At 40.0% G+C, this 101,719-nt stretch overlaps 4 protein-coding genes and 1 long non-coding RNA gene across 5 annotated transcripts; 3 read left to right on the plus strand and 2 right to left on the minus strand.

Annotated features, from left to right (window-relative positions):
- Positions 1-9,430: 9,430 nt before the first annotated feature.
- Positions 9,431-33,085, plus strand: LOC138105062 (desmoglein-2-like). The gene is made up of 15 exons (XM_069004660.1): positions 9,431-9,599; positions 15,531-15,566; positions 16,440-16,574; positions 17,390-17,548; positions 17,829-17,973; positions 19,067-19,227; positions 20,071-20,205; positions 20,353-20,538; positions 21,490-21,749; positions 22,578-22,720; positions 23,344-23,571; positions 25,003-25,233; positions 26,256-26,398; positions 27,516-27,869; positions 29,903-33,085. The coding sequence occupies exons 1-15, from the start codon at positions 9,555-9,557 to the stop codon at positions 30,926-30,928; spliced, it is 3,387 nt and encodes a 1,128-aa protein (XP_068860761.1). The 5' UTR covers positions 9,431-9,554; the 3' UTR covers positions 30,929-33,085.
- A 4,818-nt stretch (positions 33,086-37,903) lies between these two features.
- LOC138105902 (uncharacterized) lies at positions 37,904-43,655 on the minus strand. The gene is made up of 3 exons (XR_011148779.1): positions 43,292-43,655; positions 42,146-42,221; positions 37,904-39,535 (listed from the first exon to the last, which is right to left on the minus strand). It is a non-coding gene; the product is annotated as an uncharacterized lncRNA (long non-coding RNA).
- Positions 43,656-52,625: 8,970 nt separating this feature from the next.
- LOC138105063 (transthyretin) lies at positions 52,626-60,489 on the plus strand. Its single transcript, XM_069004661.1, has 4 exons — positions 52,626-52,743; positions 53,519-53,658; positions 58,226-58,361; positions 60,197-60,489. Exons 1-4 carry the CDS (start codon positions 52,675-52,677, stop codon positions 60,302-60,304), a joined length of 453 nt encoding a protein of 150 aa, XP_068860762.1. The 5' UTR covers positions 52,626-52,674; the 3' UTR covers positions 60,305-60,489.
- Positions 60,490-62,505: 2,016 nt separating this feature from the next.
- On the plus strand, positions 62,506-69,517 carry LOC138105065 (transthyretin-like). The gene is made up of 4 exons (XM_069004663.1): positions 62,506-62,644; positions 64,331-64,461; positions 67,024-67,159; positions 68,869-69,517. Exons 1-4 carry the CDS (start codon positions 62,576-62,578, stop codon positions 68,974-68,976), a joined length of 444 nt encoding a protein of 147 aa, XP_068860764.1. The 5' UTR covers positions 62,506-62,575; the 3' UTR covers positions 68,977-69,517.
- On the minus strand, positions 69,255-100,993 carry B4GALT6 (beta-1,4-galactosyltransferase 6). Its single transcript, XM_069004662.1, has 9 exons — positions 100,418-100,993; positions 84,962-85,078; positions 84,493-84,606; positions 80,251-80,375; positions 79,640-79,756; positions 78,628-78,815; positions 76,300-76,422; positions 75,418-75,519; positions 69,255-74,164 (listed from the first exon to the last, which is right to left on the minus strand). Exons 1-9 carry the CDS (start codon positions 100,530-100,532, stop codon positions 74,017-74,019), a joined length of 1,149 nt encoding a protein of 382 aa, XP_068860763.1. The 5' UTR covers positions 100,533-100,993; the 3' UTR covers positions 69,255-74,016.
- Between the last annotated feature and the right edge of the window lie 726 nt (positions 100,994-101,719).

Consider the following 101,719-nt stretch of genomic DNA (forward strand, 5'->3'; position numbering starts at 1 on the left):
GAACTCAGTAAATGGCTGCTTTTAAAAATAGTATCATGTATTAAGCAAATGTCATCTAATCTATCATTTTATTTTGCCTTAACATTTTGACATCTTTTTCCTTCAGTGTTTCATACAGAATGATTATTGGCATTCACATATATTTCAGATAATGATTTAAGTATCTTTTCAGGAAGTTAGAAGAAAAAATTGTCCATCTTCAAATTTAAAGCAGCTTTGCTATCAGTCTGATGATAGTGCCAATTCCAGTGCAACAAAGATAATCTATCATTTATCTTTTGTGCATTTAGAACCTGCCTAAATGGAAATGAACCAAAATTATGTTACACAACATTAGTTTTTATGCTCAATCAACTTTAGTTGAAATCTATGGAAGCACAGGTACAAGTCAAAAACGGGTCAGTAGACAAAGTTATTTCATATTCCAAGTGCACTTAAATTTTGCAAAAAGAAGAAAAATGACAAAATTACAATTGGTGACAGTTTTGGATGCACACTTATATAATGATGAATCTGTTATATTTTCTTATTGTGACAAGTTGTTAAACAGCATCTTGTAATTCAGGATACAGTGCAAAAAGTTATGAAATGGAACAGTCACAAAATGACAATTTAGGAAGCAAAAGCTGCTTAGTTGACATCCATCAAGTACCCTGACTTCTGACGTTCATCATGCACTGTTGGGTCTACATGCAAATTTAGATAGTTACCTCTTTAACTCTTTTATTTTTCCTACTTTTTGGGAAAGCTCTAAAAAATGAAAAAAAAAACCAAAACCATATATTATTTCCAGGCTTTCTTCCAGCTCCTTCATTAAAGATTTGTTTCAAGCCAGTCAAAATCTAGGTAAAATAAATAGTAATTTTTCACCTGCAGGCTTTGATTTTACAGTGATCCAGTACCAAAGATCTAGATGAGGGTCTGTTTCTATGCCAGTCACTGCAGGCTCAGGTTGTCAGGGAGGTGAATTGTGACACCAGAAAAGGACTCAAGAGACAAAGGCTCCCCAGGACTCCTTATAGGATCTCGGTAAGTTGTTTACTTTTTCTGAATTTTCAATAAATTGTCTTTGAAAGGGGGAATTGCAACTTAATCTCTTCCCCTTAGGAATATGAGTACAAATTCATCAATGACTGCAAGAGGCTCAGGTGTTAAAGTGTTTTGGTAATCCCCATAAACAGACTGTCAGCAATGCACCTGTAGCACACATGCAGAGGACACTTCTCACGTCTTTGATGCTAAATGTCTACTGTAATGAATGTTATTTGACTGTAAAATCCACTCTAGATCAAATGTTTGAATATAAATAGTGAAATAACAGCTATTGGACATGCAAAATTTATAAATACTAGTAGGAAGGTAATGCCTTTCTTGTGAAGTTTCTGGGTATGTACATCTGACTTTTATCTTCTTGATCTTCTCAGTTAATATATTACCTTATAAAAGTGACCATGGTAAGCTGTAGGTGCACCAAGAGCCTTAGAAAGGGACTGGAGAAATTCATGTGTAACAGGTCAACAAATACAAACTAAATAGACCCATCTGGGTGAGTACCAAGGGATGGACTGCAAATAGTGTCCAGGCTTGTACCAACTTCCTAAATGGCATCTTCCATTGCCATTCTCAAAGAAAATGAAAAGAAACACACCCATTTTTATTCTAAGTCTTATCAGTTCTGCTCCACTGTCATGTGGGGGTTGCTTTAAATTTTATTACACCTAGGTTCAGAATTTAAACTAAAAGTACAGCAGTATTGCCAGTGATTGCAAATAGCTTTCTTTATCACATTTGAAAAGCTGTCTAGTCTCAGTTCTAGGAGATTTCACTTTTTAAAGAGGAATCATCTGAAAGCATCTGAAACAGGCAGATCTTAATGGAAAGTTGTCAGTCAACACTGATGTTAACCAATATGGTTTGCACATTCAGAACTGTGTAACTGTTGGGGGAAAAAAATAGAATGCAGCCCTTGGGTTATTTTTTCTTTTTGCCATTTAAATCAGAACATATTTTGATTCAACAGAATATCAATGGTCTTGAAGTGGTGGGATACACATCCTGTAACCATCCCACACAGAAGTCCATGGCTCTCCCTGACAGAATTCCTAGCAGAGCCAGCTCTTACTTTGTTCTGTCACCATTCATGATTCACAGAGTAACTCTGTAGTTGTTTTTTATCAACATAATTTTATATTTCAAAAAGAAAATATTATTAAGGCAAGTGTGTGAAAACTACTTTGGCATCATCTTTAATATTTCATTTCTCTAAGAAAAACCTATGCAGAAAGATTACAATTTTAGTAGTTGCATAACCCACTGGAGAATAAAAATGACAAGGCTAGCATGACAGACTTGCAGCTCTTTACAGTACTTCAGATATGTGCCCTTCAGTGTAATATATCACAAACTGTGCCCTACCACGCACCACAAATGTCACAGAGCAAATCATCAGCAAAGGTTTCATCTCAAAAGTTTCAATGGCTTTATTATACACATCATAAATTAAGAGCTTGCAAGAGGAAGTTGGCATACACAATGAAATATCTGAATACAGTACACCCTGATTTCCCTCAGACTGAGGTACCAAAAATGTCAAAAATGTTGAGAGCAATTTTTCTCCCCACTAACCAAACTGTTGCTGATTTTCTAATTTTACATTCAGTTGAGCTCTCTGTTGAAATCAGCTGTGTCCAGACTGACTCTCTTGACATTTTAAGATCCTGAAACTAATTCTTATTACTTCCTCACTTATCCTGAAAATCTTTTGTTATTTAGTTTAGCTAAGATTCACTTGTGATAGGCCTTTGACACTAATAGTTGGTGACAAGCATGAGTCTTCTTCACAGCATTGCTTCTTTCCACTTTTGTCATCAGTGAGTACTTTTAAGCACTTCTAATTGGTCACGGGAAACCCCTACAGCAAGAACATAAACAAGTGAAGAGCGAATCTAGGATTCACTGTAAAGCCCACAAGCAATATTCAAGAGAACAAGGGCTGAGGTGCAAAGTTCATGTAAAACTAGGCAACACAGCCAAGTCTTAGCAATATATATTCTTGTTCTGATTTGTAGGTGAAAAGAGAAAGAGAAGGTGAAAGAGCATCTAGACCTTTTCCTTGGGTGTGATGGGACAAAAGGGGAAAAGAGAGGGGGGAAAAAAGTGTAATTCTGGGAAGTGCTTTAGACCACAGCACCATCCAGTCAGGTCATTACAAGAAAAATCAAGTGCATGCAAAGTTATAAGAACAGAGTTTACAGCAGCCTTCCAGTACATGAAAAGGGCCTAGAAGAGAGATGGAGAGGGACTTTTTACAAGTCATGTAGTAATAGACAATAGAAAATGGCTTTAAACTGAAAGAGGGCAGGATTAGATTTGATATTAGATTGGATATTAGGAAGAAAATCTTTACTGTGAGAGTGCTGAGACACTATGCCCCATCCCTGGAAGTGTTCAAGGCCACGTTGGATGGGGCTTTGAGTAACCTGATCTAGTGGAAGGTGTCCCTGCCCCTTTTTGCAGGACTGCTCTCTGGTCACTCCTCTCCCGATTTATACTTGTGCCCAGTTTTACTCTGTCCTAGATGGAGAATCCAGCACTTTGACTTGTTAAATTTTATCCCATTAATCACTGTCCAATGCTCCAATCTATCTAGATCTCTTTGCAAGTCATCCCATCCAAGGAGGTTGAAACTAGATCTTTAAGCTCAAAAGATTCTGTGATTCGACATCCCCAATCACTAATAAACAGCACCTGACTACATCAGCAGCCCCTCTCATATCACCAGGAGATGCTTTAAAGGCCAGTGCTTCAAAGGACTGGAGTTCACTGTCCCATCTAACTTGATGGTATTTTATTCAGTCAAACTTGCCTAATGCAAATGGGAACAGAAGGGACTCAACAGAAGATCAGTTCTGCCACTATCTTTCCTGACAAATGGCCATCCTAACCCTAAGAATTTCTAGTTATGAGGATTCAACAGGCTCCCAGTTGTCCTTTAATTCCTACTGGAAAGCTCAACTGGTAGCTTACTTAAATCTTCCTTTTTTGCAATTTGTCATCCTCTGCAAATGCAGAGAGCACATAAGTCCTTTCTAATGCACCTTTTAAAAATCATGGAATCATAGAATGGATTGTTTTGGAAGGCCTCTTAAAAGATTAGCTAGTCCAATCTCCTGGGCTTGTGATTACTGAAGTTTCTTGGACTCTGAAAGGACATAGGAACCAAGATTGCCTTTTATCTTCAGATTGACCACTTTATTAGCTTGAATCATGTGACTCCTCCTGAGCGCACTTCTCACTTTATATATCAAAGACTTAGAAAATCTGAGAATACGTATATATATTGCATCTTGAGGGTCTTTTTATTTTGTTAATTTGGAATTATCTTATTAATATATTATATTATTATAACCCAATCTAGTTGAAGATGTTCCTGTTCATTGCATTGGGCTAAATGACCTTTAAATGTCCCTTTCAATCCAAACTATTCTATGACTCTATGAAAATGTGAAGTGACTTTCTGTTATCACCACCAGTCCATTGATAACTGGCAAACACATTATAGAATTTCTTTTATGAGTTGACCGAAATCTGCCCCAAAACCCCACTGAGTTCTCATCCCTGAATTTCCAACCAAGACACTCCAAACTCCACCAATCAGAGTTCAACATTCCTCCAATTTCCAGCCTAAACTTCAGGTCAGTTGATATCTGGTTTTGTGCCTGCATCGTTCTTCAGTTTTAAATGGAGCCCTCTTTTTTTTTCTAAGCCAACCCCTTCTAAGGTTACCTACTGACACAGTGCAGAGGCACACACAATAACTTTATGTTTATTAGCTCATCTACCTCAGTTGTGACAGAAAAAAATGCCAGAATAATCCTCTTTTTCTTCTGAGACTGGGAATGCCACATTCCTGTATCTACAGTCCCTGAAAATTTACCATTGCAGCAGATACTGGACGTGACAGATTAGAGTAAGTTCAGCAGAGATTGTTTCTAAGGTGCAACTTTTCAAATTATCTTTCTGTTGAATACAGTTCAGTGGTTCAGCATTGATGAAAATTCACGGACGAAAAAGAGACTACTATTTCCACTTACGCCAAACACAAGCATAAAATGGGAAAGGAGCGGTTGCAGAGCAGCCCTGCAGAGAAGGATTTGGGGGTGTTGGCCAGCAGGAGGCTCAGTGGGAGTCAGCATTGCCCTGACAGCCCAGAGGGCAAACCCCAGCCTGGGGTACATCAAAGCACATCCAGTCAGTCTTAAAAGGGAATTATCCCATTGTGTTCAGTGTTGGTGTGGCCTCACTTGGAGCACTGTGTGCAGTTCTGGGCCCCACATAAATCAAGAAGGATGTGAACATCCTTTAATGTGTCCAGAGAAGAGCAACAAAGCTGGTGAAAGGTCTGGAAGGAATGTTCTATGAGAAGTGTCTGAGGATTTTGGGTTTGTCTAGTTTGGAGAGAAGGAGGCTGAGGGGTGACCTCGTAGCTCCCTACAACCTCCTGAAGAGAAGTAGAGAGGGAGGTGTTGATCTATTCTCCCTGGTATCCAGTGACAGTTCATGTGGGAATGGCTCAAAGCTCCACCAGGGGAGTTTCAAACTGGTATCAGAAACATTTCTTTAATGAGAGGCTGTTCAAACACTGGAACAGGCTTCCTAGAGAGATGGTTGACACCCCAAGCTATCAACGGTTAAGAGGCTTTTCAGCTGTGCCCTTAATGACATGCTGTAGCTTTTGGTCAGCCCTGAAGTGGTCAGGCAGTTGGACTTACTGATTGTTGTAGGTCTCTTCCAGCTCTTTTATTCTATTCTACTAGCTGCACAGCAGAGCAAGTGTTTGTATCTACCTAAGTGCTGTCTGTCATGTGAGTTTTCCCAGAAAAGAGCTAGACCACCTTGAAAAAAGTCTACAGGCAATTTCACAGCAGTGCCAGTTGCTATGCAGAGGAAAGCAACAACAGGGTTTCTCTGCCACGCCTTGTTTCACACACACATAAAAGACGGTATATCACACCGTCAGTAACAAAACGCCTGTGTTCAGGGCAAGGATCTGGCCCGGCTATTTTACAGCTCTGCCAATCCCACAGCTCGTCAGGCTTACTCATTTCCACGGCTGCACCTGGCACCCGAAAAGTTAAACAACCTGGCCACACCAGAAAAGGAAAAAAAAGCCAACAAAAAAACAGGCAAGTAGCAAACAGGAGAATGCATATAAGGGAAAGAGCTGAACAGAGAAACATAAGGAGAAAACAACTGAGTGTGAGAGAGGAGATAAAGCTAAAAAGAAAGGGGTGGATTATTCCTGCTTGAATTTGTTTAAGGAGCATGACAGGAGGCATGAAGAATCAAAAACATAGTTAATGCACACAGGAACAACAATGACTCCATTTTTAGAATGCCAAGTGTTTGCTTAAAGTATCAAATTCTGGTGCTAATCTACTTCTCAGTTAGAGCATTTTTGCCCACAAAAAAATGCAGGTGCTTGCATGACCAGTCTCAAGAGCTGTCTGGGGGTTGGAAACCATCTGTGATGTGTATAATTTTTTACAGAATATGCATTATCCATTGCCTATTTTGAATAACTATATGTTCTTTTGATATATTTCTGCAATGCCCTGATGCACTGCTTTCTACTGGGATCCTTTCCCAAAACATGAGTGCCATCTGCAACCACAGTGCAGTAAAGAATCTTTAAACAATGCAGAAAAGATTAATGACATAATCTCAAACAATGCAAAATATTTGTATAATAGCTTCATGTGAATATGAATTAATTTCAACATTTCATTACTAAGAATATACACTGGGTTTTCCAGCTTAACACCATTCACTAGGTACTGCAGTTGTCTCATTTGGTTGAATCAATTTTCTAAAAGAAGAAACTGTATTGTTCTAGAAAAAAACAACAACAGAAACCCAAGAAATACAATTGTTGTAAAGTTAACCTTGCTTTTGTAAGAAGCAGAGATGGACTCTGCTGGTCTGATCAAGCATGTCCTTGTCCTCCACCCCAGGGAAGCCAGAAGTTTCCTAGCACTGCTGTAAGGAAGATTAGTCAGCATGAATAGGGAGTGGCAGGCAGAGGTGGGGGCAAGGCAAGGTTTTGGGGGAGTCACCAAGATCCAGTCACTACAGCAAGGGTGCGATAGTAACTCGCTAGAACCCTTGTGCTGACCACTATTATTCCTGAAAGCAAACACTCCTGACAAAAGTTAGGTTGTTTCAGATGATAACTAATTTGCTGTTAAAAGTTTATCAAGAGACTTTAGACAGATGTTTGTACTTTGAGACAACAGCAACCTGGCACATGCCTCACACCTTGAAACACACTCCCCTCACCAGGCATCAAGAAGGGCTCAGCGGCTTGTACGGTTTGAAAAGCAAAGATTAACTTTCTCTTTGTTCTGCAGTGTCGGTGAACTCTGAATTGCTGCTGTCCCCAGCAGGATCATGCTCAATGGATCCTCCAGTGCAAACTGATTGTAGGGACAGAACTGCGGTCTGGTTGTGGGAGGAGGAGTGTTTAGCTGCTCCCAGGTTAAAGTGAAGGAAAGGCAGAAAGAAATTAGGCTTCAGTGGTTGTTGACACGCTTACTAGATGTTTTAAAACAAAATTGATACTGTTTGACATTCTTTTTGTAACAGCAGGCAAACTGTTTTTGTAAAATATGGATAACAGAAGTTTTTCATACAACGGAGCCAAGTCAAAGAAACTAAAAAACAACAAACAACTTTTTTATGATAGCTGAGGTTCTTGTAGGATGTCCAAGACATGTAGCTGGCCCACACTTAAGCTATAAGCAACTTAAGAACAGACATCTAAGCTCTGGCAAGATAATTTGCAGAAGAGATTCTATATCCTGTGCTACTGAGCACAGGGAAAAGATTATTCTATGAGCTCTGGGAAAAGATTATTCTATTCATTTCTCCTGTAAGCACATGCGACTTCAAAGGGAAATCAATGCTAAGGATTTTTCAGAAGAAATTAATTTAGCCTTTTACTCCATTGTATTGGCATTTAAAGTTGGCAAATAGTTGTAAATATATATATATACTATAACCTCATTAACAGTACACTGGATTGGCAACCAAAAACTGTTTCAGAATTCTACAAAGCAGCCTGCAGATTAAGAAGAAAGTTCTAAATCAAGGTTCTTCTCTTTCAGCCTTTTGATGTAAAGAAATACTTAACCATCTAGGAAACGTAACAGAAAGCAGAATCTACGTCTAAATCACCAAATTAAAAGGGTTGTAATATGAATGCTCTCCTCATTTATCTCAAACAAGAACAACTAAAAGAAAACTCCACAGTACCTCTACTACCATTAGCTGCAGTAGCTACAATGGCTGTCAAACCTGGGCCAAAATACACCCCTGTCCTCCAGACCCCGAAGAAGATCCTCACAGGATCTCAGCGTGTACTGCTGTGTGAACGTGCAAAGTTCTGTTTGGTTACAAACTGATAGGTCCAGAGCAGTGACTCAGTGACAGAACAAGGAAAGAATACAAAACCCCTTAATACTGTGTATTTCACATATATTAGCTTGTTTATGCCTTTTGTTTTCTTTAAATTAAGACAACTGTTTTTATGCAAGGGGTATCAGCAAACTCTGTAAATTGGGATAGTCTAACTAAATAACACAAAGATATATGTGACTTCAGAAAAACTTGTGAGGTAAATCTCTTCCCCTCATGATGGCCATGGAAATTATAATTGTTGCAACTGACATTGAATTATTTATCGTGCATTGTTGCAACATGCAATGAAGGTACATAATGTGATTGGAAAGACTCCCATGAGGCTGGTTCTCCTCTCTGAGCCCTAAAAGTATCACAAACGGTATCATAACCAGCGAGTTCGGAAGTTACTTACCCCAACTGAGTGTGATCCTGGAAAGATTTAACTAGGTGACTGCCTCAAAGAAGAGAGGACGTACAGAAAGCATATTTAATTGTTTCGCCATCACGAAGAATCAGTTATGCCTTCGTAAGCACCAATTAATCAGTTGTATCAAGGAAAGATCTCTGCCAGATAGGAGTAGGAAGGATATGGCCCGGAGCGTATAAAAATGAGGATTACAGGGAAGGGTGTCCTTAAAAACGCCCACAATTTTATTTTCCCCTGAGACTGCGCTCCCCCCATCAATTACTCGTTAATGTATCCGTTTGTTGTCGCAGCTGCCCTGCGCGTCTCCTGCGCGCTCCGGCTCGCCTTCCTCGGCGGAAGCGGGGAAAACAGCCCGCAAACTTTGGGAGCCCTGGGGAAGCTGAGGCCTGGCACTCCGAGGGCTGCCCTGTGCAGCCTCCGCGGGCGGAGCTCGGCGGGCGCGGACGGGACTCGCCGCCGCGGGCCGGGCCGGGCCGGGCCGGGCGGGGCGGGGCGGGGCGGGGCGGGGCTCGGGGTCGGGCACCCCTTGTCCCGTCCCATCCCTTCCCGTCCCGGCGCGGGTTCCGCCCGGCACACTCCACCCACCCGCGGCTACTTGTGCCCCCTCCACGAGCGGCCGGCATTCCCGTGGCGGGCGGCCGGAGGAGCTGAGCCCGTGCTGGCGGTCATGGCGCGGGGCCCCGCGGCGGCGGTGCGGCTGCTGGCGCTGCTGGTGAGTGCGGGGGCACCGCCGCTGCGGTCCCGAGTGCGGCCGCCGGGGAGGGCTGCTCCCGTCGGGGCTTGGCGGCCCTCCCAACGCCGGCTGCGTGTGGCTGGGAACGGGTTTTCTCTCTTTCTTTGGGAATTGCATAAAAGCCATCGCCGTTCGCTGCCTGAAAGCAGGTGGAGGTAGAAAATCCCAACAGGAACGGTGTCCGGGATGGGTGGGGTTGCTGCGGCGGCGGGAGGAACAGGAACGCAGTGAGAAGTTCACGTTTTTGCTGTTTTCATGTTCAGTATAGTATGTGTACTAGTAAACTGCGTTTCCCTTTCGAGGGAACAGTGCCAGGAGGGAAGATGAATCAAAAAGTTTGGAAGTCTTTATAGCCTTAGAAAAATTACACAAAATTCGTAACAATCCAGGACACTTTAGGCTTTCTCCTGCCCTGCCCTCACTATTTTTCAGCCATCAGCCTTAGACCTCCTATCCTATAAAATACTTTCTCAGGCCAAACGCAATGACTGTGTCTTAACAAACTGACGCCAAAATGCTTGGTTTGTTGGATTTGGACGGATGCTTTCTAGTTCTTTCTAGCTGGTTTACGGCAAACTCTTTGTCGTATCTGCGGCATTTTCTTTTGCTTTTCACCTTTCCAGGCTGGCAGAATGCCTGCGGAAGTCGGGCTGCCGCCACTCAGACAAAGGTGAGGCTGGAGGCCAGGCCCTGGGCTGTGCCGGGAGCTGCGGAGCAGCTGGGCAGGAATTAGTAATGGCTTGTTGCTTAGACAGACTAGAAGGTGCTGGGGGTCGGGACCTTGTTCCCTGAGCTCGGTATCCTGCAAGATCAGATTTGTTATCTGGAGACCTGTTGCCTGATAACTTTGATACAGACATACAGTTGTGCACAAGTTGGCCAGCAGCAATTAAACCTGTTTTTCACAGCAAGCTAGTAGTTGGGGTTTGGTTGGAAAATGTTTTTATCCTTGTTTTGTCCAAAAGAATGATGGAAAACATGGAGTGCCACTTGTACAAAAGTTTTTATGTATTCTCTCTTCAATACCTGAAGCCACACCATTGTCTGTTTTGGTGGGCTTGCACTGGTTCAGGATGCTGTTAGTTTTGACTGAAGAACATTATTTTTCTCAATCCTCATCATCCTCAGTTCTGGGTAAGGCTGGGGCAGTATATGATGTACTGAGAGTCAACTCAGTTTGGTGCCCAAAAGCCTCATTGTCGGATAGAATATTAGAGTGAATAAAGCTGCGTTAGTTGGCTGATGTCAGAATAGAAAGAGAGGCACTGCTGGGTTTTGAAATTTTGGGGTTTAATCTGGATATTCATGTGGCAAAAAGTCAAGTTTCTTATTTGAGAGTATTAGAATAGGGTCATTTATTTCTTATGAATCTTAAGAAACTACTGAAAAACAAAACTAGTCTAAAAGTAATGTCTTCTCAAAGCATCTTCTACCTTAGAAGCATCAAGAACGGTAGGTTCTTCCTCTCCCAGTTTTTCCTGGAAGTATCTCTCAGTGCTCCCTCCCTGCCTGCAGGTTGCATCCTTGTATCATCATCCCTGGGTACCTCGCCGAGATTATGGCAGATTTCCCCAGGCGCCTGCCTCTGACCCTTTTCCAGAAATGTTCGGCTGTGCTGAATGGTGATGCACCCAAAGGGTTGGGCTTGACTTGGAGCACGTCCAGGTCACACACCCAGAGCCATTGAGGTGCCGGGCGGGCACGGCTGTTGAGGATTATTGGACTGGGAGGTTTCTCAGTCATTTCTAAAGGGGATGGACACCATGTCTTCAACAGAAGAAGTCTTAGAAAGCTTCCTGCATTTGAGTGAAAGAATAGTTGACAGAGATGTATGATTCTTGCTATGGGAGTAGCAAAATACACTTTTTTCTCTGAATGTCTTCCTTAGACTGCACTTCGTTGATGTTTGGGATGTTAGACTTAGGCTGGGTATGATGAAATTCAGGCCTGAATATGTTAGATCGCTACTGTAATGTCAGAGCCAGTAGCAGGTAATTTTCAGAAGTCATAGAAAGAAATTAAATAAAAACCATCACAAAATGATGCAGAGGTGAGCTAATTCAAAGCAACCTAGCTTCTGTTGCCAGCAACACGTTGAAACGTGGTAGAAGTATTTACAAGCATCTGTAGATTGATTCAACATTTTAATATTGTTCCAAAATGGAGGGAAAACCCAGCTGTGGTGAGGTCTGAAAGCAGCTTAGAAATATATAAGGTCTAGTATTTTATCCATCCTATTGAACAGAAGTGGTGTGTTACTTTTGATACCAGACTTCAGAAAAAAGTAATCTGTCCACGAGAGACTACAGAACAGCCAAAACAAAATGCAATCTAAAGTCACGAAATCCTGTTTTACGATTTTTTTTAAGGGAAATTAAAGAACTGGTGTGTGAGAAAAGACAATGAGTAAGATGTTTGATAAGTTTGCAGATACATGAAGGGTAGAAGAAAAGGGAATTGTGAAAAAAAGGGAATTGCACCATACCAATGAGAGCATTGTCAACATGACAAAGAAGGAGATTGGGTTTGAGGCTAAGACAACTCAATATAGGTGTTTAAGTTTCTGTTATGGAAAATGGAGGTGCAGTGGATGCTGAGTGCACCTGTTTGGTTGGATTAAATTGTACTTCTGAAGCAAATCTCAAGAGTATGTGAATCGTATCCCCCCTGGGTGAAACCACATTGGGAGATTCATCCATCTGCGTGTAGATGCGGGGATCTGTGGGACCAAGCTAATTCTGGTCTGAAGGATCCATCAAAACATGGGTTGCATGGTGCTGGGTTCTCTTCATCAAACGCTTTGCTCTACAAATCCTCCTGTGCTGGGTTTTCAAACTGAGCATACTTACAACTAGTAGAGCCCAGAGAGAAATAGATTTGAGCTGGTTTGGGGGCAAGTTGAACAGCACTCTGATCTCTGTTGATATTGGCTGTATTTCGGCTGATCATAATGAAAGTTTAGGCACTTAGCTTTCATTTAGATATGTAAATTCGTGTGCCTTACTCTGAATCTCACGCAAGCAGCAGTATGGTCAACTTGCAAGGAGCTAAAAATTAGGATAACAAAATGAAGATAAAAGTTAACAAAGACTTTTCATCTGTAGGACTATCTAGGCACCCCCTTAGGTTAGTGAGGCTGAGGGATCTCCATCCCTCATTTTTACGAACAGGATAAACAGTTGTCAGGAAGCACTTGAGTGTAGTTTGTCTTTCCCCTGGGCCAGGAGGTGTACTAGTAGATGACCTTGGATGGTCTCCCCTGCTTGCTTCTCTAAAGTCTTCACATGTTGTCTTCAACACCAAACTGACTCACAGGAGGTGCAAGCTCCAAATCTCCTAACACACAGCACATGGAAAGGACCACATTTCTAGGCATTACTGTTTCATGGTGTAGCAAATACAGACACGTACCTTCTTGGTTTCTCAGTCTTTATAGCTTTACAGCTTAAATCTGAGCTTTGTGTTGGAAATCTGTCTTTTAGTCACTTCCTGACTATAGATGAGCAGGGATTTGGGCAAGAGCAGCCTTGTACTCCCTATACATGGCAGTCACTCCCTTCTTTCCCATGGCCACTTGCCTATTCCTGTTGCTTTCCTGTAGTATTTCATTCCAATTTCATTACTTCAGGCCTCAGACCTTTTTTTTGTAACCACCCAGTTTTCTTCTGACAATGTGTTCCCAGCTCTGTCATCAACAGGTGTCATCAGTAGATGTCTGGTTTTTGAGCCAAGGCTATGTCCCACAGCAAATAGCAGAGGTTTCCTACTCTGAGCCATTTAACAGAAGGCAGTTGTAAGATATTAAAAAAAATAAAAGGGGGGGGTGGAATTCACATGTTCAATGGGTGCTAAATTCTGACATTTCATTTGCCCTTGACGAAAATGTCCCTGAAAAGTGCTTTTCCCCCTATTCAAAATTTTTGGAACCTTTGAAAAATTTTGGTAAAAAGGCAGGATCCCTTTATATATTTGTTCCCCTTGTATTTATGCATCTTGTGAATAAAATCGTCATTCTTAAACATTTTTTGTAGATGTCTTCTATGTCCCTTGTGAGGCTACCTGTGGGCTGTGGATTGAGTAATACAAGAGCAAAAGTATTTTTTACTGTCTTAGCATTAATCCAGAATGTTTTGAGGGACATTCGCTACTATGCAAACAAATTGATTTTTACTTATCTTAATGAAAGATTTTCTGTCTATAATGACTAATGGATTTTTTTACACGTTTTTGGTACACACCTCAGTGGAAGATCTGCTTATTCTTGGTCTTCAGACACTTTTGTTTATACTGGGTTCTCAGGTTTCCAATACAAGGAAACTTCTCATCATATGCCTCTTGTCCCCATTCAGTATTGAGGCAGAAGCACTTTTCCCCCCAGTTTACCAGTTAGAGCAACTAAGGATGTTTCTGATGACATCTTGACAGTTATTCACCTTCCAAAAGAGTTGCAGCTTCTGTTGGAAAACCTTGACTATAAAGCAAAATTCTCCTGTCAGTCTTGCTGGTGGAATCTCATTAGTCATGAAAATAAATTTTGAAAATCCATACAATTTATAAAATCAAGTAAGACTAAGAACATACATGAAAACAACTTGGTGTGTGAGATCCTGTACCCTTTACAATGCATATCCATTAGGAAACTAACTGCTTGATCATTTTTGTCTTCAGAATATATACATTGGAAAAATACCATTTGAAAAACAGTTTTGTTGAACAAGTTGAAACAGAAATCTGCTGTATTGCTCAACACAGTCTGCTGGATTGTGTGGGGAAGAGATAAAATCTTTAAAAAAAAAAAAAGCTGTCATCAATCCAGTAATCAAGGCTGAGTCAGAGGGAGGAATAGGGAGAGCCCAGTCAACAGACTAGAAACCAGTCAAAGACTGACTTATTTGAGTAGAAAACCACCTTTTCTGAACCTACTTTGCCTTAGGCAGTAGTATGCCTAAAAAAATCACCTAAGTTGCAAAATATAAGTAGTAATTGTTTTCAGAACGATAACAGTATTTGCTACCTGTGCAAAGCTCAAAAACTTGATTTGTAGGTCTCCCGTGTTGTAAAAGCCTACTTTTTATTGTTGCTGTTTCCCAATACCTACATTTTTTGCAGTTTGAGGGGTGTTGTTACTTGCAGAGTCTTTGGTGCCTGGAGAGTGGACATAAATGTGGGGTCTCTGATAAGTTGGCTTCTTCCAGCCCGGATTTGTCACCTAACTGAGTCATTCAAGGACGTGCATAGCTGTCCTGGTGCGTGAAGGGGTGGGCAGTCCCAATACTGAACATTGGCCTGTAAGGTTTTGTCAGAGCAAGCACTTCTGCCTTGTTTAAATAAGTGGTGCCATTTTTCCTCCCAGCAAGGTGCTGAGTGAGAGCTGCTTCTGTCACGTACACTTCAGCAGATGTTTGGGTTAGTCCTTGCCTTTAAACACTATTTATCCAATTTTTTTCTCTGATGTGATTGGTAACCCGCCACAGCCACAAATCCAAGGTTTGCCCAGAAGAGGGAGCTTCTCCAAAGTGCTGCCGGCAGCCAACGCTTGATTCCATCAATGGCACATCCTCATCGTTTCAGACTAGTGAAGCATTGTGCAGGACTCAAAAAAGAGTTGTTTAAAAATTACTGTGAAGTCTGAATTTATTAGAAAAAAATACTAATTGCTTATAACCTGTTTCCTGCTAGGAAAAAGGTGCCAAAATTAATTATTACATAGAGTGTATGTTTTTAATGTCAATGGTTATGGGTGAATTTTTCAGAAGCTGTTATGGGTAAATAATAAGTACTGATTTATAGAGGTCAGAAGCCTTCTTCCTTATGGCTTTGTTGCTCTTACAAAGGAGGTCACAAAAGTTAAGTTTTAGTACTACTAAAGTGACATAGAATTAATAATGATTATCATAATTTCCATTGCAGATCTGTTTGAATTACGGAGATGGGCTCTACGTGAAGGTAGGATATAATGGCAAACTTTTTCTTTATCGGTGCCTAAAGAGGGGTTCTCTGAGCAGAGTGTCAAAGCCATGCCTTTCTTCAGTTGATAAATGTCTTGAATTCTACCATTTTCTGAAATGTGAAAGCTGCATAGTGAATAAAGAAATGAAAACTGAAAAGTAAGTGAATAGATTCCTACATCCATCACACGGAGTGGCTTCGAGCTTTGAGAAACTTCCCCTAAACCACTGAATTTGTAGATAGCTTTTTTGACCTCAGTAAATGAAAGCAACCACTATTTTATTGACTATGTTAATCTGGGAGTCAACAGAGACAGTAGAGACTAAGGTGGACAAAAGGATGAGGGGTGTCATGCAGAGTGAGAATGAGGGGAGCTTGCACAAGGATAGCAGAGACATTGGGTGGGTTGAGTATACATGGCCTGCTCTTCCATGCATTCTATTTCAGAGAGAAGGTTGAATATGCAAGGCAGTATTGGTGGGAAGATAAACACAGTGGTAAGGCAGAATTGGTGGCTCAAAACAGCCTTAGTTCAAAACTTCTTCCCACATCTGATGACAAGCATTTAAATCTTCCAGAGCAGGTGTATTTTCACCAACCACTGGTCATGGAAACTTGCACATATATTTAAAGCCTGTCTTACCTAATTCTGCATTGATGAAAAGACCAGTGTCGTTTTCCTCTTCAACCAGCTTGAGGACTGTATAGCTCTTAGATTGTGACTCAGGAGGCTGATGCTGCTCCATGATTTTGAAGTTACTAGCTATTGAAAGAGCAAATGTTATTCAGAAGTCTTGGCTACAGCAGCAATAAAGCATTTATCTGAAATGACTAAATGCAATGCTGACATTCCATCTTGTCTTTGCACAGGTTTATAATGGAAATTACAGGAGTGGCGTGTTGTCTCATCCCAACAGCCTAATCAGACAGAAGCGAGAATGGACAGTCCCTCCAGCTTTCATACGGGAGGAGGAGGACAATTCCTATAAGAATCCAATTGCTAGAGTAAGCCCAGAAAAGAGTTAATATGCAATACACATAAAAATAGAGATGGAAATGTAAAATAAGGGTGTGGCTGCCCTAAACACATGCACAACTATTTTTTTAATTTTAAAAGACCCTTGAATGCCAGCTGAACATTGATATATTTCCTTCTGCATCCTTTACTTTTAAAGCCTGATTTGGCTCAGTCTCTCATCTTTTCATAGCCCCATTTTTCATTAAACTTTTGGGAATGCATTATCTTTGAGTTTTTTCACCCCACCTCCCATACTCAGCTGGGGTTTAACTTGTGAAAGAGTGATATTGCACCAGTGTTGAAACCTAAGTTCACCACTCCTGTCCATTTAGCATATAAAGTTACTACAGGTGGTAGCAAGCTGTTACCCTCTGCTTGGGTTGCCCCTTGATGGTGATGCTGGCACAATGCACACTTTTCCAGATGTTTTGTATATCTGCTGACAGCAAAGGGTATAATCTCTAGTCTCTGCAGCCTCTTCTATGTGTTCATCTCCAGATCTGACATTTTTTCCTCTACCCAATCCCTTCTCCAGTCCTGGTCGTATTTTCTACCTTAGGTCTGACATCCCAGGTAAACTCCCTGCTCCAGATGTTCCTCATCTCCCTGCACCAAATTCTCAGACAGAACATGCAGCCCCTCCTGCATTCATCTCAAGATCTCCACAGTCAAAGGACAGCAGTGAAATTTGTTAAATATTTTTTTTTTGTTTGTTCATTACAAGATGGTAAAAATATTTTGTTGCCCTTTTTTATGTGATTTTATTTACTGACTGCTATTTAATTTGTTATATTACTTTTAGATACATTCAGATCTTGAAGATACAGGGATAGTAGTAACTTACACTATATCTGGTCAAGGAGTAACAGAACCCCCTTATGGATTATTTGTTATCAATGGAAAGACTGGTGACCTGAACATAACAGGAAGGGTGGACAGAGAGAAGACTCCAATTCTGCTTGTAAGTTGAAAATTAATTTTTTTCTTTACCGGTCCACCCTCCTGTCCATTTTTTATTTATTTTCTTTAAATGTGTTTGCTTGAAATAATATATAATATGTTTCTGGATATTAGTGTGTGTATACCTGTTTGTATTTATAAGCATATATAATATGCTTTTATAATACTTAGATTACTTAGATTTTGTTTTATGTAATAGATATATTTCTATTTTGCATATGCATTTATATATGTTACAGTCAGTCACTGGATTTGCTTATTGTTTCTGTCTGTATTGTCAGGTCCGAGGCCACGCACTAGATAAGAATGGGGCAAAACTGGAAGAGCCAATAGATCTCCCAATTAAAGTTGTGGACATAAATGATAATTCCCCAGTGTTTTCACATGAAGTTTTTGTTGGTTCAATTGAAGAATTAAGTGAAACAGGTAACTTTAATTTTTTTTTCTTTTAGTTTTTCCCAAGATATGCAAGGGGACATGGGAATATGCACTTTGCAGCAGTATATCTGCAATAACAAGGGCACATTGTCTCGCTGACATAAGCTAGGTTATCCATGTGTGAATGAAAGTTTTTATTAGGCTAGGCTGTGTTGTGTGATTAAGGGAGAGCATCCCCCTAGGGATGAGAGAGAACAGTATTTCCTCTTGTGGCTCCTTTGGTTTGTTGTCAGAGCTACCACAAATCCAGGAACCAGAGTTCTTCAGCAGTAATTACACAGGAAATGCGATCTGTCTTCTGGCCTAGTAGTCACAGCCTATTTAAGAGGGACTTCACTCTGCCATCCTCATCCAAAGCCCTGCTTTGTCTGTGGGCTGGATGAGGTTCTTTGCTGGTAAGCACATAGGGCTCTGCTATAATCATTGAACAACTTAATGGCCAGTTTCTTATTGACGTCAGTAAACATAAGAGCAACAGATTATTTTCAAGATGATAAGAAAAGCTGGAATAAAACAACCTAAAAAATACCTGGCAGTGTGTCCACTTCAATGTCACTGTAATCAGAAGAGACAAATTCTTGCCCATCCACTTGGGTGAGGCATTGAGTAACCTCAGCAATCTTTCAAGTCAATAGCAGCCATATGTATTGACTCTTGGCATGAATTCCAGCTAATGTTAATGTTTAATAATGTTCAAGTAGAGAAATTAACAGTGCTTTCATGAGAATAGTGTGTGAGGGAAATGTAGCTCGTTCAAAAGCTTGTACAACTGCTCTGTGTGGTATTTACATTTTTCTGTCAGAATTATTGAGAGAATTTAACCTGTTGTTTAATTTATGCATTGAATTCTATGAGTTAGAGGTGTGTGGATACAATCTTTTCGTTGGCTAGAACATATACTTTTAATGTTTTGAGTTTAGGAACATTTCTCTAACTTTATGCGTTAAATAAATAAAGTCAAGAGCATCAGAAGATTGTGTGGTGTATCTAAAAAAATGCTCTTATCCTTGACATTGCAATAAAGATATTTGCCAGTGCATGGTGGTGTAAGCAACTGCTGTATTTTGCTTGCATTTTCCAGGTACAATTGTAATGAGGATAAATGCAACAGATGCAGATGAGCCGAATAACCTAAATTCCAAAATTGCTTTCAGGATTGTTTCCCAAAGCCCTAGTGCTGCATTCAGCATGGATAAGAATACTGGCGAGGTTCGAGTAGCAAAAATAAACCTTGACAGAGAGGTAAAAATACCGTTTTGATGTTTGGTTAGTAGTGGTTTTCTGGTGCCCATTGTGTCACCCTCAGCCCTGCCTGCAGGGGGAAGAGCTGGCCCTCTTACCTTTAACTTCTCTTGGGATTAAAGCCTTGTCTGGCTGATGCATGCCGTTCAGGGATTGCAGGAGGAGGTGATGGGATCAAGGCTGTAGTCCCCCCATCACCTCCCTAGCATAGCACCAGCCTGATGGCTGCTGCATTCTGTCCCTCCTGTGCAGCCAGAGCAGCACTTACACAAAACAAGGCATCATTTCTTTCTGCTGGGGGGTGTATGGCAAAGATAACCTAGATCACCACCTGCAAAGCTGCTGATTGCATCTGCATTTTTGTAGCCTGCTGTGCAAATCGCAGTGCAAAGAATTAGGACGGGTGCTACTGTGAAACTGCATTGAAAGCCACATATTACCAAGTGACACGACCTGGGGCTTGCAGAGTTTTCCCTGGCCAGCAGATGGTGATGGGAATGTTAGTTCTGTGGCTGAGGGAAATGTCTCTGCCTCTAGCCATGTCCTAACATGCAGGTGTCACTGGTCGTGTCCCTGTTCATGGCCACTGGAATTTTTTCCTTTGCTGTGTAAGTACAGTCTGACTCTGTGTGGAAGATGGGAAAGTCCCATATCCTTTTCAAAGCCTCAGTTCTACTCCTGCAGAATCTGTCAAGATACTTGTGTGTGAGATTTACTTCTACTGGAGGGGAGTTATAATTGACCATAACAGATATTACCAAAATGTAATAGAGATAATCTAGCAAAGGAAGAATTTCAATCCTTAGCCTGTATTAAACACCTTTTTTTTTTTTACCATGACAGGCACAAAGTAGCTATTCTTTGGTGGTGGAAGCAAAGGACCGTGGTGGTGAAATAGGTGGGAATGCTGCAACGTGTTCTTTAGAAATCAAGATTTTGGATGTCAATGACAATCTGCCTGTTGTTGAAAGTCATACAGTAAGTAAAATTATCACAGGTTTTGGCATGTTCCTATGCCTGCCAGTGTCCCATAGTAAGACAATGTGTAAAATCCATTGCACTGGTGAAATAAGGTAAACCATGATATCTTTTCCAATAGTGGATTTTTTTTCCTTTGGATTACAGTTTGAAGGAAGCATTGAAGAAAACAGAGCAAATGTGGAAATTATGCGAATAAAAGTATTTGACAAAGATGAAGAGTTTTCTGATAACTGGCTGGCAAACTTCACTTTTGTTTCTGGCAATGAAGATGGTTTTTTCCAAATTGTAACAGACACCCAAACAAATGAAGGAATTTTGACTGTTGTGAAAGTAAGTATAGTTTTTAGAGATTCTACTTTAAATAGTGGAATAATTTATCCATCTGCTTTGACAAATTGGGTTTATTCAGTCAATATGTAAAGTTCAGTCAATATGTAAAATACGTGAATACTCCTCCTTTGCCGCATTTTTAATGCATTCAGTAATTCCATGCAAAATAATAATTTTGTCAAGCTTTTCCATTTGCATTCTGTGTGATCTCAAATATATCTAGTAGGGCAGAAGTTCCCTTACCCTTTGGGCAACAGTACTAACATGCTGTAAACTTTCACGTTTCTGCTGTCCTTGATGATCTCAGTATAAATTTATTTCCCCTGGCCACTGATAATGTTGCAGGCAACACCTGTTCCATGAGCCGTGGGCTACAGACTATTTTATGAATTTTCATAAGTTGAAATGATGACAAAATTATTTTCCATTAATGGAAATGTCTATTTCATAATTTTCACTTTTCTTTAGTCCACAAGAACTGAAGATGCATAGTGCACTAAGTAGCTTTCTTTATTTCATACTCAGGTTTCCTTATCTGAAAACTGCTAATTAATTTAAAAAAAAATTGAGCATTATTAAGTGAATGATTTTGTTTTTAAAAAAACAAACAACACATAAATTTGGAAGAGCCAAGTAACTGAACATTGATTCACTGAAAGCACAGGCAGAATATATGGGTAGGACTCCTTTCGCATACCTTAAAGTAATTTAATTCAATAATATAGAGCCATAGCTATGGTGTCATCCATTAAAATTGAGTGACAGTAACAGGTTAACAAACTTCCTCCCACTGTAGCATACTTATTGCTTAAATATTACTTAAATATTTACATCCTTATTGCCTAAAAAAGAATGCTGTAGTATTATTAAATATTAAATGTATGCATGTTGTCTAGATATCAGATTCTGACAAATTCTGGGTGGTTTTTATTATTTTCTTTATTGCTCTAGGAGCTGGATTATGAAAAAATGCAAAGCCTAAACTTGGGTGTTGTTGTTACAAACAAAGCAGAGTTCCACAAGTCGATTAAACCCAGTTACAAAGCAGAAACAATTCCAATCAAAATTAATGTGATCAATGTGCGGGAAGGCCCTGTGTTTCCTGGCGGCACAAAAATTATTGAAGCAAGTGAGAAACTGCAGATAAAACAGGTTATTGGACAGTATCAAGCCTATGATGAAGACACTGGAAAAATAGCAGAACATATTACGTAAGAATTTTTTTATAACCATCATAAATGACTATGTCAGAAGTCATATCTTACTGTAAAAATTTGCATGTTGTACTGAAATATTTTCAAAGGCCATAATTTTCTACTAAGGCTAATTCACACCTTAAACATCCTCATCTTCATTGTTCCATAATGCAGAAAACAGGTGATATGAAAATCTTCCTTCTTTTGTTGTATATGGTGAGACGTGTTTGGGCGGAAGTTGTCTGTGTTTGCATGATGTATTTGTCATACCTGTCTACTTTTGAGAGTAGATTTACCAAACTGATTTCATTGTCTCCAGTAAAATTAGGAAGATATATGCAGAAACATTTATCAGTCAGACAGGGTCTGCATGTCTGTGCTTGGGTTTTGAATCATAGCTTTTCAGATAGAATGCTATTTAACCACCACCACGGCCTTTACAAATGGCACATAACAAAGTTGCACACCCCTTTCCCCATACCTGTAATACAGTTTCTCATGGGTGGTTAAGGCACAGCTTTTGCTCGGAGTATGGATGGAGGAGAAGAGGATGGTGACCCGCAGTGCAGCTCCATCTCCTGTTTGAGTCTCGCTCCCTAATTATATTTTCTGTAATGTATCCATACCTAAATCTTTGATTTAGAGGGAAAAGCAGCTCTCAACATTCAGGGTAGGTTTATAGTTGTAACCAATTACAGTGGCAGGAGCATCAGACCTCAGATTTAGCGATTTGGTCTCTCTTTTAAATGACGAGTAAACGTACTGTGAAGCTGCTTTTTCTACTGAACAAAATGATTGTTTTCCTCGTTATAAATGTGTTCATCTTCATGTGATTTTCATCAGATACATGAAAGGAAAAGATGCAGCAAACTGGATCACTGTAGACTCAGTCACAGGTGAAATCCGACTTGCTAAAAATCTTGATTACGAATCACCTCATGTAGTAAATGGTACCTACACTATCACCATGTTGGGTGTAACTACTGGTAAGTTGAGAGGGTTCTGTTTTCACACAAAATGGTTTGTTTGCCTATCTACGAGGGTAGTTGGTTTAACCTACCTATTTCTAAAGTTAGGCACCAAGTGCAGTCTTGGTGTTCAAAGGAGAAACACGGGCAAGTCATTTTTTGGAATGGGTTCCCACAGTGTCTGTTTCTCCCGTTTGACTAGATGGAGATGAACTTTTATAAAAAAGTTTTCAAAAATAGGTCTGATAGGAAAATCTGTTGTCAAGGTGGGAATTGCCAATATCTCAGTATGCCTATCATCAGACTTCATAGTCCTAAGTTTTCTTGAATGCTAAGCAAGAGAGACTGCCTGAACTTCCTGTGTATCTAAGTAGAATTTTTCATTTATACTCTGCACCTTACTCTGTAACCATATAGGATTTTTTTTTTCAAGTTAAAGTAATAAAACGACTTGCCTTCAGAAGAACTTGGTCAATATATTTATTAACACTGGGGATGAATCACTGCTCTCATAAGCTCCAGGAAGATCTCTTTAAACTTACTTCAGCAACGTTGGTGTTTTGGAAAATACTAAGTTTTTTTATTTTAAGATAAGTTTTTGTGCACAGATCAATTTAATCTTTCATATTTTAAAATCCTAGATTCCCCAAAGAAAACAGTCACTGGCACAGTTGTCATTCAAGTTAAAGATGAAAACGATAACTGCCCAGTTATTGTGAACCCTGTGCAGACAGTGTGTTCAGATACAAAACTAGTTGATGTTACAGCTCGTGATTTGGATGGTTACCCAAACAGTTATCCCTTCAGCTTTACTGTCATTGATGAGCCACAAGGGACAGCAGAAAAATGGATAATTGCATCTGGAAATGGTAAGAAAATGTATTTTTAATTACTTTCAGTTCTTTGAAGTCCTAAGGTTGTAATTTATTAATTCCAGTCAAACTGACAGTTTGGCTGAATCAGACCAAAAAAACAACCCTATATATGGAGTTAGGTGTTAAGAACATCATTTGCATTCTGCTCCCTTCTCTCTAAAGGTTATAAAAGCCCAGTCATGGCCTTAGGGCTCTGTTGCTTCCCTCAGCTGGACTATCTTTGCCTGGCTTGATGCACCATGTGTGGTGACCAGGATTTCATGAATAACGCTGGAATCAAGCTATCCCCATCTTCTCATGAAAAACAGGCAGTGATGCATTATCTGGGCATAGACGACAAGCTGTCCAGGAGCCAGCAGTGTGTCCTTGTGGCCAAAAGGGTCGATGGTGTCCTGGGGTGCATTAGGAACAGCATTGCCAGCAGGTTGAGGGAGGTCATCCTGCCCCTCTACTCAGCCCTTGTGAGGCACGTCTGGAGTGCTGTGTCCGGTTCTGGCTCCTTGATGTAAGAGAGACACAGAGCTCCTGGAGCATCCAGCAGAGGGGAACAAAGATAATTAAGGGGTTGGAGCATCTCTCTTACGAGGCCAGGCTGAGTGGGCTGGGCCTGCTCAGCCTTGAGAAGAGAAAACTGAGAGGAGACCTAATCTATAAGTATCTGATGAAGGGAGGGTGCCGAGAAGATGGAGCCGAGCTCTTCTCGGTGGTGCCAAGCAATAGGACATGAGGCACTGGGCAGAAACTGAGTCACAGGAAGTTCCACCTGAATACAAGGAGGAACTTCTTTACAGTGCAGTTACCGTGCTCTGGAACAGTTTGCCCGGAGAGCTTGTGGAGTCTCCCTCACTGGAGATATTCAAGAACTGTCTGGACGTTATCCTGTGTCATGTGCTGTAGGATGACCCTGCTTGAGCAGGAAGGTTGGACTAGATGCCCCACTGTGGTCCCTCCCAACCTTAATCATTCTGTGATCTTCTGCCTAGTTAGTCCTTGACATGACACAGCTGCAGGAGCAGGTTTTTTGTTGGCTCCTAATCTCTGTCTGTGGCCTACAACACATTAATCTCCTCAAGACTGAAGCTGCTTTTTTGTGAGTTCAGCCTTTATCTATCCAGGTGATGTGGCTGATGCTGTACAGGTGACTGGGCTGTCTTCCATGTGAAGTCTCTGGTCGTGTGAAACGTAACAATTGTCTGAGGCTGTAGGTGAGCATGGCTGCCTGCTTACCAGCATAAATTACTTGATAAAAGCACATATACTGTAGCAGCAGCTAATTAAACTCAATTCCATTGCACTGGCTGGGCTTAACTGGAGGGGGTTGGTTGGAAGACTGTAGCAGCTGTATTTTAGTTAGTTTACAGGAGTCAATTTTCTCTCTGCTCACTTCTTGTCTTTTTTTTTAACCTCTCCCCACTCCTGCCTCAGACACCAGCGTACAGTTGGTACCACAAAACCTGAAGCCAGGCAGAACTGAAGTTCCCATGCTAATAAAAGACTTCCAAGGGGTCAGCTGTGCTGTGCCACAGTCACTGCAGCTGACTGTTTGTGAGTGTGCAGATGATGGAGTATGCCAAGAGAAGTTTATTGGCGCGAAGTCGGTGGGTCTGGGACCAGCAGCGGTTGCACTAATCATCTTGGCATTTTTACTTCTGCTGCGTAAGTAATTCTTTTGTATTATCTCAGAAGCACTGTAAATGTGGTCTGCAAAGCATCAGGAAAGAAACAGTCCAGCTCCCAGGTTTTATCATCTTGATACATTCTGTGTAAATTCCTAGTCTTGTGTGAAGTCATGGCAGATCCCCAAATAATTTTGGTTATATCAGCATTTCACCCTCAAAGGATTTCAAGCTGTGCATTTTAAAATTGATGTGAACAACATTTAATATTTGTTTATGGTGCTGTAAATAACAGGTGGCAAAGCAGTGGGGAATGCTTTTGGTATTCCCACATGTCCCCAGGTGAACCCTAGCTCTTCCTACTCAAACCACAGCACATTCTCCACTCTCTTTTCTGTCACTGCAGGTTCACTGCCTTACTCAGAGCAGCATGTGACATTGTTCTTTGGTGAGATAAAATAGAAGAGAAATAAGAGAAGAATATTTGTAGTTATGGTATGGCCAGGTGTAGCAGTGCTGCATTTAAACTCCCAGTAGTTTATTGCTTGTGCTGGCAGCAATCTAACTGTGATAAAACAAAGTTCATGACACAGGAATAATATTCTCTGTTTCTGAAACTGGATTATTTTGAGTCCCCCAGGCAATGCTCTAGGCATGTCAAGGGAGTGGTGAGGTGGAATTTACATGACACCGTGTTGTTATCTAGTAGTAAAAGAAGAGGAGGAGTTAGAAATGCTGAGGTTGTACAGTGATAGCCAGGGCTTGGATTTGGTATATGAGATCTTTGATAGAAGCATAACTACATACATGTGTGGTCATCTGCAAGATTCAGGCCCTGACGTGTTGTCAGTTTGCTCTCCAGGAAACTGGCCTGGCATATGCTTCTAGGAAATGCCTTGACTATATGGGAACCTGTCTTCAGTCCTTGTCAGCCCTCATGCTGATCACTAGCTCATTGAAAATACATTTGGGTATGGGAGCTGACCAAACTTAACAGTGGCTGTTAGCATTCTTAGGCCCTAATAATCACATAGTTAATGGCTACCTTCTGTTTCCCTGTAGTTGTTCCACTGTTACTGCTGCTGTGTCCTGGTGGCTTGGGAGCAAAGGGATTCAGTGGAGCAAAGACATTTGCTGACATACCAGACCACAGCGAAGCAATGTTGCGTGAGTGGAACAGTGAAGGAGCAGCTCCGGAGGAGAAGGCATGTATCCCTAATAGCCTTTCTCTTTGATTTCTATCCCAGTGCTCAGTTTGGCACTTGAGGCCTTTTCCACACTACAGGTGGATATTTCAAAGCTCTACAACAGATATTAACAACACATGAAAATTAACTAAAATTAACCCTGTGAGGCTCAGTGAAGGATGTGTGGGAGATGTCTTCCACCAGCAGCTGTAGGAAAAAGCAACCATAGCATTTAAATCCCAAAGTATAGGGAAAGCAATCAAGCAAATGTTGATCATATCTGAGCAGAAGACAGGACTGTGGGAAAAGCATTGAACCAATAGAGAGTGAAACATTTGCATTTGCAAGCCTGGAATGCTCTGCACCCCTTTGGGAGCAAGGTAAAGCAGCAAAGTGATGGGTTGTAATGCTGAGTTTCCCTTCATTGGTTTAAAGTTTCGGACTGTTTTAAATTACTTCCCTATTTTAAACAGAGGAAATTCCTTATTAAAAAAGAAAAAGGCAGAAAAAGGTGCAAATCTGCAGAGGGAACAATAAATGCCAAGAGAAGTTTGCCCTTTATTGTTATGCTACAAAACAAGGTTTTCAAAAAAAGGGCATGACACTGACATGCTTTTGCGCAATAACAGAAACAGAAGGTAAAAGACTTTGATTTAGGGCCAATGCTCACTGCTCACACCAAATTCTTGTTAAAAGATAATTAACAGGGAAGCCAAACTGCTAGGAAAAAAGAGAGGGCCAGGCAGTGCATACTTCCGCACTTTGTGTCTGAAGAAAACGGGGCAGAGTTTTTCTTGGAACAGCTGAGCTCCCTAGAGTTTTGCAAGCCTTTTTTTAGTGGGTTTTTTGTTGTTGTTGTTGGGGTTTTTTTTTCATTTTCAATCCTCTGAATTTCAAGTGAACAATGATCTATAGAAACATTTCCATGAACCTTCTTGGCAGTACATTTGTGGAAGCTGCACCTTGTTTTCGGAGGCCTTTTACTCTTTGCAGCAACATGTACAAGTGCAAATTCAAACAAGTTGTAGGACAGCACCCTCCCTGTTCCCACCCAGCCCCACTGCTGGTTTGGTGAGTTCCATGTGCTACACAGCAAAGCTTTCATGTCACATTTTAATTTGTCTTACTTATGTAGCCAGTGCTAAGCTTCATTCCACCCACTGCACTTGGGAACTTGAGAGGAGCAGCAACAGCAGCAGCAGCCGGAGCAGCTGGAGCAGCAGCGGCAGCAGGAATGAGCGGAGAAGAAACTGTAATAGGAGCAGGTAGCTCTGCCTCTCACGTAGGAGAGCATCACAGCACTATTACCAGGGAAAGATGGGAAGAGCAAAGGCGTCTTCTTTCTGGTGCCAACTATGGAGCCATGGCAGCTGGAGCGGCTGAAGGCATGACAGGTACAGACAGCAAGACAGTTGTGTCTGGAGGAGGAGTTGCTGTGGGAGCAGCAGGAGCCATGAATGAAGAATTCTTAAGAGACTACTTCAACGACGTAAGCATATGACCCAAAAATAACAGTATTTTGGTGTTTACACTTAGCGTTGTGAAATATCGTTCATGTTTTGACAAACAGATGAGTAGATAAGTAGATATAAACGGTCCTGGTATTGTGCATGTGCAGTAGGGGGCATTAAGGATTTTTGGGTTAGCCACACATGTGGGACTTGGAGTGTGACAATGCTCAGTCTCGTAGCACTGAGTACTTGCAAGGTGTCACACAAATAGACCTTTCTCTCAAGGAAGGAATTTGGGGTGGGATCCAGAATATTCAGCAATAGCAAAGGAGCGCCTTGCCCAGGAAAAAGCCCTGAGAAAGACTCTGTGATCTAAATCTTCAGGACTTAAGCACACTAAACTGGTCTCTGGGGAGGCACCTGTGACTCATCATGAGTCACAGCTATGGAGCAAAGTAGTCAGCTACAGAGCAAGTTTTACTATGGAGCAAGTTTTTGAAAGATAAGCCGAAGATGTCACACCGGTGGGTGGGGCTGTATTTTCAAAGTAGCTGATGTAGGAAGTGATGCTGACTTGTCTGTTTGCCCAGCAGCCTGGGTAAAGGGCCATTCATCCAAAGTGTATGAGGCACGTGTTGCAATCCCCTTTCTTTTTTTTTACTGACCTAATCATTGGCCAGTAGGTTGTTCCTACTTGTAGCTATTTCTCTTCTCATTATGCACATCATTAGTCCCTTGGCTGGTGAGCTCCTTGTAGTGAAAGTTTGACTTCCATGTGCCATCACCTGTACAAACAAAACATCTTCACACCCTACAACTGGCTGCTGATGCAGTTTTGCAGGGGAGTAGCTGTGCGAATTTGAGTCACCACCTCAGGCCAGGGAAGGATTTGAGCTTTAGGTACTTGTATGTCTCAGAGTGCTCTAGCTACTGGTCTTCTGGGTGAACAGATGCAACAGTAGGAATCTATTTTTCTTCCACTCTGTGACATACTTTAATCATAACTGCCTGATTAAGTCTGAAGGAGGGAAATCATACTCAGAATCCATACAACTTCTGGGAGGCTAAAGTATCTCAGATTATAGGGATGGGGAAACAGATAAGTAACCAAACCAAATAGTTTCATATGCTGATTTTTGTGGCAGAATTTTGGATTATGTGCCTACTTCCAGGATCAAATGCAGTTAAACATGCAGAGTCAATTTGGGTCTGGCTATATACCACATTACACAGATGCCTGAGCTAATTTGCAGTCCAGAACTTCAAATGTGGCAGAAAGGTGGTTCTGAGCAGAAGCCAGAAGCCATATTAGATAAAGCTGGTTCAGCAGGCCCAGAGAATTTGGGTGTCTTCACTTTTGGAGCTGGAGCTGATGCAAGCACATACATAGATATTTGTGCCAGCACTGCAGGAGCTCCATGGCAGATGCTGCTTTCAGATTGAGCTGACCCTGTAGCCAGAACTCGTGAGCCCTCTTTGCCAGATGGCCTGCATAGAGCCTAAGAATTTACATGATGGACTATGCATCCATACTTTACCAATCCATTTAACTTTTTGATTTGTTTCCTGTTGGGCATCTTGGGTGTGATCCTGTAGGCTGCACTAGTGAAAAGGGCCACTGTAGGTGATAACATGTCAGCATGTACTCATTAAATGTTTGTTTAAATGTTAGGACACTCTCAGAAATGGTCTTGGCATTCTCCCACAAAAACCTCCTTAGAGGTGAAGTTCATTCACTGAACTAAAACTAGAGCAATTTCTTTGTGAATATGGAGCAGTATCACAAATGGCACATTTACTGGAAGGAACAGCAGCATGAGGTGATGGTATCCAAGGTTTTAAATTTAATCTCAGATTTTTCTTCTCATCAAGTGTGCTGTCAAGTTCAGACTAATTTTGAAAAAGAAAAAAAACCATGTTAGGTACAACCCTCACTTGGTTGACAGTTTCTGTGGGTTCAGTTAAATTTTTTATTTCAACCTTTTTGACCAAGCATTTCTGCTTTTTCAAAATTACTAAGTCTAGAGCTGGCATTAATGAACTTTTGCTTGCTTTTGTTTTCTGTCTGCAGAAAGCTGTCTCTTTTGCGGATGAAGATGAAGAGCAAGCTGCAAAAGACTGTCTCCTGATTTATTCCCAGGGAGAATCAGGCTCCCCGCACGGCTCCGTCGGCTGCTGCAGCTTTATTGAGGGGGATCTTGATGACCATTTTCTTGATGATTTAGGAGACAAGTTTAAAACTCTAGCAGAAATATGTATAGGCAGACAGATCAACATGAAAGATGGTGGCTCCAAGAATGAATCAGGTTTTGGTCTCAGTGAAGTAAAGTCGCAGTTCTTAGATCAGCAAAATGCTTCCAGCTCTGAACAAGCCTTTGCCTCAGGCAGTCATTTCCAATCCATCCCACCCATGCACACAGGCAGTGGCACGGGAGAAAGCACCCTGTCCAAGGAGGTGGTCACAGAAACAACCTTTTCATCATCCCATTCTGGGCAGCACAATGGCCTGCACCTTCCCACAGGCCATGCAGAGACCAATGTCACCATGACAGAAACATCCTATTCTGGGGGGGCTCCTGCCCACTCGGCCGCTGTGTTTTTAGACCCCCAGCGTAAGGAGAACGTAGTGGTGACAGAGAGAGTGCTGGCACCTGCATCGAGCATTCAGGGAATGGTGAAAATCCCTGATTTGCCCCATGGAAGTAACATGGTGGTTACAGAGAGGATGGTGAAGTCAGCAGGTGTGGGGCCAGGAACCCTGACAGTTCAGGATCTTCCTGACTCCCAGTACGTCGTGGTGAGGGAGCGAGAGAGGGTGCTTGTGCCCGCTGCCGAGCAGGGCTTGCTCAGCTTCCCCGCTTCGGCAGAGGAACGCAGCACGGTGCTGAATGAAAGGCTGGTGACAGCCTCGAGGCTGCAGAGCAGAGCTGAACAGGCAACAGGTGCCAGCTCAGGAAGGCAAGAGCACACGCTGATCACAGACTCCCCGCTTGATCTGATGGGCTCTGACTTACAAGGGCCACCTCCTGCCAGTGCCACACTGAGCAAGTCTTCCAGGGTCACCAAATACAGCACAGTGCAGTACACTCGCTCATAGCCTGGCTCCTTGCAGGGGTGGCAGTGTCCCACACCCTTCTGTCTGCATGCATCCTCAGGCTTTTCCATGAGATCCAAATTTGCTGGAGCTTTCAGAATGACATGTACTCATTTGCACTAGTTTGTATAAATATGGATTATATGACCAGGAAGTAAGTAAGGAAATTTGGTGTTATGTTACATTGGCAGGCATGCTTTTGAAGTGGAAAGATGGGAGAAATACATTTTTTTTTCCTGGTTTGCTATTTTTGTTTTTGCTTTTTATTATACAGATAGTGTAACAATGCCACATAAGCAGAGCTGCATAATTGTGGGAAAACAGGGAAAAAGTCCCAAATCTAGTGATACATGGTAGCCTGCAAAGCACAGGTTAGGTTTTTGAACTGCTACTGAGTGTATCTGAAGTCCTCCTGTAAGGGGAATCAATTTCTCATTGTGTGTTTGCCATTGTGTTGTGGGCATGCTAGCTCCTCCTGAGCCTTGCTAGGAAACCTTCCTGAGAAGCCAAGGCCACCAAAGCTAGTGTGTCTTCAGGGCAGTGGTGTGTTGATCTCCTGAAGGGATGTCACAATTTCAGGTTATGAGAATTTGTAACTTAAGCAATCAATACTTGCATGTTACCACAGCAGTTAAAGAGAGCAAGTAGCAAAAATGCTGAGAACTGCAATTTTTTTGTCACTTCATTGTAAAAATTCCATTATTTGGTGTGGGTCTACACTGACCTGGACAAGTAAGCATTTGCATCATGTACATTTTCCACTTTATTTAACTTATGAGAAACAGCCAAGACTTACCTTAACTTTAGAGCCAGAGATTTAGTCAGTAGCTTTACCAGCAAAGTTTATGGCCCTTAGACATCTGTAGTTTCTGATTTACAGGTGCAGTTAAGTATTTACAATCATGTCTGTGAACTCACAGACAGAGAAATCAGCCTGGTGTGTGTGAGGTTCTACTGGTTTCAGTACCAGAGCTCGAGTGGCGGGTACAGTGCTATGTAATGGCAGCTTTCCTTGGCAGTGACAACTCAAGAGGAAGCTCCCTTTAGCTCTGCAACATTTAAGTTTACTTTGCTTTCCCTGAAGTTTATGTGGTAAAAGCAGGAGACACTGCGCTGTTTGGCAGTATGTATATATGCACATGTAAATATCTGTATGCCATTTGGAACATTCTGAAGTTAATTTTATACAGGAAAAACTGTCATGTGCTCCTTATGTTTTCTCAAAGTAAAAGTATTTTTGATGAGGTATTGGTCCCGTATTTATCTCATGCTTGTGAAATCAGCAAGTTGGTCATAAGCCAATTTGGTTGCAAAGCCTGTGGACCTGCAGAGCTTCCAGGCTGACTCCATCTCCTGGAGTTTTCCTGCAGCTGCAATATTGTGTTTTCCACTGATGTGTTCTGCCTTTGACCGGAAATGCTCTCAGTGTGTTTAGTTTTACTAATAGTAAAAGTTGCTTCAAAAACATAAATATACAAACTAGGAACCATGGCTATGCTCAACCATGACAGATGGGCCATTGCATTAATTACATTTCCAAGGACATCAGACTACCTGCTTGTGTGGACCTATTGGTTGTCTTTTACACTACATTTTAAAATACGTGTATTTACTTCTAAGCAATCCTGCAATTCTAAGTGGTCACCACTTTTATGACTTTCTAATAGAGTATCTTTTTGGGTTTATGCAATCTTAAAATAAAGAACTCTACTGTATTTTTTATTTCTTCATTCAAACAGCTACCCCAGTGAAAACACTGGCTTTCCTACTGCAAATAAAGAGTTTAAAGATAGAATGAGGACTGGGATTTCCCAAACAGCTTCAAGGAATATCTGAAAGGTGCAGATGTAAAAAAAGTTGGTGTACTGCTAACACTTAAAGATTCTGACAAAAATGTGAATTCTGCCTTGCAGTTAAGTGCTCTAAATTCTGTAATAACTTGATGCAGAACAGCATCCCCTCCACAGATTTACTGGGCTTTGAGTCAAACCCTTCTAATCAGTTTTTGCTTCCAGACAACATGGCATAAAATAGCCTCGGTTTTATAACATGTTCAAACATGCAGTTGTTAACATCCAGAAGAAGATGTAAGAGTCAGGATAGTGTCACAGAAGTCCTGACTTCCCTGTGTAATGTTTGTATATAAACTTCTTTCACGGATCTGCTTGTCCTGTAAAGAGTCTATTTGAATAGGTTCATAATGGAGACTCACTCATAATTTGACGTACTCTTGTACCAAGGCTTCAGCTGCTATCAGCATGTGTTAATGCTGGCAGAGCATCCATCAGATTAAGGCAGTCACTTCTAATGGAGCTGTGTTTTGTAAACAATAGTGACTGGTGGGAGGAATGTACACACCCAAATTAATGGAAGGTCCTGGTTAGTATCTGACTACTAGATAACCCTGAGAGGGGAACTATCCCCAGACGCTTATCTGTGTGAGAGATGCCTTGTTGTGACTTCAAAAGGAAAAGCAAAGTCTGTAATTTTCTTATCTAAGACTAATAGAGCACAAGTATGCTGAAATGCCAGCATGACAGGGATTATACTCATGCTGCCCTTCTGTGATTTATGGTATCTGTGAATCCTTGCTGATTATGTTGGACTCCATGAGTATGAACCAGCCTGCCACAACAATGGTGCAGCCTGTGTCCTGCATACCCACAAGGAAGTATTTCTGTGTCATCTCTCAGTGTATACTTAGAGCTAGGTTAGACTTCACAAGACAGTACAATCTTTTCCAGGCTCCCTTCTTTCCTGGGAATTTGACCATAGTCCACCATCAAAGGTTTAAGGCTTGTCAGAGTTAGCAGCAGCAAATCAGTTTTTAAAAAGTTAAGTAAATCAGCTGCTATCCCTAGGAGAGTGATGGTTAGTGTTTATGGCCTTGAGGCATCCCAAAAATGCATCACTCCTTCAGCATGCACTGCAGTAGCAGAGCTAGTGGTGTTGGCTGTCTTCACTGCTGGCCCCTTCTCCTTCCTGGTGGCCTTTGAGTTCCAGTGAGCTCAGAGTGCATTGACAGCCATCTGCACTTCTTACCTTTTGGGCAGGAAGGTTGGCCTCTGCCTGCTGCTAGTGCAGGCTATCAAACATGTAGAGTGTGCACAGTTTCAAGGTAGCTTTTCAAGGCCCAAGCACATGGAAAAACAAGGCACTGGGGTTACTGAACACAGAGAAATGGCTTCCAGACATGGGAAAAGCTGAGAGCCCTGGTATGAAAACCTTCCACAGACATCTTTGTGTGGCTGCTGCAGATGGGATACTGGGTGACAAGGACTTTTGGCATGATCCAGGAGAGGCTTGATGTCAAGTTATGAGGCAAAATGATGGGTTGTGAGCGGATGAGGAGAAACGGTGTTCTGTTTTCCCTGCAGAGAGAGCAATCACTGAATAAAAAACCAATGTGGGGCAGGGCCCTGATTGCCTAATAAGCCATGCCCAGTGCCCCAACCTTCTGCTGTGACTAGTGAGTCACTGCCAGGAAACAACTGCATAAATGTAGCACATTGTGACTCTTGAACCAACAAAGCAGTGGCAGTCACCAGCTCCCAGTTTCTCCTTGTGGCCTCACCCCAGGAGCCAGCCCTGCAGGTGGTCAGGTCTCCCAGGCACATCATATTGCTCAGTACCCTGGCAGCCAAAAAGCAAATGCAGAGCTGGACACCTGTTCCCTGTTGTGTGGGGGTGGTATGTGGGGAAATTATCCTCGTTTTTACAGCTACCCGTTCATGGAGCCACGGAGGCTATAATGAAAGGGGGCATGGCAGCGGGGGCCACAGCTGAAAACGGCATTTTTATGTAATTCTAAGCAAATATTTTTACATGCCAAGTGGTGAGAGAAACTTCCAACATTACCTTGTATTAGGTAGGGAATGCTGGGGCCAGAGGGATTCACACTGTGCAGATGTGCCCTCTATTTACTTATTTTCTGTTAGATACTGACATGTACAGCACTGGTTTTAAAATTGCCCTGAAACTCACTTCTTTGAAATATATAACAGAAAGCACCTTCAGCCATGTGGTAGGAGTGCATCCAGATCCATGTGGATATGCTGGGGGAAAACCACATGGCAAAGTTTGTTCTACTGGGTGCAGGGGAAGCAGGAGGGTTTATGGCCTCCCCGTCTCAGCTCCAAGCCGGTTTCTGACCTACGTTTCAAATGTTTCATCAAACTATTTCTCTTAGATCTGTTATCTGTTACTTGCTAGAACAAATAGAGCTAAGATATCACCTCACAATGATTACGCAACAAACAGCATTGATGCCCTGGCTAATGATTATCCAAGATCTTTGGAGTGTGGCTAAAGTTTAAACCTTGGGGGAGAGCAGGAGTTTGAGCAGACAGTGCTGGTACCAGCTGATGTATCCAGCCTTGTATCCAGCCTCCCAAACAGCTGTGGGACATGGGATGGTGGCAGACACTGGGCTGGGGGGAGTAGCTGAGTGGCAGTGGCATGGCACTGTGCAGCAGGAAGGCACAAACCCTGGGCTGAGTACCAGCAGCAGAGCTGACATAGCCCAGGAACACCTCCATCCCAGCTGGGTGCCTTTGCCACCTTCTCTTGCCACCCACTCTGGTCAAACTGGTGCCTTCCTTGCTTCCCTAGATTTCTTCCCCTCATAAAAAGCTCCCAGCACTGCCTTTCTACATAAGCCAGATTCACTCCTTTAATATTATTATTATTATTATTATTACTATTATCCCCTTCTTTCTTGAAAATAAGACTAAAAGCAAAGCTTCCAAGTAGAAGGAATTATGTACTTACAGCGTCAGCTTTTAGATGGAGCCAAATCACATCTCCCAGGTGATGCCTCTCACCTGATCTATCATACACCTGTCAGTGACACAGCTGTACTGATGGGCAGATTTGCCCTGTGTGCCCTGTTTTGTTATTTATCATCCTGTGTTACACTTCTGTAATCAGCAATCTTGATTTTTGCAACAGCAGAAAAGATAGAAAGCCTCTAACACCCTTCTTGAATCAGAACCCCAGGAGAGGTACTGTCAAAATAATAGATCTGTTAAAGAAAAGTTTCCTTGTTATCCATCCTGCCTTGGTTTTGTGCAGAAGAGGTGGGGGAGATGAAATACAGATCCGTACAAATATTTGATTTTTCATAGTCCTGGTTACTTGAAACTCTCTATACTTTGCCTTACTGGAATAAAATATTTTTCCCTAACACAAACAAACCAAACCGTATCAGTCAGGGTTCTGTTTGGGGTTTTTCAGGCATCTCTTTAAGCAAGCAAGCAAATTACACTTAGTGTCAGATGGGTAAAAAAATGCTTCAAATACCCTTTTCCAAGTGGTGCTAGTAGAATTGGTTAGTAGTTGAGCTTCCTGCATTTTGGATAAATGGCTGTCACCTGGGGCAGATGAATTCCAGACTACAGCAGGTAAACAAACTGGAATTGATCTCAAGGACGTGTCCTGAACAAGGAGCACAGGGTCATTCTCACACCCCTGTTCTTTGCATTAATGAGCATTTAAATATTTGATACCATGTGAAGCAAGTCCAAAGAGAGTGACCTTACAGCACCCTTGATGTTGGGATGCTCTTATCAAAGAAAAGGAAGATAGAATGGAACTGAACAAGGTCTTCTCTCACATGAAATTCCCCTTACAACTTGAACAGAGTCAACTATCATCAACTCTGATAAATTTCATAAATTTCCTGGCTCACTTTGCTTATGTTACTTCAAAAGATTAGTTCAAAATACTTGTGAGATGCACAGGATAATTTTTTTGAAAGATAGGGTTAAAATAAGAAAAAAACTTAGCTGCCTTTAAATGCTCACCCCTTTCCATTGTGTTCTCCTTCCAAATTGAAGAAAATTCCTGCAAGCCAGTGTTAAATTAAAAGAAGATACAAGTGCAGTAACACAGTAACAGGAGCTGGGAAAGCAGCCACAGTAAAAATTGACTTGTAAATGAATCCAGGTCAGTATAGAAGTATAGTTAGCTGTTTAAGGGTTAAGGAAGTCTTTTGAAGGAGGAATTTAAATGAACATTCTGCTAACAAATCATAAACTTTCAAGACACCCACTAACACACAAGATGTATTTCAGTGTATCATTTACCAAAGATCTCACCCCTTTATTGTGATCCCCTTGCTACAAATCACACTGATAACTTGTAGTGCGTCCCACTGACATCCCACTGTATTGGTTTTGGCTGGGATAGAATTAATTTTCTTCATAGACCTCCTGTGGTACTGCTTTTCATTTGTGACCAGAACAGTGTTCCTAACACAGGGTGGTGTTAGTTATTGCTGAACAGCACTTGCAAAGTGTCGAGGCCTTTCTGCTGCTCACATTGTCCTGTCAGAAAGTAGGCTGGGGGTGGGCAAGGAAGGGACTGAGCTGGGACTCTATGTCCACAGTGTAAAATCCAAAGAGAAGGGCAAAACATGATGCTGTCCCAGAGTGTCTTCACTTATTTCTCAGATATTTTATTCAGGTAAATTTTACTAAGAGGGAGTCTTCTGACCTATGACAAAAGAAAAAGAATACTTTCAAAGCACATGAATGGAACAAAAACATTCTTGATGTGATGTGGTTTGAGGAGCAGTAAAATAATTTGAGGTAGAAAGCCTCCAAGCAATGAGGTTCTGCTGTAAACACAATTTTAGGCTCTCTTACTGCATCAGCTGAAGTTTGAGATTAGCAGAAAAGGACAATGTGACACAATATGTGTCAATATATTCATGTGGAAGAAGGAGAGAAGCTGTTATTTTTTAAATTGTTTCTGGAAGAGAATGTGCTGAACATAATGCTCAGTCTGAGTTTACAAAATTATCTACTGTGTGTTAGGGAGAAATACTCTGTGAGGAATGTTTGCTGCACTGGAAGGAATTTGTAGCACAAATAAATCAGCAGTTAGTACCACCAGGGTTCGTTTCAGAGAGAGTCTTCTTTGGAAGGCCCTGCCCCTCAGATAACCCCTCTGTTTCTCTCCCACATCTACCTTTTCCTGCTGTGCTCTACAGCCAGATTAAAGGATCAACAGGAATTGAAATATTCCACAGCTCCGCCCACTCATCCAGCAGACTGCATGTCTTTTTGTTTAGAGGAGTTGGAGTTTGACAAGATCTATCTAAGTGCATTAAGTTTGTCTGCAGAGCATTAGAAAAGAAATACAGGCTTTCAAAGGGAAGGGAAATCTGCCTTCAGCATATATTTTTTTGTTTACTTTGGTAACAGAGTTGTTTCTGTGGGGGGATTTTTTTTTTTTATGTCTGGCTCTGTCTGCCACCACAGATAAGCTTCTGAATCACAGTAACAGAGGAATGGCTGACATTTTTCCTGGTGTCAGTGAAAAGAAAATAAGAGAATTGGTTTGTTATCTTTATTACCAACGGATGACCAGCTGCTTCCCAGGAGGCACCAAAGGTGTAACACATTTCACAAAGCAGAACCATTAAATCTTTCCTTCACATTACAGAATTACAGAATTTTTAGGGTTGTAAAGGATCTCTGGAGATCATCTACTCCAACCCCCTGGCCAAGGCAGAGTCACCTAGAGTAGGTTACACAAGAATGCGTCCAGGTGGGTTTTGAATGTCTCCAGAGAGGGAGACTCCATGACTTCCCTGGATTCTGCCAGTGCTCTGCCACGCTCAATGGAAAGAGGTTCCTCATGCTGAGGTGAAACATCTTGAGTGTTTGTTTATGGCCATTACTCCTTGTCCTGTGCCTGGACACTGAAAAGAGTCTGGCACCATCCCCTTTACAGCTGTCTTTAAGCTATTTATATGCATTACTGAGATTCCCTCTCGGTCTTCTCTAGACTGAACAGACTGCACCTGCAGTCTCTCCTCTTAAGAGAGATGCTCCAGACCCCAAATCATCTTTGTGGCCCTCTCCACTATCTCCTTGTCTGTCTTGTACTGAGGAGCTCAGAGCTGGGCACAGCACTCCAGGTATGGAAGATCACCTACCCCAGCCTGCTCGCTACACTCTTCCCGATGCACCCCAGGATACCATCGGCCCTCCTGTGCAGGAAAGCTCCTGCCCCGCTGCCTGGGAACCAAAACCAAAGCAACAAAAACAACAAGTATTTTTCCTGGGACTGGAGGAAAACGCCCAGGGGTGTGAGGAGGAGGCGAGCGGTGCCTGAGGCCACCAGGTGGCAGCCGGTGCCCGCGCGTCCCCTGCCTGCCGGGGATGCGGGAGGCGCAGCCGGGCCGGGCTGCGGGAGGCTCGCACGGCGCCAGCGGAGCGAGGTGCGCGGACCCCTCTGCAAGGCACGGGCAGCGGAGCGGCTGCGGGACAGCCCTCGCACCACACGCCACTGTCGGCGAGAGCGCTCCAGCCTCGTTGCGTCTGAAAGGTTTTTGGTTCGGTTACAAACACATCGTCAGTGGCATTAAAATGTAACCAGGTGGGCTCAGTAAATCCCATGGGAACAAAGGACAAGGTCCTGGACTGCAATACAGCCTCTTTTTTAGTGCTTCCTTTCCAAATAATAACGACTTTTCCAGCTTGGTCATTGATCTTTTAAAAAAGATGTTCTCTGGCAACGTACCGACATTTTCCTGCTCTCAAAAGATGAATCCCTTAGGACTCTCTTACAGGATTTTTCTTTCAGAAGTTTTGATGCATGCTGTAATGAAAAAGAAACAATGCTCAATCCAATTAGTAGAACCACAGCTAACAGCGCCCTGAGCGATCAGCACTCTAATCACCAAGTATTGCCAGAGCAACGTCTCCATCCCCATTTCCATCACTCTTCTTCTTCTCAGTTTTGCACAGTTTTAACCTGAGATAGCTCTACCCCTGCGCTGGGCTTATACAGGTGATGAGTCAAGCTACAGGAGGAGACAAAAAGGCATCCCAGCATGGCAGTTCACTGTGTGGTGGTTTCTGTATGGCTATCATCCTAAGTCAGAAGGAACAACCTACCAATGACATCTCTAGAAAGGGACCTATTATGGATGTTGATTTTATTTTATCAGCAAAAATTAAGAAGAGATTGAGAAAAAGTATTGCACAACACAGCACAGGATGTCACCCTGGAAAAAGAAAAATCTTGTTATGTGCTTTGCAATATGATATGTTTTCCACCCCTTTTCTCTGTCCATGCTTTATTGGTTTTCCTCAGAAAGTAGTTTTTCTTTCATTGGTGCTTCTTTCTTTTTCCACCTCACTATTCTGGAAGATTTGTAAGAGGAGACTAAACTTGACCTAGGGTCAAGACTAGACCCTTTTTGCCATGAAGGCACTGTTGTGTTTGCTTCATCAGGGTCCTCTTGGTAGTTTCCTCAACATCTTGGCAAGGACACCATGAGAGAGTCCAGAAGTTTTTTCCTTGTGGGCAGAGCTCAGCCTGGGATGAGAGACAAGTGTCGTTCTAAAGGAAGTTTCTGTAAATCACATCAGTCATATAGGGGAACATGTGTCATTACAAGGTGAGGGATAAATTAGTCATCCTGTCATAACTGAATACTCTGGCAAACAGCAAGGCTGCCATTGTCCTAGTAATTTATTTTTCATGGGTACAAGCAACTTAGTTTTTGATAACTCTGGGCAAAGTTGGAGTTTAGACTGCAAATGCCTAACCACAAAAACAGCAGGATGTCTGTAGGAATGAAAAGAGGATGCTCTCTCTTTTTGAAGAGTATTTTTCTTCCTTCCAGAATGACTTCAGAAGAAGGGGCTGCACCTATTATTAGACAAAACTTCCCCCCCCCACCCCCCCAAAAGCAGTCTGCTCATGTGGTGAGCAGTCACAAGCTGGATAACACTGCTCAGAAGTACAAGCTGGTTCATCTGCCTGCTCACTTGTCTGGTTTCCACCATCTCCTCTCCACATGGCAAGCTCTCCCAGGCCCTTACTTCTAGAGTGATCCCTGGGTACTGTCATGATTATGTCAATTCAGCTCTTAGGCTAAAATTTAAAAAAAACCTGTGTCTCAGATCCTGATTGATTTGAATGGTGAGGAAAGAAAGGGAGAAGCATCCTGTCCTCATCCAGGGTGCTGTGCCCAAACCTCACAGGCAGCAAACACCTCCTGCAGTTTGCCAATTCTCTTGTTTGAGTCTGAAGGAGACCCATAATACACATGGGAAAAATCTGTTCTGGTGTAGGAGCCACAAAGTGAATGTTTACCTGGTGTTTAAACAGCTGATTCATCCCAGCAAGGGGAGTTTCATTTGTGGACCCACTACTCTAGGCAGTAGCTACCCTGCTGCAGCCACTGGGCTAAAACTGATCTTAGCGAGCACAGTGTCCTGTTTGGAAACAGCACAGCTACCTCCAAAGAGAAATTACATGCAAAGCTACAGCATAGTGGGTTGACAGGAGAATTACACAAGCTCTTCAGAAATAAAGGACAGTGTGTATTCATTCCTTCTAAAATTTGAAACCAAAAAACCCAGTGTCTCCTTTGCAAAGAGTTCTGTAAAACAGGATGTCCAGCAAACACAGTCTTGAGTAGGCACAGGGGCAGCACATGTTTAATGTCAGCTACAGTTTAAAACACAGAGACTGACTCAGAAAATATTATTTCAGCCTTGTTTGTTCTGAGTCACTGCTTCCCTTAGAGGCTTAATTGTAAGACACTGAAAATACCAGTCCCCTGTAAAGCAGGTATATTGAACTCCCAACAGATTTCCTTTTCTATACATTGCTGCTTTCTGTTTCTGTGTTTTATTTGCATGACAGTCTGTGTCCATGACCTCCTGAAAGTGTATCCTCTCTCCCTGAGCGCAGCCTTCCCTTCTGTTGTTTTTGCAGGTCTTGTTTCTCACCATCCCTCCATGCCATTCCTTCCTTTTAGTTACATTTTTGCCAGGCAATTCCTCCAACCACCCCCTTCCATGCTCCTGTTAAATGCTCAGCTCATGTTCTTTCCTCCCGCTCAGTCACAGAGATGGGTCCCCACACAGTTCTGCCCTTCTTCTGTCTCCTCTTCCTTGCATGGTTCTCCCTGGTGCAGCTTTTCTACTTAAAATAATCAAAATATTTTTCTTGCATAAGGAGGCCTTTGCTCCTCACGCTCCTATGTATGCACGTGCTGTTACTAAAACCTTCTCCTCCCAGCTGACAAACTACATCTCCCTCCCAGACTTCTCCTTCCTTTTCTGTCTGCATTTCCAACACTAGCCAGATATGCTGTTTCCTGATTTTTCTGTGCCCTTTCCACTGTGTTCCACTCAAAGCGCACTCCAAGCAATTTCTGCCAGAGGTTCACCCTTAACATTTAATAATTACCTCAGCCAGTCAGGCTTGTGTCTTCCTCCACTTTCTGATGATGCTTGACCATTTTTGCCTGAGAGAGTGGAACATACTAGCTTGGAAAGAGACAAAGAAATAGGAGATTTATCAGTGGGGGAAGAAAATGGGTGACCTCTCAAGGGTCTGAACTCTTCAAACCATTTTATATACCCTTCTTGCTTTCTCCCAAAATAAATAATTCCAAAAGACTAGGGTAGGACTTCAGTTTCTGAGATCCCCTGAGAGCAGAGACTTTTGGGGTACTCTCATAGGCAGAGCCACTCCAGGGTGCAGAGGCTAACTGTGGAAAGCAAAGGCCAGTTTATCAGGATCCTGATCAGACACTGAGGATAAAAATCTCTGGAGGGGTGAGGCTGAGGTAGGAGCACAGAAGCTAAAGCTCAGTTCTCAAATAAGTAACTGAAATGTATAATTACACAAGAGCACTGAATAGAGGTTTCTGTTAATCTGTGATCCGATAATCTTCTTTCATTGCCACTTAGCAACAGAATTACAAACTGAGGATGGAAAGCCAGGCTGACTTAAAATTCCTCTCTTTGCTGGGCAGAGATGGAAAAAGGTCCCTCTCTGAGCAGGCACAACAGGTTTCCCAGGTACTGGGAATTGTGCCTTTCAGCACAATGTAAGTACAGACACCTGAATTTCAAGTTTCCTGAAGTACAGCTCAACTGGGCAAAAAGCATTGTTTATAAGAATTAGTAAATTTTACTCACAGAAACACAAGATTAATCCAGACACACATGTCCACAAACTCCATTGAAATCATACATCATCAGAAAGGGGAATGTGGAAGTAGGGACCATTGGGCCAAAACTGCTGCACTGGAAATTATTCTTAACTGGTGGGTCAAGCCGCAGTCATCATACTTTAGGGGGATCCACAATGTCACAGAGATGCTCAGGAGAGATGCAGGAGGGTGTTATCATTCAGCAATGATCCCTACCCAGAGCCACTGGCCTTCACTGTCCTATCGTTGGGAGACACTGCACCCAACAGAGTGCCAGTATACCTGAGGCCTCTCTTGGTTTTGACTATTTTCATAAACATCACAAAAGAGGTAGATTTAGGTGCCTGACATCATGCTCTTTATATCTCAGCCTCTTCTTTCCATCTCCTTCTTACCTTTTTTTCCCTTTTTTTCTACATTTTTCCTTTTCCTGTGCTTCTTGTCTACAGAGTTGAGCAGTCAGATAAGGCATCATCTTTCGCAGTGCTGCTGTGAGTCCGAGGCAGAGGCAGCTCAAAGACATGTTAAAAGCTGTTTAACAGCCAGTCTCAGCCACATCTTGGAGTGCCAGGTGAGACTGCATGGTCTGCTTGGCATTCAGCAGATTCTTCTCCATAGTCCAACTTGGATGCCTTTTTCTTTGCACGTGTCATGATCCCCAGAGACAAGACTCCTACGACGACAGCTTCCTCCCACCTTGAGCAATTTGTTCCCCATACTGTGGAAAGGATGGGCTCCCATCCCAGTAGTGGTGCCCAGCAGCAGAAGAGAGAGGGGAGGTATTCCAGCCAAGTGGCAACAGACCCAAGGGTGCTGTTAAAATGAAAGTTTAAATTAATATTTACATTTTGAAAGGATTGAATTTGCTTTGCTGGGTTTATCTTGAGCCAAGGACATGGCTTTTTTTTTGTTTGTTTTGTTTTTACAGTAATGTTTTGCTCTGAAACTGAGCAGGCAAGACCTGCCTATGCAGACCCATGCACCCTGTTTAAGAGAGGCTCTTTGTACCACGACATGGCTCTGCTCCAGATTGCTGGAGTTCTTCATTCCTAGGCCAAGCAAAACACAGTGTCAGAGGTCTGTCCAAGGGGCATGCAGAATTCCATGGCTGCTGGGTGCCCTGCCATGGGACAGTGTCCCTTCAGGAAGGAGTTGATGGGCAGGCACTCTGTTACCTCTTCTCTACTGTTTTGGGCAGCTGTGTGCAAAGAGCAGCCAGAGGAGTTCTGCCTTTCAAAAGCACCCAGGGGGTGGTTTCTCAAAGCAATTACACCTGTGCTGGTAGAAGCTACGAGAGCACTTATGGACTTGTGCAGGAAATAAATCCACCATCCAAAAACCAGCTGGATGTAGGCAGCACACAGATACGCTTGCACTTCAGGCAGAGGGGGTAAAAAGTCTCATAAGCCATGTATAACTCAGTGCTTTCCTGCACCAAGATCTCCCCAACTTCTGCATGGCAACCCTGGGTGTAAAAAAAAAGACAAATTGCTCAACAGAAAGGAGTGTGACTAGCAATTACACACTTGGGCTATTTACAGCCTTCCTCACATAACAGCACAAAGAAAGAGCAAAATTAGTATGTGTTCCCCTTTTCATGTGACTTTTTGTACTTTGTGGAGGAACTTCAATAGACTCATCAAGCTGATACTAATAAAAGATATACAGTTCTGTCTATAGTCAAATATTCCCCAGATAATAGTCGTGGGCTGGAGTTATTTGCTGGTTTTTCCCACCTCAGGCTATGCTTCTTTCACCATTTTTCAAAGACTAAAGCACCTACTTGCTGAGTGTCATCTTTAAAGAAAAAGCTAAAATTTACCTTTTCCTTGCTACCAGGAGCCCAACTAATGATGTCAAGCTCATTGGAAATCATCAGTACAAAGCAGTAGCCAACAGTGTAGTGAAGTCCAATAACGAGGACAGAGGGAATCTTAAATTGCAAGAAGGAGAGCAGAATAAAGAAAGTCATTCAGAGTGCATGAGTCTTTTGCCCTCTCTTGAGGGAGAATGCTAGTTAGCAAGAATGGGTAAGGATTTTGGTCTGACATTTCAAAGCCTTTTGAGGCATCCAGGCAATTCCAAGGACTTGTCTGTTTGGCCATACTTGAGAGTTTGTTAAGGCAGAATGTGAACGTAAAGTGTGGCAACTGTTCTGCTAGGTGTGGACAAGCTGCTGGCCTCGGTGCCTTCTCTGGCCTACATGAGAGGGATTAAAATTCTTTTGAATCATGCTTAGAGGAGAAAATCACAGAGATGAAGGGGATTAAACGAATTTAGTTTACCAGTACATATTTCCCTAAGCTGGTTTCCAGTGGCTCCAGTATTATGGGCTGTGATGGACTTTCAGGAAGACATGGGATGCTGTGCACTGCATTGTGTAGTAAAGGGACCACAGTGCTGCCGTACGAACAGGGAGGGCACTTCCTAGCCTCATTAGGGCAGCAGGCCTCGTGTTCAGTCCAGATCAGCTCTGCATGAAGGCAGGGATGATGAGGAGCAGGAGTGATCTAGTCTGGGAACTGCTGTTAGAAGGGCAGCACAGCAATCTCAGTTCATATTTGACCTCTCCACCTCATGAGAGTAAGCAGTGGGAATAATTCCCCAATAGCTCCGTGCTCATCCAGCACTGTGGATCACTCCACTTGCAGAGTGATTTTTTTATAAAATACTTAAAATCACTCTGTGAATTCTATGTTTGTAAAGCAAGCTCTTGGGAGTCAGGAACTCAAACTTCCTACCTCCTTGACTTGAGTATGGGCAATGACCCTTTTTCTTAACTCTAGCAGAGACCTAACTGGCTGCTGTAAGCCAGCTACTGTTTCACCCCCTGGACACTACACACTGCATGACACATAGAGGGTCTGTTGGATAAGATGGTTGTTGTTCTGCTTGAGTTTGTCCTAAAGACACAACAGCCTCTGCTTTGCTACCAGTATTGATAAAGCATACCTGGATGCAGAAAAAGTCCTGAACAGTCCAGAGACTGAACAGTTTCTCAGCAATGGTGTGTGGAGGCCTATATGCTATGCAGGCCAAGAAAGAGAAGCTAAATGCTCCCCAGAATGAATATACACAGACACAGAGCGGTGATAAAGCGCACCTCAGCTGCAAAAAGCAGATTCTGTAATAGCTGTGATTGTAGATCTAGAACAGTGGCACAACAGCCATAAATACAGCTAAGTTGTAGGCTCAGCTGATATTTATTTTATTTTTGTGGTACAGGAGGTGTTCTGAACCTAGTGCAGAGATAGTGAGAAAAGAAATTGCTATTTTTATCTGCAGCAACTGTTACACTGAACTATTCACAAGCTTGCACTCTATAAACCTGAGCGTGTATCTGCTACGTGATTGGAATTCAGTCTCCCAGCTTGGCTGGCAGGAGGTAAAGGGGGATAAAACCACAGAGGTTTAATCATGGAAAAGTATACATACTGCCTTTGTCCATCCATTTAAAGCTGCAATCTGCATTTGCCGCTATGTAAGGCAGGCAGCAGTTCATGGGGAAAGGGCACCAGAGAGTTTGTGTATTTACATACACAAGCAAGATTTTCCTTTACAATATACCAAGGAATAACAGCCAGTTAATCTCCTGTTGACTCATGTACCCCACTGCATTTCAAAGCATACAATTTATTTTTGTCTGTACAAAACTAGCTCAGCGTAACATGCTGAGAAGCACTACCTCAAAGCTACTCCTATTTTTTTTAGTACACCTTCACCAAGTGTTTCCTGCCTGGATCACAGACCTAGTTTTCGCATCTGCTACAAGCAGAACTAGCAAGAGCTTTTGGATCAGAGAAGCTAAAAAATCTACAACCAGTGGCTTTTCTACAATAGCTATTAACATTTTTCTTCTGCTGGTTCCACATCACAAAAATGTCTAGCCCTTAATTTTTTCTCCCTGAAATGTTGTAGTATACTTTTAGTCTTGTCTTTAAAATTTGAGGAAGAACAAAAATAAAAAAAAAGAAAAAAGGAAATACAGATGTTATTAATGTATTGTACATAGGGTCGTGATCTGTTCTGTCCCTTCCCTTTTGAAATACCTTTTTCTTTTTATCTCTTACAAGATACAATGCTGTTTCCTCTCAAATCTATTTTCATGAGGCATTCATTTGGTTTTGTCAGGCCAGTGACACTGGTAAATCTGTGTGGAAGCTGATGCCAAAGTTCAGTGAAGTCCATGGCGGATACAGGAACTCTGTTTATGAGATAAAATGGTTAGTATAGCACTTCCTCAGAGCTCTTGGCAGGAAGCAGGCACCAGTTCAATTAATAAAAAGAAAGGCATAAATGTGTGACTGTCACAGTCACTTGGTAACTTCCCACTCAACAACATGCCCAGGGGATTTTATTGCAGGCCAGATGGGGATTGTTTTACAAGGTGGGGCAGATGGACAGGAGGGAGATGTGGTCTGGGTGGCCCAGGACACATGACAGAGTGCAAAGGTACTCATGGGCACACCAGCCACAGTTCACATAGAAGCTGCATCCATGTGAGTCCATGTGGTGATCTACCTGTATCTACAATGACCTCCACTAAACAGAGACTTGAGTAATTCAAGTGACGCTATAGGATGATTAGCCATTAACTGAGGCTAATTTGACCCTGTGCATATTTGCAGAAGCTTTTCAAGAGCCTACCCAGGTGGCCCTGCATGGTGGAAAAACAGGCATTTCCTCACACCTATTTGTATTCAGGTACCAGAATGAAGTGCCCTAGACTCAGCATTTTACAATCTTAAACTGCAAGATGATGAACAAAGTACATAGCTGCAATAGCTTAGCAAATATCTATAACCTAAGAAAAGAACATAATTTAACCCTACAGAACCTCTTTTGGTCTTTATAGCTGGAGGAAGATTTTTGTTGTCATGTCTGCTCCTAATTAATCATTTGACATCTGCAGTCCACTGAGAACAAATTGATAATTGATGGAAATTCACTTAAAAATGTCATACACTCCCAGAAGAGCCTAGACAAGACCCTAGGAAAATAGTGACCTCTGTTAAGGTTTTTTTTTGCCATCAGAAACATTTGCTTCATGTTGTAGATTTATTATGGATGTCTTACTGTAAGAATGGCACAAAAAATAAATTTAAAATATAAACCACCTAATCATTTTACTAATAAATAGATTGACCTTTAGAAACATTGATCTCAGACACAGAAAATATTAAGGCTGGCACAAGGATATTCAGTTAGCTTTGAGCATAAACTGAATTAGGGCTGTTTTTTTTTTAAATCACTTGTCTAGACTGATAGATTAGTATGTAGACATGAATACATGTTAAAGTTGAATAACAGAAGTTTGTTTCTGAGCAATCACAAGACCTACAGGGGCAGCTTATGAAGTAGTAATGATCAGTGCCCAGTGACCTTGGAGTTTAAACACTTCAGAGCAAAAGCCTGCTGAGATGAGCAGGTGCCAGGTGAATTCACACATTACAAATACCCTAAAGCAAGAATCATCTATTTATATTTTTCTTTTTTGGACTTGGAGCTATATCCCAGGATGCTCCTTGGACACAGCCTTGGAAATGATAAAAACCCCTGTGATTTTATACCTCAAGACCAACCCAGCCCATCTGTCTTCAAAATTGTTTGCTAGCAGTATCCACTTTCGCATACTTGAATTAACTGGATTTGATTTAAGATACAAAATAAGGATTTTTTCTTATTTTTCTGCATAAGATCAGTAGTGTTTCCTTACTTCCAATTAAAATAGGCAGTGTTTGTCCTGTGAACAAAGAAATCTGAGAGTAATCATTAAAACTCAAAATATAGACATACTTCTCAGTGAAAATGAAAATTAAAAAGGCTGATAAACATACAAACACCACGCAATCCTGAAATGCCACCATTTTTAATGCCATTCTTTACAAACTGAAGTTCAAGCTCAAACATGAACCTCCCTGAGCACATTTATTAATTAGAAAAGCATTATCCCTGGCTTTGCAGAGAGGGGAAATGTTATATAATTAGCAAACAGTGAAAGCAACAGAAAATTTCTCTCTGGCTTCAGGCAGTTAGTGCACTGAGCACTCTCCTTGTGTGCCAGAGCTCTGCCACAGCAACTCAGCTGGCAGACACCTGAAGTAAAACTCATAGAGTTCTTGACTCTAGTTCAGAAAATTCAGGCAAACTCCTTTGAGAGGTAAATCTCAGGTCTTTTCCTGTAAGTCCCTATGGAATGTTACTCCGAAGAAGTGAAAAAGAGGTGTCACATTCAGGTCTTAATGTTATAGAAAGGATTTGTTCAGAGCTCAGGAATTCATTAATTCTTTGAACAGTACTAGGGTATTCTATCCAGATTATTGAATGGCTTACCATCTATCAGGCCCTTTCATTCCAGTGTCACAGGAGAAGCTTACAGGTTTTTACAGTCAAAGTCAGGTATTCCAGGCTGTCTGAGCATTTTTTCATGTTGAAGCAGTTGGCTTTCTAAAAAACGTCAAATAGAAGGGAATGCAGCAGAGAATAAGGAGCTTATCTGTGTGAAACAAGCCTAAGTGTGTGAGACTACACAGAAGAGAGAGAAAAACACTGTAGCACAGTGGGAAAAATCCCTGACATAAACAAGAGTATTAATGGGACATGTTTGCTCTTGACCTGAACACTGTAATGCTTCCAAGCAGGGAACATGCTTTCATTAGAAATAGGCATTAATCCTAATTCTTCAGAGATGAACTTCAATTGATTTGGAATTCAGATAAGCCTTAAAGCATTCACATATTTGAAGATTATCTAAATTTTTTCTTAACTGGGGGTCTCACACTTGTTGGTTTCCATAAAGCTGAGGTGATTACTGGGCACACCAGGGGCTCTTGGCCATTCTCTTCTACAGCACCTTAATCACCCTGTATGCTGGGTGACCACCTCTCTCCTGGGTTTCATGTGTCCCCTAGATCCCAGGTACTTGCACTACTTAGCCTTATACTATCTCTGTTTTAGCTACATAACCCTACAGCATCTTACACACCAGGATTCCTAAAAATCTCTTTCTGTTGAGTTGTCAGTAACTCTGTTTACTCTTTTCTTACAAAAGGGCATTTATACTTCTGCTCTGTGCTAAGGCTCCGAGTTGATCACCTTTCTTGTAGCATGTATCCTGCTAGCAGTCTCTGGGAACTGCCTTCTTTCCTGCTCTTCATGGCAGCTTCCCTGCTCCTTCAGAAAGCCTTGAGTTTCCCAGCCCCACTTAAATCTCAGAGCTCAGTCCCTTTTCATTTCACCTTCTCTTATTTTTTATCCAAGTAAGTTATTCAGTTTATAAGCTTCAGAATCCCATTGCACAGAAAAGGTTTAACAACAACAGACAGACAACAGTCAGCACCTGTTGGATGCTCAGCAGTTACCCATCCTCTTTCTCCTTTCCCCTCTCACAATCAAGTTTTGATTCTTTACCAAGGCAGAATCATCCTTCTCAGACAGCTGTTCTGAAGCCCTGAGCCTTCACATACATTTTATGGAAAATATTACCATACTGTGGTACTAGGTTGAGGCTGATGATGGAAGGAGGAAGGTTTACCTAGCACTGCTTTCACTAGGCTGTAGCAATTTTAAATTAGGTTTACATGGGATTTTAATAGAATTCTATATAAATTCTAGATGCTTCATGATCAGAGATTTAGTAGATACTTTTTTTTTTACCTTCTCGCTGAGTCCACCTGTATCTTAGAATTTATAGAAATAATCTAGTTGTGTGCAAAATGTCTGAATGGAGATTCACAAACACACAAAGTCTAATTTCCACTCAGACTGGTGTCCCTGTTAGCAGTCAAAGAATCACTGTCTGGGTTATGTATGGAATGTTGAGATTTGAAAAAATCAGCAAATGAAGGACAAGGGAAAAAAATCATGTTGGGGTTAGAATTTTTCATGCTCATTGTTCAGTCTAAAAAACAGCTGCCAAAGGTCAATGTTATAAAAGAGGGAAGCAAAACAGATAATATGGACAGCTGAAATCTACTATCCCTGTAGACCTGATTTTTCAGAAACTGCTACTTTGCAGAAAAACCTATCAGAAGAAAATCATTATTTTTAAAGTAATTTTCCCATAGGAGAGCAATTTGTCATGCAGACAAGTGCCAATATAATTAACTCCTTGGCATTATTTCCTTGAAGAACAGCTGACAGCAAAACACAAGACAGCCTACTTGCCCTAGAATACAGATAATTTCTCTTCCAGACATACAAAGCTGCATTGCTTCAGAGAAATATTCACAAATAATGAGAACAAAATAATGAATTAATGTGTTGGTGCACAGATCTAGGAGCAGTATTTAACTTTCCAGGATCTGAATACAACCCACAAGCACTAGATTGCAGCATGGCTTGTCACTGCTGGGCACCTTGTACTGACTTTTAGGTGCAGACAAAGTGTGTGTAGAATGTTACCTCCCTATCAGCTTGCTTTGCTGTAAGGACAAAGGGCACTTTGATCCCAGTGCAGGAGATTACTGTATTATAGATTTTTTTCTCAAAAACCAACTTTGCCTAGAGAGAAAAACTGCATAGAGCAGCCTGAAGGTATGAAAGTCTCTGGAGAATATCATCCATGATCTCTCTCTAAGACCTTCATCATATCCTATTCAAGTTAAGAGGGAAAAACTGCTTTTTGTTAGAATACTGTGAAATCAGTAAAAAAAGAGTGACAGCTCCTGAGAAGTGTAGGCTCAAGGTTGTTTAGGATGTGGGGAAAATGAACAGCTAAACAGGACAGTTTCTTTGTCTCTCAGCTAGCACAAGGCACAGTATGGACAATTTATGTGATGCAGCTGAAGAAAAACAGCTATACCTTGACATCTCCCCCAGATGTCTTCTCCCAACTTATGCTGGGGCTGGGTTCACCCCTGAAAAACCTCTGAAATGTACATTTGTACTTACAAATGTAGAAATGAAGAAATGTAGATGTAACAGTAACATTCCCAGCATTATAGGGGTTTGGCTACTAGAACCTTAGCCAAATCTTAACAAAAGCTACCAGCCTTTGCTGGCTGCCTTGGCTCCTTCTGGGGTACACAGTGCAAAAGAGGGCTCATTCCACTTTTCTGACACCTTTAGCTTCCCAGGGGGACACATCTCTACAGGTCTTTTCCCAGTGACTAAGAGGAGATCTCAGTGTCTAACTGAAGGTTGGGCAAGATCAATCATTAGGAACTTGTGGTGAGTGGCAGATTGTGTCAGATCCCATCTAAATTGTGTCTCAGAGACATTTCTCCTTTCCAACAAGCAGGGAGACTGATTGGGAATCCAGCACTGCTTGAGCCAGACAATGAACAAACTCCATCACCCATATACTGAGCCTGAATCCGTATGTGGGATCTGGTCCTCAGAAAGCACTGGGTATATTGAGAAGACACATGGGGCAGGTGCAAAGAAAGCATTGGGGCATTATCATGCCCAACCTGAGGGCAAGGTAAAGGAGTTCTCCTAGAACTGGTTGGATTTCTGGGTAAACAAAGGTCATTTGTGTTATTTTGTGGAGGGCTTTCTATGAGTGCAATCTCCCCAGGCAAGGGTCATGTTTGTGTCCGTTACTTATTTTCTTTGCTCTAGCGATCCTGCAGTCCTTCCATTGACTTCAATGGCAGTGCTATTCATGGACTGACTCTAGGATTGGGCTATTTACTAAGCAAATAATCAGAATCAGCAGTTTTGGAGTCATATGGGCACCCAATAAGCAGCCTGTTTTGTTGTTGGATTGGCTATAAAATCCCAAATCCCCTCAGCTCCTGGCTGCTGGCACCAAGGCTCACTAACAGCAAGCAGAATGGCCTTTCAGTCTGCACTCTTTGTTTTCTTAGCTGGACTGGTATTTTTCTCTGAAGCTGCACCACTGGTGAGTCTCTTTGTATTCAAACTCAATCATTACAAGAATGATAATCTAGATTTTCTAGATGACTAGCATCCTCCCCATCCATGAAATTCTGTAACAATTAGGCTTTGCCAGAATGCTGTTTCTGGGGGGTTTTTTTATAGTAGCATCTTCAGAATTCTTAAAACTTTTTATTTTCTTGCCATTTACCCACCTATTTTAAGGTGTTATGGAAGGGTCAGGGACCTAGGTGGTGTGACCTTTCTTTCTCTTCCTTTGTGTCTGTTCATGACTCACATCCTGTATCCTCAAAAAAGAGGCAGCTTTGCCAAACAAGTGCTTCTCTGAAGCACTAAAAAATATTTTTTAAGCATGACTAAGGATTCCTTATAGAGTAATGAAGCCTAAAAGGGATATTCTTTCAGCCTTAGGATGTCATATGTATTTCTTTGTTGGTTTCCCTAGCTAACACACTTTGTCTGCACTTACAAGAATTTACTATTTTCTTATTTGTGATCTCATTATAAAGGTATAATATTATAACATTTTCCTAGAGCCATATGCAGCTCTAAATATTGATCAAGAAGTCTGTGTGTGTGCAATAAAGTTATCAGTATAAAGCTCTAAGATGCTCTGCTTAAGAAATAGATGTTTGTAAATTATCTTCGAATAGCATTTCGCAAAGAAATTATTTTAAAGTGGACGGTAATTCCGCAATAAGAATCCATCTTTCCTTTGGGAGAAGGTTTTTGCAGGCTTGGTGGACAGCTCCTATACAACTTCTCCTCCTTTCCCCAAGGTCTCCCATGGCTCTGTTGATTCCAAATGCCCTCTTATGGTGAAAGTGCTGGATGCAGTCAGGGGAAGTCCCGCATCTGATGTAGCTGTTAAAGTTTTTAAACAGGCTGAAGATGGAAGCTGGCAGGACTTTGCTGCTGGGTAAGTTGTGTGTTCTTCTGGAGCCATTTTCAAGGTGCCTTGGGCAAACAGTTGAGGAGTTAATGGAACAGAACTCTGATCAAAACAGCAATGTGTTTTCTGACGTGTCACACCATCAGTGTTAATAGCATATGAATTCTGATCTAAAATCCATTAGATTTAAGTGGAACTTATCCATGACATTTAAGTGGAACTTATCCATGACTGAAATGCTAATTGCAAAAATATGTTCAGGTGCTCATCTTCTCTTTGTAAGGGAGTAGTTTTAACACTTAATTTTTCTCCTAGCTTCAGTATTATCTTCCTTTCCTATAGAAAAAAAAAAAAAAAAAAGCCTGTTTACCAGCATTTTGTAGGTAATCCAGACTAACTTATATTCATATGCAATGGATATAGAGCTTTATTTGAAGCAGTCATACAAAATCGTCTCTGTAAGCTTTGTCTGCACACATACAAATAATAAGTGCACTATTCATCTTCTGCTGTGTACCAAATGTGCTGGTTGGAAGAAACTCCTTGACCAGAAAGTTTTAGAGAGTCCCATTGTAACACAACACAGAGGCAGAATTTCAGCATTTGTTTGTGGCCATTTCTATAGCTCTGAATGTCTTTTGCTAGAGTGACAGCCCAATACCTACAAATGCCTAGCGTCCTTAGGACATCACAGAGGGTCAGACAATAATACCTTCGGTCTTTGAAAAGTGGATGAGTAACAGAAGAACAGAGTTTACTAAAATTCAAATAGCTGAGGTAGTCAGACATTTACCTTTCATTGCAACAACTTGTTGAATCAGATTTTTAAATAACTCAAGAGAAGCCTCCAGTAGCAGCAGAATATTCAAGCACTGAATGAGAAGCAAAAGAATGGACAGGAGTCGACAGCACATTTAACTGCCTTTCACTAGGATTTTCTACAGCATTATTTACATAAAAGCTGCAGAAAAAAGAAAGAAAGAAAACTCTAGAGGAGAAGACTATAAGGAGAGATACTTTTCTCTCCATCTGAATGGTTTCTTTTTATATAATGAAAAATGAAAAACACTTTTCCCCATTGAAAAGTAGCAAGAAAATTTGCAAGATTGAAAGAGAAACAAACAACTCCACTCCCAAATGCTGAATGTTAACTTAGGAACAAAAGCCTCGTAAAATGGATTTATGTACTTTAACGAACAGAGAAACTCCATGAAAAATGACACATTTTTTTCAAGAGACAAGGATAATGTCTTATCCCTAGTGAGTATTTCTTTCATTATTAGGAAACCAAATTATTTCAAATGTTTCATCAAGTGCTGTTTAACATCTAATACAAAATACAATTTACAGAGGACTAAGATAAATGTAATGCCATTGTTAAATCCCCTTTATTTTGGGGGCATAACAGTGTTTTCTTGTTTAGTTTGCAATTTTGCTTTCAACAAGCCCAAGGAGACAAATCCTGTAGTTGTTGGGCAACTTCTGTTGAAACTTTAGGTTAGTACACTCAAGAAAATCAAATCACTTCTTCTTAAATATAAATTGAGAAGATTAACCCTAGGCAAGTGAGAACCATTTTGCTGGGGGATGGCAGTGAAGGAACATTAAATCACAATTTTTATTGCAGGTAAAGATTTTGACCTTTTCCTTGACTTGCATCTTAATCAAGGCTCTGCTTTCCTTTCAAGTGATACCATTGACTTTAGCTGATGACTCTTGTTTGAACCAGATTTTCATATGTGCTTACAATTTTATTCTTTTGGGGAAGCCAGAATTTCCCTGTGTTAAAACAGCTGAAAATATGAATGCAGTCCAGGAACACAATATGTAAATACTCCTGTCAGGTGCATAATATTTTGAAGTTACAGTACCTAGCAGATACATATGGGAAAGTTACATTTTGTGCAAATGTCTGTTGTAGTTATTTTTTCCACCTTTGTGTTTGCTTGTTCTTACTTTGCAAGCACACTTTATGTAATCGAGAAAATGTACCTGGCAACTGTTGAATTTGAGTAAAGGTATTTAAGGGGCAGTGGGGGAGTTGGAATAGTAGCAGATTACTTTATTAAGAGGCTTATTTCAAAATGACTCTAGCTAAAAATATGCAAGAAGAGATAACTTGAGCTGAGACATACTGAGGAAGGGTTTAGGGCACAGAGCATGTGATTTGGATTCTATATGAGCTTCTCCCATGACTAGCTTTGACCTTCCCGCTCCTCACAAGTTTTTGGAAATCTAGGTTTTATCATATGGTTCAAGAGTTGCAGTCACCAAGCATAGTTTTTATGTGACCTAGGTTACAAGTCATCAAAAAGGCTTCTGTGTATTTGAAGTGGTTCCCCAACCCTCATTTTTTTTCTTTTAACTCCAAAATAAGAGTTCGTGCTCCTGAGATATTTCCTCATCAGTCTGCATCTGAGAGCACAGTTTATCTCAATGCAGTATGTGTCCTAGGAGTTCATAAACATCATTGTACAGACAGTGTAGATTTAACCTTGCCACCACATACAGCTAAGGTCCAGGTAGTCAAAAAGAGGATCGGCATTACAGTCTAGGCTGGCACTGGAGTAACTTAACTGGAAAAGCACTGCTTTTTTTACTTAACTGTCCATCTTACAGCAGATGCTGGCAGTCCACATCCTATTAAGAATAAGGAGCATGTTATATTTACTCCCCCACTCAGACAGAAATACAAGTGCTGTTCAGAAGCAATCGCAGCATTTTGCTACCAGCACTGAATGCTGAGCATCCTCTGCCTTGTGCTGATCCCCTCCAGGCTCTGAATCACACACTGTCCTGTTGGCTGCTACAGTGCAGCAGTAATGCTGAAAGGTTTCCTTGTGAGAGCACTTGCAGTGCATGGCTACCACTTAATAACTAAAATAAAGAAAGTGCCATTAACTTCTGGTAGTGGGCATGCCTTTTAAAGGGAGCTCTTTTTCCCAGTTTCCCAGCTGTTCTGGATGGTTAACATCTGCCACTGGGGCAGCACCCCTTAGGGAAAGAATCATTCCAGCTGCATCCACATTTTCCTCAAACTAAAACTAATTTGTTTGTCTGAACAAAGATTTTGAGACAGACACCATTTTTCCTTTTAATTGGTTTGTGTCTAGACTACCCAGTTTATAAGCAGAAGTACATGGATTGCTAACCTCTTCTGCAGCATCTCAGTAATTCTGTTTCACAGCTTCAAGGACACTCAGAAACAAATTATTTCTCCTTTTATTAAAGCAATACAGATTAAACAGGAATTACTAATTAAACTAAAAAGAAAGCAGATGCACACACTTTACAAATTGACTGTGATACGTGTTTCAAATAGGACTTGGATTCTCTGAAGGTTTGGTCTGCCCTGGACACAGTTGATTACACTTGTACTGGACCAGTAAGATTTTGTCAGTGTTAACAAATAAAAAAAAAGAAAATTAGCGTGGGATTTTCAATCCTGTTACCTCTTAATTTAAGCAAAAGCTCTGTCATTCAGTCTTTTTTATTTACCACCATTAACCAAAGATAAAAAATACGGTGAAGGAGGAGAAGGAGACTGGGAAAGAAAAGCCCAACAGCACAGCTGATTCCATCTCAGATAAGCAACATGTCACTGCTTTCTCCACTTTCTCTCCTCCAGTTTGTTTTCTGCCTAGGCAGTTACTCCTTGCCATGAGACAAGAAAGTTCCACTAGTTCTTCCAGTCAAGGCTTTCTTCATTTTTCCTTCAACTACATCATGTGGTTATGAAGCACTAGAAATATCAAATAAACATTTTCAGCAGAAAAAGACCCAAACAAAAACAAACAAGCAAACAAAAAAGGTTAAAAAATCAGAAATTAAATAAAAGGAGGGAAAAGAGATAAATGGGATTTAGGAGCTAAGTATGTAAATATTTAAACAGCTCTCATACAAAGCTTGAAAACTTCCTTTTTGAACAAATAGGGTGCAATGCCAGCTATACTTCCTTCTTGCTGGAGTTTCTTCATCCACAGATTTTTGTTACAAGCTGAGCACATAATCTCTGAGCTGGGAATTCCTATTGCTCATTTATATGGTACCCAGTGGAAGAGGCCCCTGCTCTTTGACCAAGGCATTGTAAATCAAATTATTAAAATCTTGTGATGCTAAATTGCTTTTCCAAGACATTACCACTCAGGGTCACATAAAATCACATCAGTGTACAGGAGTAAACCCCAGAGCCTCAGTGCTAATAACTAGAGAACAAAATGATTTTCCAATAAAATTTCTCTTCTCTCCTTAGTTTGGTTTTGAGATTTTGCATCTTGCCTGTCATCATGGCAGTCCTCCTAAGACAGCAACCTTTGGTTCCAGAAGGCATTTGGTACAAGTTGACATGATATTAAAAGAGGGACCTTAAACCAGCCAGCTTTGATTTGTGATGTATATGGGTGAGTTGGTAGCAAGGACAGACTCTGCAATATGGAAACATACACTGCATAGAGAGAAGGAACTATTTCAGATGATTGGAAACTGCTCAATGTAGAATTTGGCACCTCTACTATTTAATATTCCACACTGACTGTTTCTGTTTAGCATCGAAATGACAATATAAAGTATTTACATAGATATTTAATCATTACAGGAAAACCACAGAGTATGGAGAGATTCATGAGCTCACAACAGAAGAACAGTTTGTAGAGGGAAAATACATGGTGAAGTTTGAAACCAGCTCTTACTGGAAGGCTCTTGGGCTTTCTGCATTCCATGAATACGCTGATGTAAGTAGTGGCAAATATCCTTAATAACCTGTACACACTGCTTGTGCAGCAGCAGCAGCTGGGAAGAACAAGCACAGCCCTTTGATACTGAAGGAGCATCATCGTGCAGTGAAGTGGTTCACTGCCACATAACATTGGGCAAGTAAAGGCAGTAAATAGCCAGCTAAGCCAAAGGAAGGAGCCAACTTCCCTGCAAATGCTGACACAGCTCTTCCAAAGTGTAGCTGTGCCCATTCACCCACTCGTACCAGTAGGGAATCTTGTTCGAAAAGAGCTACATTATTCAAAAGTAGAGAGTGTTTATAAAAACAAACAAGAAAAGAATGTACTGGAAGAAGAGACTGCTTTTACTGCTGCTGAAGGAATGGAGGGATTTGAAAACCTTAATTTTATAGGAAATAAGCTATGCTTGAATCAGAGGTATTTCCCCCATATTGGTCACATGAAAATCCCTGAATTCTAATATGACATGTATTTACCTGAGAAAAACAATTCTTTCTGGTGTGCCTTTTTTAAAATTATGTTCAGCACCAAAACATGCACTTAAAATAAAGGAAGGTATAAAAATGTAAAGAAATAATCATAGTGGGAAAGTTGACTATTTCAGTGATACTCAAATTTCATAATCAGGCCAGCAATATAATCATGGCTTGTCTCTCCCTTTGCTTTCAGCCCTACACTGATTTATTGTCTGCTCTATCCTACTATGTTTGCTTAGCACACCGAAAAATCTGTTTAAATTCTTCAGGCTTAATCTGCCATTAAAGTTTCCCCAATTTAGTTAGTCTGGAACAGCTACTGGTATTGTTGTAGAACATTTTAAACCACAAGATCATAGAGCTCTATGGAAGATTAAACCAAATGACTGAGTCCCAGGTCCATAAAAGTCTGAGGTGGTTTGGGTGATTTAGGTAAAAAAAGAACCCTCAAAAATATTCCCTAACCATTTGGATGTATGAAAGTTGTAAGGGCTACACCTCAAAAGGTGCTTAAAAATGCCTGAGACTGTTCCAACTAGGCTGAAGAAGCTTTTTCTTGGCATAATAGCCTACAGAACAACAAGGTAGCCTGGGAAGTGGGTAGAATTCAGTGACTGACTGTGTACAAGGTAACTGAAGCCTACAAGCCTCATGTCCCAGCAGCTTAGACTTTGGTTGTAGGAGAGAACTCTCTAGTCCACTTGTAGAAAGTACATCATGGTTTAGAAAATAGATCAAATAGTAGGCTAAAGAAAGCTGGAGCTTAACCCAGGTGATGACGCTTTCCTGGGAATCGGGTGTCCCAAGTCCCATTCAACTGATTTGGAGAGCAGCACATTTGAATTTTCTTAGGGCAAGGATCTCTCCTTTTTCTGGCAAGCCTAGCCACTCAGTTCTCAATGCAAAAACTGACCCACCACCAGGGGTGTTAAAAACAGGAGGGGGCACTGAAGCACAGAAAGCAGCTTTGGGCTCCAACAGCCTGCCTTGTTTGGACACCTCACACAGGAGTTGTGTTTAAATTCCCCAGGTGGAATTTCACCCCTGTCTTTCTTACTGGTCATTTGTCATACCTCCCCCTCCAATTCCACATCCCAAAGCAGTTTGCCTGGCTCAAGTGTGGGTACCTCCATCCAGCTTCACCACAGCTGAGGCTCTTTGTGGACCTCAGTCCAAATCCCATAAATACTTGTCACTCAGTGCTTGGCAATCACAAACAGGAAGCATTACACTTCAGAAGGGTAAAAGCATTGAACAAAGTGCTCTGCAGATGAAGTGGGGTGTTCTTCTTAATTGTTAATAAGGTAGCTTTGATTGTATGTTGTTGGTCATGACCACAAATTTTCTCTTTTCCAGGTGGTCTTCACTGCTAATGATTCCGGTCACCGCCACTACACCATCGCCGCTCTCCTCAGCCCTTTCTCCTACTCAACCACTGCTGTTGTCACTGATCCCAAGGAATAAACATGTTCATTTTCATGTTTGTTTCACAAACACTTTCCTCCACTAGAACTATCATAGGCTTTTAGGAGGAAGGTTTTCCTACTGCTAATGCATAACTTTTTGCTACATTAGTTGTTGTTTTTTTTTCCATTTTGTAACCTGGCAAACTTCCAACAAGTCAATAAAATATTACTTCTTTAAAACAATTTTTACTCCATTAGTGATTGTTTTCTAAAGTATCATGATTTGCATTGAAGTGCAAAGGATAGCTGAAAAATACATGTGGGATGACTTTTGATTTAGTTTTCTTATCTTCCTCCACTACCTTAAAGAAGTTTCTCCAAAATACATTGGCTCAAACCAGGAAATTCATATAGTTGTGTTACCTAAAAAAATTACCAAATAAATTTACTCAAAATAAGAAAGTTATCTGTGCTTCTCCAAGTTTACACACAGAAAAGATGGTCCCACTATCAACCAGGTCACAAGGTGAATTGGTGAAATTCTGAATACCTAGCAGCAGAACAAACAATGCAGAAACCATTGAAATAAGTATGTCCAGAGAGCTGAAAGAGTCAAAATCTGTGTACCTTTACTTAAAACTTCAGGTAAACCTCAACACTTTGATGTTTCAAGAGGAAAGTTGGCTGCTCAATCAATCTAGGAATACTGAAGTAGTTTCAATTAGCACATTTTTTAACATCTTTGATATTAAAGGAATTATTTGACATCACACAGCTCGCTCCCCTACACAGGTGCATCTGAGTTAAATCTCTAATAAGTCAAATCTGTAGCCATCATTAAAAAGAAGTCCTAAAATAGAACCATCATCTTAATATTCTATTCATATTTTTAGAAATAGGAAAAGGTAAGCTGTAGAGTGACTGTGATTCGAATAAAGTTGCTGATAAACTGACTAAAGACTTTGAGGGATTTAGCAGTGATTTCTGTAAACCCTGGCCTATTGTATTTAAAATATCCTGAAGCAGAGGAATTGGTTTTTAACTGGATTAAATAAATTACAGAGAAAGAAACTGAAATCGTGCCAGTCAGAAGCCTTCAGCACTCATTTGCTGCTGACCTTGGAGTTTATACCCAGAGCCTGCTGGGATGACAGCATGGCAAGTGAATTCACAAGTTACAGAAGCTTGCCTTTAACATTTCACTATCTGGTTACTTTTTCACGGATTTCTAGATGCTACCATAGTTGCACAACTCTTGTAAGCTGTGCAAACAGTTTCAAAACAGCACCCATCATAAAGTATGGAGGTTTCATGGGATCCTCATGTTTCTGGAGCTTGAAAACCAGTAGATTTCATTTGAAGGGTGTTATGCTAAGCCCTCAAAATAGGGCATAAATTTGATTATATAGATATACTCAGCAAAAAACAAACAAACAAACAAAAAACCACCCCAAACCAGAAACCAAACCAAAAAAACCAAACCCAACAACTACAACAACAAAAAAACCTACTCTTTTAGTCATCCATCTGGTGAGAGGATAAATCTAGTAAAAGAGTATATGGATATATGTCTAAGCAAAGATCAGAAAGACAAAGTTTCATTTCAAGAAGCAACATTTCCTTAAAATTAACTAAATGCTTCTGGTAGGAGTTGACTTGCAGTTGTACAGGGAAAGTCCTGAGCTTGTACTGAATCTAAGGGACAAGTGATACAACCTAAAATACTGTTTAACTGTGCTTCAGAAGTCGGTGTGTAGGTATCTTGATGTCACGCTGAACACCAACAGTAACATATTTTTCTTCCTAGGGAATGCATAAGAAAACTAAATAGCCCACAGATTATCCACCTACCTTTTATTAGAGGTGGGGAGGAGATCAACACAGAGAGAAATCTCTTAATGCATAAGCATGGGTGACTCAATTAAACCAGCCATAACCACAGAGAATTTCTCACTGAAATTGCTGGGTTGACAGAAAATTTGTATTTCTCTCAATTACATGAGGTCAATACAGCACCATTCCTCAATAAAAAGAGAAAAATAAAACAGAATAGATATTGTTTCCAAGAAAATTGACACTGTAGTTGAACTAGGCAATGTTCACAATATTTCCACAGAGAAGGATAGAAAAGACTTATTTTCACAGACAAGGTTCATGTTTGTATGGGTTACTTATTTTCTCATTATTTACTAAGTAAACAGTATGAATCTGTGTGTTGAAAGTCATAAGGGTTTTCTGATAAGTAGCTTCATTTCAGAGGCCTTGATATAAAAATCATAGCTCCTACCCATTTTTGCTTGCTGACACAGACTTTCTAGTGGCAGGCAAAATGGCTTTGCATTCTGTATTTCTGGTTTTCTTAGCTGGCCTGGCACTTTGCTCCGAAGCTGCGCCATTGGTAAGTGTCTCAGGATTGAAGTCATTCTACTGATGTAGTCTCAATGTCTTTTTTCCTTTTATTATTTTTTAATTAGTGTAAGGAAAAAAAAAAATAGACTATTCTATTTTGTTTTGATTATTTTGATTTTACAGTATGTAGTTCTCTGCTGCTGCTCTTTTCTGGTCCTTCTTTCTTCTTCTCTAGTGATTAGTGAGAGGACTTTATGGGTAAAGAAGTAGCACTTGTCATTAGGCACAGAAACTTCATGAAAAACAACGTGAGATGAGAAAGGAAAAACTATCATATTCACTAGACAAAAAACCTTGAGCATTCATAACACAATGAACAAGATGTGTCATGATTAATTTCATCTCCTGTTGCAATATCCATGCTGGAAAAAGGCCTTCTCTAGACTTCTGCCTTACTGCTCTACCCACTACAGCTTAACCCCATGTAAGCAAAGAACAGAGCCAAAGTCAGGATCCTTCTTCCAAAGGGCTCATTAATCCCAGGAGAGCAAGCTAAAGACACAGATGTTTCTGCCTGAAATTCTCCTACAGCACCCTTGTCTCTCTCTCCTCAACTACTCATTTTTCCTCTCAACTCTGATCTTTGGGAAAATAATACCTGACTAACTTTGTTGAGGAATAAGACTTTCATTGAGCTCCCAGGATGTAAAAGTCAGGAAAAATCAGCAGTGGCCTTCTTGTGAGGCCTCACTAGCGAGGAGCCCCTGCATTCCAGAAAGGGAGCGGGAGGAATCTGGGCATAGAGGCGGTATAGATACATACTGATTGGTATGATACCAGACATGGTTCCTGACCCAGGGAACATCCCAGACTGTGAGGGCATTAAAGAGAGGGCTCTTAGTTTTTAACCATCTACATCACTATTCATTTTACAATGATTAAATGGATATTAGTGACTGCTATTTTGAGATCACCCCTGATTAGCACCTTCTATAAAGCTCTGTTTTCTCACTCTTCATCTGCAGAATTAGGTAAGGTCAAAGCCCTGATTCAACTCTATTTTTGAAAAGGTAAAACATCAGGCCATAATCACTAATCGTGATGAATATGTTGGGATGAAACTATAGCCATCCTGTATTTGAAGGAAGGTTTTCCTCTCCTGTGCTTGTGTAGATGCCAGGGTTGACAAATCTGATTCAACACACTGCTAGGAGAGAGTCTGTATGTGGTGCTTATCATGTTTACAGCAGAACTGTAACTCTGTAGCAACAGAGATAACTCTATGGCAACAAGGTATCAGAGCCTTTCAAATCCAGAAATCTGTGCTCAAATTTACGGTCCAAAATACAGAGGAAGAGTTGGCAGATTTTTAAACATTCCTACTACCTTTAAGGATGCAATTATTTCCTGTTGAGGCCACAACTTAGTTACAACTTCATGCTGGAGATGATGTGTAGCTAAGCCATGAAAAGGAAAAATAGAAATATGGTCTCACAGCTGCAGTGCCTCCCTGGTGTATATGGCTCCATGCCCAAAACCTCCTGAAATCTTCCTTCCTGGCCCAACCATATCCAGCCCCCAGAAAGCTTCAGATTATGATTCTTCAGTACACAGCAATCCTCTCATGGAAAATATGGTCTGTACTGTAGATCTAAAGAATAATATTCCTTGCTGCTTTGTGACGTACTGACACTTACCCTTCTTGCAACTTAAAAATTCTCTCTTCCTATTGAAGGACCCTCTTGATGCCAAGCACCCTCTTTTCGTAAAAGTTGTGGATTCAGTCCGAGGAAGTCCAGCTCCAAATGTTCCAGTTAAGTTGTATAAAGAAGCAGCAGATGGATCTTGGGAACTGTTAAATTCAAAGTAAGTCACACTAAAATAATGAGTGAAAGATGGGAAAGGCAATGGGAAGAGGCCAAGTAGTTGAAAGACCAGTTTCACATTCACTAATGTGAGATGTCTTTTTGCTCAGAGGAAAAATAGCATACAGTTGAATTAACTTGCTGCAGACAGCCTTTTAAATGTACTACAGTTTCAACTACCCGAACGGTTTTATAATGCTTTACAGTTCCTATGAACACAAGAAAGTATTTTAAGCTATCCTTCAATTCAGTCATCGCTTCTCTCTAATTTCATTGCAAAGGTCTCTATTACTTTTTAGTACCCAGCAGTGAACTGCTGCATTGTTATCAGAAGAATCAGACAGACTCTTATATTTTGAAACCAAGACTCTGGTTGAGAATCCTACCTTTACTGGCCATTTTCCATCTTTCTAAATGGATTTTCATTTCTTACAACACCACAGCTATAACAAGAAACTGTTTTGAACACATACCACATCACATTTGATAGCCTTCTTTACTTCACGATAAAGGACTTACCCAAAAGGAGAAAATTTTGGGATAAAGATTTATCACCTCCTCCTCCACAGAGAAGAAATCACACCTCAAGTAACAAAAAGAATCTCCAGATATTTAAATATTGCCATGTCTTTTAAAAAATGTAATTGTAGAATTTCAAATGTAGATGACTTTCTTAAATTGCCCTCTATTTTAGTATATGTTAACACTTAAAAAAATAGAAAGCAATCTTTATTTAAAGTATAGTCTGAAATTAAATTGGAAAAATTCTTAGGTGAAACACAGAATGAGCATTCTTTATTCACCAAGCAATATCCCACTTGCACACTTAGCTCCTCGTGATAGTTGCAAAGTCTCACCTGAGACCTTTCCATGTATGTTAACAGTCTATTCCACCTAAAAAAAAGTGAGGAAGGGCTCCCAAGGGCTAGAGCTGGTATAGCCCATGAACTTCAACAGTGGAATCCCAGACTCAGATGCATTTCTAGAAATTCCAGTAGAAACTGTTCTCTTTGGTGTCGTGGAGCAGTGGGCTGGCACAAGCAACATTGCTCTCATATGTGTCCTTGAAAAATATAGCTACAGTGAAGGCCACACACTATTGTACAATGTGGGGAAAACAATCTATTCATGTTGTGCTACTTAAATTGCCTCACACCCTCAAGTGAGAAGACAATTTCACACATATTCTGTCACTGGAAATGCGTGAAATTTTCCAGTAAGTGTTCAGTTTACTCATCTCTACTTCTGAGCTTAGAGACTCTATATAAAGATACTCATCTAAACAGCTGGATTTTGACTGAAGCCTTAAAAACACGTTTAACCTTTGAAACAAGGAGGAAAGTAACCTCAAGACAAGGTAAGCAAAAGTCATGCTAATACGAAATCAACCTCCCCAGGCTTGATAATTTTTAAATAATTGAATGCTAGCAAGAGATCCTGTAATATTCTCAACTGAAGATGTGTTTGGTATTAACTGGAAAAGCTTATTAGAGAAGTGACCAGTTATCTAGCAATGATCAATCTATGACAAAGAAAAATAGAGAAAATTGAATGGATATAAAACTTCTGATAACTGACTACAGAGCCTCTTGTAAGATATAAATGGTGTTCTATACTTCATTTTCTAAGCTATATGAAAAAAAAATCCTAAGTAATGCACTGGACAGTGACAATATTTTTCTCTGCATGCAATTTGAGTAAAATTCAGAAAAAATTTGGTAGATAGAACACAAGACAGTGGATTTTAGATACCAAAATCAGGCACTGGCAGATCTGTTATTTGTGGATAACCTACCTAATAAAAAAAACCTAGTAATATAAAACCAATTTCACTGAAAGATGTTTCAAAAAAGAGACATGTTTGAGAGACAGCATTCAATATTGCTTCTTGAGCCCTAAATGGGTTGGTGCTCAAAGATGTATGGTTTCAAACCAGTACTAGAGCTTTAGATAACACTGATATTATCTTTAAATCAAACAAAACCACCTGTTTGTTCAGGCCAATATAAGCCACAAGGAATTCCATGAGTCTACACTGCTAGTTGACCCATGGTCATTTCAAATAGCAGATCTCAAATTTCTAATAGCCAACTGTAAAAAAATATTTACACAGACAAAACAACTCTATACATTTAAATAAGAAAGAAAACCATGGAAAAATCAGGACATTTGACCCTGCTTAGTTGCACAGTAAGTGAGTGCATCATAGAGCTTCCACATTGCTTACAGCAGTGAAGTTTTCCCTCTGAGTGGGTTCATTTAATTAAGTCCAAGACTCTGCCAAGAGTCTATGAACAATAATGCCAGTTTTTGGCTCACCCCCAAACCATGCAGAGTCAGTGTGGTGGCAGGTAGCCATCTGCTGTGGTCGCAGCAGAAGTAGCAAATGCCAAGATAAGCTCTGAAGCATCCACACTACAGATGGACGTAAGACATTCCAGATCAATAGAAGTATTCATCATATTACTTAAGCCACACATCACTCCAGTTCAGTTGCTAAAAACTGCATCTTTCTCAGGCTTTTAGCCAAACTATAAAAGTGTGTTCTTCTACCATTACACAGACAAACCAATGAGAGAGGAGTGCTCCCAGAGCTTACAACTAAAGAACAATTTGTGGCAGGGTTATACAAGCTTGAGCTTGATACAGCCTCTTACTGGAAGAGTATGGGCTTGAATCCCTTCTACCGTCATGCTGATGTGAGTATTCATTTTCATTTCTTCCTCTACTTCAGTTGTAAAGAATAAAGATACTTTATAGGTGTAGGCTTCAATTACTAACTGCATATGCTGGACTTTATTCTCATTTTAAAATATTTTCACATTAACACTTTAAATCCACAGTCTCAAAGCTTTGTAGGAACATAGTCATGACAGAACCTAGTTACTAGCTCCCCCATAACTCCCAATGATCCTAGATGTGTTACTTATGGAGAGGTTTTCCATCCTTCTCCCTCTACTTAAGCCCATGATTGTTTCTGTACTTATTCTAAGTGTCTCAGGGACAACAAATGAAGTACTCTTTGAAGTCTCCTGGGAAAAGCATTTACCTGCCTTTTGGAGCCAGTATTTGTACGGCTACAGACAGAGTTCATAATTTAGATTTTTAAAGACAACAAATGTATGTGCTGTGTTCTGGATGCTTGGAGCCCCAGTTAAAAACAGAAAAAAAGGTACAACGTGCCCCTTTAATTTTCATGGGACAAATAAATTGGTTAGAGGAAGGTGTTCCAAACCAGGTACCAAGTGAGGCCTGCTGAAGGATTTGGGACTCCCTGGGGACTGTCTCCTTCCCCTCCAGAGCATCAGTGCTTTCCAATGACCTTTCAGTAGTAGCAGTTCGATATTAGTTGTTGGCTGGACTGTGACAGATCTGCTCAGCTGTTTCTTATTTTGTTGGAGAAAAGGTGGCAAACACCTGGATTAAATTTTCTCCCTACCTTCCAGAGACACCTGAAATATGACATTCTTATACTAAACAATAATGAAGGTTAATGCTGGATAGCATTGCCTTCTGAGAGAACTGAAATAAAAAAGGGAAGATGAAAGATTTACAACATGCAAGTAAATTGATTGTATATCAAGATGATGTTTGACTGGACATTAATTTAATCTACAGTGCAAGAGCCTTCTTTCTTCAAAATAAGCCTCAGTAGGGAACACATTTTGCTCAGTTCACTGGTTGTTTCATATGCATCTTTTTATTAATGTTGAAAGGAGCACAAGCTGTGCATCACAGAATGCTATTAAACCTTCTATTTTAAAAGTTGACACCTCTCATTTCACAACACAAAATAATGTACTATGTGGAGTGAGAAATCAAAGGATAGGATGTGCTGGTCAAGGAGATGTTAATAGGGCTGTGGTAAATCATCCATATGTAAGGTTATTATGCTGTGGCCAGATAACTAATGCAGTCCTTCTCTAACTATTAGATTTTGAAGTAGAACTAAAGAAACCCCTTGTTTTATATCTGGCCTAATGATAGTGTAGCACTACTTGAAGTACAGAACATGATGAGCAACAAAAACATTCCAACACTTGAAAGAATGGGCTAGCTTTTTTTTTTTTTTTTTAATAAAGACAATCAATAGGGCTCATACTAGACCTTCATAAGGGAGGAATATGGAAATAAGAAAAAATGTCTTGTTGCCATTTATGAGTACCAACAAGGAAATGCCAGTTTGGATAATAAATAAATTGTATAAAGTCTTGAATAATGTGGTATTTATACTTTTAACAAATGATATTTAACCAGTGGAAAAACTGTGTGTTACAGGCAGTCACAGCTCAGAGTGAGATTATTTCTGAAGTTTCATGTGGAGTTGCATCAAATGATCACAGTGGTTCTATCTAAGCTTTTACCTGGAGATCACTTCTCATTTGTCTCGTATTTTTCTTTTTTCCAGGTGGTTTTCACAGCTAATGATGTTGTTAATCGGCATCACACCATTGCTGTCGTCCTTAGTCCCTTCTCTTACTCAACTACAGCAGTAGTTAGTGAGCCAGTGGAATAGAAGCTGACATTAAGCATGAAAATTCGTTTGTGTAAATTAAAATTTCCATAAATGATAAGAACTTAGTTTCTGACTGTATCAACAGCTTTAGATGTCATAGTAAATTGTTGCAGATAAGTAAAACCTTATCAAAGGAAGGCCTTGTAAAATCATGGTTCACTTCTGCTACTTCGGCTAAGTAGAAAAGGATTCTGGGTAATGACTTAGCTGAAATAGAGGTGGAAAACAAATTACATAACCACAGAAAACAACTTATATAACCATCACGTGTTTACATCGTGGTTTATGGTCGTTGGTTGAGCTATGGTTGTTGTGCTTTACTGGAATGTTACTGATAAAAGCCTAATTGCTCAGAAAGGCCTGGTTTTTTTGGAATAAATGAGCTCCCTTTTGCGCCTGCCTGAGGACTCTGCATCGCTTCTTACTGCAACAGTAAATCACTACGTTTTTTATTCACTTTGTTAACTTTAGGAAGAACATGTACTGACTTTGTTTTCAAACACTCTTCCTAATAAAAGTATTCTGCATTTCTGTATCGCCATATTGCCCTTCTGAGTAAGTCTGGGGTTTGAAAAAAACACATTAACCTTAGGAAAAAACTTATTGAAATTCCACTACTGGGACTCTGAGAATAAACCAGTCTTCCATGAAGTTGGTAAACTAAATTTCTTCTTGCAAAGGAATTGAACAAAATGCATCTGTGAAAGGCGTCTCATGAAAAGTAAGCACACAGAAAATACAATCCACCACTACCATCTCCAAAGTTTTATTAATGAAGCCCACAACAGATGAAGTCACATGGGGTTACTAACTCAGGGCCCCACACAATTATTAGATAAACTCACCTCTCAATTCTGATTTTGGAGACATGGAAGTGAAAGAAGGTAAAGGTGACAGCATGGTAAAACAGCATTTAAAGATGCTAAGAAGGCTACTCATACTTAAAATGCCTCCTTTCCTGTTTTCCAGCATATCATAACTGGTGACACTTTCAAAGACAGACCAGAAGCTTTTGTTTCAGAAAAGTATGTTGCTCAAACATACCTGAAGAAGCTTATTCAGGTATTTGCAGAAAATTCTGCAAATAAATTTGTCTCCAGTTAAAGTACTCCCCAGAATTTCTTGCATACCTCAACCCATCAGACACTTTCATAATAGCTGTAAAATGCAAATAAAAATAAGGATAACTGATGAATCCTGAGAAAATCAGTGTCCTATTCAATACCAGGAGAAATATGGATGAATCCTTCTATTCCCTTTCTAGTAATCCTTATATAGGGAAGAACCATTAGGAGATTCAACAGGACAGCAACCCTGTCTTGGAAAAGTATGCCAAAAGGTTGAGTCACTTAGCCTAATAAAACCAAAAGCTAAAAGCCTATAAATACAAAGAAAAGGAAAACACCCTGCTAGCCTAAGGCTTGATCCCATCACAGCCTAACCTGATGTACTTGGACAGGTGTGTCACTTCCTTTTGCTGTTACTTTGGGGTACTGAGCACTAGAAAAATGAGCATTTTGTCTAGAAACAAAACACAAAGATGGTATCTTTTCCACAAAATCTCAGAATAAACAAACCAACACAATCTTTAGAACATTATATTTCATAAAAGACAATGATAAAAAAGTACAAACATTTTCATGAACAACAAAAAACCCCAAAACTATGATAGTACACAGGAAATTCCCAGCATTTGTTTCAGTGCATTTTTCATTAAGCCTATCTTACATACCTCTACAAATAAAATAATCTTAAGTACACTTCCACTTGCTGATATGCAATGGATCCTTTTAATTTTTTTAAACAGCTGGCTCATTAGTAATCCACTATAACACAGTCATTAGTAAACATAACAATAGAAAAATAGAGTGCCAGGATCCAATAAAAAGGACATTTTGCACTTGCTTTTCAGTACACTGCCTATTTGCAAAATGGACTTTATATTTTATATTCTCCTACTTAAATTTGAAATATAGAAAATGGGCTTGAGAGTATCTTAGCATATTAACCAGATTCTACTCTTAATATTTCTGTAATGTTTTACTTGCTAATTTGCAAGACCTTCAGAATCTTGTAAAGCACTTCTTCTTCTCCTCCTTCTTCTCCCTCCATGTTCACTCCTTGAAGACGTCCTTTATTTGCCTTTGTCAGCAATGCAAAAGCCAATGTGATTGGCTTCTCTCTACATTTTACAAGAACCATGAGATTATCAAAAGGGATGTGCACAACTCTTAGTTCTGCATCGTATTTATTTTGTTTGAAGGCACTGTCTATGTTAAAATTCACTACAGAAGAGTACTGAGTTCAAGCAGGTAGTATACAAACACTATTTTGATGTAATTTAAGATGGCAACTTCTAAAACTTCCCAACAAAGTGATAAAAGGTATTTAGAGAAGAGTGTTGGTCAACAATTCATAATTTAACATCCATCATTTTGGGGCACCAAAACGTAAACTTTTAAAGAACTCAGCTATATGTCACAATCCATTCACATACTGGTTTAAATCACATTTTTCTAGGACCATACATGATCAATCACTTAAAGCTGTAAAGTTATATTAGTTCAGCCACAGCATATGTGTAATATAGTATGTATATATGTAAGTATATATACATATATATGCATTCGATGTTTTTTTTAATTGCACATGAATTTCACAGAATGCCTAAGAAATGGGCACAAAAGCATGCTTCAGAAAACAGTACAGACCTGTGGTACCAAAGGATGTTTCATAATCTTAGGTGTGAAATTGTAGGTGAACTTGTACTGAAAACCAGAAATCACTTCAAAATTACATGAGGGACTTAAAAAATTATTCTACTGTTCTTAAAGAACTGTATTAGTCTGCTATGAAATAAGACTATCTTTATTTTGAAGATAATTAATTGTACATAGAGTGTATTATCTCCCCTTTCTTCATATGCTTCTGAATGTTCTATACACTCAGTTACAGAAAAATCTATCAGGAGGTGATCAAACCACTTAAGCATGCTTTTGAAGGATGTTTTCTTTACTTTATGCTTTTAGTTATTTCCACTGTATTACATCATTCCTAAAGCATATTAGTTTAACTGGTAGATTTTAAGGTAATTCCAGTATGGTAAAAAATATCCCTTATAATTGTTCTCAAATACTTAAATAATAATATTTCTACTAAATATTTGGGATGCCTACAGCTAAGCTCATAACATTACTGAAGGATGGCTACGAGCAAAATTTGCTGCTGGGATGCCAAAGAAATAAAACGTGTTTATGGCAAACAAACTTAAAATATACAAAGCACCACACCATCTGTGGCAGCAATTCAGGAAACCAACATACAGTAATGACTTAAAGTTAGGATTCTTTGTCAACACTCTTACAGAACACTCTATGGGTAAACAATCCTTATTATAGATACTGCTTTCCATTCATTATGGGAGCAGAAGTCAGTCTTTGGTTCCTAAAGAGTTGAGTAACTGTGACAAACAAAACAGTTTAGTATATCTTGGTCAATATCTTTGCATTAACATAGAAAATAAATGACCTGGTCCTTTTCCTTTGTATTAACAAGGAATGTAAAAAAATATTAAGAAAGATAATAATGCTTAGCAGTGGGATACTTTCAGGTAGCATAAAATTACAAGTAAAGAGAAAATAAGAAGATAAGGAAAGAGGCTAGTTACCTATACGTTTAACACCACAAAAATAGAGAAACAGACAGGACCAATCCTTAGCGGGACTGTGCAACCTCAATCTCATTGACAGTCATCGACTTGAGGATCCTCAGTGCATCATAGAAGCACTCAGCACTCTACCAGAATAGGCCCTTAAATAGCTATATTGAATAATATATTATGAGTGGAATTTCAAAAAGCACTTGGGATTGGCCTGCTTTCTGTTCCGCTTATGTCATCACCATCCTCATCAGCAGAACAGTGTGACCAACACCGTGCTGCTGAAAATCCCACACGGCAAGAATTAGAACTATTAGAACTATGTTTTATTATTCTCTTAAAAATCTAACTTTAATATTCTTCCAATGAAGACACATTTTTGGCTCTTCTGATTTTGGAGGAATAAAAGTGCTGTTCACTAGAATTAAAAAAAAAAAAAGAAAAAAAGGACAATACCGAAATACTGTACGCACCCAGACACATCGTTTTAGGCATGAAAATCCCTGACATTGACACTAGTGGCACACTTGGAAACAGTTAAGAGTTCCTGTAGATCATAATATGCAACAACTGCAAGATTTTCTGTAATACACATGCAATATGCATATAAATACGATTCAGATGGCAGGCAGGGTATCATACAATTTTGCTGGCAATAAATAAAATTAAAAGCTTTCTTTCTAGCAGGTTCATATAAGAAATTGATTTTTCTATATAGATATGCAGGAGGCCTAGAGCTCAAAACTAGTATAACAGTTTACAGTCATAGCTGGCCAACAATTAATATTTCCTTCATTTCACATAAGGTATAACCTTTTTATATGCATACTTACATTTTACACTTGTTCTTTCATGCTAATAAAAACATTCCTATAGAATTCAAACGAGAACACACTCAAATACATACTGAAGCATAAAATATTGAACAACTGAAAAGCAATGTACACACATTAATTTACATCACATATTTACAAAACACATTTTAAAAAGAAACAAAAGCATTCATTTAAATACGAGGAGGGGCAGTTCAGTATAAAAAATTCCTGGAAGAGGCTTCTGCCCTTACTTCCAGAGAAGCTACAAGTCTGTTTTCTGCAGTTTATTTAGTTGAGTAGTTAAGATAGAGAGTGTGAAGAATGAAGGCTTGAACAGTAGTCTCATGCTGTAAACATCTGAGTGATAGCTGCTGGCTTTTCTTTCAGAACAAAATGCATGGTACAAACAATTACTTTACTTCTCATCCCAAATATGCATCATCAATTGGTCAAAAAACTCTAATTCTAAGCTGCTGTTTGTTGGTTTTGTTTTGTTTTACAGTGTTTATCAGTAGCTTCCAGTGTTCAAAGTTTATTCTGGTAGGATATCTTGCCATTCCACTTCCATCAATAGTCTCTAACAGGAGCGAGTTCTGGTATGAGATTAACAGTTATATTTTTATACAATCTACTGACAAGTACTTTAGGAGTATATACTAAATTGTTCAACCCATCAATATACTGACGTTCTCTGGAATACCTCAGAAGTTTGTATCTGCAGAAGGAGTTGGAAGAAGAAAAATGAGAAAGATTTGCAAGAAACAATTCAATTGATGTTAGACATGATACTGTGACAGTCATTTAATTTTGAAATATACCTTAAACTCTGAAACCACCTTTCAAACCTTTGAAATTACCAAATAATCTACCTAAGCTTTAAAAGCAAGATTTTAAAGATTTTTACTACAGTTAGATTTTATGGTTGCATATACAAGTTAACATTAAGACTAAATAACAAAGGAGGCATTCAATATGTAAACTTTTTATGGTCCCAAACTAAATAGATTTTTAAAGATTATTCAATTTCTTCATTTTCTTTTGCTATAAAATTAAACTAAGGAGCCTAGGGAAGATTTGGGAATCTTCACTGTTCATCATTATACATTTAAATGTCTGAATTGATTTTCATTTCACTCTTGAGACTCCTGCATGTGCAAACATCTAAATTTGAGGTGATTAAAAAACAGTTCCCATCCCCTGTATTACCCACATATACATTTTAGTTTCACAGAACAGATTTACTCATCTCTACTGCATGTGTCTATTCAAAATTATGAATAAAAGAGAAAAAGGATGTTCCCAGAAAAAGACATCCATTGATAACAGAATTGAGCAGTATTTCTAGTTACTGGAAAACATATATCATAAAGCCTTTACTTTGTGTTTCACCTTCTAAGTTTTACATGTAGGTCATCTGCTGCATTCTGGTTTCTATTCAAATCCCAGGGCAGGCAGAACTTCCTGGCCAGTTTAAGTGTTTTGTAACTTTGTAGCAAAAGAAAAGAATCCCAAAATAAAACATTTAAGTCAATGTGTGCAAGAAATGAGAAGACTTGTATCTCAGAAAAGAATAAAATATGAGGGAAGAAGCCAATCCTTGAGGAGTTTTAAAGTCTGTTTTCATGCAGGAGTCATTTGCCCTAGCTGCATTGCTTCCTTTTGCAAAATATCCAAAATAGCCAACTAATGGAGCCCTGCCAGCACTAATGCCAAAACTATTATGGAACAATAACATTCTGGATCAAAGATTCTGATGATAATATCTTCTGACACACAAACTCAGTCTCTCTCATGGTTAAATATAAAACATCTGAACAGCAAATATAATGTGTTTAAAAAAATAGGAATTTTAGCACCAAAGAGGAAATAACACCGATAAGAACTGACTGCTTATTCATATGTGTGGACGCAAGAAAAAAATTTTACATCTTTAGCTGTAGAATTTGAACATTCCTCTGGTTTTCTTACCGTCCCAAAAACTGGACTTCACCTCTGTGATGATGAGGAATGGATTTGTACTTCCCTAAATCGCCTTCAGGTCTTGTTACATTGTATCCAGCATAGTGAACCCTGCCATAAAATACATAAACATTTGTAAAAACATCTTCTTACAACTCACCATATGAGTTAAAGCAAAAGTGAAAAATACACATCAAATATTTTAAAACTAAATCTTTATGCTCATTGACATTCTTTTCCTAAAGAAACCCACAACACTCCAAACCCAACTACTGAAAAAGCTGGCAAATTGCAAAATAATAATAATTTCATATTTAATATTTCCTGCTTGTTCCAGCATAAAAACGTGAAAATAGCAAGAAAAAAGTATAAAATTCTTCCTTTAAAAGAGATCTCTTTATATAGAAACTCATGCAGAGCCTTTCAATAGCTCAGTTAGAACAGTTTAGACTCATTCACTGGGAGCAGTAGGTAATGCCATGAGCAGTGCTGTCCATTGTCCAGTGTGGGACTATCAATGTATTCACAAATTAACCTCTCTCTCAAACACTGCTCCTAAGATATGAAACTGATGCTTACTCTACATGCCTGTGGAATGGTATTTCATAATGCTAGCAGCAAGAGTGAAGCAATATGCTTAGTATGATTACCTGTTCTTTCTGTTATTTGTCACAAGGCCTAGCTTTTAAAAATCTGCTAGCTGTCCCCAGGCCAAGAAAAAGGAACATCATACTTATCCCTTCAAATGGTATATTCTGATATTTCTGAAGCAAACTATGTAGAATTGTCCATTTAAAACAAGTTACGAAAAGGTAACAAGTAACAACAAAACACACCTAACTGGTCTCAAAGGGTGGATGGTACAGAAAGACCTAAGCACTCAATACTCACCTGTTCCAAAGATCATCATCTTCTCCACCCCATCCCCAGAAGGCATTTGGAAAACCATTGATCTTCTTGAATTGTTCCACTGTCAGGCCACTTACACCACCGAAGAACTCATTGTACGGAAGGCTGGAAACAAAAGACAAATTCTATATCGTTAGCTGAACTTTGACAGGTAGCCCTCTCTTTTGAACAATACCTTTCCAAAAAGCAAGAGCCCCAAACTAAGGACATGAACAGAGGCTGAATGTATTCACTAAGGGAAACTGGTTCACAGATTGCCAGCATTAAGTGACATACACCAAGTCGAACAAAAGGTTTGCAGTAGTGTCTGATTTGCATAAAAGGTGCTCTTACACTGTAGCTCCAAAGAGTATCAGCCATAACAAACAACAGTCTACCAGGTGCTTCAGATGGCTGATTTAGATCCATAGCTGAAGTGTTAAGTGAAGCCCTCAAACTATTTATGTTGACACTATTCAACTGAAAAAACCTCTTTAATCAACTGAAAAATTACAAATCAGTAACGCATCAATTAAATAATTGTAATTCATTACTATATTCTACAGAACTGTTAAAACTTGAGAGAAACAGTTTAAGAGCACCTATTAAACAGTGAATGGCACACTGATTTAAAAAAACATTTTCCAGTTTTTAAAAGATAAACTTTTGAATCAAAAGGATCTATATGCTTTTCTTTCAGTAAGCAACAGTAATTGCTAACACATATTATTAAGCAGTAAGCAATTGGACAACATGAACAGCCACAATAACTATACAAAATACTATGCCCCAGCCAATGTCATTTCCAGTCCTCAAAACACTCTGTCAACCTAGAAAAAATAAATATCTATATTTACTTCCATCAATATTAACTGGCATCCTTAACCCAGAAGCTGCTACAGTAAAGAAGCTTTCTTTCAGAATCAGCACACAATTCCATAAAACAGAAGTGTCTCAGGAGACACTTCCAAATCTGGAACCTTCAAGGAGTTAAGACTATCTACAAAAAGATTTACCATTGCTTAGGACACAATTGCCACACCGAAGGACAAATAACTCCAGAATGCAAGGGGAAAGAAAAACAAATATAAAACCATGTAATTTCTGATCTCTGTGGAAAAACAGGATTCAACCAAATCTGAATAGCATTTGGGGAAGGTTGCAACTATATTTGCCTTTCAACATTTAACTGAAGTAGCAGGTGTTCTAACCCCCCTCTCTCCCTCTCAAAAAAACCTCACATACATACCTCTAAAATAACCAACGAAAACCCACTGTCAACCCAAAACAAGACCACCAACCAAAACCAACTGGAATATGACAGCTAATGGGACTGTTTAGAGGTTTATTTATTTTTGTATTTTATAAATCTGGTTTCATTTATACATTCATCAATTTTGTAAATACTTACCTATTCAGACATTTTATAAATGTATATAAAAATACATAAAGTGTTTTATAAGTACATATAAAGATAGATGAAATCTCTTATCTATATTCATGAGTGCTAACTTTTGTCTTTTTAAATACACATAAAATCTTTAAACATTTAACTGCTGATTGGTTGACAACTTGATGTCCAGACAGAGCCATGGTTTCAAGGCATTGCTTTTGATCTGTTGGTTGACCAGGTTGTCAACCTGATTAACTTCCCAAGTTCAGGACAGCAAATGCATACACGTAGCAAGCAATAACCTACAGCTCTACATGAAATGATTCCAAGAACGTCATGAGATAGCAGAGTGTTAAAAAGCAAGTGGCACATCATTAATGTAAACTGGCAGAAGAAAAGGAGGCAAGAAAACTGCAGGTCCCACTACATTCACCAAATGTAGAGACTGAAAGACAATATACAAAATGGTCTAGCAGTAAGAAAATCTTCAGTTTAAAAAGCAGTATGAAACAGAAATAGAAGTGTACATTTATGAGAAAATAAAGACAGACATTTTTCCTGTGATATTCTGCTGCAGATTATCTGCTTTTCTTTTGTAACAGCAGTACAAGGGTTTATGTAGCCAGAAAACATTTCTAGTCAGTTAGGTAGGATTTTCCCCCTTGACACACAAACCATTTTTTTTTCCAAGATCAACCTCACTGCAACACGCTCAACATTGAAAATTATAAATAATATCTTCTAATTAGTAACATATCAAATGCAGACACTAAATTTAAATCTTTATTTTGGTAACTAAATAGTCATTTCTCTAAATAGCATAGCAGAAGGTCGGTTTGCTGTTTTCACCTACTGTATATAGTGTCACAAAATTCATACACTCTTTTAAAATATTTCTGGGTATTTAAGAAAAAATGTGAATAAAACTCTTTACTTACATGTACATGTATTTGTCCAGCTTTGCTGCAAAATGGCGTGGCATTTCTCCACATCCATAGTAATTTCTGTCATTCTCAGGTAGGTGATCCACATCATGGAATATTATGCAGTCCCAGACAGCATCCTTCATTGCCTCTTTGAAGCCAACATTAAAGAGCATTGCACGATTAAAAGGTTGTGTACCTGTCTTCACACAGAAAACAAAGGAGACATTGTAAAAATCAAGGAGAGACAAAATTTTCAATACTATGAGAAAAACATACTCTAACACACACACAAAAAAAAAAAAAAAAAAAAAAAAAGACAGTGATGCCTCTTTTGACTGGCTGGTCATGCTAGGTTGGATGCACCCCACGATGGGGTTTGCCCTCCTGGCTGGCAGGGCACACATTGCTGACTCCTGTGAGCCAGGACTGAGCCTGGTTCCGGCTTCCAAACAGCACCCCCAGACCCCTTTGTGCAGGGCTGCTCTCCAGTCACTCCTCTCCCAGTTTACACTTGTGCCTGGCTTTACTCCATCCTAGGTGCAGAGTGCAACATTTTGACTTATTAAATTTCATCCCATTAATCACTGCCCAATGCTCCAATTTATCTAGATCCCTCTGTAGGGCATCACTCAAAAGTCCAACTGACATGTGTGATTGACATCATCAGAAAGTTGCTGACGGTGCACTCGGCTCCTGCATCCACTGAATGTAAGGCCCTGGAATTGAGCCCTGAGGAACACTGCTGCTGACCTACTTTTTTGCCTTTGAAAACTTACAATGACAATAGATTCTAAGAGGCCATGTTATTACCTACAAAATACCGGCCCATATTTGAAGAAAAGCATCATGTATCTGGCCACTGCTTAAACTGGGGAATGGAGGTGAACTTTCCTTTTCCATTTAAAGGAGAAGAAGAGTAGAGTAACAATTTTGAAATTCTGGGTTCATCCAAATCTTGGTAAGAATATCAAATCCCTTTTAGTAAGGAATCTTGAGAAGTCTCTTTTCAAGTAGATGCTGTTACCTGTTCAACAACATAGAAGGCAAATTCCAGCCGCTGCTTCTGCAACACAGGTATCAGATGACGGAAAAAAATTGGAAGATGCTCGTGACGATTCCGAAAAGGAATAAGGATAGCCACCTTCAGGAAAAAAAAATTAAGCTATTACATCAGCATCTTAAAATGTTAATATTTCAATAAAAATCAAGTTTCCTGTGGCTTTTCAACTTTTACATTTATATTGGCTCAGTGTTTTACATGTTGGTTCCCCCTAGGAAAGTGTGTTGGAAATTTGCTCAAGTAATTAAGAAAAAAAATTTGAGTAACACATAAACAAGATTTTCATTTTATGTTCACTTGCTTCTAGTTGTACTTCAAGCAACAGACACATAGGATAGATTTGCATGCATATGATGAAATCTTTAGTAACAACAGCTAATGAACCTTTGAAAGTTCTTGATGATCCATTTCAAATTTTTCTCCTAGCTGAAGTTTCTTCTTGAGCACAGATGGCATACTACAAATGCTATGAGATACTACATATATAGCACCAAAAGACTGAGTGCTTGCAATGGTAAACTATTCTTACATATCAACAAGAAAAAATAAACCAAAACAGAAAATCAGCATCTCACCTTCCACCGTGGCTTACAGTCATTTGGTTTCCAGTGTCCTCCTGGTTTAATGTCTAAATCTTTTGAAAACAGTTGCTGAATTTCATCAAAACTAATTTCACTCATATTGACATCAATAAGGCCTCCTAAAGAGAGGAAAAAACCCCTTATTTATTAATTTCAATTAAGACAACTGATCTAACCCTACAAGGGATATCATAGACAAATGGCATCAGAAATTTGTAGTTAACACTACCTACAGACAAAAAAGTACCAATTTATACTATCCTCTTAATCTTTAATTTTTTACAGAATGAATTTCAGTGTTTCCAAAAACAAACAATCCTTCCATAAAACCTATTAAAAAACCACTCATTTCAGAGGACACAGAACAAGCAAAGTAATTTGAATTCTGCATCTATTACAGAAAATTTGGACTGCCTTTCATTTCAACTACCACTGTTAACAATTCTACATTATCTGCACTACTGAACCTTTACTCAAATTCTGTGTGCCTTCCTTCTCCACTTTCACATTAAAAGAAAATGCATCATCACTACACTCAACAAACTTCCTCAATTTAAATTTTAGATGATACGCACGTTTCATGCAGAGTCTTCATCCACTAATCCACCACTATCTGCTTCAAACCAATTCATAGCAATGGGCTGGATTTGAGAATTACCACTGGTAGAACTAATGACCCCAATGGGAAAAGCTTTTGCAAAAGGCATTAGAGTGGAATTCAGTAAGTAATTGAATAAAGACAACAATATGGTTTGAAAAAAATCAGGTTAGTACCTACTATGAGAAAATATTAACATTTAGTCGATAGCTGGAAGATGTCAGTCATTAGGCATGTGAAAAAGTTCAAAACTGGAAATAATGATTCATAGTAAATACCCACAAAAGCAATAAAAAGAATCAAGAAAATCTGGGGAGAAGACTAATGTAGCAGTCATTAACCAAAAGCTCAAGTCATTCTTCAGCAACTACTACACTCTAAATCATCAAATAAAAATCTTGGAAGAAATTTCTGACAAACACTATGAAATATTATTCTTATTTTTGTCTAGAAAGGTAAGTATTTTGGTGAGGGTTGGTATTTTAAAGTCAGTCAAAAAATCACTTCGATTTTCTCCCCTGTGTCCATACCCAAAAGATCCTATTTGTGCCCAATACATTGCTTTGTGTCACTGACTAGTTAGCTAAATCTTCTGTAAATATTGACATTTTTGGAACATACTAGGAATAACTATTGTTTTCAGAAGAAGGTAGAAGATACTGCAAGAGCTGTTTTAGTTTTGGATATGATTAAATATAGTACTAATTGCAAATGAAGAAGGTAACTATTTTTTTAATGTAAAATCATAGGTGAAAAATTATAAAGAACAGTACACTATGGAGCTATTTCAAGAGAAGATTTAAAGAAACCCACATTTATTTAATTGTTTTAGGAAAAAATGAAACCTGGCAGTTGCTAAAAACCCTGTATAGATAGACACTAGAACAAGCTAATCCTACAGAGGTTTAAATAAAAATTAAATAATATTTTAAAATAAAAATGATCATTTAAAAATAAGTTTAGAGTATCATAATGGCTGTGTCTGAAACTCTTCAATAACCCAAAAAAGAAATCTTAAGAAATATAAATTCAAGGTCAATCAAAGGACCAGTATATAAACATGTACAAAATAAATTTAAAAAAAAAATTAAAAAATCAATTTCAACTACCAAGAGACAGAAGAGCAACAAGAGCCTTTCACTTCAATTACAGAATCTAAAAGGAAAATAAAGATAAATAAAGGTCAATTACTACGCTAGAAAGGGAGCAAATAACACAGGATGTGACTCAGATACCTCAGTCTTCTGAGAAAAGTTCAGATGTGAACAGATCCTTACAGAGTTTAAATTAGAAAAAAACATCAAATGGTAAAACAGTATTTAGATAAAGCAGGTGCTTCTAACTTTATGGGACATGATGAAATTCCATCCAGAGTGTTTAAAAAGCAGCTTTAGTAAAACCTGAAGTATTGGTACTATCAAAATTACACAGATGAGCAAATAGAAATCAGCATTTTTTCCCTGTCACTGGTGGGGAGCAGGAGAAGGCATCTCTGTAAATAACTGGGCTTACTAGTCACTACTTCCATTAGTCTCTAGCAGGCTGCAATAAAACATATTTATACAACCTTCAAAATAAGAGAGCTGAGAAAGCAAAAAGCATTTTGAAGAAGAAAATCAGAAAAAAAAATTATTTCAACAAATCAGATACAGAAACCAATAAAGTAAAATGAATTTTTAAAAAAAGGATGGTTTGTTACTGAAGGAAAAAATGAAGCATGCACAGCAAAACAAGCAATACCTGGCTTTGCTGCAGTATGTAGAGAGACAGTTTTACAGTTTATAATGGATTGCACATTAATATGAGCCAATGCAATGCACTTGTACAAAAATAGAAAATCTCATCCTGGAATGTATTAACTGCTGCTATGAGAAAAAAAAAAAGAGAAGTTTTACAAAACTAAATTGTTTTGTAACCAGGATTTAAGCCAGTTATGATGATTTACAAAGAAATCAAATCTAAGACAGTCTACGGTGCAAAAAGATCAAGGGTGACAAGAGCTTTAGAAACTATGCAGTCTAGAAAGGCTGGGATTATCAATTTATCTACAAAGGAAGAGACAGAGAGATTCTTGTACTGCTTCTAACTCAAAGAGGAGTTTTGCTTATGAATTAGAACAGCATTGCTCAACCAGTGGGTTATAACCTGTAAGACTGAGTCACACAAAAAAGGCAATAGCTGCTCCTATTTTAAGAGCATATGTACTTGGGACGAAATATGATTTTACCATACCCCTTTCATGACATAAATTTGGCAAGTTGATGTAAAGAAGAAAAGTTGACTTCTATAATAACCTTAGACTAATTAAGCATGTCAAAGTATACACGATTCAATACTCTTTCTTCCCTGGCTATCTCACACTTCCTACAACATTTCATTAAATTAAATGATCTTCAGAGATGCTTTATTTAGACTGTAATTAGAAAGAGATGATGATTAAAACGGTATACATGAAAACCAAAAAGTGAAACACATACCCCTTTGTTGAAAAGCAACTTATCCAGTGAATGATTTTCTATTAAAATTATTTTTCTATTAAATCAAATAGGACAGACGAAGCACAAAGCAATTACTAACAAAAAAACCCAACAACAACAACAAAATGGTAAAAGGAAAGCAGCATCAAGGAGATCTATAGAGAGATTACTGGTAGAATTACTTAGTTTTCAGCTAATCTGACAGAATTCCAACTGCCAGATCCCTTAAAAATGCCATTAAAAATACTAATTTATATGCATTTTTCAGTCAGCAAAATCATCACTCTTGTTTCTCTGATTATCCAGATTTGATATTTGCTGAAATTTTTATGTTTTGAAAAGTAGCTAAAATATTTACTATTGGAATAATTAGGTTTGATTTGTTTATATGTTCAATATTATATAAAAATATGATTTTGAAAGTCAAACCCTATGTCTGGAGGGAAAGTGGCTGAAATAAGGATATTATCATGCCATGGGCTAATTACTACCTGGCTTAAGACAGTTTTCTATATGATTTAGTTTCACAAGCAACAGCAACTGATCTATACTTTTGGCTCCATATCTCTATATTTAAAATATAAGAAAGAAAGCTTAGAAACTGGCATTATTGAAAAGAAACACAGATAACATGCGCTGTTTCTGTTTTCTTCAACAAATAAACTTCTCTGTTGAGATTTTTAAAAAGGTTATAATGGAATCTAGTTTATCCTAATAAAATCCAATATTTTTCTTCGAAGAAAAATGGATCAGAATTCAGTTTAGCTGTCAGCAACAATTTTTGGTATGATATGGATCTGAACTGCTCTATTAAATATTTAATTACTTGCTCATGCTGAATGACAGCCCATGCATTAAGTCAGGTGTCTAAAAGACAAGAGGTTAGAATTCTGGAATGCATCACAAGTAACTTCAGAAACTATGTGAAATTTTCTCTCGTACAAATCAGTAGTTTAATTACTTGATTTCAAATTAGTAAAGGTGATTAGTAAAGAGACCAAAACTTCAGTAACACATTAGTTACACACAAACTTCTGTCCATTATCAGATGTATGTTATTTCATTACTCCTTATAATTATATTTTATAGTAAAATAACTGTGTTTTGTTTAAAATACAATTTAACTTACTAGATAAACATTAAGGTCAGTTTAAAACTTACTCATGTAAGGCAGCTTCTCTGGACAAGGCTGGTAAGGAGAGTAGGTGAAGTTCTCTGGAAGATACATTGTTGTTTGAGCAACACAGTCACTAGAATTGTTTCCTTCAGGATAATCTTAAAAAGAAGAATTGATTTTTGTAAAAACCTATGTTATCCACTGTAATTGTAACATATCATCATGCAGGTGAGAGCATTAATTTTTAGTTAACAAATTCCTAGCAGCATGATTTAAAAAGCATTTTATTGCACTAGAGGAATAATAATTAAATACAGGTATCTTTGTTACAGCTGCCACAAATATTTCCTACAAAAGTGAACTGATAAATAGTAACTATTTGACCTTCACTCCAATTACAGAGAAGTAGGATTTGGGTCTACATTTTCATAATCAAGCTATGTCATTAATGATTGGCCTTTTTTTTTTAAAAAAAAAAAGGCCTTTTAAAAATTAAGTAAGAAATATTCTTACCTGTGCCATTCAGTGTAGTATTTTTGTTAGTGTACAATCTTATCATGTGTCCTATCGTTTTTACATTTTCTCTCAACATTATACCACGAGCTTGCACCATAAAGAGATATGTGTTTGCTGGTAAAACAAAAAGCAATTTTGAATTTGTATTAAAATAATGTATTTCCAAGTTATTCTAACATACATCTACAATGTATTCAACATTTTTTACTGTGTCTGAATCCACAGTCAGTGAATAACAGTTCTTTGAGATGAAGGTCCACACAGTGAAACCTAACAGCAGCAATAGAAAAGACTAAAATGGATTCATAACCATGGCTCCATACAAACCCAAAAACTACAGAATGTCAATAGAAACTTTATATGACACTTTCATTTCTCTTTAACTTACAAAAAGCAGCCGAGGGTGACAAGAAAATTTAATTTAGCAATAAAAAGATTTTCTTATGTAAATACATCTCATCATTGAAATATAGGACAAAAAAAAAGTCAAAAAAATCATTTAGTCCCATATAATGGTCCCTTTTTTTACTATTTAACACAACTTTCAGTCAAAATGCACTGCTATTCATCCACTCCCAACAGCTGCTTTGTTATACAACTTCTACAAATCACTGCCAATCTCAAATTATTAATGTTTTATAATTATACATGAAATATTTATTATAGGCATCAAGGGTGAGTAAATCAACATTCTGAGTAATTAAGTGGCTCACTAACAACAACAGCATGAAATATTTCTGTTTCAGTCTTGCACCCCAAGCCCCAAATGTGATCTCAAGATATTTCTTTGCATTAAGCAGAAGTTAGTAAGGTAGAAATGAAGCTGCATTTGTATCTGAGTGAGTAAATGCCTACCCAGAACTCAAAGACCTAAAAAAATACTGCAATGGGAAGGACAAATTTCCTTTACAGAAGGCAGCAAAGAAGGTCAAAAAGATCTGCCACTTCACCTACATTAAGCACCCAGTTGTCTGGGGGATATTTGGCTCCCCGTAACTAGTAACCACCCTAACAAAAAAAAAAAATGCTCTGCATCTTTGTAGGAAAGAACTAAACATATCAGGAGTGAAAAATCAATAAAGATATTAAAGAAAAGTTAGAAAATTATCTCAGGAACTCCATTAGATGACCCACCACCAGTGGCATGACACAAGTAACTCCAGATCAACTGGTAACTTCTTCCAGCCCAACACAGAGAGTGTAGAGCTACAAAGAACTGTGTATAATGGACTGGGGGCATTTCCAGAGGAAAATACAGTAATTCATTCCACCACATTAACAAACAGTACTACCAACACCTACAGAGATAAAAACACCAGCGTAATATTTCAAAGAATACTATTTCAAAGCCCTAAAACAATGTCTTTATCTTTTAAAAGAATTAATGGAGGGGTTCTCCTGGCTTTCAAAGAGCTCCTTATTAAAACAAGGAATATTAACAGCTAAAAGAGAGGCTTTGAACATGCCAGGTGCCATGCATGGCATGTAATTCTCAAACCCTTGGACAGCATGACTAGCTGTGCTGGTTAACAAGAGTTTACATGAGTATAAAAGTTACTCAGCTGCTAGGATCCTGAATTTGTCTCAACACCTTCTGATCACTAAAGAGAAGCAAAACAAAACAAAAAACTACAACTTTGGCCTGATGACAGAGGTAGGAAATCCCACAAGAAAGATTCTTATCAGGATTTAAGACAACAGATAACATTCAGATTTCCCTACAGAAAAACTACACAAAAAGTTCTCAACATTTTAACCCAATTCACATAAAGTAATGATGTGGTTCCTATTATTTAATTACATTTGTAGTTTTCCATTCAAATACTGGGATTTTTAGGGTGTCTCTACTAAGCATTTCAAGGAATCTGTGCAATTGGTGAACTCATTTATGAAGTTACCTACTAAAGAAACCTCCTCCTTTAGGAATCAACATAAAGGCAATTAGATCTGTTCCTCCAAGAACAATTCTTTACCTTCAAACAAACAATTTCAAAATTCACGGCTTTCCTGAAAGTAAAACATGTGTATCTTTGCTTTCCAAATAGGACAAAATATTCCTAATTAACAAAAAATTTCTTTCTTCAAATGTTAACATATTTTAAGTTGGTATCAACCTTTCTTTTTCCCCATAAAAGTTTTTTTCTCCCATAGGTACAGCTCTTCTCTTCAATATCTTCCTATTCCAATACTAAAATAAAGTGTGTTTTTTAATATAAATACGTTAGTAAATACTGATTTCAGAGATAACCTTTGGAAGACTGTGTGCTTTATTCTCCTTTTTAATGTGATACCAAAAGCCCAAGTCACTTGAATTTTTAACTCTGCAGAAGGTTTATAGAGCTTTCAGCAGGTTTATAGAAGCATAACCTTAGTTCACATAAACCAAATGTGGTAGGTTGATATGGCTAACAGCTAACTGTGCTTGCTCACTGCCCTGAAGTGAGATGGAGGAAACAATATGAAGGGCAAAAGTTTTAGGAACCTGATGTGGTAAAGAACTGAGAGTTAGATTTTCAAACAAGTCCACAACAAAGTCAAGAGAGCCATGTAAATGTTAATTTTTATGGGAAATGTTACTGAAGTCCAGATAATGCAGACATAAACGTTGGAAAAACAAGATTTTCTGCAAAAGTACATACATCTTCCCTTTAGTGAAGTAAAGCTTACTCCTTCTGACATAGAGGAGAAAAATTTGAACAAACACACAAGACCTTTGTGAGAAAGTTAGAAAAGGCATTTGTCTCAAAAATAGACATCATGAAAAGATGTAATTGAAAAAAAAAACCAACCAGGTAAAGTCTGCTGCCACCTTGAATACTCTTTAAGTATTCAAGAGCTGCTCTTGCTACCAGGAAGAGCTAACCTTGCCATGTTTTTATCAGTAATTCTTTTAGTCTACCTCCTCTTTCTGGCTGAGCTGCTTGTCAACTCACCATCCAACTCTACTGAAATACATAAGCAAAATAAAACATTCTCCCTTTGTGGGCAGTCTGTGTCCCTGGGTGTCTGGCACAACCACCGTTAGAAGGAGTACAGATCTGCTCAGTTTATTCCACTATCATTCAGCAGCTGCTTAGGTAGCAGCAGGGGCTCAAGCAGCCAATTAATTACGTCAGAAGCTAAAACATCAGGCAAAAATCAAAGATATTAATTTAGTCCTAAAAATAAATCTCATCTACTGGCAAAGACCTGTGAAAAAGAGCACAGTTCACATGTCACATCAACCAGCAGCAACAGCAGCAAAGTATTCAATCCACACAGGCCAGAAGTGCAACAGAGAAATAGTTTTTCCTCTAGGGGGTGGAGGATGACTGATAGCAGAAGGGAGTCAGATAAAACTCCAGAAGGAATGCACTGATGGCAACTTCCTGACACGAGTGCTAGAGCCAGTGAGAGAGGAAGTGACCTGCAGAACCTCATACTTACCAAGGAGAAGAGGTTCACTGGGGATAGGAAGACCAAAGGCAGCCTTGGCTGCAGAGATCATGAGATGCTGGAGTTCAGGATCCTAGGGGCAGGAAGAAGCAAAAGAAAGCTCACAACTCTGGACTTCAAGAGAGAAGACTTTGGTGTCTTCAAATATCTGTGTGGTGGAGTCCTATAGGATGCAGCCCTTAAATGATGATAGGGTCAAGAAAACTGGGTAATATTCAGGAATAATCTCCTTCAAGCTCATGAGAGATCCATCTCAATGAATATGAAAAGAAATAAAATGCCAGGAGGCCTGCATGGATGAACAAGGACCTCCTGAAAAAAAAATAATCAAACACAAACATAACACAGTGGGAGGAAACAAGCCCAGGTAATGCAGGAGGAATATAGAAACGATATCTGAGCATCCAGGGAGACAGCTAGGAAAGCTAAAGCCCAAATGGAACTAAGTCTGGCCAGAGATGTCAAAGACAACAAGAAGCATTTCTGTAAGCACATAGGTGACAAGAAGAAAACTCAGGAGAATGTGAACCCACTGCTCAACAAGAAAGACACATGGGTAAGTCTGCCATATTGAATGTCACCTGTCTCTCAGACTTTATTAACAAGGCCAGTCTTCAGGAAGTCCAAGTCCCTGAGATCAGTCTGGAACAAGGAAATTGTACCCTTGCCCTCAGTGGAAGACTTCAGCAAACAGGACATGGGTTAAGTCCATGGGCCCTTACGGGATGTACCAAGTGCTAAGGGAGCTGGCAGATGTCATTGCACAGCCACTCTTGACCATCTTTGATCGATCATGATGAGTGGCAGAAGTGCCTGAGGACTAGAGGAAAGCAAATGTCACTCCTATCTTCAAGAAGGAAGACCCAGGGAAGTACAGGCTGATCAGCCTCAGCTTGATCCCTGGGAAGGTAATGGAGCAGCTAAACCTGGAAACCATTCTTCAGGTACATGAATGACAAGAAAATCATCAGGAACAGTCAACCAACTGGATAACCTTCTATGATGAAAGATAGATAAGGAAAGAGCAGGAGGCATTGTCTACCAGGACTTCAATAAGACCTTTCACACCTTTCATCATGGACAAACTGTTGATGTTCAGACTGGCTGAGCAAACGGTGAACTGGATCAAAAGCTGACTGAGTAAGCCCAAAGGGTGAGGTCAGTGACCAGTGATGTACAGCAGGGGCCAAGAGTGGGTTCAGTCTCTTTTAACACCTGCATTAGTTATCTGGTTGACAGGCAGAACATAACCTCACAAAGTTTATTTATGACACAAAAATGGTAGCTGATATGCCAAAGGGCCATGCTGCCATCCAGAGGTACCTCAGCAGGCTGGAGAAATGTGCTGACAGGATCTTCATGAAGTTCACAAGGAGCAGTGCAAATTTCTGCATCGGGGGAGGAACAACCTTGTGCACCAAAATATGCTTAGGGGAATCCAACGGGAAAGCTTTTTGACAGAAGAGGCTTTGGAGGTCCTGGTGGACATCAAGTGGAACATGAGCCAGCAATGTGCTGCAAAGAAGGCCAACAGCATCATGGGATGCATTAGGAAGAATGTTGCCAGCAGGTCAAGGTGATCCTTCAAAGCCTTCACTCAGCAGTGGTGAAGCCACACCTGGAATAGTGTCCAGTTCTGAGCTCCACAGTGGAATAGAGAACATGGACATCCTGGAGAGCATCCAACAACAGGCCATGAAGAAAACAAAGGGACTGAAGCATCGCTCCTATGAGGAAAGGCTGAGAGAGCTGGGATTGTTCAGCCTGAAGAGAAAGTTCAGGGGGCCACATTAATGTGTAAAAAGGGTGGGTGTATATGTATACAATGTATTTGAAGGGAAGGTGCAAAAAAAAGAGCCAGGCACTTTTCAGTGGTGCCCAGGGACAGAACCAGAGGCAGTGGGCACACACTGAAACACAGGATGTTCCACCTGAACACCAGGAAACAGTTCTCTGCTGTGAGGGGGATGGAGCACTGGCACAGGTTGCTCACAGTGGTTGTAGAGAATATCCTCAGAAATACTCTAAAGCCTTCTGGACACAGTCCTGGGCAACTGGCTCCAGGTGGTACTTCTTGAGCACTTCTTGGAGGTTGGACCAGATAACCTCCAGAGACTCCTTCCAACCTCAACTGTTCTGTGATTTTCTTCTACTTTTGTCTTTCTGCATTTGTATTAAGCATCACTGTCACAGTGCAAGGCAAAGCACAAACCGGGAAGGCAAAATTTCAGGTGTAACCAAAGCAAACATCTAACCATGTAACCACCTAAAAGCAATTTTATTCATATGCTTCTTATTTCACTGTACATGGTTCATAATAAGTAAGGAAGAGAACTTCTGACTCAAGGAACATAGAATCCAGGCTGTCATACAGTTTACAAGGTAATCAGATGGAAAGTGCAGGGAGGAATATAAAACAACACATCCATATAGGGCACCTTGGAATCAATACCATACTCAGTGTTCCATCTCAAGCAACTGCAAGTGTGAGCTCAGAGCTCATAACTAATTCAGATGAAGTTTTCCTATGAATTGATCCAAATCTGCACCAGCAATCATGAACACACAGCCACATGTTAGTCATCAAAAGTCCTGGGTTTAGGGCATTATTTAAAACTCATTCTGATAAAGCACATTAGGGCATTAAAGGGATCATCCTGTATTTCAGAGGACACATTAAAAATATCAGATGGATCATTTTTTGTCTCGAGTTTTTATAGCTCACTAGTTATTAAGAGTTTTATGTGTTAGACTCCTGGGGGGGCAATGTATTAATTCTAAAAGTATAAAAATAGCTGTAAAAATGGTTCAATATTTTATATCAGGTAGCTTTCTGTTATTTAAATACTCACTTGAAGACTATTTGCACCTTTTTTAAAGAAAATGGTCTCATTCACAGATCCCTCTCCATTAGGGAATCAAGCTCCTTCCAAGCAGTACAATAAAAATCAAAGCACTTCTCACAATACTGCATTAGTTTATCATCCCACAAATTCACAGGAAAAGCACAAGACTCATTTTTATATAGAAACTTAGTAAGTTATCATGCTGTACTCATACACCAAAGCAAAGCCAAAAAAATATGCCACGCACTTAGAAGCAATCAATGCAGTATAATACACTACAGAAGAAGTGAAGTTGAAACTGGGTCAGGGACTGACATTCTGAACACGACAAGGAAGTTAGAAATGTGATTACTTTAAAAACAAAGAGAAGTACTAATTATTACCAAAAATGATTTTTTAAATGCCAAACAAAAGATGAACAAACTTGGAGGTCACATCTGATTTTAAAATGCAGCTTTTATTCTGCCAAGAAAAAACCAACAAACAAACAAACAAACAAACAAAAAACCAAACATAGAAAAAGCATTATGTCGAGAATATTTTCAAAGCAATTAGCAAAAAGTTAACATGCCCGAACCTTAAAAAAAAAAAAGAAGATCTATCACCAGAGCAGATGTAGCAACATTATACACTGATCTTTCTGGGGAAAAAAATTGCTGAAAAAATCAGATAGGAAATACTTTGTAGAGAATCCACAGATTCTGCAAGAGTCAAATGCAGTAAACCAAGCTTCACAGAGCTTGACAAATGACGACTGCCCCTGAAGTTACTCATCTGCTAGTCAACACCTGTCTTCACAGGACTTCTGAAGAGCACATTCAACATATTGCATAAGAATTGGTATGGATTCAAACAGGTTAACAGCAAGTTCTCCACTAGTAATTGTAAATGGGGAATCATCTCATGGGGGCATTTCTAGAACAAGTCCCATAGGGATCTCTTCTCATCTCAAGGTTATGTGATATTGTTCTCAGCAATACTAGAGTTAGAAATACATTATTTGTAGAGTTCATGCATGGCAAATTAACACAGAAGTGCTAAATATTAAATTCTATGATTAATCTAAATACGCAGTAAATAGAGGTCAGATGAAGATTGCTTCTGAAACATTACAGTTACAATTCTAGGAGCTAGAATATTTCCACAACTACAGGATAGTGACTTTAGTCTGTGAAACCGATTCATTAAACAATTCAGCAGTGAAGGACAATACGCCAAGTAATGTAAGACTGCTGTAAACAGGTTCCTATTCAAAAATGGAAATTTACAACAAACATCAATAAATACTATTGTAAGTGTTCAACTTCCTTAGTATTGTATTTATTTTTATACATTTGTTATTAATCAGAAGTTGTCTTTAAAACAGATACAACAAGCATGAATAAAAGAAAAAAACCTGTGCCTTGAAATATATTCTTTCTTGATTTGTTTTTGTATATTCAATGGCAGTTTTGCACTATTTGTAAAATAATAATAAATCCAAATTTCTTTCACAGGGATAGTGAGACTGCATTTAAGTCTGTATATGTATACCTCCCTGCAAGAAAAACGTGTTAGAAAGACACAGATCACCTCAATCTATTGATAAAAACAAAAGCTACCAGTGTTTCTGGAGGCTAACAGTGATCATTCGAATGGTGCAGATGGACAAATCTGAATCAGCTGCAACAGAGAAGCTTCAAAATTGTTTTAACACTTCAAACAGCCTCTGTATACTCACTGCAACAATGGATATGCCAAATGGATAAGTCCTCTGACTGCAAGTCTGAGGAATTGGATAAATGACAGTTCACTGTTTATTGGGAGACAGTAAATGAGGGGATCTCCATTTACAGTGAAAAAAAAATTTAATCAAATTTTCTTTCCCTAGCAGTAGTTTTAAGCATGATAAAGGATACAATGTTGAATATAATTTTCAACATATTTGATACTATTTTATCCTCTCAGGCTATTAGTTGATTATACAGTAAGCCGTAGAATAATTCAATAAATGTGCAATGAACTGAAGGTAAAGAAGGACAACTGCAAATCTAAGAAAGTGAACTGACCATTGGCAATACCTTGCAAAAAATCATCTTTTGTATTTTAAAGTCCTGAAACCAATCTCTGCACTGTGTTCACAGGGATCTAGCACTGGATCCCACACAAAGCATAATCATTTCATGCTGCTCCCCATAATATCATTGCATAATTTGAATACAAAAGATTACCTAGGACTAAGAGCCATAGAAAAGCAAGCAAAGATAGTCACTTGTAGAAATAGTCTTACTAATGAAAAGCCAGTAGATAAGCTATCTTTCACCACAGACGGATGTGGAAATGGTTAAAGCTTTGGCCATGTCAGTAAAGCATCACAGTTCAGATAAATGTCTCCAGGGTACACAATCTCTCCTTCTCAACCCACGAGAAGAATGCATTCAAATAACTGGCTGGCTTAAGTGAAAACTCACTTCACATGAGGTCTCCTAATTACTTCATCCTTGTGAAGTTAGCTGTACACCATAAGTACCTGGGGTTTTTTCTGTTTTCTGACTAAGAACATCACAAAATGAATACTGATTGAAATCTTATGCAGGCAAGTTCCCTGACTAATAAGTACTAACACCCAAGGGCTTTAGGAAAACAATCAGAAAAAAATGCAAAACTGATTCAGAAATAAATATACATGTTTATTCAAAGTTAATTTGTTGGTAAAAGTGAGAGATAGTCATGAATGACAGGACTACAGTAATTTATTTCTCATCAGGTGCTAGGAATGACTGTGCTGAGCCAACATAATGGAAAAGTCTTTGCACCTCCCAGAACAAGGCAGAAAACTTACCCATGATACTGCCTGAGTTCAGTGGGTTCAATGAGCTCAAGCATTTCAGAATGCTGAGGAACGTTTGATCACTGGAAATCAGAGATCAAGCAGAGAGTGTTTAAACCTCATTTTCCCCTTTGTGCAAGAGAAAAAGGAAAGTCTCTATTAATCAGAAAGTTGGCTACAATTTCACAGCTAAAGGATTTGATGATAATTAGTGGAACTGACATGAAAAACTGCAATGCAAGCAAGAAGAAGACCTCTGCAGCTAATGAAAGTACTCCTGCCTCCAAATGAAGCCTTTAATAACAGGTGAACTTTAATAATGGAATATAGCTGAAAATAGCTCCCAAACAACAATCAGTTCTGTAATACAGACATTTCCCTGCAGAAATTATGAAACAATGAGACAGACAAGTTTCATTTACTCAAGAAACTTGTAAGAGTCCCATGAGAATAATTCCCTAGAAAGGAATAAAAGAAGGCAGTAAAGGGGGGGGTGGGGGGAGGGAAATTCAAGCATGAACATCTACCACATCCTGCAAAACTCATCAGACTTTTATCAGATACTGCCACACAGCACGAGAAACAAGCAAACTGTCTTAGTCCTCTTTCACTGCAGCCCTTGAGCTGCAGCAGACCTACACACAGGCTCTATTACAAAAACCTCTGACAAGGCATTTACCAGCCACCTATCATTATGGCAAACACAGTCAACAGTATTCAGCCCTGTATTGGCAACAGTATAACCAGCAAAACGATAGGAGCAACTGCTGTCTCTTCAGCAGCTTGAGAAACCGTATTTGGGGTGAAACCGTATTTAGGGTACCATGTCCAGTTTGGGGATCCCAGCAAGACACAAACATTAACATACCAGAGCAAGCCCAGAGGAAACCTTCCAAAAGAAAGCATATTATGTAGAAGCAGAAACTAAAAGAAATGGGTTTGTTCAGTCATAAATAGAAAGGGCTAAGAGGAGGACGCATTTCTTTGCTGTCTTCAGCAATATAGTACTGTTGTATAGAGAAGACTAAACTGAACACTTGAAAGTACACAGTGAAAAGACACAAGGCAATGAACATAAGGTGGGATACTATGATAACATATTACAATTTTCTCACAGTTGTCTGACACTGGAACAGGTTTCCCAGAGAGACAGCAAAATCTTCATCCCTGGATTTATTCAAAACTCAACTGGACAGGACTCTGAGCAATTCGATCCAGTAAGATCTGCTTTCAGCAGAAGGCTGGATCAGGTGACTTCCAGGTGCCCCTGCCAATCTAAATTATTCTATAATCAAACAACAAGTCTTTAGAAATACCACAACTGCCACAGACACCAGGAACAAGGAATATCAGCACAAAGACCGTGCCCATATTTATGGGCTCAGCATCTGGAAGCACTGGCAAACGGTTATCTTGCTGACAGCATTTTCAGCACTCTCCTCCATTTCTGCACAAGTTCAAAAAGGAGTGATATCATTCTTTCCTATTAGGAAAACTACTTCCTAGTAACAGAACAGGAAATGGATTTATAAGAATTGTGAGCTAAAACCAATAGAGATGTTTCCAAGTTCTATGTAGGCTGCACAGGTGCCTTTTGGTTAGGACTCACAAAGAAGGAGCAAGGTTTTAATAAAAGAAGCAAGAGACCATAAGAGAGAAAATATTAGCGGTTTTTTCTCCTCAATCTCATTTCACCATTCAGGATTCTTAGTTACTGATGTCAAAGCAGACTGCATCTTCTTTGATCACTGCACTGTTTCATAGCCAGTTCTTATTTGAACTGCATAGGTCATCATGTCCAAGGTAGACAAGCAAGAACCACAAAATACGCTGAGTTGGGAAGGACCCATCAGGACCATCGAGTGCAACTACTGCCCCTGCACAGGACCCTCCCAAGAATGTCACCATGTCCCTGAGAATGTTGCCCAAACACTTCTTGAACTCTGTCAAGCTTGATGCTGTGACCTCTTCCCTGGAGAGCTTGTTCCAGTACTCAAGAACCCTCTGGCTGAAAAACTGGACCACAATTGACTACAATATGGAGAACTCTAAGGTACTCTTCCACCCAGTCTGGCAAAGGTTCTCTGCTGGAATAAGACAGAAAGGAATAACCCAGGGATGAATAAGAGGTCATTTTCTGAGACCTGTTAGGTCATCCAATGTAATTTCAGTTATAATGCTGAGAGCAAATGGGAAATGCAAGGAAAAAAGAAAAAAATGTCTTTTGCAATACTCAGGCTGCTTTGGCAAAGAAATTAGACCAGCAAATGCTCTCCCTTGGTCACCATTGCCTTTTTAATTTGTCTCATTCTCCTAATCTTTGGATGCTTTCCACCTGTAAACTTGAACCTTCATATGGGTTCTGGATAGCTGTCAGGACCAGACATAGATTACTTGAGTCCCTTTTATTACTACTGTTATCTACAACACTGAAAAAAAAAACCCATATTGGTGCCAAATATTCCTGCTCTCAGATAGCTTCTTCAGCTTTTATCTAATACATGAATATTTACAACTTTCAATGAAATTTCAGAATCACAGGCTATTAATTCAAGATCAGAAATTTCAGTTTCTGCTTTTACCAGAGGAGCACCAAATGAAGTACTGTCACAAAAGTGGTCATTCTGGAGAAGCAGCACCTCTTATCTGCTTTCACTGAACACTTGAGACTATCACACAGAAGTATCATTAAACATTTAAATGAAATTTTTTAATTTTAAACATTTGAAATTTTTTTGACTATTTTAACTTGCCATCCTATCCCTCAAGGTTTTCCTCCAAAACATCCATTCAATTAAACAGGAAAAACTAAAATTAGAAAAATAGTTGTCTTCTCTAATTAATAGTTAGAAATCAATCTGCTCTTCTGTTTCAGCTCCTCTGACTATCAAAAGACCAGCAGGGTGCTGAGGTAGGGCTGCAACCACGTCTACCACCTCCAATCACCTGTGCTTACAGAAAAGGGAAAAGCAGGCCCATGAACAATCCCAACATAGTGCATGAATTCTTCTCAACCACTTAAATCCTATATTTTTATATTATTTGCAACATTATATGTCTTAGTCTCAAAACACAGAACCATGTCTGAAAACATGAAATGCGTTTTTTCCTCCCCTCATATTCTGAAATACATGGAATAATAAAAGCTTCCATTTCCCGAAGAATTAACATTCTGAGAGGTCTCTTCAAAAAACAAACAAAGCCAAACAAAACAACAAAAAAAGCAGTGATATTATTGCAATATCTGTAATTATGGTGCAAATGAAAACATTTAATTATTAGACAGAAATAATTAAATACCTTAAAATAAGTAATTAAGATTTCTTTCCTCTAATCAAAATGTCAATATTTCAAGTTGACCTAAACTGCATTTGTTACAAAATTTGCAGTTTTGTCAAAAAAATGCAGTAACTCTATTTTCTAAATAGTGTGAGGGACAGCGGTGTGATAGAGACCTCTGAGAATACTTCCAGTGCTAACAGCTTACTTGTGCAGACATCTTTTCCCTTTGATAACCCAGGAATTGCTTGGTAAGGGGGAATCCCACTCCAGTAGCCCATAAGAATTCAAAATTTCAATCAACTTTGACATCTCAAGAGACCATTCTGCTGCATAACTCACTCAATTTTTCCTCTTCCACCTTCCAGTACACTGCTGCTCTGTAAAACATTTGGGAGTCCAACTTCTCCCTCTCTTTTCAGTTCCTCTGACCTCCACAAAGAGAAGCCAGCCAGGGAGCAGCTCCAGTTCCCTACAACACAATTAGAAATTTCTTCCTCTCTGACACTGTGCCTTGTAGCTTGTTGAGCAAGAAAATGTTCTGGTAAACTAAAATATCTTCAGTAAAACATATCTGCATACATAAATTATGACAGATCCCAATGATTTCATGAAAAGCTGCTAACAGGTAAGGTGGCTGAGCTTCAATAGGCAATCTTAAGCCCTCCTCCTCTCCACACACACAATCAGCCTTGACTTAGGTACATCAATTTCATTACACTCAGTAAAAAGGAGCAAGTACAGCAAAATATTCTATTCTATCACAATATGCAAATGCCATGACCATACAGCATAGAATTATTAGATGAATCATCTGCCTGTAAACTTGGGTGCTCCTGAGTGCTTTGAAAATCTTCTGTTCTTACAACTTATATTTTCACCATGAATACTGCCAGGAAGCTTGTTGGTTTTGAGATAATATCTGACCTTCTTTCTTTCCATTCCACACAGTAACATTTTAAGGAGCAAATTCCTGGGAAATCGGCATCACATCTGCAGACTGATAGGCTGAGACATAAAACTTTCCTACTGCCCTTCCCTTTACCATTTCCTATATTCTCTTCCCCAGAATCCTTCAGACCAGCACAGCACAGTAGCGTTTCAAGCTGGACCTAAGAAGTGCCACAGACAAGGAATAAGTTCAATATTGCAGGGTTTTGGCTTAAGCTGGATGAGTTCACAACATAACTGGACACAGTAAGGGCAGCACAGCATTGATCAGTAGCTGGAAAGAGCTGTAATCTCACAAACTCATGTAACTACCCAAGATTTTTGCATTGTTAAACCACATCTTGAAAGGGCCAACTACAATATTTGTGTCTGAGATAGCAAGAGAGACTAGTTTGAGTATGATTCTTTTTTTCCCTTCAAGGTTGATCAGACCTAACTAACCTACCCCAAGAACAGTTTTGGGGTACCTACTGTTGATTTAATTTCATTCCTGGTACAAAGGAAAGTGAACACACATGTAATTCCCAATAGCTGAGCAGAAAGATGAAGTCAGAAATTAAAAGTTTCATCACTAAAGGCTCTGATTCTGAACAAGATACTGCATAAACCTTGTTTAGTGAGACAGTGTACTTCCTAAGAAGATACCCATTGGGAAGAAGCATTTAAATAACAAAGTAAAACTGCAGCTGCATACATTACGTAAGATGTTATAAGTTTCACTTACAAAGATGAAGAAACTGTACTCTGCTGTTTAAATCATATACCAATTACTTGCAATTAAAGTCTACTTTATATATGTATCCTGCACAAGCATCTCAAAGACCTAAGATGTCTAAATGGGCATCAGCATCATTCTCACTTGGAAGACTACATCACATCCCTTTCAGCAGGGAAACACTGACAGACAAGAAAGTTCAGAACTCCTATGTATTATATATTTCCTAATATTTTTTTGTATTTATTTGAACTAGAAGAGTAATTGGCAGACTTGTCAATAATGTAGGAAGTACATAAGTAAAGGGAGGACTATAGAATAATAGGTGAACTATATAGAACTATTTAAGTATAGAAGCAGCAATTGCACCTTGAAAGTATTTACAAGTTAAACAGAAGATGGTGAACAAGAGGGAGCCAAATAGCATAAAGACACAATCAACAGGAAACAATTCCTGAAGATTCAGTGGTCACATCAGTGTGGACATTTTGTAGTAATGACTGCAGAGAAGAGTTTTAAGCACTAAGGACAAAGAGAGAGACGATTTTGCAAGTATTTAGGTAGCACCCGGTAAGACAGCAGTTGTGCAGAAAAACATGGCAACGTTCCCTGGAAAAAAAGGAAAACATTCCCTAATCAAGAGATACCCAACACAGTGAAATCCCACAGAGCACCATACAGGGTACCACTGGCCTTAGCTATGGGATAATGCTAACCAGTTCCAAAAGGATGATCTATTGAGAAAAAGCCTGATGGTCTCCCAGTAACAGAAGAGTGAACTAAGGAAATCAGCACTTTTTTTTTTAGTCTGTTTTAGACACAAACTTGCACAGTTTTTTTATGAAGCTTCTTCTAAATCAACGGTTTGTCTCCCTCTGAAGTGGTTCCTTCAGAAGTGGAAGTTACCAAACTGTAAAACCTGTGAAGAGAGAGAGATCCCACTAACGGAAGTAAAAAACAAATATTCAAACTGGTTCTTAATTTTTGTTCACACGGGCTTTATTATTAATGTAGTTACTAACAATTTGAAAGATTAATACATTCAAGTGACTCCAGCAGTTTTGCAGTTCTTTCCCGGTTCCTAGCATTGTAACACGACGAAACGCTGAGCCGCTTTAGTGCCTCTCTTTGCCAGCCTGAGAAGCAAGGGCAGCATCCACCTACCTCGCGATGGCAGATGAACCTTCTAGAGCGTTTGAAAGCAGCAGAACAAAGATGCGGCATCCGCGCACGTTACCGCCACCCCCGCCGGCCGCCCCGACCCTTCCTGAGCGGGTGGGATCGCGTTCCGACAGCCGAGCCACCCTCGCCCGGAGCCGCCCGTGCCCTCCCCGCCGAGGTGACAGCCCGGGGGAGGCGGGCGCGCCCCCCACCACCGCCTTCACCCCCACTCCCCGAGGGGGCGGCTCCGGACTCACCGATCCCGGGGGCCACATAGATGAAGTAGAGGCAGGATGAGGAAAAGGAGAAGAAGAAGATGAAGGCGAGCATGGAGCGGTTGGAGACGCGCAGCGCCTTCCGCAGCAGTGGCATCCTCCCGCCGCGCCGGCCGCCGGCCGCTCCGCTCAGTCCCGGCGAGCCGCGGCGGCACTTCCTAGGGGGAGGCGGCCCGCTCCTCCCATGGATCGGGCGGCGAGAAGGTGACGAGGGGGCGATCGGGGCCCCCTCCCTCCCTCCCCGGGAGCGGGGCTGGCAGGGGCAGCGCCGCGGCGTGCGGAGGAGGGCGGGCGGCGGCGCTTTGTGGCCGGTCCTGCTCTCCTCGCGGGCGGCTGGAGAGGGGATGCCCGCCCGCCTCCGCGCGGGCTGAACCGCCGCCGGAGGGAGAGGCCCCCTTAGCGCTGCCGCGGGGCTCGGGGAGCGCTGCCGCCGCTGCTCACATGCCGCCGGGCGCCCCGGTCACCCGCTCTCCTGCCTGCTGTCCCCTTACTAGCGGCGGCGGCGGCCGCAGCAGGAGCAGCATCCCCGCTGCGGGCGAGCAGAGTCACCTCCGCGTTGCGCCCAGCCCGGCCCGGCCCGGCCCGGCCCCGCCCGGCCCGGCCCCGCCGCTCCCACGTCGCCCCGCACCAGGAGGAGCCGCCCCGCACCGGGAGGAGCCGCCCCGCACCGGGAGGAGCCGCCCCGCACCGGGAGGAGCCGCCCCGCCGAGCCCGCGGCCGCTGCGACGGTTGTGGCGCGCGCGAGCCCCGGCGCGGCGGCGGCGGCACTGCGGGACTGCAGCGGGCGGGCGGGCGCGCGCGTGGCTGCCCCGCCCCCGCGCCGCCGCGGACCAATGGAAGGCGAGGGAGAAGCGAGCCCGCCGCCGCCGATTGGCTGGGGCGCGCGCGAGCGTTGGTGTCAGCGGGCTGCGGGAAGGGGGCAGGGAGCGGCTGAGGCGGCTCGCCCGGGCTCCGCGTCCCGCTGCGCTCTGCTCGCCAGGTGCTCCCGCTGTGCCCGGTCGGCGGGCGTGGGTACCTCTTCCGTGCCCAGTCACCTCGGCCTTGTTCAGAACACGTCCCCGCGGGGCCGGTTTCCTGCCCCGCCGGTGCCCGCTTTCCAGCGCCGGTGCCTGTCCTTCCTCTCCCCTCCTCAGCCGGCGCTGCCCCTGTGCCACGGTTGTGCTTCCAGCTGTTTTAATGCAGAGCAACTGGAAACGGGAGTCGGGGCTGGCAGCATGGTATGAGGAGAGGCTGCGGGAGCTGGGCCTGCTTAGTCTAGAGATGAGAAGTCTGAGAAGAACTCAT

Source organism: Aphelocoma coerulescens, chromosome 2, assembly GCF_041296385.1.
Source record: "Aphelocoma coerulescens isolate FSJ_1873_10779 chromosome 2, UR_Acoe_1.0, whole genome shotgun sequence".
NCBI classification, from domain to species: Eukaryota; Metazoa; Chordata; class Aves; order Passeriformes; family Corvidae; genus Aphelocoma; species Aphelocoma coerulescens.

What these genes read in the sequence shown, in the direction of transcription:
- LOC138105062 (XM_069004660.1), top strand. Translation starts at nt 9,555, where the DNA reads ATGGCGCGGGGCCCCGCGGCGGCGGTGCGGCTGCTGGCGCTGCTG. An exon ending in GAGATGGGCTCTACGTGAAG is followed by an intron (nt 15,567 to 16,439) that starts GTAGGATATAAT and finishes GTCTTTGCACAG; the next exon opens with GTTTATAATGGAAATTACAG. An exon ending in AGAAGACTCCAATTCTGCTT is followed by an intron (nt 17,549 to 17,828) that starts GTAAGTTGAAAA and finishes CTGTATTGTCAG; the next exon opens with GTCCGAGGCCACGCACTAGA.
- LOC138105063 (XM_069004661.1), top strand. Translation starts at nt 52,675, where the DNA reads ATGGCCTTTCAGTCTGCACTCTTTGTTTTCTTAGCTGGACTGGTATTT. An exon ending in TCTCTGAAGCTGCACCACTG is followed by an intron (nt 52,744 to 53,518) that starts GTGAGTCTCTTT and finishes CCTTTCCCCAAG; the next exon opens with GTCTCCCATGGCTCTGTTGA. An exon ending in TGGCAGGACTTTGCTGCTGG is followed by an intron (nt 53,659 to 58,225) that starts GTAAGTTGTGTG and finishes TAATCATTACAG; the next exon opens with GAAAACCACAGAGTATGGAG.
- LOC138105065 (XM_069004663.1), top strand. Translation starts at nt 62,576, where the DNA reads ATGGCTTTGCATTCTGTATTTCTGGTTTTCTTAGCTGGCCTGGCACTT. An exon ending in GCTCCGAAGCTGCGCCATTG is followed by an intron (nt 62,645 to 64,330) that starts GTAAGTGTCTCA and finishes TTCCTATTGAAG; the next exon opens with GACCCTCTTGATGCCAAGCA. An exon ending in TGGGAACTGTTAAATTCAAA is followed by an intron (nt 64,462 to 67,023) that starts GTAAGTCACACT and finishes ACCATTACACAG; the next exon opens with ACAAACCAATGAGAGAGGAG.
- B4GALT6 (XM_069004662.1), bottom strand. Translation starts at nt 100,532, where the DNA reads ATGCCACTGCTGCGGAAGGCGCTGCGCGTCTCCAACCGCTCCATGCTC. An exon ending in AGAGAAGCTGCCTTACATGA is followed by an intron (nt 80,376 to 84,492) that starts GTAAGTTTTAAA and finishes TCCTCTCTTTAG; the next exon opens with GAGGCCTTATTGATGTCAAT. An exon ending in GAAGTCCAGTTTTTGGGACG is followed by an intron (nt 74,165 to 75,417) that starts GTAAGAAAACCA and finishes CTCCTTCTGCAG; the next exon opens with ATACAAACTTCTGAGGTATT.